Source organism: Channa argus, unplaced genomic scaffold (assembly GCF_033026475.1).
Source record: "Channa argus isolate prfri unplaced genomic scaffold, Channa argus male v1.0 Contig104, whole genome shotgun sequence".
NCBI classification, from domain to species: domain Eukaryota; kingdom Metazoa; phylum Chordata; class Actinopteri; order Anabantiformes; family Channidae; genus Channa; species Channa argus.
The window spans coordinates 1-101000 of record NW_027125323.1 but is presented as its reverse complement, the minus strand read 5'-3'; the positions used below and the strand labels follow the sequence as shown (position 1 = coordinate 101000).

General features: G+C 40.7%; 53 pseudogenes; all 53 read left to right on the top strand.

The window, feature by feature from the left end:
• Nucleotides 1-403: 403 nt before the first annotated feature.
• Nucleotides 404-512, top strand: LOC137121255 (5S ribosomal RNA; annotated as a pseudogene).
• An 863-nt stretch (nt 513-1375) lies between these two features.
• Nucleotides 1376-1494, top strand: LOC137121281 (5S ribosomal RNA; annotated as a pseudogene).
• Nucleotides 1495-3060: 1566 nt separating this feature from the next.
• Nucleotides 3061-3179, top strand: LOC137121297 (5S ribosomal RNA; annotated as a pseudogene).
• An 856-nt stretch (nt 3180-4035) lies between these two features.
• On the top strand, nt 4036-4154 carry LOC137121300 (5S ribosomal RNA; annotated as a pseudogene).
• Nucleotides 4155-12075: 7921 nt separating this feature from the next.
• LOC137121280 (5S ribosomal RNA) lies at nt 12076-12194 on the top strand (annotated as a pseudogene).
• Nucleotides 12195-47760: 35566 nt separating this feature from the next.
• On the top strand, nt 47761-47879 carry LOC137121262 (5S ribosomal RNA; annotated as a pseudogene).
• Nucleotides 47880-48736: 857 nt separating this feature from the next.
• Nucleotides 48737-48855, top strand: LOC137121271 (5S ribosomal RNA; annotated as a pseudogene).
• An 867-nt stretch (nt 48856-49722) lies between these two features.
• LOC137121261 (5S ribosomal RNA) lies at nt 49723-49841 on the top strand (annotated as a pseudogene).
• An 857-nt stretch (nt 49842-50698) lies between these two features.
• On the top strand, nt 50699-50817 carry LOC137121270 (5S ribosomal RNA; annotated as a pseudogene).
• Nucleotides 50818-51684: 867 nt separating this feature from the next.
• On the top strand, nt 51685-51803 carry LOC137121289 (5S ribosomal RNA; annotated as a pseudogene).
• Nucleotides 51804-52646: 843 nt separating this feature from the next.
• Nucleotides 52647-52775, top strand: LOC137121298 (5S ribosomal RNA; annotated as a pseudogene).
• Nucleotides 52776-53642: 867 nt separating this feature from the next.
• On the top strand, nt 53643-53761 carry LOC137121269 (5S ribosomal RNA; annotated as a pseudogene).
• An 857-nt stretch (nt 53762-54618) lies between these two features.
• LOC137121290 (5S ribosomal RNA) lies at nt 54619-54737 on the top strand (annotated as a pseudogene).
• Nucleotides 54738-55594: 857 nt separating this feature from the next.
• LOC137121254 (5S ribosomal RNA) lies at nt 55595-55713 on the top strand (annotated as a pseudogene).
• Nucleotides 55714-56580: 867 nt separating this feature from the next.
• On the top strand, nt 56581-56699 carry LOC137121260 (5S ribosomal RNA; annotated as a pseudogene).
• An 857-nt stretch (nt 56700-57556) lies between these two features.
• LOC137121288 (5S ribosomal RNA) lies at nt 57557-57675 on the top strand (annotated as a pseudogene).
• Nucleotides 57676-58532: 857 nt separating this feature from the next.
• LOC137121306 (5S ribosomal RNA) lies at nt 58533-58651 on the top strand (annotated as a pseudogene).
• An 857-nt stretch (nt 58652-59508) lies between these two features.
• On the top strand, nt 59509-59627 carry LOC137121296 (5S ribosomal RNA; annotated as a pseudogene).
• A 1833-nt stretch (nt 59628-61460) lies between these two features.
• Nucleotides 61461-61579, top strand: LOC137121279 (5S ribosomal RNA; annotated as a pseudogene).
• An 867-nt stretch (nt 61580-62446) lies between these two features.
• On the top strand, nt 62447-62565 carry LOC137121259 (5S ribosomal RNA; annotated as a pseudogene).
• An 857-nt stretch (nt 62566-63422) lies between these two features.
• LOC137121277 (5S ribosomal RNA) lies at nt 63423-63541 on the top strand (annotated as a pseudogene).
• An 867-nt stretch (nt 63542-64408) lies between these two features.
• On the top strand, nt 64409-64527 carry LOC137121258 (5S ribosomal RNA; annotated as a pseudogene).
• Nucleotides 64528-65383: 856 nt separating this feature from the next.
• Nucleotides 65384-65512, top strand: LOC137121287 (5S ribosomal RNA; annotated as a pseudogene).
• Nucleotides 65513-66369: 857 nt separating this feature from the next.
• On the top strand, nt 66370-66488 carry LOC137121305 (5S ribosomal RNA; annotated as a pseudogene).
• An 857-nt stretch (nt 66489-67345) lies between these two features.
• On the top strand, nt 67346-67464 carry LOC137121266 (5S ribosomal RNA; annotated as a pseudogene).
• Nucleotides 67465-68331: 867 nt separating this feature from the next.
• LOC137121304 (5S ribosomal RNA) lies at nt 68332-68450 on the top strand (annotated as a pseudogene).
• An 857-nt stretch (nt 68451-69307) lies between these two features.
• Nucleotides 69308-69426, top strand: LOC137121295 (5S ribosomal RNA; annotated as a pseudogene).
• A 1833-nt stretch (nt 69427-71259) lies between these two features.
• On the top strand, nt 71260-71378 carry LOC137121276 (5S ribosomal RNA; annotated as a pseudogene).
• An 867-nt stretch (nt 71379-72245) lies between these two features.
• Nucleotides 72246-72364, top strand: LOC137121257 (5S ribosomal RNA; annotated as a pseudogene).
• An 856-nt stretch (nt 72365-73220) lies between these two features.
• Nucleotides 73221-73339, top strand: LOC137121265 (5S ribosomal RNA; annotated as a pseudogene).
• Nucleotides 73340-75182: 1843 nt separating this feature from the next.
• On the top strand, nt 75183-75301 carry LOC137121303 (5S ribosomal RNA; annotated as a pseudogene).
• Nucleotides 75302-77134: 1833 nt separating this feature from the next.
• LOC137121253 (5S ribosomal RNA) lies at nt 77135-77253 on the top strand (annotated as a pseudogene).
• Nucleotides 77254-78109: 856 nt separating this feature from the next.
• On the top strand, nt 78110-78238 carry LOC137121286 (5S ribosomal RNA; annotated as a pseudogene).
• An 857-nt stretch (nt 78239-79095) lies between these two features.
• Nucleotides 79096-79214, top strand: LOC137121301 (5S ribosomal RNA; annotated as a pseudogene).
• Nucleotides 79215-80071: 857 nt separating this feature from the next.
• Nucleotides 80072-80190, top strand: LOC137121264 (5S ribosomal RNA; annotated as a pseudogene).
• Nucleotides 80191-81057: 867 nt separating this feature from the next.
• Nucleotides 81058-81186, top strand: LOC137121282 (5S ribosomal RNA; annotated as a pseudogene).
• An 857-nt stretch (nt 81187-82043) lies between these two features.
• Nucleotides 82044-82162, top strand: LOC137121299 (5S ribosomal RNA; annotated as a pseudogene).
• Nucleotides 82163-83019: 857 nt separating this feature from the next.
• On the top strand, nt 83020-83138 carry LOC137121263 (5S ribosomal RNA; annotated as a pseudogene).
• Nucleotides 83139-84981: 1843 nt separating this feature from the next.
• LOC137121275 (5S ribosomal RNA) lies at nt 84982-85100 on the top strand (annotated as a pseudogene).
• An 867-nt stretch (nt 85101-85967) lies between these two features.
• On the top strand, nt 85968-86086 carry LOC137121274 (5S ribosomal RNA; annotated as a pseudogene).
• An 857-nt stretch (nt 86087-86943) lies between these two features.
• Nucleotides 86944-87072, top strand: LOC137121285 (5S ribosomal RNA; annotated as a pseudogene).
• Nucleotides 87073-88915: 1843 nt separating this feature from the next.
• On the top strand, nt 88916-89034 carry LOC137121273 (5S ribosomal RNA; annotated as a pseudogene).
• Nucleotides 89035-89891: 857 nt separating this feature from the next.
• On the top strand, nt 89892-90020 carry LOC137121284 (5S ribosomal RNA; annotated as a pseudogene).
• Nucleotides 90021-91863: 1843 nt separating this feature from the next.
• Nucleotides 91864-91982, top strand: LOC137121292 (5S ribosomal RNA; annotated as a pseudogene).
• Nucleotides 91983-92839: 857 nt separating this feature from the next.
• Nucleotides 92840-92958, top strand: LOC137121278 (5S ribosomal RNA; annotated as a pseudogene).
• Nucleotides 92959-93815: 857 nt separating this feature from the next.
• On the top strand, nt 93816-93934 carry LOC137121294 (5S ribosomal RNA; annotated as a pseudogene).
• An 857-nt stretch (nt 93935-94791) lies between these two features.
• LOC137121283 (5S ribosomal RNA) lies at nt 94792-94920 on the top strand (annotated as a pseudogene).
• Nucleotides 94921-95777: 857 nt separating this feature from the next.
• On the top strand, nt 95778-95896 carry LOC137121268 (5S ribosomal RNA; annotated as a pseudogene).
• An 867-nt stretch (nt 95897-96763) lies between these two features.
• Nucleotides 96764-96882, top strand: LOC137121272 (5S ribosomal RNA; annotated as a pseudogene).
• Nucleotides 96883-97749: 867 nt separating this feature from the next.
• Nucleotides 97750-97868, top strand: LOC137121291 (5S ribosomal RNA; annotated as a pseudogene).
• Nucleotides 97869-98725: 857 nt separating this feature from the next.
• Nucleotides 98726-98844, top strand: LOC137121267 (5S ribosomal RNA; annotated as a pseudogene).
• Nucleotides 98845-99701: 857 nt separating this feature from the next.
• LOC137121293 (5S ribosomal RNA) lies at nt 99702-99820 on the top strand (annotated as a pseudogene).
• Nucleotides 99821-100677: 857 nt separating this feature from the next.
• LOC137121256 (5S ribosomal RNA) lies at nt 100678-100796 on the top strand (annotated as a pseudogene).
• The last annotated feature ends 204 nt before the right edge of the window (nt 100797-101000 follow it).

Here is a 101000-nt window from a genome sequence, read left to right as displayed (position 1 = left end):
TTGGACTGTTTTCACATTAGGGAGTTAGGGTTAGCGACTGTCTTTTGGTTTGTTTATTTCTATCAGGCTAGCTAGCACTTTCTGTGGGAAATGGCTTATTTTGTTTATTATGTTGGCCTTGGTTCACCCTGAGTTGTAGTGTCATGTTTTGTTTGACACTTTCTTTCGTTTAAAATAAATATCATTCTGTTGGAACATCTCGATCCTGGATTTTGGTTTGGGGATCGGAGAGGGAACATGCTAATTTATCTTTGTATGTTGCACCCTGATCCCCTGGACAGGGGCGTAACAGACCAGTACAGTTATAGTACTTTGTACTTTGCCACATTTATCTTCTTCTTAGCAAGTGTCATGCATTCTGCTTTTCAAGCGTTTTTAAGAGCTGTTGATGATGTCAAATGCAGCTTACGGCCACACCGCTCTCTAAGCGCCCGATCTCGGCAGCCAAATAGAGCCGGGCCTGGTTAGTACTTGGTAGGAAGACCGCCTGGGAATACCAGGTGCTGTAAACTTTTTTACTTGGGTTTACGGGTAGCACAAACTTGTGTTACTGCCTATTTATTCATAGAAATTGTTGTATATTTTCATCAAATTTTGTTCTTTCATTGTTGTTTTGCTACTTTATTGGTTTGTCAACCATCGTGCTTCATTACTAGTAGACCATGTTACGGTCCTGGCCATATGTGTTGTTTTTATTTTGTCGTTCTTATAGGTGCCCTGCCTGATTGGCCGGATTGAGGGGCAGTACAGGAAGCTGATTGGTCCATCCTACACTTCCTGGAGTTTTAAAAGTACGGTTCCCAACAGCTAGCGAGGCTCTTTCTGGCATCAGCACCTGTTTGCTGTTCTTGGTTTCCAAACCTTATTTAGCATTTTTGAATTGTTAGGTTTTGTGCCGTGGTTTTGTTTATAAATTGTATATTTTGTAAATAGTATTAGATCTGTAGAGGTGAACAGCCATTTTCTTTTGATTGTTTTCTCTTTTTTTCACATTAGGGAGTTAGGGTTAGCGACTGTGTTTTGGTTTGTTTATTTCTATCAGGCTAGCTAGCACTTTCTGTGGGAAATGGCTTATTTTGTTTATTATGTTGGCCTTGGTTCGCCCTGAGTTGTAGTGTCATGTTTTGTTTGACACTTTCTTTCGTTTAAAATAAATATCTTTCTGTTGGAACATCTTGATCCTGGATTTTGGTTTGGGGATCGGAGAGGGAACATGCTAATTTATCTTTGTATGTTGCACCCTGAGCCCCTAGACAGGGGCGTAACAGACCAGTACAGTTATAGTACTTTGTACTTTGCCACATTTATCTTCTTCTTAGCGTCATGCATTCTGCTTCTCCAGCGTTTTTAAGAGCTGTTGATGATGTCAAATGCAGCTTACGGCCACACCGCTCTCTAACCGCCCGATCTCGCCCGATCTTGGCAGCCAAATAGAGCCGGGCCTGGTTAGTACTTGGTAGGAAGACCGCCTGGGAATACCAGGTGCTGTAAGCTTTTTTGCTTGGGTTTACGGGCAGCTCAAGCTGGTGTTACTGCCTATTTGTTCATAGAAATTGTTCTATATTTTCATCAAATTTTTTCTTTCATTGCTGTTTTGCTACTTTATTGGTTTGTCAACCATCGTGCTTCATTACTAGTAGACCATGTTACGGTCCTGGCCATATGTGTTGTTTTTATTTTCTTGTTCTTATAGGTGCCCTGCCTGATTGGCCGGATTGGGGGGCAGTACAGGAAGCTGATTGGTCCATCCTACACTTGCTGGAGTTTTAAAAGTACGGTTCCCAACAGCTCAGGTTCGCCCTGAGTTGTAGTGTCATGTTTTGTTTGACACTTTCTTTCGTTTAAAATAAATATCATTCTGTTGGAACATCTCGATCCTGGATTTTGGTTTGGGGATCGGAGAGGGAAAATGCTAATTTATCTTTGTATGTTGCACCCTGACCCCCTAGACAGGGGCGTAACAGACCAGTACAGTTATAGTACTTTGTACTTTGACACATTTATCTTCTTCTTAGCAAGTGTCATGCATTCTGCTTCTCTAGCGTTTTTAAGAGCTGTTGATGAAGTCAAATGCAGCTTACGGCCACACCGCTCTCTAAGCGCCCGATCTCGTCCGATCTTGTCAGCCAAATTGGGCCGGGCCTGGTTAGTACTTGGTAAGAAGACCGCCTGGGTATACCAGGTGGTGTACGCTTTTTTGCTTGGGTTTACGGGCAGCACAAGCTGGTTTACTGCCTATTTATTCATAGAAATTGTTCTATATTTTCATCAAATTTTGTTCTTTCATTGCTGTTTTGCTACTTTATTGGTTTGCCAACCATCGTGCTTCATTACTAGTAGACCATGTTACGGTCCTGGCCATATGTGTTGTTTTTATTTTCTTGTTCTTATAGGTGCCCTGCCTGATTGGCCGGATTGGGGGGCAGTAAAGGAAGCTGATTGGTCCATCCTACACTTGCTGGAGTTTTAAAAGTACGGTTCCCAACAGCTAGCGAGGCTCTTTCTGGCATCAGCACCTGTTTGCTGTTCTTGGTTTCCAAATCTTATTTAGCATTTTTGAATTGTTAGGTTTTGTGCCGTGGTTTTGTTTATAAATTGTGTATTTTGTAAATAGTATTAAATCTGTAGGGGTGAACAGCCATTTTCTTTTGATTGTTTTCTCTTGTTTTCACATTAGGGAGTTAGGGTTAGCGACTGTCTTTTGGTTTGTTTATTTCTATCAGGCTAGCTAGCACTTTCTGTGGGAAATGGCTTATTTTGTTTATTATGTTGGCCTTGGTTCGCCCTGAGTTGTAGTGTCATGTTTTGTTTGACACTTTCTTTCGTTTAAAATAAATATCATTCTGTTGGAACATCTCGATCCTGGATTTTGGTTTGGGGATCGGAGAGGGAACATGCTAATTTATCTTTGTATGTTGCACCCTGAGCCCCTAGACAGGGGCGTAACAGACCAGTACAGTTATAGTACTTTGTACTTTGCCACATTTATCTTCTTCTTAGCAAGTGTCATGCATTCTGCTTCTCCAGCGTTTTTAAGAGCTGTTGATGATGTCAAATGCAGCTTACGGCCACACCGCTCTCTAAGCGCCCGATCCCGTCCGATCTCGGCAGCCAAATAGGGCCGGGCCTTGTTAGTACTTGGTAGGAAGACCGCCTGGGAATACCACGTGCTGTAAACTTCTTTGCTTGGGTTTACGGGCAGCACAAGCTGGTGTTACTGCCTATTTATTCATAGAAATTGTTCTATATTTTCATCAAATTTTGTTCTTTCATTGCTGTTTTGCTACTTTATTGGTTTGCCAACCATCGTGCTTCATTACTAGTAGACCATGTTACGGTCCTGGCCATATGTGTTGTTTTTATTTTCTTGTTCTTATAGGTGCCCTGCCTGATTGGCCGGATTGGGGGCAGTACAGGAAGCTGATTGGTCCATCCTACACTTCCTGGAGTTTTAAAAGTACGGTTCCCAACAGCTAGCGAGGCTCTTTCTGGCATCAGCACCTGTTTGCTGTTCTTGGTTTCCAAACCTTATTTAGCATTTTTGAATTGTTAGGTTTTGTGCCGTGGTTTTGTTTATAAATTGTATATTTTGTAAATAGTATTAAATCTGTAGGGGTGAACTGCCATTTTCTTTGGACTGTTTTCACATTAGGGAGTTAGGGTTAGCGACTGTCTTTTGGTTTGTTTATTTCTATCAGGCTAGCTAGCACTTTCTGTGGGAAATGGCTTATTTTGTTTATTATGTTGGCCTTGGTTCGCCCTGAGTTGTAGTGTCATGTTTTGTTTGACACTTTCTTTCTTTTAAAATAAATATCATTCTGTTGGAACATCTCGATACTGGATTTTGGTTTGGGGATCGGAGAGGGAACATGCTAATTTATCTTTGTATGTTGCACCCTGACCCCCTAGACAGGGGCGTAACAGACCAGTACAGTTATAGTACTTTGTACTTTGCCACATTTATCTTCTTCTTAGCAAGTGTCATGCATTCTGCTTCTCCAGCGTTTTTAAGAGCTGTTGATGATGTCAAATCCAGCTTACGGCCACACCGCTCTCTAAGCGCCCGATCTCGTCCGATCTCGGCAGCCAAATAGAGCCGGGCCTGGTTAGTACTTGGTAGGAAGACCGCCTGGGAATACCAGGTGCTGTAAGCTTTTTTGCTTGGGTTTACGGGCAGCTCAAGCTGGTGTTACTGCCTATTTATTCATAGAAATTGTTCTATATTTTCATCAAATTTTGTTCTTTCATTGCTGTTTTGCTACTTTATTGGTTTGTCAACCATCGTGCTTCATTACTAGTAGACCATGTTACGGTCCTGGCCATATGTGTTGTTTTTATTTTGTTGTTCTTATAGGTGCCCTGCCTGATTGGCCGGATTTGGGGGAAGTACAGGAAGCTGATTGGTCCATCCTACACTTCCTGGAGTTTTAAAAGTACGGTTCCCAACAGCTAGCGAGGCTCTTTCTGGCAGCAGCACCTGTTTGCTGTTCTTGGTTTCCAAACCTTATTTAGCATTTTTGAATTGTTAGGTTTTGTGTCGTGGTTTTGTTTATAAATTGTATATTTTGTAAATAGTATTAATTCTGTAGGGGTGGACTGCCATTTTCTTTTGATTGTTTTTTCTTGTTTTCACATTAGGGAGTTAGGGTTAGCGACTATCTTTTGGTTTGTTTATTTCTATCAGGCTAGCTAACACTTTCTGTGGGAAATGGCTTATTTTGTTTATTATGTTGGCCTTGGTTCGCCCTGAGTTGTAGTGTCATGTTTTGTTTGACACTTTCTTTCTTTTAAAATAAATATCATTCTGTTGGAACATCTCGATACTGGATTTTGGTTTGGGGATCGGAGAGGGAACATGCTAATTTATCTTTGTATGTTGCACCCTGACCCCCTAGACAGGGGCGTAACAGACCAGTACAGTTATAGTACTTTGTACTTTGCCACATTTATCTTCTTCTTAGCAAGTGTCATGCATTCTGCTTCTCCAGCGTTTTTAAGAGCTGTTGATGATGTCAAATGCAGCTTACGGCCACACCGCTCTCTAAGCGCCCGATTGGAGGAGGACAGGGGTATGGTCTTTCTGAGTCAGTGTGCTTTCAGGAAGGGACACGTATGTGAGCTGCTTCGCGTTTGACGTGCATTTTTCGTTTTCGTATTAGTGTTTTGCCTATCCAGTGTAGTGCGTTTGAGTTTGTATTCATTATTTTTATGAAACCCCCCGGCGGAGTTTCTCCGTTCGGGGTCGCCTTTATTTTTTGTGGTTTTTCTAGTTTTTGAACTTTTTTGGGTTTTCTTTTTCGCGCGATTTCTGATAGACTGCTCATAATGGAGAACGGCAGAGGCATGCGAGAAGAAGAAGCCTGTTTAACAGTGGCTGGAAAGAGTGGAAGGAGAAGAATGGATACGGAGAAAATTGGCGTCTATGGGGAAAGCGCATTGAGAGGGAATGAGCTGGAGCTGGCGGAGGAGACGAGGAAGTCGCTGAATAAGGGTGTCAAGCAGATTGAGAAAAGAATGGAGATTGCAAAGGAGCGGCCTGGACGGAGAATGGAGAATGACTGTTTGGCGGCAGATGAGAGACAACAGGGAGAACGGGTAAGCACGCGATCGGAGCCGGGTGGAGCGACAGAGACACGGAAAGAAATGCGGTATGATAGGGACTTGACTGTATTGGCTGAGGTGGTGGGAGAAGAGAAAGTTAAGACAATGGAACTGCTGAGAGCAATGCGTGATGTGTGTGGAGGCATCGTTGCATTGCGTGAGACGGGGCCGAATAAATATGAGGTGACGGTCAAGAGCGAAGCTGGAAAGAAAAGACTTTTAGATGGATTTAAAGTGGGTAGAGCAGTGGTGATGGTGAAAACTTTAGTTATCGATGAATTGGTGGTGTCATTTTTGAATTTCCCTGCCTATATTGCGGATGAGGACATTTTAGAAAAACTGGATGTGTGGGGATTGAGAGCAATCTCTCCTATTAAAAGACGGTTGTGGCCTGGGACTGACGTGGCGGACGGAACAAGATATGTAAAAGTTAAATTTAATGAAACTGTGCAGTCATTACCATATTCCTCGAAATTTATGACGGCCACAGGGCCAGAATACTTCAGAGTTATTCATAATAATCAAGTTAAAGTGTGTAGGATGTGTTTACAGCCTGGGCATATAGTTAGAGATTGCCCAGATTTCACATGCTTTAAATGCAATAAACAGGGTCATTATGCACGTGAGTGTGATGCCTGGGTGCACAGGTGTGTTGCGTGCCATGCCCCAGCGGAGCAATGTAATTGCCATAATGCAGGTGAAGGGGAAGGGGAGGTAGACCGGGACTCCATCTCTGATGATGAGTGGAGTAATGTCAGGCCTGCAGAGGAGCCAGCCCTGGGTAGCGAGACAGAGAGTGGGAATGAGCTTGGAGATGAGGTGGTGTCACAGAGTGCTGACTTGTTGGTGCAAGAGGGCATAAGAAATGAGGGGGTCGATGAGCTAGGATCCAGTATGGATCATGTGCTGGCGGACTGGAGCGGGGATGCGGCGAGTCGCCCTGAAGGGGGCTGGCTAGGCTCACCCCGGCCTGAGCCGAATGAGCCTCACTCTCAAAATGAAATAGAGTCCACCACTCGAATACCCACTTCTGATGTAGCCCTGCTGGCTCCCCAGGCTAGTAGCGTGGACTCAGATTTAGAGATGGATGTCCAATGGGTAAAACGGGTCAGGAAGAGGGCACAGCAGGGTAAGCCAAGTGGAACTGAGGGAGGGTATAGAAATAAAGGTAAGAAATATGCCAAAAAATGACAGGGCCGATTTTAGTTTTTTTTCTGGGAATGCTGCTTCTCTCTCAAAATTTGAATGGTCTTAAAAACATTGAGAAAATTGAACAGCTTTGCGGGAAAATGCTGTGTGACAACCTGTGCGTCCAGGAATGCAGGTGGACCTCTGAGACAATAAAAAGCATAAAGTGCTTTTGGAGAGGGGATCTTTTTTATTCTCTCTCCCCAGACAAAACTGCAGGGGTAGCAATCTTTGTAAAGCCTGGATTGTTTGAGAGTGTCCTGCAAATTTCTAAGGATGATCAGGGAAGGCTACTGGTGATTGATGTAATTGAACAGAGTCAGAGATATAGAATTGTGAATTTATATGGGCCAAATAGGGAAGGAGAGAGGAGGGTTTTTTTCAGGCGCTGTAAAAGATGGACAGATGATCGCTCGGTGGTGATAGGGGACTGGAATGTGACACTGGCTAGGATAGATGTGGGTGTCAACAATAAATTTAAGAATGACACTAGTAGGTCGGCTGTGTTTGAATGGATGGAAGAGTGTGACTTGATGGATGCATGGAGAGTACTGAACCCCGGTACCCGTGCGTATTCGCGCAGGCAAGTGGTGTTGGGCAGGCTGAAACAATCTAGAATAGATTTGTGCTTGCTAGCGTCAGGTTTGGTTACGGTTTTAAATAACTGTAAATATGAGTTTTGCACTTGGAGTGATCATGCCTCTCTGAGAGTGGCTCTAGGGGAGGGCAGGGTGCAGAGGAATGGGGGCTTGTGGTGCTTTAATTCAAGCCTCTTAGAGGATGGATTTTTTAGAGCAAAAATGGAGTCTTTTCTCTCTGCTCTATGTGATCAAAGTGAGTTTGTGGTTGACATCATTGAGTGGTGGGAGCGCACTAAGTTAAAAATCAAGAAGCGCTGCATCGCATTGAGCAGAGAGAAAAGACAAAGAGAGAAAAGAGAGGAGGATGAGCTGAGGGACCGCCTGAAAAAGGAGCTTGAGTTGGTTGAGGCTGGGTGTGGACATCCGTTGGAGACGTATCTTGTGCGGAGGGAGCAGTTGAGACAGCTGGATGAGAGAAAATGCGGGGGTGCAATGATCCGCAGCAAAGCGCAGCATATGTTGAAAGGTGAGCGCTGTACTGCATTTTTTCTGGGTTTGGAAAAGAGGAAACAGACCAAAACATATATTTCTGAAATAAAGGACTCGGAGGGTAACACACATACTGATTCAGTGGATATTTTACAAACCGTGCAAGATTTCTATTCCAATTTGTTTAGTAGGCAAAAGATATCACAGATAAAGTTAAATCAAGTACTTGGGAAAATTAGCTGCTCCCTCAGTCACGAGGATGCGGCTTTGTGTGATGAAAACATCCAGCTGGAAGAAGTGAAAGAGGCAATCTTAGCCCTGAATACATCAAGGAGCCCAGGTTCGGACGGTCTCTAAGCTGAATTCTATCAGCATTTCAGTTACCTGCTTGCCCCTGTCCTCTGCAGACTGTTTTTGGCCATACAGGAGGAGGGCAGGTGCGCAGAGTCCTTCATGAGGGGAGTGATCACTCTAGTGTATAAAAATAAAGGGGAAAAATCTGACCTAGCAAACTATAGACCAATTAGCCTGCTCAACACTGACTATAAGATCCTGACTAAGGTACTGGGTTTTAGGCTCAAAGGAGTGATCGGCTCGATAATTGGGCCTACCCAGACTTACAGTATTCCTGGGAGGGATATTGCTGACTGCATCCTGTCAACAAAGTTGTCTTTTGAAAATCTAATGATGACAGGGGGCATATACCTCAGTGTTGACTTGGAGAAGGCATTTGACAGGGTCAGTCATGAGTTTCTCTTTGGATGTCTGGGGGTTTTTGGGTTCGGCCCAATTTTTCGAGAATGGGTGAAGTTGTTGTACAGCCGGGCTACTAGTGTCGTGAAATGTAACGGCCTCTTAACAGATCCTTTCCCCCTAGAGAGATCAGTAAGGCAGGGATGTCCGCTGTCTGCTATGCTATATGCAATTGTAGCAGAGCCTCTTGCACAATCCATTATAACCGATCCGCTTATCAAGGGGATAACATCTCCCAAAGGTAATGAGTTCAAAATAGCTCAGTATGCGGATGATATAAGTATTATGGTTAAGGATGGTGAGAGTTTACAACAGGTGCTAAAGCACCTTGAAGCATATGAGCAGGCGGCGGGAGCGCGAGTTAATAGGGAGAAATCCAGCCTTATTTGTGGGCCCGGGTCTGCTCTAGGGGATGTGGGTCTGAATTTTAAAAGGGGTGAGACTGAGGTCAAGCTACTTGGGATATATATTTGTCCTCAGCCGCTGGTCAGCGTCCGCAAAACCTGGGAGGAGAGGCTCGCGTGGTGTAGGTCCAGGCTTGGGCTGTGGAAGATGAGAGGTCTTGGGCTGAAGGGAAGAGTGGTCATTATAAACTCCATAATAGTGCCGGGGCTGGTCTATGCCATGCAGGTCTGTCACCTGCCGGGCGATGTACTGTCCGGGCTGTGCAGCGCTATCAGTGGTTTCTTGTGGAAAGGCAAGGCCTTCACTATTGCTCACAAGACACTAGTTGGGCCATACGCAAAAGGGGGTTTGAATCTCTGTGATTTGAAAACCAAATTAATATCTTTAAGACTGAAACTTTTTAAAAAATGGCTATATGATAAGACAGATTATATTTGGAAGGACTACTTGGACGCAGAGATAAGGAGGAGGGGTGCGTGTGGGGAGTACAATTTATGCAGCAGTGCGCTGGCACGGCCTGTGGCAGATGCAGACCCACTTTTCCAGGAGGCCGCTGAGGCGTGGGTTCAGGTCTTGCCACATCTAGAGTGCAAATTGATTTCGAAAGTAGATGTACTTAAGCAACCAATCTTTGGTAACCCGCGTCTCGGTGGCCGGGAGAGATTCCTGGTTAGCCGGGGGGCCTTAAATGGGGTGTTTCACCAAATTGGGGATGTTCTGGACCAGACAGGGGCCTTAAACCCTCTGGAAGTCCTTAAAAAAGTAAGAAGGACAGGTGTGAACATCAGATGGGCCAAGGTGTTACATTTCTGTACAGATATCTGTCAGAGAATGCCACTGGAATGGAGGGAGAAGTTGCAGGAAGCAGATGGTGAGCTGGTGGGGGATGGCAGAATTGATTTTTCACTCTCCTGTGATCTCAAAAATAGGGATTTCAAAGATTTACAGTCAAAATTTTGGTACAAGGTTCTAATTGACAAGATATTCAAACAGCCCACAGCAAACTCCTCATGGTCGCATGTGTTCCCTACCCGACCCACTTCTACAATCTGGACTAATATGCATGATAAATGGCTCCCCCCTGCGATAGCTAATACAAATTTCAGACTGCGTCACAGGAGAGTGCTTGTCTCTGTCGTCCTACACCAGATCAGTAAGCACACATATGTGAGAACATGTGCGGTCTGCGGGATGGAGGATGAGGATTTTAATCACTTGTTGTTGTGCTGTGCGGTCACACAAAAATTCAGGAATTGGGTAAAAAGTTTATTAAGAAATAAGTGTAAGGTGACTGGTTTGGAAGGTGAGGCATGGGATTGGGTGTGGTGTTTTGGGTTAGACAAGGGACATACAAAAATAAATGTGGGGTTGGTGAATTTCTTGTTGAGTGTAGCTCGTCATGTTGTGTATATAGCCAGGAATTATGCATTGTATGAAGGGAAAAAGATGAAGAGGGTGTTGATTTTTCAAAATATGGTGTCACATTATTTGAGTATTCTGTTTTCGGTTGATAATGAGGGGTTTCTCATTAAATGGGGGGTAAAAAATGATTTATGTGTGTTAGATGGGGAGGGTAGATTGCACTTTGATTTTGGGTGAATTTTATTGACCTATTATTGTATATGTATTTGTATGTATGTATGTGTGTGTGTGTATATATATATATATAAATATATATATATATGGGTATGTGTATGTGTATATGAATGTATATGTGTATAATGTATGTGTGTGTGTGTTTGTATATATGTTTGTATGTATATATGTATATATATAGATATGGATGTATATAGAGAGGTATATGTGTGTAAAAGTATGGGTGTATATATATATCTATATATATATATATATATATAGATATATAGATATATAGATATATAGATATATATAGATAGATAGATATATGACAGGTTTACAATGTGTGGTTATGGTTATCCCCCTATATTTATAAATATATGTATTTACATTAGAGAAATAGATCTTGCTTTAAGTTGTTTAATTTAGTTGAAAGGCCTATGGATGTAATGTTTTGTTTACTTATCTCTGTATATACCTAATTTCGTTTTGTAAAGTGTATTTTTGATAATAAAAAGATTAAAAAAAAAAAAAAAAAGAAGCGCCCGATCTCGGCCGATCTCGGCAGAAAATAGGGCCGGGCCTTGTTAGTACTTGGTAGGAAGACCGCCTGGGAATACCACGTGCTGTAAGCTTCTTTGCTTGGGTTTACGGGCAGCACAAGCTGGTGTTACTGCCTATTTATTCATAGAAATTGTTCTATATTTTCATCAAATTTTGTTTTTTCATTGCTGTTTTGCTACTTTATTGGTTTGTCAATCATCGTGCTTCATTACTAGTAGACCATGTTACGGTCCTGGCCATATGTGTTGTTTTTATTTAGTTGTTCTTATAGGTGCCCTGCCTGATTGGCCAGATTGGGGGGCAGTGCAGGAAGCTGATTGGTGCATCCTACACTTCCTGGAGTTTTAAAAGTACGGTTCCCAACAGCTAGCGAGGCTCTTTCTGGCATCAGCACCTGTTTGCTGTTCTTGGTTTCCAAACCTTATTTAGCATTTTTGAATTGTTAGGTTTTGTGCCGTGGATTTGTTTATAAATTGTATATTTTGTAAATAGTATTAAATCTGTAGGGGTGAACTGCCATTTTCTTTGGACTGTTTTCACATTAGGGAGTTAGGGTTAGCGACTGTCTTTTGGTTTGTTTATTTCAATCAGGCTAGCTAGCACTTTCTGTGGGAAATGGCTTATTTTGTTTATTATGTTGGCCTTGGTTCGCCCTGAGTTGTAGTGTCATGTTTTGTTTGACACTTTTTCGTTTAAAATAAATATCAGTCTGTTGGAACATCTCGATCCTGGATTTTGGTTTGGGGATCGGAGAGGGAACATGCTAATTTATCTTTGTATGTTGCACCCTGACCCCCTAGACAGGGGCGTAACAGACCAGTACAGTTATAGTACTTTGCCACATTTATTTTCTTCTTAGCAAGTGTCATGCATTCTGCTTCTCCAGCGTTTTTAAGAGCTGTTGATGATGTCAAATGCAGCTTACGGCCACACCGCTCTCTGAGCGCCCGATCTCGTCCGATCTCGGCAGCCAAATAGGGCCGGGCCTTGTTAGTACTTGGTAGGAAGACCGCCTGGGAATTCCAGGTGCTGTAAGCTTTTTTGATTGGGTTTACGGGCAGCACAAGCTGGTGCTACTGCCTATTTATTCATAGAAATTGTTCTATATTTTCATCAAATTTTGTTTTTTCATTGCTGTTTTGCTACTTTATTGGTTTGTCAACCATCGTGCTTCTTTACTACTAGACCAGTACCGTTTTAGTACTTTGCCACATTTATCTTCTTCTTAGCGAGTGTCATGCTTTCCACTTCTCCAGCTGTTGCAATGATATTTCCATGCTGAACTGAGTTGTTCTGGGTCAAATATGAAGGCAAACCCACTTTCCTTTCAGTATTTTGCTGCATTTGGCAGAAACAAGCATATTTGCCATTCGGCCTGAAAGTGCTTTTAAGCGCATAAAAACTTACACTCTTGATTTCTGGCTAAATAAAAGCTGTAGCAATGATATTTCCATGCTGAACTGAGTTGTTCTGGGTCAAATATGAAGGCAAACCCACTTTCCTTTCAGTATTTTGCTGCAATTGGCAGAAATCAGCTCATTCGGCCTGAAAATGCTTTTAAGGGAATAAAAACTTACACTCTTGATTTCTGGCTAAATAAAAGCTGTTGCAATGATATTTCCATGCTGAACTGAGTTGTTCTGGGTCAAATATTAAGGCAAACCCACTTTCCTTTCAGTATTTTGCTGCAATTGGCAGAAATCAGCTCATTCGGCCTGACAATGCTTTTAAGCGCATAAAAAGGTACACTCTTGATTTCTGGCTAAATAAAAGCTGTTGCTATGATATTGCGATGCTGAACTGAGTTGTTCTGGGTCAAATATGAAGGCAAACCCACTTTCCTTTCAGTATTTTGCTGCATTTGGCAGAAACAAGCATATTTGCTCATTCGGCCTGAAAATGCTTTTAAGCGCATAAAAACGTACACTCTTGATTTCTGGCTAAATAAAAGCTGTTGCTATGATATTGCGATGCTGAACTGAGTTGTTCTGGGTCAAATATGAAGGCAAACCCACTTTCCTTTCAGTATTTTGCTGCAATTGGCAGAAATCAGCTCATTCGGCCTGAAAATGCTTTTAAGCGCATAAAAACTTACACTCTTGATTTCTGGCTAAATAAAAGCTGTTGCAATGATATTTCCATGATGAACTGAGTTGTTCTGTGTCAAATATGAAGGCAAACCCACTTTCCTTTCAGTATTTTGTTGCATTTGGCAGAAACAAGCATATTTGCCATTCGGCCTGAAAATGCTTTTAAGCGCATAAAAACTTACACTCTTGATTTCTGGCTAAATAAAAGCTGTAGCAATGATATTTCCATGCTGAACTGAGTTGTTCTGGGTCAAATATGAAGACAAACCCACTTTCCTTTCAGTATTTTGCTGCATTTGGCAGAAACAAGCATATTTGCTCATTAGGCCTGAAAATGCTTTTAAGCGCATAAAAACGTACACTCTTGATTTCTGAATAAATAAAAGCTGTTGCATGATATTTCTATGCTGAACTGAGTTGTTCTGGGTCAAATATGAAGGCAAACCCACTTTCCTTTCAGTATTTTGCTGCAATTGGCAGAAATCAGCTCATTCGGCCTGAAAATGCTTTTAAGCGCATAAAAACGTACACTCTTGATTTCTGGCTAAATAAAAGCTGTAGCAATGATATTTCCATGCTGAACTGAGTTGTTCTGGGTCAAAAATAAAGGCAAACCCACTTTCCTTTCAGTATTTTGCTGCATTTGGTAGAAACAAGCATATTTGCTAATTAGGCCTGAATTTGCTTTTAAGCGCATAAAAACTTACACTCTTGATTTCTGGCTAAATAAAAGCTGTAGCAATGATATTTCCATGCTGAACTGAGTTGTTCTGGGTCAAATATGAAGGCAAACCCACTTTCCTTTCAGTAATTTGCTACATTTGGCAGAAACAAGCATATTTGCTCATTAGGCCTGAAAATGCTTTTAAGCGCATAAAATCTTACACTCTTGATTTCTGGCTAAATAAAACCTGTTGCAATGATATTTCCATGCTGAACTGAGTTGTTCGCGGTCAAATATGAAGGCGAACCCACTTTCCTTTTAGTATTTTGTTGCATTTGGCAGAAACAAGCATATTTGCACATTCGGCCTGAAAATGCTTTTAAGCGCATAAACACTTCCACTCTTGATTTCTGGCTACATAAAATATGTTGCAATGATATTTCCATGCTGAACTGAGTTGTTCTGGGTCAAATATGAAGGCAAACCCACTTTCCTTTCAGTATTTTGCTGCATTTGGCAGAAACAGGCATATTTGCTCATTCGGCCTGAAAATGCTTTTAAGTGCATAAAAACTTACACTCTTGATTTCTGGCTAAATAAAAGCTGTTGCAATGATATTTCCATGCTGAACTGAGTTGTTCTGGCTCAAATATGAAGGCAAACCCACTTTCCTTTGAGTGTTTTGCTGCAATTGGCAGAAATCAGCTCATTCGGCCTGAAGATGCTTTTAAGCACATAAAAACTTACACTTTTGATTTCTGGCTAAATAAAAGCTGTAGCAATGATATTTCCATGCTGAACTGAGTTGTTCTGGGTCAAATATGAAGGCAAACCCACTTTCCTTTCAGTATTTTGCTGCATTTGGCAGAAACAAGCATATTTGCTCATTCGGCCTGAAAATGCTTTTAAGCGCATAAAAACTTACACTCTTGATTTCTGGCTAAATAAAAGCTGTTGCAATGATATTTCCATGCTGAACTGAGTTGTTCTGGGTCAAATATGAAGGCAAACCCACTTTCCTTTGAGTATTTTGCTGCATTTGGCAGAAACAATCATATTTGCTCATTCGGCCTGAAAATGCTTTTAAGCGCATAAAAACTTACACTCTTGATTTCTGGCTAAATAAAAGCTGTAGCAATGATATTTCCATGCTGAACTGAGTTGTTCTGGGTCAAATATTAAGGCAAACCCACTTTCCTTTCAGTATTTTCCTGCAATTGGCAGAAATCAGCATATTTGCTCATTCGGCCAGAAAATTATTTTAAGCGCATAAAAACTTACACTCTTGATTTCTGGCTAAGTAAAAGCTGTTGTTATGATATTGCGATGCTGAACTGAGTTGTTCTGGGTCAAATATGAAGGCAAACCCACTTTCCTTTCAGTATTTTGCTGCAATTGGCAGAAATCAGCTCATTCGGCCTGAAAATGCTTTTAAGCGCATAAAAACTTACACTCTTGATTTCTGGCTAAATAAAAGCTGTTGCAATGATATTTCCATGCTGAACTGAGTTGTTCTGGCTCAAATATGAAGGCAAACCCACTTTCCTTTCAGTATTTTCCTGCAATTGGCAGAAATCAGCTCATTCGGCCTGAAAATGCTTTTAAGCGCATAAAAACTTACACTCTTGAGTTCTGGCTAAATAAAAGCTGTAGCAATGATATTTCCATGCTGAACTAAGTTGTTCTGGGTCAAAAATAAAGGCAAACCCACTTTCCTTTCAGTATTTTGCTGCATTTGGCAGAAACAAGCATATTTGCTCATTCGGCCTGAAAATGCTTTTAAGCGCATAAAAACTTACACTCTTGATTTCTGGCTAAATAAAAGCTGTTGCAATGATATTTCCATGCTGAACTGAGTTGTTCTGGGTCAAATATGAAGGCAAACCCACTTTCCTTTCAGTATTTTGCTGCAATTGGCAGAAATCATCTCATTCGGCCTGAAAATGCTTTTAAGCGCATAAAAACTTACAATCTTCATTTCTGGCTAAATAAAAGCTGTAGCAATGATATTTCCATGCTGAACTGAGTTGTTCTGGGTCAAATATTAAGGCAAACCCACTTTCCTTTCAGTATTTTGCTGCAATTGGCAGAAATCAGCTCATTCGGCCTGACAATGCTTTTAAGCGCATAAAAAGGTACACTCTTGATTTCTGGCTAAATAAAAGCTGTTGCTATGATATTGCGATGCTGAACTGAGTTGTTCTGGGTCAAATATGAAGGCAAACCCACTTTCCTTTCAGTATTTTGCTGCATTTGGCAGAAACAAGCATATTTGCTCATTCGGCCTGAAAATGCTTTTAAGCGCATAAAAACGTACACTCTTGATTTCTGGCTAAATAAAAGCTGTTGCTATGATATTGCGATGCTGAACTGAGTTGTTCTGGGTCAAATATGAAGGCAAACCCACTTTCCTTTCAGTATTTTGCTGCAATTGGCAGAAATCAGCTCATTCGGCCTGAAAATGCTTTTAAGCGCATAAAAACTTACACTCTTGATTTCTGGCTAAATAAAAGCTGTTGCAATGATATTTCCATGATGAACTGAGTTGTTCTGTGTCAAATATGAAGGCAAACCCACTTTCCTTTCAGTATTTTGTTGCATTTGGCAGAAACAAGCATATTTGCCATTCGGCCTGAAAATGCTTTTAAGCGCATAAAAACTTACACTCTTGATTTCTGGCTAAATAAAAGCTGTAGCAATGATATTTCCATGCTGAACTGAGTTGTTCTGGGTCAAATATGAAGACAAACCCACTTTCCTTTCAGTATTTTGCTGCATTTGGCAGAAACAAGCATATTTGCTCATTAGGCCTGAAAATGCTTTTAAGCGCATAAAAACGTACACTCTTGATTTCTGAATAAATAAAAGCTGTTGCATGATATTTCTATGCTGAACTGAGTTGTTCTGGGTCAAATATGAAGGCAAACCCACTTTCCTTTCAGTATTTTGCTGCAATTGGCAGAAATCAGCTCATTCGGCCTGAAAATGCTTTTAAGCGCATAAAAACGTACACTCTTGATTTCTGGCTAAATAAAAGCTGTAGCAATGATATTTCCATGCTGAACTGAGTTGTTCTGGGTCAAAAATAAAGGCAAACCCACTTTCCTTTCAGTATTTTGCTGCATTTGGTAGAAACAAGCATATTTGCTAATTAGGCCTGAATTTGCTTTTAAGCGCATAAAAACTTACACTCTTGATTTCTGGCTAAATAAAAGCTGTAGCAATGATATTTCCATGCTGAACTGAGTTGTTCTGGGTCAAATATGAAGGCAAACCCACTTTCCTTTCAGTAATTTGCTACATTTGGCAGAAACAAGCATATTTGCTCATTAGGCCTGAAAATGCTTTTAAGCGCATAAAATCTTACACTCTTGATTTCTGGCTAAATAAAACCTGTTGCAATGATATTTCCATGCTGAACTGAGTTGTTCGCGGTCAAATATGAAGGCGAACCCACTTTCCTTTTAGTATTTTGTTGCATTTGGCAGAAACAAGCATATTTGCACATTCGGCCTGAAAATGCTTTTAAGCGCATAAACACTTCCACTCTTGATTTCTGGCTACATAAAATATGTTGCAATGATATTTCCATGCTGAACTGAGTTGTTCTGGGTCAAATATGAAGGCAAACCCACTTTCCTTTCAGTATTTTGCTGCATTTGGCAGAAACAGGCATATTTGCTCATTCGGCCTGAAAATGCTTTTAAGTGCATAAAAACTTACACTCTTGATTTCTGGCTAAATAAAAGCTGTTGCAATGATATTTCCATGCTGAACTGAGTTGTTCTGGCTCAAATATGAAGGCAAACCCACTTTCCTTTGAGTGTTTTGCTGCAATTGGCAGAAATCAGCTCATTCGGCCTGAAGATGCTTTTAAGCACATAAAAACTTACACTTTTGATTTCTGGCTAAATAAAAGCTGTAGCAATGATATTTCCATGCTGAACTGAGTTGTTCTGGGTCAAATATGAAGGCAAACCCACTTTCCTTTCAGTATTTTGCTGCATTTGGCAGAAACAAGCATATTTGCTCATTCGGCCTGAAAATGCTTTTAAGCGCATAAAAACTTACACTCTTGATTTCTGGCTAAATAAAAGCTGTTGCAATGATATTTCCATGCTGAACTGAGTTGTTCTGGGTCAAATATGAAGGCAAACCCACTTTCCTTTGAGTATTTTGCTGCATTTGGCAGAAACAATCATATTTGCTCATTCGGCCTGAAAATGCTTTTAAGCGCATAAAAACTTACACTCTTGATTTCTGGCTAAATAAAAGCTGTAGCAATGATATTTCCATGCTGAACTGAGTTGTTCTGGGTCAAATATTAAGGCAAACCCACTTTCCTTTCAGTATTTTCCTGCAATTGGCAGAAATCAGCATATTTGCTCATTCGGCCAGAAAATTATTTTAAGCGCATAAAAACTTACACTCTTGATTTCTGGCTAAGTAAAAGCTGTTGTTATGATATTGCGATGCTGAACTGAGTTGTTCTGGGTCAAATATGAAGGCAAACCCACTTTCCTTTCAGTATTTTGCTGCAATTGGCAGAAATCAGCTCATTCGGCCTGAAAATGCTTTTAAGCGCATAAAAACTTACACTCTTGATTTCTGGCTAAATAAAAGCTGTTGCAATGATATTTCCATGCTGAACTGAGTTGTTCTGGCTCAAATATGAAGGCAAACCCACTTTCCTTTCAGTATTTTCCTGCAATTGGCAGAAATCAGCTCATTCGGCCTGAAAATGCTTTTAAGCGCATAAAAACTTACACTCTTGAGTTCTGGCTAAATAAAAGCTGTAGCAATGATATTTCCATGCTGAACTAAGTTGTTCTGGGTCAAAAATAAAGGCAAACCCACTTTCCTTTCAGTATTTTGCTGCATTTGGCAGAAACAAGCATATTTGCTCATTCGGCCTGAAAATGCTTTTAAGCGCATAAAAACTTACACTCTTGATTTCTGGCTAAATAAAAGCTGTTGCAATGATATTTCCATGCTGAACTGAGTTGTTCTGGGTCAAATATGAAGGCAAACCCACTTTCCTTTCAGTATTTTGCTGCAATTGGCAGAAATCATCTCATTCGGCCTGAAAATGCTTTTAAGCGCATAAAAACTTACACTCTTGATTTCTGGCTAAATAAAAGCTGTTGCAATGATATTTCCATGATGAACTGAGTTGTTCTGTGTCAAATATAAAGCCAAACCCACTTTCCTTTCAGTATTTTGCTGCATTTGGCAGAAACAAGCTCATTCGGCCTGAAAATGCTTTTAAGCACATAAAAACTTACACTCTTGATTTCTGGCTAAATAAAAGCTGTTGCGATGATATTTCCATGCTGAACTGAGTTGTTCTGGCTCAAATATGAAGGCAAACCCACTTTCCTTTGAGTGTTTTGCTGCAATTGGCAGAAATCAGCTCATTCGGCCTGAAGATGCTTTTAAGCACATAAAAACTTACACTTTTGATTTCTGGCTAAATAAAAGCTGTAGCAATGATATTTCCATGCTGAACTGAGTTGTTCTGGGTCAAAAATAAAGGCAAACCCACTTTCCTTTGAGTGTTTTGCTGCAATTGGCAGAAATCAGCTCATTCGGCCTGAAAATGCTTTTAAGCACATAAAAACTTACACTCTTGATTTCTGGCTAAATAAAAGCTGTTGCTATGATATTGCGATGCTGAACTGAGTTGTTCTGGGTCAAATATGAAGGCAAACCCACTTTCCTTTCAGTAGTTTGCTGCAATTGGCAGAAATCAGCTCATTCGGCCTGAAAATGCTTTTAAGCGCATAAAAACTTACACTCTTGATTTCTGGCTAAATAAAAGCTGTTGCAATGATATTTCCATGATGAACTGAGTTGTTCTGTGTCAAATATGAAGGCAAACCCACTTTCCTTTCAGTATTTTGTTGCATTTGGCAGAAACAAGCATATTTGCCATTCGGCCTGAAAATGCTTTTAAGCGCATAAAAACTTACACTCTTGATTTCTGGCTAAATAAAAGCTGTAGCAATGATATTTCCATGCTGAACTAAGTTGTTCTGGGTCAAAAATAAAGGCAAACCCACTTTCCTTTCAGTATTTTGCTGCATTTGGCAGAAACAAGCATATTTGCTAATTAGGCCTGAATTTGCTTTTAAGCGCATAAAAACTTACACTCTTGATTTCTGGCTAAATAAAAGCTGTAGCAATGATATTTCCATGCTGAACTGAGTTGTTCTGGGTCAAATATGAAGACAAACCCACTTTCCTTTCAGTATTTTGCTGCATTTGGCAGAAACAAGCATATTTGCTCATTAGGCCTGAAAATGCTTTTAAGCGCATAAAAACGTACACTCTTGATTTCTGAATAAATAAAAGCTGTTGCATGATATTTCTATGCTGAACTGAGTTGTTCTGGGTCAAATATGAAGGCAAACCCACTTTCCTTTCAGTATTTTGCTGCAATTGGCAGAAATCAGCTCATTCGGCCTGAAAATGCTTTTAAGCGCATAAAAACGTACACTCTTGATTTCTGTCTAAATAAAAGCTGTTGCAATGATATTTCCATGCTGAACTGAGTTGTTCTGGGTCAAAAATGAAGGCAAACCCACTTTCCTTTTAGTATTTTTCTGCATTTGGCAGAAACAATCATATTTGCTCATTTGGCCTGAAAATGCTTTTAAGCGCATAAAAACTTACACTCTTGATTTCTGGCTAAATAAAAGCTGTTGCAATGATATTTCCATGCTGAACTGAGTTGTTCTGGGTCAAATATGAAGGCAAACCCACTTTCCTTTCAGTATTTTGCTGCAATTGGCAGAAATCAGCTCATTCGGCCTGAAAATGCTTTTAAGCGCATAAAAACTTACACTCTTGATTTCTGGCTATATAAAAGCTGTTGCAATGATATTTCCATGATGAACTGAGTTGTTCTGTGTCAAATATAAAGCCAAACCCACTTTCCTTTCAGTATTTTGCTGCAATTGGCAGAAATCAGCTCATTCGGCCTGAAAATGCTTTTAAGCGCATAAAAACGTACACTCTTGATTTCTGGCTAAATAAAAGCTGTAGCAATGATATTTCCATGCTGAACTGAGTTGTTCTGGGTCAAAAATAAAGGCAAACCCACTTTCCTTTCAGTATTTTGCTGCATTTGGTAGAAACAAGCATATTTGCTAATTAGGCCTGAATTTGCTTTTAAGCGCATAAAAACTTACACTCTTGATTTCTGGCTAAATAAAAGCTGTAGCAATGATATTTCCATGCTGAACTGAGTTGTTCTGGGTCAAATATTAAGGCAAACCCACTTTCCTTTCAGTATTTTCCTGCAATTGGCAGAAATCAGCATATTTGCTCATTCGGCCAGAAAATTATTTTAAGCGCATAAAAACTTACACTCTTGATTTCTGGCTAAGTAAAAGCTGTTGTTATGATATTGCGATGCTGAACTGAGTTGTTCTGGGTCAAATATGAAGGCAAACCCACTTTCCTTTCAGTATTTTGCTGCATTTGGCAGAAACAAGCATATTTGCTCATTAGGCCTGAAAATGCTTTTAAGCGCATAAAAACGTACACTCTTGATTTCTGAATAAATAAAAGCTGTTGCATGATATTTCTATGCTGAACTGAGTTGTTCTGGGTCAAATATGAAGGCAAACCCACTTTCCTTTCAGTATTTTGCTGCAATTGGCAGAAATCAGCTCATTCGGCCTGAAAATGCTTTTAAGCGCATAAAAACGTACACTCTTGATTTCTGGCTAAATAAAAGCTGTTGCAATGATATTTCCATGCTGAACTGAGTTGTTCTGGGTCAAATATGAAGGCAAACCCACTTTCCTTTCAGTATTTTGCTGCAATTGGCAGAAATCAGCTCATTCGGCCTGAAAATGCTTTTAAGCGCATAAAAACGTACACTCTTGATTTATGTCTAAATAAAAGCTGTTGCAATGATATTTCCATGCTGAACTGAGTTGTTCTGGGTCAAAAATGAAGGCAAACCCACTTTCCTTTTAGTATTTTTCTGCATTTGGCAGAAACAATCATATTTGCTCATTCGGCCTGAAAATGCTTTTAAGCGCATAAAAACTTACACTCTTGATTTCTGGCTAAATAAAAGCTGTTGCAATGATATTTCCATGCTGAACTGAGTTGTTCTGGGTCAAATATGAAGGCAAACCCACTTTCCTTTCAGTATTTTGCTGCAATTGGCAGAAATCATCTCATTCGGCCTGAAAATGCTTTTAAGCACATAAAAACTTACACTCTTGATTTCTGGCTAAATAAAAGCTGTTGCGATGATATTTCCATGCTGAACTGAGTTGTTCTGGCTCAAATATGAAGGCAAACCCACTTTCCTTTGAGTGTTTTGCTGCAATTGGCAGAAATCAGCTCATTCGGCCTGAAGATGCTTTTAAGCACATAAAAACTTACACTTTTGATTTCTGGCTAAATAAAAGCTGTAGCAATGATATTTCCATGCTGAACTGAGTTGTTCTGGGTCAAAAATAAAGGCAAACCCACTTTCCTTTGAGTGTTTTGCTGCAATTGGCAGAAATCAGCTCATTCGGCCTGAAAATGCTTTTAAGCACATAAAAACTTACACTCTTGATTTCTGGCTACATAAAAGATGTTGCGATGATATTTCCATGCTGAACTGAGTTGTTCTGGGTCAAATATGAAGGCAAACCCACTTTCCTTTCAGTATTTTGCTGCATTTGGCAGAAACAAGCATATTTGCTCATTCGGCCTGAAAATGCTTTTAAGCGCATAAAAACTTTCACTCTTGATTTCTGGCTACATAAAAGATGTTCGTATGATATTTCCATGCTGAACTGAGTTGTTCTGGCTCAAATATGAAGGCAAACCCACTTTCCTTTGAGTGTTTTGCTGCAATTGGCAGAAATCAGCTCATTCGGCCTGAAGATGCTTTTAAGCACATAAAAACTTACACTTTTGATTTCTGGCTAAATAAAAGCTGTAGCAATGATATTTCCATGCTGAACTGAGTTGTTCTGGGTCAAATATGAAGGGAAACCCACTTTCCTTTCAGTATTTTGCTGCATTTGGCAGAAACAAGCATATTTGCTCATTCGGCCTGAAAATGCTTTTAAGCGCATAAAAACTTACACTCTTGATTTCTGGCTAAATAAAAGCTGTTGCAATGATATTTCCATGCTGAACTGAGTTGTTCTGGGTCAAATATTAAGGCAAACCCACTTTCCTTTCAGTATTTTGCTGCAATTGGCAGAAATCAGCTCATTCGGCCTGACAATGCTTTTAAGCGCATAAAAAGGTACACTCTTGATTTCTGGCTAAATAAAAGCTGTTGCTATGATATTGCGATGCTGAACTGAGTTGTTCTGGGTCAAATATGAAGGCAAACCCACTTTCCTTTCAGTATTTTGCTGCATTTGGCAGAAACAAGCATATTTGCTCATTCGGCCTGAAAATGCTTTTAAGCGCATAAAAACGTACACTCTTGATTTCTGGCTAAATAAAAGCTGTTGCTATGATATTGCGATGCTGAACTGAGTTGTTCTGGGTCAAATATGAAGGCAAACCCACTTTCCTTTCAGTATTTTGCTGCAATTGGCAGAAATCAGCTCATTCGGCCTGAAAATGCTTTTAAGCGCATAAAAACTTACACTCTTGATTTCTGGCTAAATAAAAGCTGTTGCAATGATATTTCCATGATGAACTGAGTTGTTCTGTGTCAAATATGAAGGCAAACCCACTTTCCTTTCAGTATTTTGTTGCATTTGGCAGAAACAAGCATATTTGCCATTCGGCCTGAAAATGCTTTTAAGCGCATAAAAACTTACACTCTTGATTTCTGGCTAAATAAAAGCTGTAGCAATGATATTTCCATGCTGAACTGAGTTGTTCTGGGTCAAATATGAAGACAAACCCACTTTCCTTTCAGTATTTTGCTGCATTTGGCAGAAACAAGCATATTTGCTCATTAGGCCTGAAAATGCTTTTAAGCGCATAAAAACGTACACTCTTGATTTCTGAATAAATAAAAGCTGTTGCATGATATTTCTATGCTGAACTGAGTTGTTCTGGGTCAAATATGAAGGCAAACCCACTTTCCTTTCAGTATTTTGCTGCAATTGGCAGAAATCAGCTCATTCGGCCTGAAAATGCTTTTAAGCGCATAAAAACGTACACTCTTGATTTCTGGCTAAATAAAAGCTGTAGCAATGATATTTCCATGCTGAACTGAGTTGTTCTGGGTCAAAAATAAAGGCAAACCCACTTTCCTTTCAGTATTTTGCTGCATTTGGTAGAAACAAGCATATTTGCTAATTAGGCCTGAATTTGCTTTTAAGCGCATAAAAACTTACACTCTTGATTTCTGGCTAAATAAAAGCTGTAGCAATGATATTTCCATGCTGAACTGAGTTGTTCTGGGTCAAATATGAAGGCAAACCCACTTTCCTTTCAGTAATTTGCTATATTTGGCAGAAACAAGCATATTTGCTCATTAGGCCTGAAAATGCTTTTAAGCGCATAAAATCTTACACTCTTGATTTCTGGCTAAATAAAACCTGTTGCAATGATATTTCCATGCTGAACTGAGTTGTTCGCGGTCAAATATGAAGGCGAACCCACTTTCCTTTTAGTATTTTGTTGCATTTGGCAGAAACAAGCATATTTGCACATTCGGCCTGAAAATGCTTTTAAGCGCATAAACACTTCCACTCTTGATTTCTGGCTACATAAAATATGTTGCAATGATATTTCCATGCTGAACTGAGTTGTTCTGGGTCAAATATGAAGGCAAACCCACTTTCCTTTCAGTATTTTGCTGCATTTGGCAGAAACAGGCATATTTGCTCATTCGGCCTGAAAATGCTTTTAAGTGCATAAAAACTTACACTCTTGATTTCTGGCTAAATAAAAGCTGTTGCAATGATATTTCCATGCTGAACTGAGTTGTTCTGGCTCAAATATGAAGGCAAACCCACTTTCCTTTGAGTGTTTTGCTGCAATTGGCAGAAATCAGCTCATTCGGCCTGAAGATGCTTTTAAGCACATAAAAACTTACACTTTTGATTTCTGGCTAAATAAAAGCTGTAGCAATGATATTTCCATGCTGAACTGAGTTGTTCTGGGTCAAATATGAAGGCAAACCCACTTTCCTTTCAGTATTTTGCTGCATTTGGCAGAAACAAGCATATTTGCTCATTCGGCCTGAAAATGCTTTTAAGCGCATAAAAACTTACACTCTTGATTTCTGGCTAAATAAAAGCTGTTGCAATGATATTTCCATGCTGAACTGAGTTGTTCTGGGTCAAATATGAAGGCAAACCCACTTTCCTTTGAGTATTTTGCTGCATTTGGCAGAAACAATCATATTTGCTCATTCGGCCTGAAAATGCTTTTAAGCGCATAAAAACTTACACTCTTGATTTCTGGCTAAATAAAAGCTGTAGCAATGATATTTCCATGCTGAACTGAGTTGTTCTGGGTCAAATATTAAGGCAAACCCACTTTCCTTTCAGTATTTTCCTGCAATTGGCAGAAATCAGCATATTTGCTCATTCGGCCAGAAAATTATTTTAAGCGCATAAAAACTTACACTCTTGATTTCTGGCTAAGTAAAAGCTGTTGTTATGATATTGCGATGCTGAACTGAGTTGTTCTGGGTCAAATATGAAGGCAAACCCACTTTCCTTTCAGTATTTTGCTGCAATTGGCAGAAATCAGCTCATTCGGCCTGAAAATGCTTTTAAGCGCATAAAAACTTACACTCTTGATTTCTGGCTAAATAAAAGCTGTTGCAATGATATTTCCATGCTGAACTGAGTTGTTCTGGCTCAAATATGAAGGCAAACCCACTTTCCTTTCAGTATTTTCCTGCAATTGGCAGAAATCAGCTCATTCGGCCTGAAAATGCTTTTAAGCGCATAAAAACTTACACTCTTGAGTTCTGGCTAAATAAAAGCTGTAGCAATGATATTTCCATGCTGAACTAAGTTGTTCTGGGTCAAAAATAAAGGCAAACCCACTTTCCTTTCAGTATTTTGCTGCATTTGGCAGAAACAAGCATATTTGCTCATTCGGCCTGAAAATGCTTTTAAGCGCATAAAAACTTACACTCTTGATTTCTGGCTAAATAAAAGCTGTTGCAATGATATTTCCATGCTGAACTGAGTTGTTCTGGGTCAAATATGAAGGCAAACCCACTTTCCTTTCAGTATTTTGCTGCAATTGGCAGAAATCATCTCATTCGGCCTGAAAATGCTTTTAAGCGCATAAAAACTTACAATCTTCATTTCTGGCTAAATAAAAGCTGTAGCAATGATATTTCCATGCTGAACTGAGTTGTTCTGGGTCAAATATTAAGGCAAACCCACTTTCCTTTCAGTATTTTGCTGCAATTGGCAGAAATCAGCTCATTCGGCCTGACAATGCTTTTAAGCGCATAAAAAGGTACACTCTTGATTTCTGGCTAAATAAAAGCTGTTGCTATGATATTGCGATGCTGAACTGAGTTGTTCTGGGTCAAATATGAAGGCAAACCCACTTTCCTTTCAGTATTTTGCTGCATTTGGCAGAAACAAGCATATTTGCTCATTCGGCCTGAAAATGCTTTTAAGCGCATAAAAACGTACACTCTTGATTTCTGGCTAAATAAAAGCTGTTGCTATGATATTGCGATGCTGAACTGAGTTGTTCTGGGTCAAATATGAAGGCAAACCCACTTTCCTTTCAGTATTTTGCTGCAATTGGCAGAAATCAGCTCATTCGGCCTGAAAATGCTTTTAAGCGCATAAAAACTTACACTCTTGATTTCTGGCTAAATAAAAGCTGTTGCAATGATATTTCCATGATGAACTGAGTTGTTCTGTGTCAAATATGAAGGCAAACCCACTTTCCTTTCAGTATTTTGTTGCATTTGGCAGAAACAAGCATATTTGCCATTCGGCCTGAAAATGCTTTTAAGCGCATAAAAACTTACACTCTTGATTTCTGGCTAAATAAAAGCTGTAGCAATGATATTTCCATGCTGAACTGAGTTGTTCTGGGTCAAATATGAAGACAAACCCACTTTCCTTTCAGTATTTTGCTGCATTTGGCAGAAACAAGCATATTTGCTCATTAGGCCTGAAAATGCTTTTAAGCGCATAAAAACGTACACTCTTGATTTCTGAATAAATAAAAGCTGTTGCATGATATTTCTATGCTGAACTGAGTTGTTCTGGGTCAAATATGAAGGCAAACCCACTTTCCTTTCAGTATTTTGCTGCAATTGGCAGAAATCAGCTCATTCGGCCTGAAAATGCTTTTAAGCGCATAAAAACGTACACTCTTGATTTCTGGCTAAATAAAAGCTGTAGCAATGATATTTCCATGCTGAACTGAGTTGTTCTGGGTCAAAAATAAAGGCAAACCCACTTTCCTTTCAGTATTTTGCTGCATTTGGTAGAAACAAGCATATTTGCTAATTAGGCCTGAATTTGCTTTTAAGCGCATAAAAACTTACACTCTTGATTTCTGGCTAAATAAAAGCTGTAGCAATGATATTTCCATGCTGAACTGAGTTGTTCTGGGTCAAATATGAAGGCAAACCCACTTTCCTTTCAGTAATTTGCTACATTTGGCAGAAACAAGCATATTTGCTCATTAGGCCTGAAAATGCTTTTAAGCGCATAAAATCTTACACTCTTGATTTCTGGCTAAATAAAACCTGTTGCAATGATATTTCCATGCTGAACTGAGTTGTTCGCGGTCAAATATGAAGGCGAACCCACTTTCCTTTTAGTATTTTGTTGCATTTGGCAGAAACAAGCATATTTGCACATTCGGCCTGAAAATGCTTTTAAGCGCATAAACACTTCCACTCTTGATTTCTGGCTACATAAAATATGTTGCAATGATATTTCCATGCTGAACTGAGTTGTTCTGGGTCAAATATGAAGGCAAACCCACTTTCCTTTCAGTATTTTGCTGCATTTGGCAGAAACAGGCATATTTGCTCATTCGGCCTGAAAATGCTTTTAAGTGCATAAAAACTTACACTCTTGATTTCTGGCTAAATAAAAGCTGTTGCAATGATATTTCCATGCTGAACTGAGTTGTTCTGGCTCAAATATGAAGGCAAACCCACTTTCCTTTGAGTGTTTTGCTGCAATTGGCAGAAATCAGCTCATTCGGCCTGAAGATGCTTTTAAGCACATAAAAACTTACACTTTTGATTTCTGGCTAAATAAAAGCTGTAGCAATGATATTTCCATGCTGAACTGAGTTGTTCTGGGTCAAATATGAAGGCAAACCCACTTTCCTTTCAGTATTTTGCTGCATTTGGCAGAAACAAGCATATTTGCTCATTCGGCCTGAAAATGCTTTTAAGCGCATAAAAACTTACACTCTTGATTTCTGGCTAAATAAAAGCTGTTGCAATGATATTTCCATGCTGAACTGAGTTGTTCTGGGTCAAATATGAAGGCAAACCCACTTTCCTTTGAGTATTTTGCTGCATTTGGCAGAAACAATCATATTTGCTCATTCGGCCTGAAAATGCTTTTAAGCGCATAAAAACTTACACTCTTGATTTCTGGCTAAATAAAAGCTGTAGCAATGATATTTCCATGCTGAACTGAGTTGTTCTGGGTCAAATATTAAGGCAAACCCACTTTCCTTTCAGTATTTTCCTGCAATTGGCAGAAATCAGCATATTTGCTCATTCGGCCAGAAAATTATTTTAAGCGCATAAAAACTTACACTCTTGATTTCTGGCTAAGTAAAAGCTGTTGTTATGATATTGCGATGCTGAACTGAGTTGTTCTGGGTCAAATATGAAGGCAAACCCACTTTCCTTTCAGTATTTTGCTGCAATTGGCAGAAATCAGCTCATTCGGCCTGAAAATGCTTTTAAGCGCATAAAAACTTACACTCTTGATTTCTGGCTAAATAAAAGCTGTTGCAATGATATTTCCATGCTGAACTGAGTTGTTCTGGCTCAAATATGAAGGCAAACCCACTTTCCTTTCAGTATTTTCCTGCAATTGGCAGAAATCAGCTCATTCGGCCTGAAAATGCTTTTAAGCGCATAAAAACTTACACTCTTGAGTTCTGGCTAAATAAAAGCTGTAGCAATGATATTTCCATGCTGAACTAAGTTGTTCTGGGTCAAAAATAAAGGCAAACCCACTTTCCTTTCAGTATTTTGCTGCATTTGGCAGAAACAAGCATATTTGCTCATTCGGCCTGAAAATGCTTTTAAGCGCATAAAAACTTACACTCTTGATTTCTGGCTAAATAAAAGCTGTTGCAATGATATTTCCATGCTGAACTGAGTTGTTCTGGGTCAAATATGAAGGCAAACCCACTTTCCTTTCAGTATTTTGCTGCAATTGGCAGAAATCATCTCATTCGGCCTGAAAATGCTTTTAAGCGCATAAAAACTTACACTCTTGATTTCTGGCTAAATAAAAGCTGTTGCAATGATATTTCCATGATGAACTGAGTTGTTCTGTGTCAAATATAAAGCCAAACCCACTTTCCTTTCAGTATTTTGCTGCATTTGGCAGAAACAAGCTCATTCGGCCTGAAAATGCTTTTAAGCACATAAAAACTTACACTCTTGATTTCTGGCTAAATAAAAGCTGTTGCGATGATATTTCCATGCTGAACTGAGTTGTTCTGGCTCAAATATGAAGGCAAACCCACTTTCCTTTGAGTGTTTTGCTGCAATTGGCAGAAATCAGCTCATTCGGCCTGAAGATGCTTTTAAGCACATAAAAACTTACACTTTTGATTTCTGGCTAAATAAAAGCTGTAGCAATGATATTTCCATGCTGAACTGAGTTGTTCTGGGTCAAAAATAAAGGCAAACCCACTTTCCTTTGAGTGTTTTGCTGCAATTGGCAGAAATCAGCTCATTCGGCCTGAAAATGCTTTTAAGCACATAAAAACGTACACTCTTGATTTCTGGCTAAATAAAAGCTGTTGCTATGATATTGCGATGCTGAACTGAGTTGTTCTGGGTCAAATATGAAGGCAAACCCACTTTCCTTTCAGTAGTTTGCTGCAATTGGCAGAAATCAGCTCATTCGGCCTGAAAATGCTTTTAAGCGCATAAAAACTTACACTCTTGATTTCTGGCTAAATAAAAGCTGTTGCAATGATATTTCCATGATGAACTGAGTTGTTCTGTGTCAAATATGAAGGCAAACCCACTTTCCTTTCAGTATTTTGTTGCATTTGGCAGAAACAAGCATATTTGCCATTCGGCCTGAAAATGCTTTTAAGCGCATAAAAACTTACACTCTTGATTTCTGGCTAAATAAAAGCTGTAGCAATGATATTTCCATGCTGAACTAAGTTGTTCTGGGTCAAAAATAAAGGCAAACCCACTTTCCTTTCAGTATTTTGCTGCATTTGGCAGAAACAAGCATATTTGCTAATTAGGCCTGAATTTGCTTTTAAGCGCATAAAAACTTACACTCTTGATTTCTGGCTAAATAAAAGCTGTAGCAATGATATTTCCATGCTGAACTGAGTTGTTCTGGGTCAAATATGAAGACAAACCCACTTTCCTTTCAGTATTTTGCTGCATTTGGCAGAAACAAGCATATTTGCTCATTAGGCCTGAAAATGCTTTTAAGCGCATAAAAACGTACACTCTTGATTTCTGAATAAATAAAAGCTGTTGCATGATATTTCTATGCTGAACTGAGTTGTTCTGGGTCAAATATGAAGGCAAACCCACTTTCCTTTCAGTATTTTGCTGCAATTGGCAGAAATCAGCTCATTCGGCCTGAAAATGCTTTTAAGCGCATAAAAACGTACACTCTTGATTTCTGTCTAAATAAAAGCTGTTGCAATGATATTTCCATGCTGAACTGAGTTGTTCTGGGTCAAAAATGAAGGCAAACCCACTTTCCTTTTAGTATTTTTCTGCATTTGGCAGAAACAATCATATTTGCTCATTTGGCCTGAAAATGCTTTTAAGCGCATAAAAACTTACACTCTTGATTTCTGGCTAAATAAAAGCTGTTGCAATGATATTTCCATGCTGAACTGAGTTGTTCTGGGTCAAATATGAAGGCAAACCCACTTTCCTTTCAGTATTTTGCTGCAATTGGCAGAAATCAGCTCATTCGGCCTGAAAATGCTTTTAAGCGCATAAAAACTTACACTCTTGATTTCTGGCTATATAAAAGCTGTTGCAATGATATTTCCATGATGAACTGAGTTGTTCTGTGTCAAATATAAAGCCAAACCCACTTTCCTTTCAGTATTTTGCTGCAATTGGCAGAAATCAGCTCATTCGGCCTGAAAATGCTTTTAAGCGCATAAAAACGTACACTCTTGATTTCTGGCTAAATAAAAGCTGTAGCAATGATATTTCCATGCTGAACTGAGTTGTTCTGGGTCAAAAATAAAGGCAAACCCACTTTCCTTTCAGTATTTTGCTGCATTTGGTAGAAACAAGCATATTTGCTAATTAGGCCTGAATTTGCTTTTAAGCGCATAAAAACTTACACTCTTGATTTCTGGCTAAATAAAAGCTGTAGCAATGATATTTCCATGCTGAACTGAGTTGTTCTGGGTCAAATATTAAGGCAAACCCACTTTCCTTTCAGTATTTTCCTGCAATTGGCAGAAATCAGCATATTTGCTCATTCGGCCAGAAAATTATTTTAAGCGCATAAAAACTTACACTCTTGATTTCTGGCTAAGTAAAAGCTGTTGTTATGATATTGCGATGCTGAACTGAGTTGTTCTGGGTCAAATATGAAGGCAAACCCACTTTCCTTTCAGTATTTTGCTGCATTTGGCAGAAACAAGCATATTTGCTCATTAGGCCTGAAAATGCTTTTAAGCGCATAAAAACGTACACTCTTGATTTCTGAATAAATAAAAGCTGTTGCATGATATTTCTATGCTGAACTGAGTTGTTCTGGGTCAAATATGAAGGCAAACCCACTTTCCTTTCAGTATTTTGCTGCAATTGGCAGAAATCAGCTCATTCGGCCTGAAAATGCTTTTAAGCGCATAAAAACGTACACTCTTGATTTCTGGCTAAATAAAAGCTGTTGCAATGATATTTCCATGCTGAACTGAGTTGTTCTGGGTCAAATATGAAGGCAAACCCACTTTCCTTTCAGTATTTTGCTGCAATTGGCAGAAATCAGCTCATTCGGCCTGAAAATGCTTTTAAGCGCATAAAAACGTACACTCTTGATTTATGTCTAAATAAAAGCTGTTGCAATGATATTTCCATGCTGAACTGAGTTGTTCTGGGTCAAAAATGAAGGCAAACCCACTTTCCTTTTAGTATTTTTCTGCATTTGGCAGAAACAATCATATTTGCTCATTCGGCCTGAAAATGCTTTTAAGCGCATAAAAACTTACACTCTTGATTTCTGGCTAAATAAAAGCTGTTGCAATGATATTTCCATGCTGAACTGAGTTGTTCTGGGTCAAATATGAAGGCAAACCCACTTTCCTTTCAGTATTTTGCTGCAATTGGCAGAAATCATCTCATTCGGCCTGAAAATGCTTTTAAGCACATAAAAACTTACACTCTTGATTTCTGGCTAAATAAAAGCTGTTGCGATGATATTTCCATGCTGAACTGAGTTGTTCTGGCTCAAATATGAAGGCAAACCCACTTTCCTTTGAGTGTTTTGCTGCAATTGGCAGAAATCAGCTCATTCGGCCTGAAGATGCTTTTAAGCACATAAAAACTTACACTTTTGATTTCTGGCTAAATAAAAGCTGTAGCAATGATATTTCCATGCTGAACTGAGTTGTTCTGGGTCAAAAATAAAGGCAAACCCACTTTCCTTTGAGTGTTTTGCTGCAATTGGCAGAAATCAGCTCATTCGGCCTGAAAATGCTTTTAAGCACATAAAAACTTACACTCTTGATTTCTGGCTACATAAAAGATGTTGCGATGATATTTCCATGCTGAACTGAGTTGTTCTGGGTCAAATATGAAGGCAAACCCACTTTCCTTTCAGTATTTTGCTGCATTTGGCAGAAACAAGCATATTTGCTCATTCGGCCTGAAAATGCTTTTAAGCGCATAAAAACTTTCACTCTTGATTTCTGGCTACATAAAAGATGTTCGTATGATATTTCCATGCTGAACTGAGTTGTTCTGGCTCAAATATGAAGGCAAACCCACTTTCCTTTGAGTGTTTTGCTGCAATTGGCAGAAATCAGCTCATTCGGCCTGAAGATGCTTTTAAGCACATAAAAACTTACACTTTTGATTTCTGGCTAAATAAAAGCTGTAGCAATGATATTTCCATGCTGAACTGAGTTGTTCTGGGTCAAATATGAAGGGAAACCCACTTTCCTTTCAGTATTTTGCTGCATTTGGCAGAAACAAGCATATTTGCTCATTCGGCCTGAAAATGCTTTTAAGCGCATAAAAACTTACACTCTTGATTTCTGGCTAAATAAAAGCTGTTGCAATGATATTTCCATGCTGAACTGAGTTGTTCTGGGTCAAATATTAAGGCAAACCCACTTTCCTTTCAGTATTTTGCTGCAATTGGCAGAAATCAGCTCATTCGGCCTGACAATGCTTTTAAGCGCATAAAAAGGTACACTCTTGATTTCTGGCTAAATAAAAGCTGTTGCTATGATATTGCGATGCTGAACTGAGTTGTTCTGGGTCAAATATGAAGGCAAACCCACTTTCCTTTCAGTATTTTGCTGCATTTGGCAGAAACAAGCATATTTGCTCATTCGGCCTGAAAATGCTTTTAAGCGCATAAAAACGTACACTCTTGATTTCTGGCTAAATAAAAGCTGTTGCTATGATATTGCGATGCTGAACTGAGTTGTTCTGGGTCAAATATGAAGGCAAACCCACTTTCCTTTCAGTATTTTGCTGCAATTGGCAGAAATCAGCTCATTCGGCCTGAAAATGCTTTTAAGCGCATAAAAACTTACACTCTTGATTTCTGGCTAAATAAAAGCTGTTGCAATGATATTTCCATGATGAACTGAGTTGTTCTGTGTCAAATATGAAGGCAAACCCACTTTCCTTTCAGTATTTTGTTGCATTTGGCAGAAACAAGCATATTTGCCATTCGGCCTGAAAATGCTTTTAAGCGCATAAAAACTTACACTCTTGATTTCTGGCTAAATAAAAGCTGTAGCAATGATATTTCCATGCTGAACTGAGTTGTTCTGGGTCAAATATGAAGACAAACCCACTTTCCTTTCAGTATTTTGCTGCATTTGGCAGAAACAAGCATATTTGCTCATTAGGCCTGAAAATGCTTTTAAGCGCATAAAAACGTACACTCTTGATTTCTGAATAAATAAAAGCTGTTGCATGATATTTCTATGCTGAACTGAGTTGTTCTGGGTCAAATATGAAGGCAAACCCACTTTCCTTTCAGTATTTTGCTGCAATTGGCAGAAATCAGCTCATTCGGCCTGAAAATGCTTTTAAGCGCATAAAAACGTACACTCTTGATTTCTGGCTAAATAAAAGCTGTAGCAATGATATTTCCATGCTGAACTGAGTTGTTCTGGGTCAAAAATAAAGGCAAACCCACTTTCCTTTCAGTATTTTGCTGCATTTGGTAGAAACAAGCATATTTGCTAATTAGGCCTGAATTTGCTTTTAAGCGCATAAAAACTTACACTCTTGATTTCTGGCTAAATAAAAGCTGTAGCAATGATATTTCCATGCTGAACTGAGTTGTTCTGGGTCAAATATGAAGGCAAACCCACTTTCCTTTCAGTAATTTGCTACATTTGGCAGAAACAAGCATATTTGCTCATTAGGCCTGAAAATGCTTTTAAGCGCATAAAATCTTACACTCTTGATTTCTGGCTAAATAAAACCTGTTGCAATGATATTTCCATGCTGAACTGAGTTGTTCGCGGTCAAATATGAAGGCGAACCCACTTTCCTTTTAGTATTTTGTTGCATTTGGCAGAAACAAGCATATTTGCACATTCGGCCTGAAAATGCTTTTAAGCGCATAAACACTTCCACTCTTGATTTCTGGCTACATAAAATATGTTGCAATGATATTTCCATGCTGAACTGAGTTGTTCTGGGTCAAATATGAAGGCAAACCCACTTTCCTTTCAGTATTTTGCTGCATTTGGCAGAAACAGGCATATTTGCTCATTCGGCCTGAAAATGCTTTTAAGTGCATAAAAACTTACACTCTTGATTTCTGGCTAAATAAAAGCTGTTGCAATGATATTTCCATGCTGAACTGAGTTGTTCTGGCTCAAATATGAAGGCAAACCCACTTTCCTTTGAGTGTTTTGCTGCAATTGGCAGAAATCAGCTCATTCGGCCTGAAGATGCTTTTAAGCACATAAAAACTTACACTTTTGATTTCTGGCTAAATAAAAGCTGTAGCAATGATATTTCCATGCTGAACTGAGTTGTTCTGGGTCAAATATGAAGGCAAACCCACTTTCCTTTCAGTATTTTGCTGCATTTGGCAGAAACAAGCATATTTGCTCATTCGGCCTGAAAATGCTTTTAAGCGCATAAAAACTTACACTCTTGATTTCTGGCTAAATAAAAGCTGTTGCAATGATATTTCCATGCTGAACTGAGTTGTTCTGGGTCAAATATGAAGGCAAACCCACTTTCCTTTGAGTATTTTGCTGCATTTGGCAGAAACAATCATATTTGCTCATTCGGCCTGAAAATGCTTTTAAGCGCATAAAAACTTACACTCTTGATTTCTGGCTAAATAAAAGCTGTAGCAATGATATTTCCATGCTGAACTGAGTTGTTCTGGGTCAAATATTAAGGCAAACCCACTTTCCTTTCAGTATTTTCCTGCAATTGGCAGAAATCAGCATATTTGCTCATTCGGCCAGAAAATTATTTTAAGCGCATAAAAACTTACACTCTTGATTTCTGGCTAAGTAAAAGCTGTTGTTATGATATTGCGATGCTGAACTGAGTTGTTCTGGGTCAAATATGAAGGCAAACCCACTTTCCTTTCAGTATTTTGCTGCAATTGGCAGAAATCAGCTCATTCGGCCTGAAAATGCTTTTAAGCGCATAAAAACTTACACTCTTGATTTCTGGCTAAATAAAAGCTGTTGCAATGATATTTCCATGCTGAACTGAGTTGTTCTGGCTCAAATATGAAGGCAAACCCACTTTCCTTTCAGTATTTTCCTGCAATTGGCAGAAATCAGCTCATTCGGCCTGAAAATGCTTTTAAGCGCATAAAAACTTACACTCTTGAGTTCTGGCTAAATAAAAGCTGTAGCAATGATATTTCCATGCTGAACTAAGTTGTTCTGGGTCAAAAATAAAGGCAAACCCACTTTCCTTTCAGTATTTTGCTGCATTTGGCAGAAACAAGCATATTTGCTCATTAGGCCTGAAAATGCTTTTAAGCGCATAAAAACGTACACTCTTGATTTCTGAATAAATAAAAGCTGTTGCATGATATTTCTATGCTGAACTGAGTTGTTCTGGGTCAAATATGAAGGCAAACCCACTTTCCTTTCAGTATTTTGCTGCAATTGGCAGAAATCAGCTCATTCGGCCTGAAAATGCTTTTAAGCGCATAAAAACTTACACTCTTGATTTCTGGCTAAATAAAAGCTGTTGCAATGATATTTCCATGATGAACTGAGTTGTTCTGTGTCAAATATAAAGCCAAACCCACTTTCCTTTCAGTATTTTGCTGCATTTGGCAGAAACAAGCTCATTCGGCCTGAAAATGCTTTTAAGCACATAAAAACTTACACTCTTGATTTCTGGCTAAATAAAAGCTGTTGCAATGATATTTCCATGCTGAACTGAGTTGTTCTGGCTCAAATATGAAGGCAAACCCACTTTCCTTTCAGTATTTTCCTGCAATTGGCAGAAATCAGCTCATTCGGCCTGAAAATGCTTTTAAGCGCATAAAAACTTACACTCTTGAGTTCTGGCTAAATAAAAGCTGTAGCAATGATATTTCCATGCTGAACTAAGTTGTTCTGGGTCAAAAATAAAGGGAAACCCACTTTCCTTTCAGTATTTTGCTGCATTTGGCAGAAACAAGCATATTTGCTCATTAGGCCTGAAAATGCTTTTAAGCGCATAAAAACGTACACTCTTGATTTCTGAATAAATAAAAGCTGTTGCATGATATTTCTATGCTGAACTGAGTTGTTCTGGGTCAAATATGAAGGCAAACCCACTTTCCTTTCAGTATTTTGCTGCAATTGGCAGAAATCATCTCATTCGGCCTGAAAATGCTTTTAAGCGCATAAAAACTTACACTCTTGATTTCTGGCTAAATAAAAGCTGTTGCAATGATATTTCCATGATGAACTGAGTTGTTCTGTGTCAAATATAAAGCCAAACCCACTTTCCTTTCAGTATTTTGCTGCATTTGGCAGAAACAAGCTCATTCGGCCTGAAAATGCTTTTAAGCACATAAAAACTTACACTCTTGATTTCTGGCTAAATAAAAGCTGTTGCGATGATATTTCCATGCTGAACTGAGTTGTTCTGGCTCAAATATGAAGGCAAACCCACTTTCCTTTGAGTTTTTTGCTGCAATTGGCAGAAATCAGCTCATTCGGCCTGAAGATGCTTTTAAGCACATAAAAACTTACACTTTTGATTTCTGGCTAAATAAAAGCTGTAGCAATGATATTTCCATGCTGAACTGAGTTGTTCTGGGTCAAAAATAAAGGCAAACCCACTTTCCTTTGAGTGTTTTGCTGCAATTGGCAGAAATCAGCTCATTCGGCCTGAAAATGCTTTTAAGCACATAAAAACTTACACTCTTGATTTCTGGCTACATAAAAGATGTTGCGATGATATTTCCATGCTGAACTGAGTTGTTCTGGGTCAAATATGAAGGCAAACCCACTTTCCTTTCAGTATTTTGCTGCATTTGGCAGAAACAAGCATATTTGCTCATTCGGCCTGAAAATGCTTTTAAGCGCATAAAAACTTTCACTCTTGATTTCTGGCTACATAAAAGATGTTGGTATGATATTTCCATGCTGAACTGAGATGTTCTGGCTCAAATATGAAGGCAAACCCACTTTCCTTTGAGTGTTTTGCTGCAATTGGCAGAAATCAGCTCATTCGGCCTGAAGATGCTTTTAAGCACATAAAAACTTACACTCTTGATTTCTGAATAAATAAAAGCTTTTGCAATGATATTTCCATGCTGAACTGAGTTGTTCTGGCTCAAATATGAAGGCAAACCCACTTTCCTTTCAGTATTTTGCTGCATTTGGCAGAAACAAGCATATTTGCTCATTCGGCCTGAAAATGCTTTTAAGCGCATAAAAACTTTCACTCTTGATTTCTGGCTACATAAAAGATGTTGCTATGATATTTCCATGCTGAACTGAGTTGTTCTGGCTCAAATATGAAGGCAAACCCACTTTCCTTTGAGTGTTTTGCTGCAATTGGCAGAAATCAGCTCATTCGGCCTGAAAATGCTTTTAAGCACATAAAAACGTACACTCTTGATTTCTGGCTACATAAAAGATGTTGCGATGATATTTCCATGCTGAACTGAGTTGTTCTGGGTCAAATATGAAGGCAAACCCACTTTCCTTTCAGTATTTTGCTGCATTTGGCAGAAACAAGCATATTTGCTCATTCGGCCTGAAAATGCTTTTAAGCGCATAAAAACTTACACTCTTGATTTCTGGCTAAATAAAAGCTGTTGCAATGATATTTCCATGCTGAACTGAGTTGTTCTGGCTCAAATATGAAGGCAAACCCACTTTCCTTTCAGTATTTTGCTGCATTTGGCAGAAACAAGCATATTTGCTCATTCGGCCTGAAAATGCTTTTAAGCGCATAAAAACTTTCACTCTTGATTTCTGGTTACATAAAAGATGTTGGTATGATATTTCCATGCTGAACTGAGTTGTTCTGGCTCAAATATGAAGGCAAACCCACTTTCCTTTGAGTGTTTTGCTGCAATTGGCAGAAATCAGCTCATTCGGCCTGAAGATGCTTTTAAGCACATAAAAACTTACACTTTTGATTTCTGGCTAAATAAAAGCTGTAGCAATGATATTTCCATGCTGAACTGAGTTGTTCTGGGTCAAATATGAAGGCAAACCCACTTTCCTTTCAGTATTTTGCTGCATTTGGCAGAAACAAGCATATTTGCTCATTCGGCCTGAAAATGCTTTTAAGCGCATAAAAACTTACACTCTTGATTTCTGGCTAAATAAAAGCTGTTGCAATGATATTTCCATGCTGAACTGAGTTGTTCTGGGTCAAATATTAAGGCAAACCCACTTTCATTTCAGTATTTTGCTGCAATTGGCAGAAATCAGCTCATTCGGCCTGACAATGCTTTTAAGCGCATAAAAACGTACACTCTTGATTTCTGGCTAAATAAAAGCTGTTGCTATGATATTGCGATGCTGAACTGAGTTGTTCTGGGTCAAATATGAAGGCAAACCCACTTTCCTTTCAGTATTTTGCTGCATTTGGCAGAAACAAGCATATTTGCTCATTCGGCCTGAAAATGCTTTTAAGCGCATAAAAACGTACACTCTTGATTTCTGAATAAATAAAAGCTTTTGCAATGATATTTCCATGCTGAACTGAGTTGTTCTGGCTCAAATATGAAGGCAAACCCACTTTCCTTTCAGTATTTTGCTGCATTTGGCAGAAACAAGCATATTTGCTCATTCGGCCTGAAAATGCTTTTAAGCGCATAAAAATTTACACTCTTGATTTCTGGCTAAATAAAAGCTGTTGCAATGATATTTCCATGCTGAACTGAGTTGTTCTGGGTCAAATATTAAGGCAAACCCACTTTCCTTTCAGTATTTTGCTGCAATTGGCAGAAATCAGCTCACTTGGCCTGAAAATGCTTTTAAGCGCATAAAAACGTACACTCTTGATTTCTGGCTAAATAAAAGCTGTTGCTATGATATTGCGATGCTGAACTGAGTTGTTCTGGGTCAAATATGAAGGCAAACCCACTTTCCTTTCAGTATTTTGCTGCAATTGGCAGAAATCAGCTCATTCGGCCTGAAAATGCTTTTAAGCGCATAAAAACTTACACTCTTGATTTCTGGCTAAATAAAAGCTGTTGCAATGATATTTCCATGATGAACTGAGTTGTTCTGTGTCAAATATGAAGGCAAACCCACTTTCCTTTCAGTATTTTGTTGCATTTGGCAGAAACAAGCATATTTGCCATTCGGCCTGAAAATGCTTTTAAGCGCATAAAAACTTACACTCTTGATTTCTGGCTAAATAAAAGCTGTAGCAATGATATTTCCATGCTGAACTAAGTTGTTCTGGGTCAAAAATAAAGGCAAACCCACTTTCCTTTCAGTATTTTGCTGCATTTGGCAGAAACAAGCATATTTGCTAATTAGGCCTGAATTTGCTTTTAAGCGCATAAAAACTTACACTCTTGATTTCTGGCTAAATAAAAGCTGTAGCAATGATATTTCCATGCTGAACTGAGTTGTTCTGGGTCAAATATGAAGACAAACCCACTTTCCTTTCAGTATTTTGCTGCATTTGGCAGAAACAAGCATATTTGCTCATTCGGCCTGAAAATGCTTTTAAGCGCATAAAAACGTACACTCTTGATTTCTGAATAAATAAAAGCTGTTGCATGATATTTCTATGCTGAACTGAGTTGTTCTGGGTCAAATATGAAGGCAAACCCACTTTCCTTTCAGTATTTTGCTGCAATTGGCAGAAATCAGCTCATTCGGCCTGAAAATGCTTTTAAGCGCATAAAAACGTACACTCTTGATTTCTGGCTAAATAAAAGCTGTTGCAATGATATTTCCATGCTGAACTGAGTTGTTCTGGGTCAAATATGAAGGCAAACCCACTTTCCTTTCAGTATTTTGCTGCAATTGGCAGAAATCAGCTCATTCGGCCTGAAAATGCTTTTAAGCGCATAAAAACGTACACTCTTGATTTCTGTCTAAATAAAAGCTGTTGCAATGATATTTCCATGCTGAACTGAGTTGTTCTGGGTCAAAAATGAAGGCAAACCCACTTTCCTTTTAGTATTTTTCTGCATTTGGCAGAAACAATCATATTTGCTCATTTGGCCTGAAAATGCTTTTAAGCGCATAAAAACTTACACTCTTGATTTCTGGCTAAATAAAAGCTGTTGCAATGATATTTCCATGCTGAACTGAGTTGTTCTGGGTCAAATATGAAGGCAAACCCACTTTCCTTTCAGTATTTTGCTGCAATTGGCAGAAATCAGCTCATTCGGCCTGAAAATGCTTTTAAGCGCATAAAAACGTACACTCTTGATTTCTGGCAAAATAAAAGCTGTAGCAATGATATTTCCATGCTGAACTGAGTTGTTCTGGGTCAAAAATAAAGGCAAACCCACTTTCCTTTCAGTATTTTGCTGCATTTGGTAGAAACAAGCATATTTGCTAATTAGGCCTGAATTTGCTTTTAAGCGCATAAAAACTTACACTCTTGATTTCTGGCTAAATAAAAGCTGTAGCAATGATATTTCCATGCTGAACTGAGTTGTTCGCGGTCAAATATGAAGGCGAACCCACTTTCCTTTTAGTATTTTGCTGCATTTGGCAGAAACAAGCATATTTGCACATTCGGCCTGAAAATGCTTTTAAGCGCATAAACACTTCCACTCTTGATTTCTGGCTACATAAAATATGTTGCAATGATATTTCCATGCTGAACTGAGTTGTTCTGGCTCAAATATGAAGGCAAACCCACTTTCCTTTCAGTATTTTGCTGCAATTGGCAGAAATCAGCTCATTCGGCCTGAAGATGCTTTTAAGCACATAAAAACTTACACTTTTGATTTCTGGCTAAATAAAAGCTGTAGCAATGATATTTCCATGCTGAACTGAGTTGTTCTGGGTCAAATATGAAGGCAAACCCACTTTCCTTTCAGTATTTTGCTGCATTTGGCAGAAACAAGCATATTTGCTCATTCGGCCTGAAAATGCTTTTAAGCGCATACAAACTTACACTCTTGATTTCTGGCTAAATAAAAGCTGTTGCAATGATATTTCCATGCTGAACTGAGTTGTTCTGGGTCAAATATGAAGGCAAACCCACTTTCCTTTCAGTATTTTGCTGCATTTGGCAGAAACAAGCATATTTGCTCATTCGGCCTGAAAATGCTTTTAAGCGCATAAAAACTTACACTCTTGATTTCTGAATAAATAAAAGCTTTTGCAATGATATTTCCATGCTGAACTGAGTTGTTCTGGGTCAAATATGAAGGCAAACCCACTTTCCTTTCAGTATTTTGCCGCATTTGGCAGAAACAAGCATATTTGCTCATTCGGCCTGAAAATGCTTCTAAGCGCATAAAAACTTACACTCTTGATTTCTGAATAAATAAAAGCTGTTGCATGATATTTCCATGCTGAACTGAGTTGTTCTGGGTCAAATATGAAGGCAAACCCACTTTCCTTTCAGTATTTTGCTGCATTTGGCAGAAACAAGCATATTTGCTCATTCGGCCTGAAAATGCTTTTAAGCGCATAAAAACTTACACTCTTGATTTCTGGCTAAATAAAAGCTGTTGCAATGATATTTCCATGCTGAACTGAGTTGTTCTGGCTCAAATATGAAGGCAAACCCACTTTCCTTTCAGTATTTTGCTGCATTTGGCAGAAACAAGCATATTTGCTCATTCGGCCTGAAAATGCTTTTAAGCGCATAAAAACTTTCACTCTTGATTTCTGGCTACATAAAAGATGTTGCTATGATATTTCCATGCTGAACTGAGTTGTTCTGGCTCAAATATGAAGGCAAACCCACTTTCCTTTGAGTGTTTTGCTGCAATTGGCAGAAATCAGCTCATTCGGCCTGAAGATGCTTTTAAGCACATAAAAACTTACACTTTTGATTTCTGGCTAAATAAAAGCTGTAGCAATGATATTTCCATGCTGAACTGAGTTGTTCTAGGTCAAATATGAAGGCAAACCCACTTTCCTTTCAGTATTTTGCTGCATTTGGCAGAAACAAGCATATTTGCTCATTCGGCCTGAAAATGCTTTTAAGCGCATAAAAACTTACACTCTTGATTTCTTGCTAAATAAAAGCTGTTGCAATGATATTTCCATGCTGAACTGAGTTGTTCTGGGTCAAATATTAAGGCAAACCCACTTTCCTTTCAGTATTTTGCTGCAATTGGCAGAAATCAGCTCATTCGGCCTGACAATGCTTTTAAGCGCATAAAAACGTACACTCTTGATTTCTGGCTAAATAAAAGCTGTTGCTATGATATTGCGATGCTGAACTGAGTTGTTCTGGGTCAAATATGAAGGCAAACCCACTTTCCTTTCAGTATTTTGCTGCATTTGGCAGAAACAAGCATATTTGCTCATTCGGCCTGAAAATGCTTTTAAGCGCATAAAAACGTACACTCTTGATTTCTGAATAAATAAAAGCTTTTGCAATGATATTTCCATGCTGAACTGAGTTGTTCTGGCTCAAATATGAAGGCAAACCCACTTTCCTTTCAGTATTTTGCTGCATTTGGCAGAAACAAGCATATTTGCTCATTCGGCCTGAAAATGCTTTTAAGCGCATAAAAACTTACACTCTTGATTTCTGGCTAAATAAAAGCTGTTGCAATGATATTTCCATGCTGAACTGAGTTGTTCTGGGTCAAATATTAAGGCAAACCCACTTTCCTTTCAGTATTTTGCTGCAATTGGCAGAAATCAGCTCATTTGGCCTGAAAATGCTTTTAAGCGCATAAAAACGTACACTCTTGATTTCTGGCTAAATAAAAGCTGTTGCTATGATATTGCGATGCTGAACTGAGTTGTTCTGGGTCAAATATGAAGGCAAACCCACTTTCCTTTCAGTATTTTGCTGCATTTGGCAGAAACAAGTATATTTGCTCATTCGGCCTGAAAATGCTTTTAAGCGCATAAAAACTTACACTCTTGATTTCTGGCTACATAAAAGATGTTGCGATGATATTTCCATGATGAACTGAGTTGTTCTAGGTCAAATATGAAAGCAAACCCACTTTCCTTTCAGTATTTTGCTGCATTTGGCAGAAACAAGCATATTTGCTAATTCGGCCTGAAAATGCTTTTAAGCGCATAAAAACTTCCACTCTTGATTTCTGGCTAAATAAAAGCTGTAGCAATGATATTTCCATGCTGAACTGAGTTGTTCTGGGTCAAAAATGAAGGCAAACCCACTTTCCTTTCAGTATTTTCCTGCAATTGGCAGAAATCAGCTCATTCGGCCTGAAAATGCTTTTAAGCGCATAAAAACTTACACTCTTGATTTCTGGCTAAATAAAAGCTGTTGCAATGATATTTCCATGCTGAACTGAGTTGTTCTGTGTCAAATATGAAGGCAAACCCACTTTCCTTTCAGTATTTTGCTGCATTTGGCAGAAACAAGCATATTTGCTAATTCGGCCTGAAAACGCTTTTAAGCGCATAAAAACTTCCACTCTTGATTTCTGGCTAAATAAAAGCTGTTGCAATGATATTTCTATGCTGAACTGAGTTGTTCTGGGTCAAATATGAAGGTAAACCCACTTTCCTTTCAGTATTTTGCTGCATTTGGCAGAAACAAGCATATTTGTTGATTCGGCCTTCTTCTTCTTTTCCTTTCGGCTGCTCCCTTTCAGGGGTCGCCACAGCGAATCATGTGCCTCCATCTAACTCTGTCCTCTACATCCTCTTCTCTCACACCAACTAACTTCATGTCCTCCCTCACTACATCCATAAATCTCCTCTTTGGTCTTCCTCTAGACCTCCTGCCTGGCAGCTCCAACCTCAGCATCCTTCTACCGATATATTCACAGTTTCTCCTCTGAACATGTCCAAACCACCTCAATCTGGCCTCTCTGACTTTATCTCCAAAACATCTAACATGAGCTGTCCCTCTGATGTACTCATTCCTGATCCTGTCCATCCTCGTCACTCCCAAAGAGAACCTCAACATCTTAAGCTCTGCTACCTCCAGCTCTGCCTCCTGTCTTTTCTTCAGTGCAACAACATTGCTGGTCTCACCACCGTCTTGAACACCTTTCCTTTCATTCTCGCTGAGACTCGCTGAGACTCTTTATCACACAACACACCTGACACTTTTCTCCACCCGTTCCAACCTGCCTGCACTCGCCTCTTCACCTCTTTTCCACACTCACCGTTGCTCTGAACCGTTGACCCTAAATACTTAAAGTCCTGCACCTTCTTCACCTCTGCTCCCTGTAACCTCACCGTTCCACCTGGGTCCCTCTCATTCACACACATGTATTCTGTCTTGCTGCGGCTAAGCTTCATTCCTCTGTTTTCCAGAGCAGACCTCCACCACTCTAGATTTTCCTCCACCTGCTCCCTGCTCTCACTGCAAATAACAATGTCATCTGCAAACATCATAGTCCAGGGAGATTCTTGTCTAACCTCATCTGTCAGTCTGTCCATCACCAGAGCAAACAAGAAGGGGCTCAAAGCCGATCCTTGATGCAGACCCACCTCCACCTTGAACTCCTCTGTCACACCTACAGCACCTCACCACTGTCTTACAGCTCTCATACATGTCCTGCACCACTCTAACATACTTCTCTGACACTCCAGACGTCCTCATACAATACCACAGCTCCTCTCTCGGCACCCTGTCATACGCTTTCTCTAAATCTACGCAGACACAATGCAACTCCCTATGACCCTCTCTGTACTTCTCCATCAGCGTCCTCAAAGCAAATACTGCATCTGTTGTACTCTTTCTAGGCATGAAACCATATTGCTGCTCACAAATACTCACCTCTGCCCTTAGCCGAGCTTCCACTACTCTTTCTCACAACTTCATTGTGTGACTCATCAGCTTTATTCCTCTGTAGTTGCCACAGCTCTGCACATCTCCCTTGTTCTTAAAAATTGGTACCAGTACACTTTTCCTCCAGTCCTCTGGCATCCTCTCACTCTCCAAGATCTTGTTAAACAAACTAGTCAAAAACTCTACTGCCGCCTCTCCTAGACACTTCCATACCTCCACAGGTATGTCATCAGGACCAACTGCCTTTCCACTCTTCATCCTCTTCAATGTCCTCCTCACTTCACTCTTACTAATCTTTGCTACTTCCTGCTCCACAACAGTCACCTCTTCTACTCTTCGTTCCCTTTCATTTTCCTCATTCATCAACTCTTCAAAGTTCTCCTTCCATCTTCCCATCACACTCCTGGCACCTGTCAATACATTTCCATCCTTATCTTTAATCACCCTAACCTGCTGCACATCCTTTCCATCTCTATCTCTTTGTCTGGCCAACCTGTACAAATCCACCTCTCCCTCTTTAGTGTCCAACCTAGCATACAAGTCCTCATATGCTCTTTGTTTGGCCTGTGCCACCTCTATCTTCACCTTACGCTGTATCTCCCTGTACTCCTGTCTACTCTCTTCAGTCCTCTCAGTGTCCCACTTCTTCTTAGCTAACCTCTTTCTCTGTATACACTCCTGAACTTCCTCGTTCCACCACCAAGTCTCCTTGTCCACTTTCCTCTTTCCAGATGACACACCGAGTACCCTCCTACCTGTCTCCCTGATCAAATTAGCTGTAGTAGTCCAGTCATCTGGAAGCACCTCCAAACCACCCAGAGTCTGTCTCAGCTCCTCCCTGAAAACTAAACGACATTCTTCCTTTTTCAACTTCCACCACTTTGTCCGCTGCTCTGCCTTAGTCCTCCTTATCTTCCTCACCACCAGCATCATTTTACACACCACCATCCTGTGTTGTCTGGCTACACTCTCCCCTACCAATGCTTTACAGTCACTGATCTCTTTCAGATTACAACGTCTACACAAGATGTAGTCTACCTGAGTGCTTCTCCCTCCGCTCTTGTACGTCACCCTATGTTCCTGCCTCTTCTGAAAGAAAGTGTTTACTACAGCCATTTCCATCCTCTTTGCAAAGTCAACCACCATCTGACCTTCTGCGTTCCTGTCCTGAACACCAAACCTGCCCATAACAGTCTCATCACCTCTGTTCCCTTCACCTACATGCCCATTGAAATCTGCACCAATGACAACTCTCTCACCTCTGGGGATGCTCTGCATCACTTCATCTAACTCACTCCAGAATTTCTCCTTCTCTTCTAACTCACATCCTACCTGTGGGGCATAACCACTCACAACATTGAACATCACCCCTTCAACTTCCAGCTTCAGACTCATCAACCTGTCTGATACTCTTTTCACCTCTAGAACATTCCTCACAAAATCCTCTTTCAATATAACTCCTACTCCATTTCTCTTCCTATCTGACCCATGGTAAAACAACTTAAACCCTGCTCCTAAGCTTCTAGCCTTGCTACATTTCCACCTGGTCTCCTGGACACACAGTATGTCCACCTTCCTTCTCTGCATCATGTCGATCAACTCCCTAGCCTTCCCTGTCATAGTACCAACATTCAAAGTCCCTACTGTCAGTCCTACATTCTTAGCTTTCCTCTTCTCTCTTTGCCTACGAACACACCTTCCTCCTCTTCTTCTTCGTCTTCGACCAACAGTAGTCCAATTTCCACCGGTACCCTGTAGGTCAACAGCACAGTTGGTTAGCGACTGTCTTTTGGTTTGTTTATTTCTATCAGGCTAGCTAGCACTTTCTGTGGGAAATGGCTTATTTTGTTTATTATGTTGGCCTTGGTTCGCCCTGAGTTGTAGTGTCATGTTTTGTTTGACACTTTCTTTCGTTTAAAATAAATATCATTCTGTTGGAACATCTCGATCCTGGATTTTGGTTTGGGGATCGGAGAGGGAACATGCTAATTTATCTTTGTATGTTGCACCCTGACCCCCTAGACAGGGGCGTAACAGACCAGTACAGTTATACTACTTTGTACTTTGCCACATTTATCTTCTTCTTAGCAAGTGTCATGCATTCTGCTTCTCCAGCGTTTTTAAGAGCTGTTGATGATGTCAAATGCAGCTTACGGCCACACCGCTCTCTAAGCGCCCGATCTCGTCGGATCTCGGCAGCCAAATAGAGCCGGGCCTGGTTAGTACTTGGTAGGAAGACCGCCTGGGAATACCAGGTGCTGTAAGCTTTTTTGCTTGGGATTACGGGCAGCACAAGCTGGTGTTACTGCCTATTTATTCATAGAAATTGTTCTATATTTTCATCAAATTTTGTTCTTTCATTGCTGTTTTGCTACTTTATTGGTTTGTCAACCATCGTGCTTCATTACTAGTAGACCATGTTACGGTCCTGGCCATATGTGTTGTTTTTATTTTGTTGTTCTTATAGGTGCCCTGCCTGATTGGCCAGATTGGGGGGCAGTACAGGAAGCTGATTGGTCCATCCTACACTTCCTGGAGTTTTAAAAGTACGGTTCCCAACAGCTAGCGAGGCTCTTTCTGGCAGCAGCACCTGTTTGCTGTTCTTGGTTTCCAAACCTTATTTAGCATTTTTGAATTGTTAGGTTTTGTGCCGTGGTTTTGTTTATAAATTGTATATTTTGTAAATAGTATTAAATCTGTAGGGGTGAACTGCCATTTTCTTTGGACTGTTTTCACATTAGGGAGTTAGGGTTAGCGACTGTCTTTTGGTTTGTTTATTTCTATCAGGCTAGCTAGCACTTTTTGTGGGAAATGCCTTATTTTGTTTATTATGTTGGCCTTGGTTCGCCCTGAGTTGTAGTGTCATGTTTTGTTTGACACTTTCTTTCGTTTAAAATAAATATCATTCTGTTGGAACATCTCGATCCTGGATTTTGATTTGGGGATCGGAGAGGGAACATGCTAATTTATCTTTGTATGTTGCACACTGACCCCCTAGACAGGGGCGTAACAGACCAGTACAGTTATACTACTTTGTACTTTGCCACATTTATCTTCTTCTTAGCAAGTGTCATGCATTCTGCTTCTCCAGCGTTTTTAAGAGCTGTTGATGATGTCAAATGCAGCTTACGGCCACACCGCTCTCTAAGCGCCCGATCTCGTCCGATCTCGGCAGCCAAATAGGGCCAGGCCTGGTTAGTACTTGGTAGGAAGACCGCCTGGGAATACCAGGTGCTGTAAGCTTTTTTGCTTGGGTTTACGGGCAGCACAAGCTGGTGTTACTGCCTATTTATTCATAGAAATTGTTCTATATTTTCATCCAATTTTGTTCTTTCATTGCTGTTTTGCTACTTTATTGGTTTGTCAACCATCGTGCTTCATTACTAGTAGACCATGTTACGGTCCTGGCCATATGTGTTGTTTTTATTTTGTTGTTCTTATAGGTGCCCTGCCTGATTGGCCGGATTGGGGGGCAGTACAGGAAGCTGATTGGTCCATCCTACACTTCCTGGAGTTTTAAAAGTACGGTTCCCAACAGCTAGCGAGGCTCTTTCTGGCAGCAGCACCTGTTTGCTGTTCTTGGTTTCCAAACCTTATTTAGCATTTTTGAATTGTTAGGTTTTGTGCCGTGGTTGTGTTTATAAATTGTATATTTTGTAAATAGTATTAAATCTGTAGGGGTGAACAGCCATTTTCTTTTGATTGTTTTCTCTTGTATTCACATTAGGGAGTTAGGGTTAGCGACTGTCTTTTGGTTTGTTTATTTCTATCAGGCTAGCTAGCACTTTCTGTGGGAAATGGCTTATTTTGTTTATTATGTTGGCCTTGGTTCGCCCTGAGTTGTAGTGTCATGTTTTGTTTGACACTTTCTTTCGTTTAAAATAAATATCATTCTGTTGGAACATCTCGATCCTGGATTTTGGTTTGGGGATCGGAGAGGGAACATGCTAATTTATCTTTGTATGTTGCACCCTGACCCCCTAGACAGGGGCGTAACAGACCAGTACAGTTATACTACTTTGTACTTTGCCACATTTATCTTCTTCTTAGCAAGTGTCATGCATTCTGCTTCTCCAGCGTTTTTAAGAGCTGTTGATGATGTCAAATGCAGCTTACGGCCACACCGCTCTCTAAGCGCCCGATCTCGTCGGATCTCGGCAGCCAAATAGAGCCGGGCCTGGTTAGTACTTGGTAGGAAGACCGCCTGGGAATACCAGGTGCTGTAAGCTTTTTTGCTTGGGATTACGGGCAGCACAAGCTGGTGTTACTGCCTATTTATTCATAGAAATTGTTCTATATTTTCATCAAATTTTGTTCTTTCATTGCTGTTTTGCTACTTTATTGGTTTGTCAACCATCGTGCTTCATTACTAGTAGACCATGTTACGGTCCTGGCCATATGTGTTGTTTTTATTTTGTTGTTCTTATAGGTGCCCTGCCTGATTGGCCAGATTGGGGGGCAGTACAGGAAGCTGATTGGTCCATCCTACACTTCCTGGAGTTTTAAAAGTACGGTTCCCAACAGCTAGCGAGGCTCTTTCTGGCAGCAGCACCTGTTTGCTGTTCTTGGTTTCCAAACCTTATTTAGCATTTTTGAATTGTTAGGTTTTGTGCCGTGGTTTTGTTTATAAATTGTATATTTTGTAAATAGTATTAAATCTGTAGGGGTGAACTGCCATTTTCTTTGGACTGTTTTCACATTAGGGAGTTAGGGTTAGCGACTGTCTTTTGGTTTGTTTATTTCTATCAGGCTAGCTAGCACTTTTTGTGGGAAATGCCTTATTTTGTTTATTATGTTGGCCTTGGTTCGCCCTGAGTTGTAGTGTCATGTTTTGTTTGACACTTTCTTTCGTTTAAAATAAATATCATTCTGTTGGAACATCTCGATCCTGGATTTTGATTTGGGGATCGGAGAGGGAACATGCTAATTTATCTTTGTATGTTGCACACTGACCCCCTAGACAGGGGCGTAACAGACCAGTACAGTTATACTACTTTGTACTTTGCCACATTTATCTTCTTCTTAGCAAGTGTCATGCATTCTGCTTCTCCAGCGTTTTTAAGAGCTGTTGATGATGTCAAATGCAGCTTACGGCCACACCGCTCTCTAAGCGCCCGATCTCGTCCGATCTCGGCAGCCAAATAGGGCCAGGCCTGGTTAGTACTTGGTAGGAAGACCGCCTGGGAATACCAGGTGCTGTAAGCTTTTTTGCTTGGGTTTACGGGCAGCACAAGCTGGTGTTACTGCCTATTTATTCATAGAAATTGTTCTATATTTTCATCCAATTTTGTTCTTTCATTGCTGTTTTGCTACTTTATTGGTTTGTCAACCATCGTGCTTCATTACTAGTAGACCATGTTACGGTCCTGGCCATATGTGTTGTTTTTATTTTGTTGTTCTTATAGGTGCCCTGCCTGATTGGCCGGATTGGGGGGCAGTACAGGAAGCTGATTGGTCCATCCTACACTTCCTGGAGTTTTAAAAGTACGGTTCCCAACAGCTAGCGAGGCTCTTTCTGGCAGCAGCACCTGTTTGCTGTTCTTGGTTTCCAAACCTTATTTAGCATTTTTGAATTGTTAGGTTTTGTGCCGTGGTTGTGTTTATAAATTGTATATTTTGTAAATAGTATTAAATCTGTAGGGGTGAACAGCCATTTTCTTTTGATTGTTTTCTCTTGTATTCACATTAGGGAGTTAGGGTTAGCGACTGTCTTTTGGTTTGTTTATTTCTATCAGGCTAGCTAGCACTTTCTGTGGGAAATGGCTTATTTTGTTTATTATGTTGGCCTTGGTTCGCCCTGAGTTGTAGTGTCATGTTTTGTTTGACACTTTCTTTCGTTTAAAATAAATATCATTCTGTTGGAACATCTCGATCCTGGATTTTGGTTTGGGGATCGGAGAGGGAACATGCTAATTTATCTTTGTATGTTGCACCCTGACCCCCTAGACAGGGGCGTAACAGACCAGTACAGTTATAGTACTTTGTACTTTGCCACATTTATCTTCTTCTTAGCAAGTGTCATGCATTCTGCTTTTCCAGCGTTTTTAAGAGCTGTTGATGATATCAAATGCAGCTTACGGCCACACCGCTCTCTAAGCGCCCGATCTCGTCCGATCTCGGCAGCCAAATAGAGCCGGGCCTGGTTAGTACTTGGTAGGAAGACCGCCTGGGAATACCAGGTGCTGTAAGCTTTTTTGCTTGGGTTTACGGGCAGCACAAGCTGGTGTTACTGCCTATTTATTCATAGAAATTGTTCTATATTTTCATCAAATTTTGTTCTTTCATTTCTGTTTTGCTACTTTATTGGTTTGTCAACCATCGTGCTTCATTACTAGTAGACCATGTTACGGTCCTGGCCATATGTGTTGTTTTTATTTTGTTGTTCTTATAGGTGCCCTGCCTGATTGGCCGGATTGGGGGGCAGTACAGGAAGCTGATTGGAAAATCCTACACTTCCTGGGATTTTAAAAGTACGGTTCCCAACAGCTAGCGAGGCTCTTTCTGGCAGCAGCACCTGTTTGCTGTTCTTGGTTTCCAAACCTTATTTAGCATTTTTGAATTGTTAGGTTTTGTTCCGTGGTTTTATTTATAAATTGTATATTTTGTAAATAGTATTAAATCTGTAGGGGTGAACTGCCATTTTCTTTGGATTGTTTTCACATTAGGGAGTTAGGGCTAGCGACTGTCTTTTGGTTTGTTTATTTCTATCAGGCTAGCTAGCACTTTCTGTGGGAAATGGCTTATTTTGTTTATTATGTTGGCCTTGGTTCGCCCTGAGTTGTAGTGTCATGTTTTGTTTGACACTTTCTTTCGTTTAAAATAAATATCATTCTGTTGGAACATCTCGATCCTGGATTTTGGTTTGGGGATCCTAATTTATCTTTGTATGTTGCACCCTGACCCTCTAGACAGGGGCGTAACAGACCAGTACAGTCATAGTACTTTGTACTTTGCCACATTTATCTTCTTCTTAACAAGTGTCATGCATTCTGCTTCTCTAGCATTTTTAAGAGCTGTTGATGATGTCAAATGCAGCTTACGGCCACACCGCTCTCTAAGCGCCCGATCTCGCCTGATCTCGTCCAATCTCGGCAGCCAAATAGGGCCGGGCCTGGTTAGTACTTGGTAGGAAGACCGCCTGGGAATACCAGGTGCTGTAAGCTTTTTTGCTTGGGTTTACGGGCAGCACAAGCTGGTGTTACTGCCTATTTATTCATAGAAATTGTTCTATATTTTCATCAAATTTTGTTCTTTCATTGCTGTTTTGCTACTTTATTGGTTTGTCAACCATCGTGCTTCATTACTAATAGACCATGTTACCGTCCTGGCCATATGTGTTGTTTTTATTTTCTTGTTCTTATAGGTGCCCTGCCTGATTGGCCGGATTTGGGGGAAGTACAGGAAGCTGATTGGTCCATCCTACACTTCCTGGAGTTTTAAAAGTACGGTTCCCAACAGCTAGCGAGGCTCTTTCTGGCAGCAGCACCTGTTTGCTGTTCTTGCTTTCCAAACCTTATTTAGCATTTTTGAATTGTTAGGTTTTGTGCCGTGGTTTTGTTTATAAATTGTATATTTTGTAAATAGTATTAAATCTTTAGGGGTGGACTGCCATTTTCTTTTGATTGTTTTCTCTTGTTTTCACATTAGGGAGTTAGGGTTAGCGACTGTCTTTTGGTTTGTTTATTTCTATCAGGCTAGCTAGCACTTTCTGTGGGAAATGGCTTATTTTGTTTATTATGTTGGCCTTGGTTCGCCCTGAGTTGTAGTGTCATGTTTTGTTTGACACTTTCTTTCGTTTAAAATAAATATCATTCTGTTGGAACATCTCGATCCTGGATTTTGGTTTGGGGATCGGAGAGGGAACATGCTAATTTATCTTTGTATGTTTCACCCTGACCTCCTAGACAGGGGCGTAACAGACCAGTACAGTCATAGTACTTTGTACTTTGCCACATTTATCTTCTTCTTAGCAAGTGTCATGTATTCTGCTTCTCTAGCGTTTTTAAGAGCTGTTGATGATGTCAAATGCAGCTTACGGCCACACCGCTCTCTAAGCGCCCGATCTCGTCGGATCTCGGCAGCCAAATAGGGCCGGGCCTGGTTAGTACTTGGTAGGAAGACCGCCTGGGAATACCAGGTGCTGTAAGCTTTTTTGCTTGGGTTTACGGGCAGCACAAGCTGGTGTTACTGCCTATTTATTCATAGAAATTGTTCTATATTTTCATCAAATTTTGTTCTTTCATTGCTGTTTTGCTACTTTAATGGTTTGCCAACCATCGTGCTTCATTACTGGTAGACCATGTTACGGTCCTGGCCATATGTGTTGTTTTTATTTTCTTGTTCTTATAGGTGCCCTGCCTGATTGGCCGGATTGGGGGGCAGTACAGGAAGCTGATTGGTCCATCCTACACTTCCTGGAGTTTTAAAAGTACGGTTCCCAACAGCTAGCGAGGCTCTTTCTGGCATCAGCACCTGTTTGCTGTTCTTGGTTTCCAAACCTTATTTAGCATTTTTGAATTGTTAGATTTTGTGCCGTGGTTTTGTTTATAAATTGTATATTTTGTAAATAGTATTAAATCTGTAGGGGTGAACTGCCATTTTCTTTGGACTGTTTTCACATTAGGGAGTTAGGGTTAGCGACTGTCTTTTGGTTTGTTTTTTTCTATCAGGCTAGCTAGCACTTTCTGTGGGAAATGGCTTATTTTGTTTATTATGTTGGCCTTGGTTCGCCCTGAGTTGTAGTGTCATGTTTTGTTTGACACTTTCTTTCGTTTAAAATAAATATCATTCTGTTGGAACATCTCGATCCTGGATTTTGGTTTGGGGATCGGAGAGGGAACATGCTAATTTATCTTTGTATGTTGCACCCTGACCCCCTAGACAGGGGCGTAACAGACCAGTACAGTTATAGTACTTTGTACTTTGCCACATTTATCTTCTTCTTAGCAAGTGTCATGCATTCTGCTTCTCCAGCGTTTTTAAGAGCTGTTGATGATGTCAAATGCAGCTTACGGCCACACTGCTCTCTAAGCGCCCGATCCCGTCCGATCTCGGCAGCCAAGTAGGGCCGGGCCTTGTTAGTACTTGGTAGGAAGACCGCCTGGGAATACCACGTGCTGTAAGCTTCTTTGCTTGGGTTTACGGGCAGCACAAGCTGGTGTTACTGCCTATTTATTCATAGAAATTGTTCTATATTTTCATCAAATTTTGTTCTTTCATTGCTGTTTTGCTACTTTATTGGTTTGCCAACCATCGTGCTTCATTACTAGTAGACCATGTTACGGTCCTGGCCATATGTGTTGTTTTTATTTTCTTGTTCTTATAGGTGCCCTGCCTGATTGGCCGGATTGGGGGGCAGTACAGGAAGCTGATTGGTCCATCCTACACTTCCTGGAGTTTTAAAAGTACGGTTCCCAACAGCTAGCGAGGCTCTTTCTGGCATCAGCACCTGTTTGCTGTTCTTGGTTTCCAAACCTTATTTAGCATTTTTGAATTGTTAGGTTTTGTGCCGTGGTTTTGTTTATAAATTGTATATTTTGTAAATAGTATTAAATCTGTAGGGGTGAACTGCCATTTTCTTTGGACTGTTTTCACATTATCGAGTTAGGGTTAGCGACTGTCTTTTGGTTTGTTTATTTCTATCAGGCTAGCTAGCACTTTCTGTGGGAAATGGCTTATTTTGTTTATTATGTTGGCCTTGGTTCGCCCTGAGTTGTAGTGTCATGTTTTGTTTGACACTTTCTTTCGTTTAAAATAAATATCATTCTGTTGGAACATCTCGATCCTGGATTTTGGTTTGGGGATCGGAGAGGGAACATGCTAATTTATCTTTGTATGTTGCACCCTGACCCCCTAGACAAGGGCGTAACAGACCAGTACAGTTATAGTACTTTGTACTTTGCCACATTTATCTTCTTCTTAGCAAGTGTCATGCATTCTGCTTCTCCAGCGTTTTTAAGAGCTGTTGATGATGTCAAATGCAGCTTACGGCCACACTGCTCTCTAAGCGCCCGATCCCGTCCGATCTCGGCAGCCAAATAGGGCCGGGCCTTGTTAGTACTTGGTAGGAAGAACGCCTGGGAATACCACGTGCTGTAAGCTTCTTTGCTTGGGTTTACGGGCAGCACAAGCTGGTGTTACTGCCTATTTATTCATAGAAATTGTTCTATATTTTCATCAAATTTTGTTCTTTCATTGCTGTTTTGCTACTTTATTGGTTTGCCTACCATCGTGCTTCATTACTAGTAGACCATGTTACGGTCCTGGCCATATGTGTTGTTTTTATTTTCTTGTTCTTATAGGTGCCCTGCCTGATTGGCCGGATTGGGGGGCAGTACAGGAAGCTGATTGGTCCATCCTACACTTCCTGGAGTTTTAAAAGTACGGTTCCCAACAGCTAGCGATGCTCTTTCTGGCATCAGCACCTGTTTGCTGTTCTTGCTTTCCAAACCTTATTTAACATTTTTGAATTGTTAGGTTTTGTGCCGTGGTTTTGTTTATAAATTGTATATTTTGTAAATAGTATTAAATCTTTAGGGGTGGACTGCCATTTTCTTTTGATTGTTTTCTCTTGTTTTCACATTAGGGAGTTAGGGTTAGCGACTGTCTTTTGGTTTGTTTATTTCTATCAGGCTAGCTAGCACTTTCTGTGGGAAATGGCTTATTTTGTTTATTATTTTGGCCTTGGTTCGCCCTGAGTTGTAGTGTCATGTTTTGTTTGACACTTTCTTTCGTTTAAAATAAATATCATTCTGTTGGAACATCTCGATCCTGGATTTTGGTTTGGGGATCGGAGAGGGAACATGCTAATTTATCTTTGTATGTTTCACCCTGACCTCCTAGACAGGGGCGTAACAGACCAGTACAGTCATAGTAGTTTGTACTTTGCCACATTTATCTTCTTCTTAGCAAGTGTCATGTATTCTGCTTCTCTAGCGTTTTTAAGAGCTGTTGATGATGTCAAATGCAGCTTACGGCCACACCGCTCTCTAAGCGCCCGATCTCGTCCGATCTCGGCAGCCAAATAGGGCCGGGCCTGGTTAGTACTTGGTAGGAAGACCGCCTGGGAATACCAGGTGCTGTAAGCTTTTTTGCTTGGGTTTACGGGCAGCACAAGCTGGTGTTACTGCCTATTTATTCATAGAAATTGTTCTATATTTTCATCAAATTTTGTTCTTTCATTGCTGTTTTGCTACTTTATTGGTTTGCCAACCATCGTGCTTCATTACTAGTAGACCATGTTACGGTCCTGGCCATATGTGTTGTTTTTATTTTCTTGTTCTTATAGGTGCCCTGCCTGATTGGCCGGATTGGGGGGCAGTACAGGAAGCTGATTGGTCCATCCTACACTTCCTGGAGTTTTAAAAGTACGGTTCCCAACAGCTAGCGAGGCTCTTTCTGGCATCAGCACCTGTTTGCTGTTCTTGGTTTCCAAACCTTATTTAGCATTTTTGAATTGTTAGATTTTGTGCCGTGGTTTTGTTTATAAATTGTATATTTTGTAAATAGTATTAAATCTGTAGGGGTGAACTGCCATTTTCTTTGGACTGTTTTCACATTAGGGAGTTAGGGTTAGCGACTGTCTTTTGGTTTGTTTTTTTCTATCAGGCTAGCTAGCACTTTCTGTGGGAAATGGCTTATTTTGTTTATTATGTTGGCCTTGGTTCGCCCTGAGTTGTAGTGTCATGTTTTGTTTGACACTTTCTTTCGTTTAAAATAAATATCATTCTGTTGGAACATCTCGATCCTGGATTTTGGTTTGGGGATCGGAGAGGGAACATGCTAATTTATCTTTGTATGTTGCACCCTGACCCCCTAGACAGGGGCGTAACAGACCAGTACAGTTATAGTACTTTGTACTTTGCCACATTTATCTTCTTCTTAGCAAGTGTCATGCATTCTGCTTCTCCAGCGTTTTTAAGAGCTGTTGATGATGTCAAATGCAGCTTACGGCCACACTGCTCTCTAAGCGCCCGATCCCGTCCGATCTCGGCAGCCAAGTAGGGCCGGGCCTTGTTAGTACTTGGTAGGAAGACCGCCTGGGAATACCACGTGCTGTAAGCTTCTTTGCTTGGGTTTACGGGCAGCACAAGCTGGTGTTACTGCCTATTTATTCATAGAAATTGTTCTATATTTTCATCAAATTTTGTTCTTTCATTGCTGTTTTGCTACTTTATTGGTTTGCCAACCATCGTGCTTCATTACTAGTAGACCATGTTACGGTCCTGGCCATATGTGTTGTTTTTATTTTCTTGTTCTTATAGGTGCCCTGCCTGATTGGCCGGATTGGGGGGCAGTACAGGAAGCTGATTGGTCCATCCTACACTTCCTGGAGTTTTAAAAGTACGGTTCCCAACAGCTAGCGAGGCTCTTTCTGGCATCAGCACCTGTTTGCTGTTCTTGGTTTCCAAACCTTATTTAGCATTTTTGAATTGTTAGGTTTTGTGCCGTGGTTTTGTTTATAAATTGTATATTTTGTAAATAGTATTAAATCTGTAGGGGTGAACTGCCATTTTCTTTGGACTGTTTTCACATTATCGAGTTAGGGTTAGCGACTGTCTTTTGGTTTGTTTATTTCTATCAGGCTAGCTAGCACTTTCTGTGGGAAATGGCTTATTTTGTTTATTATGTTGGCCTTGGTTCGCCCTGAGTTGTAGTGTCATGTTTTGTTTGACACTTTCTTTCGTTTAAAATAAATATCATTCTGTTGGAACATCTCGATCCTGGATTTTGGTTTGGGGATCGGAGAGGGAACATGCTAATTTATCTTTGTATGTTGCACCCTGACCCCCTAGACAGGGGCGTAACAGACCAGTACAGTTATAGTACTTTGTACTTTGCCACATTTATCTTCTTCTTAGCAAGTGTCATGCATTCTGCTTCTCCAGCGTTTTTAAGAGCTGTTGATGATGTCAAATGCAGCTTACGGCCACACTGCTCTCTAAGCGCCCGATCCCGTCCGATCTCGGCAGCCAAATAGGGCCGGGCCTTGTTAGTACTTGGTAGGAAGAACGCCTGGGAATACCACGTGCTGTAAGCTTCTTTGCTTGGGTTTACGGGCAGCACAAGCTGGTGTTACTGCCTATTTATTCATAGAAATTGTTCTATATTTTCATCAAATTTTGTTCTTTCATTGCTGTTTTGCTACTTTATTGGTTTGCCTACCATCGTGCTTCATTACTAGTAGACCATGTTACGGTCCTGGCCATATGTGTTGTTTTTATTTTCTTGTTCTTATAGGTGCCCTGCCTGATTGGCCGGATTGGGGGGCAGTACAGGAAGCTGATTGGTCCATCCTACACTTCCTGGAGTTTTAAAAGTACGGTTCCCAACAGCTAGCGATGCTCTTTCTGGCATCAGCACCTGTTTGCTGTTCTTGGTTTCCAAACCTTATTTAGCATTTTTGAATTGTTAGGTTTTGTGCCGTGGTTTTGTTTATAAATTGTATATTTTGTAAATAGTATTAAATCTGTAGGGGTGAACTGCCATTTTCTTTGGACTGTTTTCACATTAGGGAGTTAGGGTTAGCGACTGTCTTTTGGTTTGTTTATTTCTATCAGGCTAGCTAGCACTTTCTGTGGGAAATGGCTTATTTTGTTTATTATGTTGGCCTTGGTTCGCCCTGAGTTGTAGTGTCATGTTTTGTTTGACACTTTCTTTCGTTTAAAATAAATATCATTCTGTTGGAACATCTCGATCCTGGATTTTGGTTTGGGGATCGGAGAGGGAACATGCCAATTTATCTTTGTATGTTGCACCCTGACCCCCTAGACAGGGGCGTAACAGACCAGTACAGTTATAGTACTTTGTACTTTGCCACATTTATCTTCTTCTTAGCAAGTGTCATGCATTCTGCTTCTCCAGCGTTTTTAAGAGCTGTTGATGATGTCAAATGCAGCTTACGGCCACACTGCTCTCTAAGCGCCCGATCCCGTCCGATCTCGGCAGCCAAATAGGGCCGGGCCTTGTTAGTACTTGGTAGGAAGACCGCCTGGGAATACCACGTGCTGTAAGCTTCTTTGCTTGGGTTTACGGGCAGCACAAGCTGGTGTTACTGCCTATTTATTCATAGAAATTGTTCTATATTTTCATCAAATTTTGTTCTTTCATTGCTGTTTTGCTACTTTATTGGTTTGCCAACCATCGTGCTTCATTACTAATAGACCATGTTACGGTCTTGGCCATATGTGTTGTTTTTATTTTCTTGTTCTTATAGGTGCCCTGCCTGATTGGCCGGATTGGGGGGCAGTACAGGAAGCTGATTGGTCCATCCTACACTTGCTGGAGTTTTAAAAGTACGGTTCCCAACAGCTAGCGAGGCTTTTTCTGGCAGCAGCACCTATTTGCTGTTCTTGGTTTCCAAACCTTATTTAGCATTTTTGAATTGTTAGGTTTTGTGCCGTGGTTTTGTTTATAAATTGTATATTTTGTAAATAGTATTAAATCTGTAGGGGTGAACTGCCATTTTCTTTGGACTGTTTTCACATTAGGGAGTTAGGGTTAGCGACTGTCTTTTGGTTTGTTTATTTCTATCAGGCTAGCTAGCACTTTCTGTGGGAAATGGCTTATTTTGTTTATTATGTTGGCCTTGGTTCGCCCTGAGTTGTAGTGTCATATTTTGTTTGACACTTTCTTTCGTTTAAAATAAATATCATTCTGTTGGAACATCTCGATCCTGGATTTTGGTTTGGGGATCGGAGAGGGAACATGCTAATTTATCTTTGTATGTTGCACCCTGACCCCCTAGACAGGGGCGTAACAGACCAGTACAGTTATAGTACTTTGTACTTTGCCACATTTATCTTCTTCTTAGCAAGTGTCATGCATTCTGCTTCTCCAGCGTTTTTAAGAGCTGTTGATGATGTCAAATGCAGCTTACTGCCACACTGCTCTCTTAGCGCCTGATCTCGCCCGATTTAGTCAGCCAAATAGGGCCGGGCCTGGTTAGTACTTGGTAGGAAGACCGCCTGGGAATACCAGGTGCTGTAAGCTTTTTTGCTTGGGTTTACGGGCAGCACAAGCTGGTGTTACTGCCTATTTATTCATAGAAATTGTTCTATATTTTCATCAAATTTTGTTCTTTCATTGCTGTTTTGCTACTTTATTGGTTTGTCAACCATCGTGCTTCATTACTAATAGACCATGTTACCGTCCTGGCCATATGTGTTGTTTTTATTTTCTTGTTCTTATAGGTGCCCTGCCTGATTGGCCGGATTGGGGGGCAGTACAGGAAGCTGATTGGTCCATCCTACACTTCCTGGAATTTTTAAAGTACGGTTCCCAACAGCTAGCGAGGCTCTTTCTGGCATCAGCACCTGTTTGCTGTTCTTGGTTTCCAAACCTTATTTAGCATTTTTGAATTGTTAGGTTTTGTGCCGTGGTTTTGTTTATAAATTGTATATTTTGTAAATAGTATTAAATCTGTAGGGGTGAACAGCCATTTTCTTTGGATTGTTTTCATATTAGGGAGTTAGGGTTAGCGACTGTCTTTTGGTTTGTTTATTTCTATCAGGCTAGCTAGCACTTTCTATGGGAAATGGCTTATTTTGTTTATTATGTTGGCCTTGGTTCGCCCTGAGTTGTAGTGTCATGTTTTGTTTGACACTTTCTTTCGTTTAAAATAAATATCATTCTGTTGGAACATCTCGATCCTGGATTTTGGTTTGGGGATCGGAGAGGGAACATGCTAATTTATCTTTGTATGTTGCACCCTGACCCCCTAGACAGGGGCGTAACAGACCAGTACAGTTATAGTACTTTGTACTTTGCCACATTTATCTTCTTCTTAGCAAGTGTCATGCATTCTGCTTCTCCAGCGTTTTTAAGAGCTGTTGATGATGTCAAATGCAGCTTACGGCCACACTGCTCTCTAAGCGCCCGATCCCGTCCGATCTCGGCAGCCAAATAGGGCGGGGCCTGGTTAGTACTTGGTAGGAAGACCGCCTGGGAATACCACGTGCTGTAAGCTTTTTTGCTTGGGTTTACGGGCAGCACAAGCTGGTGTTACTGCCTATTTATTCATAGAAATTGTTCTATATTTTCATCAAATTTTGTTCTTTCATTGCTGTTTTGCAACTTTATTGGTTTGTCAACCATCGTGCTTCATTACTAGTAGACCATGTTACGGTCCTGGCCATATGTGTTGTTTTTATTTTCTTGTTCTTATAGGTGCCCTGCCTGATTGGCCGGATTGGGGGGCAGTACAGGAAGCTGATTGGTCCATCCTACACTTCCTGGAGTTTTAAAAGTACGGTTCCCAACAGCTAGCGAGGCTCTTTTTGGCATCAGCGCCTGTTTGCTGTTCTTGGTTTCCAAACCTTATTTAGCATTTTTGAATTGTTAGGTTTTGTGCCGTGGTTTTGTTTATAAATTGTATATTTTGTAAATAGTATTAAATCTGTAGGGGTGAACAGCCATTTTCTTTTGATTGTTTTCTCTTGTTTTCACATTAGGGAGTTAGGGTTAGCGACTGTCTTTTGGTTTGTTTATTTCTATCAGGCTAGCTAGCACTTTCTGTGGGAAATGGCTTATTTTGTTTATTATGTTGGCCTTGGTTCGCCCTGAGTTGTAGTGTCATGTTTTGTTTGACACTTTCTTTCGTTTAAAATAAATATCATTCTGTTGGAACATCTCGATCTTGGATTTTGGTTTGGGGATCGGAGAGGGAACATGCTAATTTATCTTTGTATGTTGCACCCTGACCCCCTGGACAGGGGCGTAACAGACCAGTACAGTTATAGTACTTTGTACTTTGCCACATTTATCTTCTTCTTAGCAAGTGTCATGCATTCTGCTTCTCCAGCGTTTTTAAGAGCTGTTGATGATGTCAAATGCAGTTTACGGCCACACCGCTCTCTAAGCGCCCGATCTCGTCCGATCTCGGCAGCCAAATAGAGCTGGGCCTGGTTAGTACTTGGCAGGAAGACCGCCTGGGAATACCAGGTGCTGTAAGCTTTTTTGCTTGGGTTTACGGGGAGCACAAGCTGGTGTTACTGCCTATTTATTCATAGAAATTGTTCTATATTTTCATCAAATTTTGTTCTTTCATTGCTGTTTTGCTACTTTATTGGTTTGTCAACCATCGTGCTTCATTACTAATAGACCATGTTACCGTCCTGGCCATATGTGTTGTTTTTATTTTCTTGTTCTTATAGGTGCCCTGCCTGATTGGCCGGATTGGGGGGCAGTACAGGAAGCTGATTGGTCCATCCTACACTTCCTGGAATTTTTAAAGTACGGTTCCCAACAGCTAGCGAGGCTCTTTCTGGCATCAGCACCTGTTTGCTGTTCTTGGTTTCCAAACCTTATTTAGCATTTTTGAATTGTTAGGTTTTGTGCCGTGGTTTTGTTTATAAATTGTATATTTTGTAAATAGTATTAAATCTGTAGGGGTGAACAGCCATTTTCTTTGGATTGTTTTCATATTAGGGAGTTAGGGTTAGCGACTGTCTTTTGGTTTGTTTATTTCTATCAGGCTAGCTAGCACTTTCTATGGGAAATGGCTTATTTTGTTTATTATGTTGGCCTTGGTTCGCCCTGAGTTGTAGTGTCATGTTTTGTTTGACACTTTCTTTCGTTTAAAATAAATATCATTCTGTTGGAACATCTCGATCCTGGATTTTGGTTTGGGGATCGGAGAGGGAACATGCTAATTTATCTTTGTATGTTGCACCCTGACCCCCTAGACAGGGGCGTAACAGACCAGTACAGTTATAGTACTTTGTACTTTGCCACATTTATCTTCTTCTTAGCAAGTGTCATGCATTCTGCTTCTCCAGCGTTTTTAAGAGCTGTTGATGATGTCAAATGCAGCTTACGGCCACACTGCTCTCTAAGCGCCCGATCCCGTCCGATCTCGGCAGCCAAATAGGGCGGGGCCTGGTTAGTACTTGGTAGGAAGACCGCCTGGGAATACCACGTGCTGTAAGCTTTTTTGCTTGGGTTTACGGGCAGCACAAGCTGGTGTTACTGCCTATTTATTCATAGAAATTGTTCTATATTTTCATCAAATTTTGTTCTTTCATTGCTGTTTTGCAACTTTATTGGTTTGTCAACCATCGTGCTTCATTACTAGTAGACCATGTTACGGTCCTGGCCATATGTGTTGTTTTTATTTTCTTGTTCTTATAGGTGCCCTGCCTGATTGGCCGGATTGGGGGGCAGTACAGGAAGCTGATTGGTCCATCCTACACTTCCTGGAGTTTTAAAAGTACGGTTCCCAACAGCTAGCGAGGCTCTTTTTGGCATCAGCGCCTGTTTGCTGTTCTTGGTTTCCAAACCTTATTTAGCATTTTTGAATTGTTAGGTTTTGTGCCGTGGTTTTGTTTATAAATTGTATATTTTGTAAATAGTATTAAATCTGTAGGGGTGAACAGCCATTTTCTTTTGATTGTTTTCTCTTGTTTTCACATTAGGGAGTTAGGGTTAGCGACTGTCTTTTGGTTTGTTTATTTCTATCAGGCTAGCTAGCACTTTCTGTGGGAAATGGCTTATTTTGTTTATTATGTTGGCCTTGGTTCGCCCTGAGTTGTAGTGTCATGTTTTGTTTGACACTTTCTTTCGTTTAAAATAAATATCATTCTGTTGGAACATCTCGATCTTGGATTTTGGTTTGGGGATCGGAGAGGGAACATGCTAATTTATCTTTGTATGTTGCACCCTGACCCCCTGGACAGGGGCGTAACAGACCAGTACAGTTATAGTACTTTGTACTTTGCCACATTTATCTTCTTCTTAGCAAGTGTCATGCATTCTGCTTCTCCAGCGTTTTTAAGAGCTGTTGATGATGTCAAATGCAGTTTACGGCCACACCGCTCTCTAAGCGCCCGATCTCGTCCGATCTCGGCAGCCAAATAGAGCTGGGCCTGGTTAGTACTTGGCAGGAAGACCGCCTGGGAATACCAGGTGCTGTAAGCTTTTTTGCTTGGGTTTACGGGCAGCACAAGCTGGTGTTACTGCCTATTTATTCATAGAAATTGTTCTATATTTTCATCAAATTTTGTTCTTTCATTGCTGTTTTGCAACTTTGTTGGTTTGTCAACCATCGTGCTTCATTACTAGTAGACCATGTTACGGTCCTGGCCATATGTGTTGTTTTATTTTGTTGTTCTTATAGGTGCCCTGCCTGATTGGCCGGATTGGGGGGCAGTACAGGAAGCTGATTGGTCCATCCTACACTTCCTGGAGTTTTAAAAGTACGGTTCCCAACAGCTAGCGAGGCTCTTTCTGGCAGCAGCACCTGTTTGCTGTTCTTGGTTTCCAAACCTTATTTAGCATTTTTGAATTGTTAGGTTTTGTGCCGTGGTTTTGTTTATAAATTGTATATTTTGTAAATAGTATTAAATCTGTAGGGGTGAACTGCCATTTTCTTTGGACTGTTTTCACATTAGGGAGTTAGGGTTAGCGACTGTCTTTTGGTTTGTTTATTTCTATCAGGCTAGCTAGCACTTTCTGTGGGAAATGGCTTATTTTGTTTATTATGTTGGCCTTGGTTCGCCCTGAGTTGTAGTGTCATGTTTTGTTTGACACTTTCTTTCGTTTAAAATAAATATCATTCTGTTGGAACATCTCAATCCTGGATTTTGGTTTGGGGATCGGAGAGGGAACATGCTAATTTATCTTTGTATGTTTCAGCCTGACCCCCTAGACAGGGGCGTAACAGACCAGTACAGTCATAGTACTTTGTACTTTGCCACATTTATCTTCTTCTTAGCAAGTGTCATGCATTCTGCTTCTCTAGCGTTTTTAAGAGCTGTTGATGATGTCAAATGCAGCTTACGGCCACACCGCTCTCTAAGCGCCCGATCTCGCCCGATCTCGTCCGATCTCGGCAGCCAAATAGGGCCGGGCCTGGTTAGTACTTGGTAGGAAGACCGCCTGGGAATACCAGGTGCTGTAAGCTTTTTTGCTTGGGTTTACGGGCAGCACAAGCTGGTGTTACTGCCTATTTATTCATAGAAATTGTTTTATATTTTCATCAAATTTTGTTCTTTCATTGCTGTTTTGCTACTTTATTGGTTTGCCAACCATCGTGCTTCATTACTAGTAGACCATGTTACGGTCCTGGCCATATGTGTTGTTTTTATTTTCTTGTTCTTATAGGTGCCCTGCCTGATTGGCCGGATTGGGGGGCAGTACAGGAAGCTGATTGGTCCATCCTACACTTCCTGGAGTTTTAAAAGTACGGTTCCCAACAGCTAGCGAGGCTCTTTCTGGCATCAGCACCTGTTTGCTGTTCTTGGTTTCCAAACCTTATTTAGCATTTTTGAATTGTTAGATTTTGTGCCGTGGTTTTGTTTATAAATTGTATATTTTGTAAATAGTATTAAATCTGTAGGGGTGAACTGCCATTTTCTTTGGACTGTTTTCACATTAGGGAGTTAGGGTTAGCGACTGTCTTTTGGTTTGTTTATTTCTATCAGGCTAGCTAGCACTTTCTGTGGGAAATGGCTTATTTTGTTTATTATGTTGGCCTTGGTTCGCCCTGAGTTGTAGTGTCATGTTTTGTTTGACACTTTCTTTCGTTTAAAATAAATATCATTCTGTTGGAACATCTCGATCCTGGATTTTGGTTTGGGGATCGGAGAGGGAACATGCTAATTTATCTTTGTATGTTGCACCCTGACCCCCTAGACAGGGGCGTAACAGACCAGTACAGTTATAGTACTTTGTACTTTGCCACATTTATCTTCTTCTTAGCAAGTGTCATGCATTCTGCTTCTCCAGTGTTTTTAAGAGCTGTTGATGATGTCAAATGCAGCTTACGGCCACACTGCTCTCTAAGCGCCCGATCCCGTCCGATCTCGGCAGCCAAATAGGGCCGGGCCTTGTTAGTACTTGGTAGGAAGAACGCCTGGGAATACCACGTGCTGTAAGCTTCTTTGCTTGGGTTTACGGGCAGCACAAGCTGGTGTTACTGCCTATTTATTCATAGAAATTGTTCTATATTTTCATCAAATTTTGTTCTTTCATTGCTGTTTTGCTACTTTATTGGTTTGCCAACCATCGTGCTTCATTACTAGTAGACCATGTTACGGTCCTGGCCATATGTGTTGTTTTTATTTTCTTGTTCTTATAGGTGCCCTGCCTGATTGGCCGGATTGGGGGGCAGTACAGGAAGCTGATTGGTCCATCCTACACTTCCTGGAGTTTTAAAAGTACGGTTCCCAACAGCTAGCGAGGCTTTTTCTGGCATCAGCACCTGTTTGCTGTTCTTGGTTTCCAAACCTTATTTAGCATTTTTGAATTGTTAGGTTTTGTGCCGTGGTTTTGTTTATAAATTGTATATTTTGTAAATAGTATTAAATCTGTAGGGGTGAACTGCCATTTTCTTTGGACTGTTTTCACATTAGGGAGTTAGGGTTAGCGACTGTCTTTTGGTTTGTTTATTTCTATCAGGCTAGCTAGCACTTTCTGTGGGAAATGGCTTATTTTGTTTATTATGTTGGCCTTGGTTCGCCCTGAGTTGTAGTGTCATGTTTTGTTTGACACTTTCTTTCGTTTAAAATAAATATCATTCTGTTGGAACATCTCAATCCTGGATTTTGGTTTGGGGATCGGAGAGGGAACATGCTAATTTATCTTTGTATGTTTCAGCCTGACCCCCTAGACAGGGGCGTAACAGACCAGTACAGTCATAGTACTTTGTACTTTGCCACATTTATCTTCTTCTTAGCAAGTGTCATGCATTCTGCTTCTCTAGCGTTCTTAAGAGCTGTTGATGATGTCAAGTGCAGTTTACGGCCACACCGCTCTCTAAGCGCCCGATCTCGTCCGATCTCGGCAGCCAAATAGGGCCGGGCCTGGTTAGTACTTGGTAGGAAGACCGCCTGGGAATACCAGGTGCTGTAAGCTTTTTTGCTTGGGTTTACGGGCAGCACAAGCTGGTGTTACTGCCTATTTATTCATAGAAATTGTTCTATATTTTCATCAAATTTTGTTCTTTCATTGCTGTTTTGCTACTTTATTGGTTTGTCAACCATCGTGCTTCATTACTAATAGACCATGTTACCGTCCTGGCCATATGTGTTGTTTTTATTTTCTTGTTCTTATAGGTGCCCTGCCTGATTGGCCGGATTTGGGGGAAGTACAGGAAGCTGATTGGTCCATCCTACACTTCCTGGAGTTTTAAAAGTACGGTTCCCATCAGCTAGCGAGGCTCTTTCTGGCAGCAGCACCTGTTTGCTGTACTTGCTTTCCAAACCTTATTTAGCATTTTTGAATTGTTAGGTTTTGTGCCGTGGTTTTGTTTATAAATTGTATATTTTGTAAATAGTATTAAATCTGTAGGGGTGGACTGCCATTTTCTTTTGATTGTTTTCTCTTGTTTTCACATTAGGGAGTTAGGGTTAGCGACTGTCTTTTGGTTTGTTTATTTCTATCAGGCTAGCTAGCACTTTCTGTGGGAAATGGCTTATTTTGTTTATTATGTTGGCCTTGGTTCGCCCTGAGTTGTAGTGTCATGTTTTGTTTGACACTTTCTTTCGTTTAAAATAAATATCATTCTGTTGGAACATCTCGATCCTGGATTTTGGTTTGGGGATCGGAGAGGGAACATGCTAATTTATCTTTGTATGTTGCACCCTGACCCCCTAGACAGGGGCGTAACAGACCTGTACAATTATAGTACTTTGTACTTTGCCACATTTATCTTCTTCTTAGCAAGTGTCATGCATTCTGCTTCTCCAGCGTTTTTAAGAGCTGTTGATGATGTCAAATGCAGCTTACGGCCACACTGCTCTCTAAGCGCCCGATCCCGTCCGATCTCGGCAGCCAAATAGGGCCGGGCCTTGTTAGTACTTGGTAGGAAGAACGCCTGGGAATACCACGTGCTGTAAGCTTCTTTGCTTGGGTTTACGGGCAGCACAAGCTGGTGTTACTGCCTATTTATTCATAGAAATTGTTCTATATTTTCATCAAATTTTGTTCTTTCATTGCTGTTTTGCTACTTTATTGGTTTGCCTACCATCGTGCTTCATTACTAGTAGACCATGTTACGGTCCTGGCCATATGTGTTGTTTTTATTTTCTTGTTCTTATAGGTGCCCTGCCTGATTGGCCGGATTGGGGGGCAGTACAGGAAGCTGATTGGTCCATCCTACACTTCCTGGAGTTTTAAAAGTACGGTTCCCAACAGCTAGCGATGCTCTTTCTGGCATCAGCACCTGTTTGCTGTTCTTGGTTTCCAAACCTTATTTAGCATTTTTGAATTGTTAGGTTTTGTGCCGTGGTTTTGTTTATAAATTGTATATTTTGTAAATAGTATTAAATCTGTAGGGGTGAACTGCCATTTTCTTTGGACTGTTTTCACATTAGGGAGTTAGGGTTAGCGACTGTCTTTTGGTTTGTTTATTTCTATCAGGCTAGCTAGCACTTTCTGTGGGAAATGGCTTATTTTGTTTATTATGTTGGCCTTGGTTCGCCCTGAGTTGTAGTGTCATGTTTTGTTTGACACTTTCTTTCGTTTAAAATAAATATCATTCTGTTGGAACATCTCGATCCTGGATTTTGGTTTGGGGATCGGAGAGGGAACATGCCAATTTATCTTTGTATGTTGCACCCTGACCCCCTAGACAGGGGCGTAACAGACCAGTACAGTTATAGTACTTTGTACTTTGCCACATTTATCTTCTTCTTAGCAAGTGTCATGCATTCTGCTTCTCCAGCGTTTTTAAGAGCTGTTGATGATGTCAAATGCAGCTTACGGCCACACTGCTCTCTAAGCGCCCGATCCCGTCCGATCTCGGCAGCCAAATAGGGCCGGGCCTTGTTAGTACTTGGTAGGAAGACCGCCTGGGAATACCACGTGCTGTAAGCTTCTTTGCTTGGGTTTACGGGCAGCACAAGCTGGTGTTACTGCCTATTTATTCATAGAAATTGTTCTATATTTTCATCAAATTTTGTTCTTTCATTGCTGTTTTGCTACTTTATTGGTTTGCCAACCATCGTGCTTCATTACTAATAGACCATGTTACGGTCTTGGCCATATGTGTTGTTTTTATTTTCTTGTTCTTATAGGTGCCCTGCCTGATTGGCCGGATTGGGGGGCAGTACAGGAAGCTGATTGGTCCATCCTACACTTGCTGGAGTTTTAAAAGTACGGTTCCCAACAGCTAGCGAGGCTTTTTCTGGCAGCAGCACCTATTTGCTGTTCTTGGTTTCCAAACCTTATTTAGCATTTTTGAATTGTTAGGTTTTGTGCCGTGGTTTTGTTTATAAATTGTATATTTTGTAAATAGTATTAAATCTGTAGGGGTGAACTGCCATTTTCTTTGGACTGTTTTCACATTAGGGAGTTAGGGTTAGCGACTGTCTTTTGGTTTGTTTATTTCTATCAGGCTAGCTAGCACTTTCTGTGGGAAATGGCTTATTTTGTTTATTATGTTGGCCTTGGTTCGCCCTGAGTTGTAGTGTCATATTTTGTTTGACACTTTCTTTCGTTTAAAATAAATATCATTCTGTTGGAACATCTCGATCCTGGATTTTGGTTTGGGGATCGGAGAGGGAACATGCTAATTTATCTTTGTATGTTGCACCCTGACCCCCTAGACAGGGGCGTAACAGACCAGTACAGTTATAGTACTTTGTACTTTGCCACATTTATCTTCTTCTTAGCAAGTGTCATGCATTCTGCTTCTCCAGCGTTTTTAAGAGCTGTTGATGATGTCAAATGCAGCTTACTGCCACACTGCTCTCTTAGCGCCTGATCTCGCCCGATTTAGTCAGCCAAATAGGGCCGGGCCTGGTTAGTACTTGGTAGGAAGACCGCCTGGGAATACCAGGTGCTGTAAGCTTTTTTGCTTGGGTTTACGGGCAGCACAAGCTGGTGTTACTGCCTATTTATTCATAGAAATTGTTCTATATTTTCATCAAATTTTGTTCTTTCATTGCTGTTTTGCTACTTTATTGGTTTGTCAACCATCGTGCTTCATTACTAATAGACCATGTTACCGTCCTGGCCATATGTGTTGTTTTTATTTTCTTGTTCTTATAGGTGCCCTGCCTGATTGGCCGGATTGGGGGGCAGTACAGGAAGCTGATTGGTCCATCCTACACTTCCTGGAATTTTTAAAGTACGGTTCCCAACAGCTAGCGAGGCTCTTTCTGGCATCAGCACCTGTTTGCTGTTCTTGGTTTCCAAACCTTATTTAGCATTTTTGAATTGTTAGGTTTTGTGCCGTGGTTTTGTTTATAAATTGTATATTTTGTAAATAGTATTAAATCTGTAGGGGTGAACAGCCATTTTCTTTGGATTGTTTTCACATTAGGGAGTTAGGGTTAGCGACTGTCTTTTGGTTTGTTTATTTCTATCAGGCTAGCTAGCACTTTCTATGGGAAATGGCTTATTTTGTTTATTATGTTGGCCTTGGTTCGCCCTGAGTTGTAGTGTCATGTTTTGTTTGACACTTTCTTTCGTTTAAAATAAATATCATTCTGTTGGAACATCTCGATCCTGGATTTTGGTTTGGGGATCGGAGAGGGAACATGCTAATTTATCTTTGTATGTTGCACCCTGACCCCCTAGACAGGGGCGTAACAGACCAGTACAGTTATAGTACTTTGTACTTTGCCACATTTATCTTCTTCTTAGCAAGTGTCATGCATTCTGCTTCTCCAGCGTTTTTAAGAGCTGTTGATGATGTCAAATGCAGCTTACGGCCACACTGCTCTCTAAGCGCCCGATCCCGTCCGATCTCGGCAGCCAAATAGGGCGGGGCCTGGTTAGTACTTGGTAGGAAGACCGCCTGGGAATACCACGTGCTGTAAGCTTTTTTGCTTGGGTTTACGGGCAGCACAAGCTGGTGTTACTGCCTATTTATTCATAGAAATTGTTCTATATTTTCATCAAATTTTGTTCTTTCATTGCTGTTTTGCAACTTTATTGGTTTGTCAACCATCGTGCTTCATTACTAGTAGACCATGTTACGGTCCTGGCCATATGTGTTGTTTTTATTTTATTGTTCTTATAGGTGCCCTGCCTGATTGGCCGGATTGGGGGGCAGTACAGGAAGCTGATTGGTCCATCCTACACTTCCTGGAGTTTTAAAAGTACGGTTCCCAACAGCTAGCGAGGCTCTTTTTGGCATCAGCGCCTGTTTGCTGTTCTTGGTTTCCAAACCTTATTTAGCATTTTTGAATTGTTAGGTTTTGTGCCGTGGTTTTGTTTATAAATTGTATATTTTGTAAATAGTATTAAATCTGTAGGGGTGAACAGCCATTTTCTTTTGATTGTTTTCTCTTGTTTTCACATTAGGGAGTTAGGGTTAGCGACTGTCTTTTGGTTTGTTTATTTCTATCAGGCTAGCTAGCACTTTCTGTGGGAAATGGCTTATTTTGTTTATTATGTTGGCCTTGGTTCGCCCTGAGTTGTAGTGTCATGTTTTGTTTGACACTTTCTTTCGTTTAAAATAAATATCATTCTGTTGGAACATCTCGATCTTGGATTTTGGTTTGGGGATCGGAGAGGGAACATGCTAATTTATCTTTGTATGTTGCACCCTGACCCCCTGGACAGGGGCGTAACAGACCAGTACAGTTATAGTACTTTGTACTTTGCCACATTTATCTTCTTCTTAGCAAGTGTCATGCATTCTGCTTCTCCAGCGTTTTTAAGAGCTGTTGATGATGTCAAATGCAGTTTACGGCCACACCGCTCTCTAAGCGCCCGATCTCGTCCGATCTCGGCAGCCAAATAGAGCTGGGCCTGGTTAGTACTTGGCAGGAAGACCGCCTGGGAATACCAGGTGCTGTAAGCTTTTTTGCTTGGGTTTACGGGCAGCACAAGCTGGTGTTACTGCCTATTTATTCATAGAAATTGTTCTATATTTTCATCAAATTTTGTTCTTTCATTGCTGTTTTGCAACTTTGTTGGTTTGTCAACCATCGTGCTTCATTACTAGTAGACCATGTTACGGTCCTGGCCATATGTGTTGTTTTATTTTGTTGTTCTTATAGGTGCCCTGCCTGATTGGCCGGATTGGGGGGCAGTACAGGAAGCTGATTGGTCCATCCTACACTTCCTGGAGTTTTAAAAGTACGGTTCCCAACAGCTAGCGAGGCTCTTTCTGGCAGCAGCACCTGTTTGCTGTTCTTGGTTTCCAAACCTTATTTAGCATTTTTGAATTGTTAGGTTTTGTGCCGTGGTTTTGTTTATAAATTATATATTTTGTAAATAGTATTAAATCTGTAGGGGTGAACTGCCATTTTCTTTGGACTGTTTTCACATTAGGGAGTTAGGGTTAGCGACTGTCTTTTGGTTTGTTTATTTCTATCAGGCTAGCTAGCACTTTCTGTGGGAAATGGCTTATTTTGTTTATTATGTTGGCCTTGGTTCGCCCTGAGTTGTACTGTCATGTTTTGTTTGACACTTTCTTTCGTTTAAAATAAATATCATTCTGTTGGAACATCTCAATCCTGGATTTTGGTTTGGGGATCGGAGAGGGAACATGCTAATTTATCTTTGTATGTTTCAGCCTGACCCCCTAGACAGGGGCGTAACAGACCAGTACAGTCATAGTACTTTGTACTTTGCCACATTTATCTTCTTCTTAGCAAGTGTCATGCATTCTGCTTCTCTAGCGTTCTTAAGAGCTGTTGATGATGTCAAGTGCAGTTTACGGCCACACCGCTCTCTAAGCGCCCGATCTCGTCCGATCTCGGCAGCCAAATAGGGCCGGGCCTGGTTAGTACTTGGTAGGAAGACCGCCTGGGAATACCAGGTGCTGTAAGCTTTTTTGCTTGGGTTTACGGGCAGCACAAGCTGGTGTTACTGCCTATTTATTCATAGAAATTGTTCTATATTTTCATCAAATTTTGTTCTTTCATTGCTGTTTTGCTACTTTATTGGTTTGTCAACCATCGTGCTTCATTACTAATAGACCATGTTACCGTCCTGGCCATATGTGTTGTTTTTATTTTCTTGTTCTTATAGGTGCCCTGCCTGATTGGCCGGATTTGGGGGAAGTACAGGAAGCTGATTGGTCCATCCTACACTTCCTGGAGTTTTAAAAGTACGGTTCCCATCAGCTAGCGAGGCTCTTTCTGGCAGCAGCACCTGTTTGCTGTACTTGCTTTCCAAACCTTATTTAGCATTTTTGAATTGTTAGGTTTTGTGCCGTGGTTTTGTTTATAAATTGTATATTTTGTAAATAGTATTAAATCTGTAGGGGTGGACTGCCATTTTCTTTTGATTGTTTTCTCTTGTTTTCACATTAGGGAGTTAGGGTTAGCGACTGTCTTTTGGTTTGTTTATTTCTATCAGGCTAGCTAGCACTTTCTGTGGGAAATGGCTTATTTTGTTTATTATGTTGGCCTTGGTTCGCCCTGAGTTGTAGTGTCATGTTTTGTTTGACACTTTCTTTCGTTTAAAATAAATATCATTCTGTTGGAACATCTCGATCCTGGATTTTGGTTTGGGGATCGGAGAGGGAACATGCTAATTTATCTTTGTATGTTGCACCCTGACCCCCTAGACAGGGGCGTAACAGACCTGTACAATTATAGTACTTTGTACTTTGCCACATTTATCTTCTTCTTAGCAAGTGTCATGCATTCTGCTTCTCCAGCGTTTTTAAGAGCTGTTGATGATGTCAAATGCAGCTTACGGCCACACTGCTCTCTAAGCGCCCGATCCCGTCCGATCTCGGCAGCCAAATAGGGCCGGGCCTTGTTAGTACTTGGTAGGAAGACCGCCTGGGAATACCACAAGCTGTAATCTTCTTTGCTTGAGTTTACGGGCAGCACAAGCTGGTGTTACTTCCTATTTATTCATAGAAATTGTTCTATATTTTCATCAAATTTTGTTCTTTCATTGCTGTTTTGCAACTTTATTGGTTTGTCAACCATCGTGCTTCATTACTAGTAGACCATGTTACGGTCCTGGCCATATGTGTTGTTTTTATTTTCTTGTTCTTATAGGTGCCCTGCCTGATTGGCCGGATTGGGGGGCAGTACAGGAAGCTGATTGGTCCATCCTACACTTCCTGGAGTTTTAAAAGTACGGTTCCCAACAGCTAGCGAGGCTCTTTCTGGCATCAGCGCCTGTTTGCTGTTCTTGGTTTCCAAACCTTATTTAGCATTTTTGAATTGTTAGATTTTGTGCCGTGGTTTTGTTTATAAATTGTATATTTTGTAAATAGTATTAAATCTGTAGGGGTGAACTGCCATTTTCTTTGGACTGTTTTCACATTAGGGAGTTAGGGTTAGCGACTGTCTTTTGGTTTGTTTATTTCTATCAGGCTAGCTAGCACTTTCTGTGGGAAATGGCTTATTTTGTTTATTATGTTGGCCTTGGTTCGCCCTGAGTTGTAGTGTCATGTTTTGTTTGACACTTTCTTTCGTTTAAAATAAATATCATTCTGTTGGAACATCTCGATCCTGGATTTTGGTTTGGGGATCGGAGAGGGAACATGCTAATTTATCTTTGTATGTTGCACCCTGACCCCCTGGACAGGGGCGTAACAGACCAGTACAGTTATAGTACTTTGTACTTTGCCACATTTATCTTCTTCTTAGCAAGTGTCATGCATTCTGCTTCTCCAGTGTTTTTAAGAGCTGTTGATGATGTCAAATGCAGCTTACGGCCACACTGCTCTCTAAGCGCCCGATCCCGTCCGATCTCGGCAGCCAAATAGGGCCGGGCCTTGTTAGTACTTGGTAGGAAGAACGCCTGGGAATACCACGTGCTGTAAGCTTCTTTGCTTGGGTTTACGGGCAGCACAAGCTGGTGTTACTGCCTATTTATTCATAGAAATTGTTCTATATTTTCATCAAATTTTGTTCTTTCATTGCTGTTTTGCTACTTTATTGGTTTGCCAACCATCGTGCTTCATTACTAGTAGACCATGTTACGGTCCTGGCCATATGTGTTGTTTTTATTTTCTTGTTCTTATAGGTGCCCTGCCTGATTGGCCGGATTGGGGGGCAGTACAGGAAGCTGATTGGTCCATCCTACACTTCCTGGAGTTTTAAAAGTACGGTTCCCAACAGCTAGCGAGGCTTTTTCTGGCATCAGCACCTGTTTGCTGTTCTTGGTTTCCAAACCTTATTTAGCATTTTTGAATTGTTAGGTTTTGTGCCGTGGTTTTGTTTATAAATTGTATATTTTGTAAATAGTATTAAATCTGTAGGGGTGAACTGCCATTTTCTTTGGACTGTTTTCACATTAGGGAGTTAGGGTTAGCGACTGTCTTTTGGTTTGTTTATTTCTATCAGGCTAGCTAGCACTTTCTGTGGGAAATGGCTTATTTTGTTTATTATGTTGGCCTTGGTTCGCCCTGAGTTGTAGTGTCATGTTTTGTTTGACACTTTCTTTCGTTTAAAATAAATATCATTCTGTTGGAACATCTCGATCCTGGATTTTGGTTTGGGGATCGGAGAGGGAACATGCTAATTTATCTTTGTATGTTGCACCCTGACCCCCTAGACAGGGGCGTAACAGACCTGTACAATTATAGTACTTTGTACTTTGCCACATTTATCTTCTTCTTAGCAAGTGTCATGCATTCTGCTTCTCCAGCGTTTTTAAGAGCTGTTGATGATGTCAAATGCAGCTTACGGCCACACTGCTCTCTAAGCGCCCGATCCCGTCCGATCTCGGCAGCCAAATAGGGCCGGGCCTTGTTAGTACTTGGTAGGAAGACCGCCTGGGAATACCACAAGCTGTAATCTTCTTTGCTTGAGTTTACGGGCAGCACAAGCTGGTGTTACTTCCTATTTATTCATAGAAATTGTTCTATATTTTCATCAAATTTTGTTCTTTCATTGCTATTTTGCAACTTTATTGGTTTGTCAACCATCGTGCTTCATTACTAGTAGACCATGTTACGGTCCTGGCCATATGTGTTGTTTTTATTTTATTGTTCTTATAGGTGCCCTGCCTGATTGGCCGGATTGGGGGGCAGTACAGGAAGCTGATTGGTCCATCCTACACTTCCTGGAGTTTTAAAAGTACGGTTCCCAACAGCTAGCGAGGCTCTTTCTGGCATCAGCGCCTGTTTGCTGTTCTTGGTTTCCAAACCTTATTTAGCATTTTTGAATTGTTAGGTTTTGTGCCGTGGTTTTGTTTATAAATTGTATATTTTGTAAATAGTATTAAATCTGTAGGGGTGAACTGCCATTTTCTTTGGACTGTTTTCACATTAGGGAGTTAGGGTTAGCGACTGTCTTTTGGTTTGTTTATTTCTATCAGGCTAGCTAGCACTTTCTGTGGGAAATGGCTTATTTTGTTTATTATGTTGGCCTTGGTTCGCCCTGAGTTGTAGTGTCATGTTTTGTTTGACACTTTCTTTCGTTTAAAATAAATATCATTCTGTTGGAACATCTCGATCCTGGATTTTGGTTTGGGGATCGGAGAGGGAACATGCTAATTTATCTTTGTATGTTGCACCCTGACCCCCTGGACAGGGGCGTAACAGACCAGTACAGTTATAGTACTTTGTACTTTGCCACATTTATCTTCTTCTTAGCAAGTGTCATGCATTCTGCTTCTCCAGCGTTTTTAAGAGCTGTTGATGATGTCAAATGCAGCTTACGGCCACACCGCTCTCTAAGCGCCCGATCTCGTCCGATCTCGGCAGCCAAATAGAGCTGGGCCTGGTTAGTACTTGGCAGGAAGACCGCCTGGGAATACCAGGTGCTGTAAGCTTTTTTGCTTGGGTTTACGGGCAGCACAAGCTGGTGTTACTGCCTATTTATTCATAGAAATTGTTCTATATTTTCATCAAATTTTGTTCTTTCATTGCTGTTTTGCAACTTTGTTGGTTTGTCAACCATCGTGCTTCATTACTAGTAGACCATGTTACGGTCCTGGCCATATGTGTTGTTTTATTTTGTTGTTCTTATAGGTGCCCTGCCTGATTGGCCGGATTGGGGGGCAGTACAGGAAGCTGATTGGTCCATCCTACACTTCCTGGAGTTTTAAAAGTACGGTTCCCAACAGCTAGCGAGGCTCTTTCTGGCATCAGCACCTGTTTGCTGTTCTTGGTTTCCAAAACTTATTTAGCATTTTTGAATTGTTAGGTTTTGTGCCGTGGTTTTGTTTATAAATTGTATATTTTGTAAATAGTATTAAATCTGTAGGGGTGAACTGCCATTTTCTTTGGACTGTTTTCACATTAGGGAGTTAGGGTTAGCGACTGTCTTTTGGTTTGTTTATTTCTATCAGGCTAGCTAGCACTTTCTGTGGGAAATGGCTTATTTTGTTTATTATGTTGGCCTTGGTTCGCCCTGAGTTGTAGTGTCATGTTTTGTTTGACACTTTCTTTCGTTTAAAATAAATATCATTCTGTTGGAACATCTCAATCCTGGATTTTGGTTTGGGGATCGGAGAGGGAACATGCTAATTTATCTTTGTATGTTTCAGCCTGACCCCCTAGACAGGGGCGTAACAGACCAGTACAGTCATAGTACTTTGTACTTTGCCACATTTATCTTCTTCTTAGCAAGTGTCATGCATTCTGCTTCTCTAGCGTTTTTAAGAGCTGTTGATGATGTCAAATGCAGCTTACGGCCACACCGCTCTCTAAGCGCCCGATCTCGCCCGATCTCGTCCGATCTCGGCAGCCAAATAGGGCCGGGCCTGGTTAGTACTTGGTAGGAAGACCGCCTGGGAATACCAGGTGCTGTAAGCTTTTTTGCTTGGGTTTACGGGCAGCACAAGCTGGTGTTACTGCCTATTTATTCATAGAAATTGTTCTATATTTTCATCAAATTTTGTTCTTTCATTGCTGTTTTGCTACTTTATTGGTTTGCCAACCATCGTGCTTCATTACTAGTAGACCATGTTACGGTCCTGGCCATATGTGTTGTTTTTATTTTCTTGTTCTTATAGGTGCCCTGCCTGATTGGCCGGATTGGGGGGCAGTACAGGAAGCTGATTGGTCCATCCTACACTTCCTGGAGTTTTAAAAGTACGGTTCCCAACAGCTAGCGAGGCTCTTTCTGGCATCAGCACCTGTTTGCTGTTCTTGGTTTCCAAACCTTATTTAGCATTTTTGAATTGTTAGATTTTGTGCCGTGGTTTTGTTTATAAATTGTATATTTTGTAAATAGTATTAAATCTGTAGGGGTGAACTGCCATTTTCTTTGGACTGTTTTCACATTAGGGAGTTAGGGTTAGCGACTGTCTTTTGGTTTGTTTATTTCTATCAGGCTAGCTAGCACTTTCTGTGGGAAATGGCTTATTTTGTTTATTATGTTGGCCTTGGTTCGCCCTGAGTTGTAGTGTCATGTTTTGTTTGACACTTTCTTTCGTTTAAAATAAATATCATTCTGTTGGAACATCTCGATCCTGGATTTTGGTTTGGGGATCGGAGAGGGAACATGCTAATTTATCTTTGTATGTTGCACCCTGACCCCCTAGACAGGGGCGTAACAGACCAGTACAGTTATAGTACTTTGTACTTTGCCACATTTATCTTCTTCTTAGCAAGTGTCATGCATTCTGCTTCTCCAGTGTTTTTAAGAGCTGTTGATGATGTCAAACGCAGCTTACGGCCACACTGCTCTCTAAGCGCCCGATCCCGTCCGATCTCGGCAGCCAAATAGGGCCGGGCCTTGTTAGTACTTGGTAGGAAGAACGCCTGGGAATACCACGTGCTGTAAGCTTCTTTGCTTGGGTTTACGGGCAGCACAAGCTGGTGTTACTGCCTATTTATTCATAGAAATTGTTCTATATTTTCATCAAATTTTGTTCTTTCATTGCTGTTTTGCTACTTTATTGGTTTGCCAACCATCGTGCTTTATTACTAGTAGACCATGTTACGGTCCTGGCCATATGTGTTGTTTTTATTTTCTTGTTCTTATAGGTGCCCTGCCTGATTGGCCGGATTGGGGGGCAGTACAGGAAGCTGATTGGTCCATCCTACACTTCCTGGAGTTTTAAAAGTACGGTTCCCAACAGCTAGCGAGGCTCTTTCTGGCATCAGCACCTGTTTGCTGTTCTTGGTTTCCAAACCTTATTTAGCATTTTTGAATTGTTAGGTTTTGTGCCGTGGTTTTGTTTATAAATTGTATATTTTGTAAATAGTATTAAATCTGTAGGGGTGAACTGCCATTTTCTTTGGACTGTTTTCACATTAGGGAGTTAGGGTTAGCGACTGTCTTTTGGTTTGTTTATTTCTATCAGGCTAGCTAGCACTTTCTGTGGGAAATGGCTTATTTTGTTTATTATGTTGGCCTTGGTTCGCCCTGAGTTGTAGTGTCATGTTTTGTTTGACACTTTCTTTCGTTTAAAATAAATATCATTCTGTTGGAACATCTCAATCCTGGATTTTGGTTTGGGGATCGGAGAGGGAACATGCTAATTTATCTTTGTATGTTTCAGCCTGACCCCCTAGACAGGGGCGTAACAGACCAGTACAGTCATAGTACTTTGTACTTTGCCACATTTATCTTCTTCTTAGCAAGTGTCATGCATTCTGCTTCTCTAGCGTTCTTAAGAGCTGTTGATGATGTCAAGTGCAGTTTACGGCCACACCGCTCTCTAAGCGCCCGATCTCGTCCGATCTCGGCAGCCAAATAGGGCCGGGCCTGGTTAGTACTTGGTAGGAAGACCGCCTGGGAATACCAGGTGCTGTAAGCTTTTTTGCTTGGGTTTACGGGCAGCACAAGCTGGTGTTACTGCCTATTTATTCATAGAAATTGTTCTATATTTTCATCAAATTTTGTTCTTTCATTGCTGTTTTGCTACTTTATTGGTTTGTCAACCATCGTGCTTCATTACTAATAGACCATGTTACCGTCCTGGCCATATGTGTTGTTTTTATTTTCTTGTTCTTATAGGTGCCCTGCCTGATTGGCCGGATTTGGGGGAAGTACAGGAAGCTGATTGGTCCATCCTACACTTCCTGGAGTTTTAAAAGTACGGTTCCCATCAGCTAGCGAGGCTCTTTCTGGCAGCAGCACCTGTTTGCTGTTCTTGCTTTCCAAACCTTATTTAGCATTTTTGAATTGTTAGGTTTTGTGCCGTGGTTTTGTTTATAAATTGTATATTTTGTAAATAGTATTAAATCTGTAGGGGTGGACTGCCATTTTCTTTTGATTGTTTTCTCTTGTTTTCACATTAGGGAGTTAGGGTTAGCGACTGTCTTTTGGTTTGTTTATTTCTATCAGGCTAGCTAGCACTTTCTGTGGGAAATGGCTTATTTTGTTTATTATGTTGGCCTTGGTTCGCCCTGAGTTGTAGTGTCATGTTTTGTTTGACACTTTCTTTCGTTTAAAATAAATATCATTCTGTTGGAACATCTCAATCCTGGATTTTGGTTTGGGGATCGGAGAGGGAACATGCTAATTTATCTTTGTATGTTTCAGCCTGACCCCCTAGACAGGGGCGTAACAGACCAGTACAGTCATAGTACTTTGTACTTTGCCACATTTATCTTCTTCTTAGCAAGTGTCATGCATTCTGCTTCTCTAGCGTTTTTAAGAGCTGTTGATGATGTCAAATGCAGCTTACGGCCACACCGCTCTCTAAGCGCCCGATCGCGCCCGATCTCGTCCGATCTCGGCAGCCAAATAGGGCCGGGCCTGGTTAGTACTTGGTAGGAAGACCGCCTGGGAATACCAGGTGCTGTAAGCTTTTTTGCTTGGGTTTACGGGCAGCACAAGCTGGTGTTACTGCCTATTTATTCATAGAAATTGTTCTATATTTTCATCAAATTTTGTTCTTTCATTGCTGTTTTGCTACTTTATTGGTTTGCCAACCATCGTGCTTCATTACTAGTAGACCATGTTACGGTCCTGGCCATATGTGTTGTTTTTATTTTCTTGTTCTTATAGGTGCCCTGCCTGATTGGCCGGATTGGGGGGCAGTACAGGAAGCTGATTGGTCCATCCTACACTTCCTGGAGTTTTAAAAGTACGGTTCCCAACAGCTAGCGAGGCTCTTTCTGGCATCAGCACCTGTTTGCTGTTCTTGGTTTCCAAACCTTATTTAGCATTTTTGAATTGTTAGATTTTGTGCCGTGGTTTTGTTTATAAATTGTATATTTTGTAAATAGTATTAAATCTGTAGGGGTGAACTGCCATTTTCTTTGGACTGTTTTCACATTAGGGAGTTAGGGTTAGCGACTGTCTTTTGGTTTGTTTATTTCTATCAGGCTAGCTAGCACTTTCTGTGGGAAATGGCTTATTTTGTTTATTATGTTGGCCTTGGTTCGCCCTGAGTTGTAGTGTCATGTTTTGTTTGACACTTTCTTTCGTTTAAAATAAATATCATTCTGTTGGAACATCTCGATCCTGGATTTTGGTTTGGGGATCGGAGAGGGAACATGCTAATTTATCTTTGTATGTTGCACCCTGACCCCCTAGACAGGGGCGTAACAGACCAGTACAGTTATAGTACTTTGTACTTTGCCACATTTATCTTCTTCTTAGCAAGTGTCATGCATTCTGCTTCTCCAGTGTTTTTAAGAGCTGTTGATGATGTCAAACGCAGCTTACGGCCACACTGCTCTCTAAGCGCCCGATCCCGTCCGATCTCGGCAGCCAAATAGGGCCGGGCCTTGTTAGTACTTGGTAGGAAGAACGCCTGGGAATACCACGTGCTGTAAGCTTCTTTGCTTGGGTTTACGGGCAGCACAAGCTGGTGTTACTGCCTATTTATTCATAGAAATTGTTCTATATTTTCATCAAATTTTGTTCTTTCATTGCTGTTTTGCTACTTTATTGGTTTGCCAACCATCGTGCTTTATTACTAGTAGACCATGTTACGGTCCTGGCCATATGTGTTGTTTTTATTTTCTTGTTCTTATAGGTGCCCTGCCTGATTGGCCGGATTGGGGGGCAGTACAGGAAGCTGATTGGTCCATCCTACACTTCCTGGAGTTTTAAAAGTACGGTTCCCAACAGCTAGCGAGGCTCTTTCTGGCATCAGCACCTGTTTGCTGTTCTTGGTTTCCAAACCTTATTTAGCATTTTTGAATTGTTAGGTTTTGTGCCGTGGTTTTGTTTATAAATTGTATATTTTGTAAATAGTATTAAATCTGTAGGGGTGAACTGCCATTTTCTTTGGACTGTTTTCACATTAGGGAGTTAGGGTTAGCGACTGTCTTTTGGTTTGTTTATTTCTATCAGGCTAGCTAGCACTTTCTGTGGGAAATGGCTTATTTTGTTTATTATGTTGGCCTTGGTTCGCCCTGAGTTGTAGTGTCATGTTTTGTTTGACACTTTCTTTCGTTTAAAATAAATATCATTCTGTTGGAACATCTCAATCCTGGATTTTGGTTTGGGGATCGGAGAGGGAACATGCTAATTTATCTTTGTATGTTTCAGCCTGACCCCCTAGACAGGGGCGTAACAGACCAGTACAGTCATAGTACTTTGTACTTTGCCACATTTATCTTCTTCTTAGCAAGTGTCATGCATTCTGCTTCTCTAGCGTTCTTAAGAGCTGTTGATGATGTCAAGTGCAGTTTACGGCCACACCGCTCTCTAAGCGCCCGATCTCGTCCGATCTCGGCAGCCAAATAGGGCCGGGCCTGGTTAGTACTTGGTAGGAAGACCGCCTGGGAATACCAGGTGCTGTAAGCTTTTTTGCTTGGGTTTACGGGCAGCACAAGCTGGTGTTACTGCCTATTTATTCATAGAAATTGTTCTATATTTTCATCAAATTTTGTTCTTTCATTGCTGTTTTGCTACTTTATTGGTTTGTCAACCATCGTGCTTCATTACTAATAGACCATGTTACCGTCCTGGCCATATGTGTTGTTTTTATTTTCTTGTTCTTATAGGTGCCCTGCCTGATTGGCCGGATTTGGGGGAAGTACAGGAAGCTGATTGGTCCATCCTACACTTCCTGGAGTTTTAAAAGTACGGTTCCCATCAGCTAGCGAGGCTCTTTCTGGCAGCAGCACCTGTTTGCTGTTCTTGCTTTCCAAACCTTATTTAGCATTTTTGAATTGTTAGGTTTTGTGCCGTGGTTTTGTTTATAAATTGTATATTTTGTAAATAGTATTAAATCTGTAGGGGTGGACTGCCATTTTCTTTTGATTGTTTTCTCTTGTTTTCACATTAGGGAGTTAGGGTTAGCGACTGTCTTTTGGTTTGTTTATTTCTATCAGGCTAGCTAGCACTTTCTGTGGGAAATGGCTTATTTTGTTTATTATGTTGGCCTTGGTTCGCCCTGAGTTGTAGTGTCATGTTTTGTTTGACACTTTCTTTCGTTTAAAATAAATATCATTCTGTTGGAACATCTCGATCCTGGATTTTGGTTTGGGGATCGGAGAGGGAACATGCTAATTTATCTTTGTATGTTGCACCCTGACCCCCTAGACAGGGGCGTAACAGACCAGTACAATTATAGTACTTTGTACTTTGCCACATTTATCTTCTTCTTAGCAAGTGTCATGCATTCTGCTTCTCCAGCGTTTTTAAGAGCTGTTGATGATGTCAAATGCAGCTTACGGCCACACTGCTCTCTAAGCGCCCGATCCCGTCCGATCTCGGCAGCCAAATAGGGCCGGGCCTTGTTAGTACTTGGTAGGAAGACCTCCTGGGAATACCACAAGCTGTAATCTTCTTTGCTTGAGTTTACGGGCAGCACAAGCTGGTGTTACTTCCTATTTATTCATAGAAATTGTTCTATGTTTTCATCAAATTTTGTTCTTTCATTGCTGTTTTGCTACTTTATTGGTTTGCCAACCATCGTGCTTCATTACTAGTAGACTATGTTACGGTCCTGGCCATATGTGTTGTTTTTATTTTCTTGTTCTTATAGGTGCCCTGCCTGATTGGCCGGATTGGGGGGCAGTACAGGAAGCTGATTGGTCCATCCTACACTTCCTGGAATTTTTAAAGTACGGTTCCCAACAGCTAGCGAGGCTCTTTCTGGCATCAGCACCTGTTTGCTGTTCTTGGTTTCCAAACCTTATTTAGCATTTTTGAATTGTTAGGTTTTGTGCCGTGGTTTTGTTTATAAATTGTATATTTTGTAAATAGTATTAAATCTGTAGGGGTGAACAGCCATTTTCTTTGGATTGTTTTCACATTAGGGAGTTAGGGTTAGCGACTGTCTTTTGGTTTGTTTATTTCTATCAGGCTAGCTAGCACTTTCTGTGGGAAATGGCTTATTTTGTTTATTATGTTGGCCTTGGTTCGCCCTGAGTTGTAGTGTCATGTTTTGTTTGACACTTTCTTTCGTTTAAAATAAATATCATTCTGTTGGAACATCTCGATCCTGGATTTTGGTTTGGGGATCGGAGAGGGAACATGCTAATTTATCTTTGTATGTTGCACCCTGACCCCCTAGACAGGGGCGTAACAGACCAGTACAGTTATAGTACTTTGTACTTTGCCACATTTATCTTCTTCTTAGCAAGTGTCATGCATTCTGCTTCTCCAGCGTTTTTAAGAGCTGTTGATGATGTCAAATGCAGCTTACGGCCACACTGCTCTCTAAGCGCCCGATCCCGTCCGATCTCGGCAGCCAAATAGGGCCGGGCCTGGTTAGTACTTGGTAGGAAGACCGCCTGGGAATACCACGTGCTGTAAGCTTCTTTGCTTGGGTTTACGGGCAGCACAAGCTGGTGTTACTGCCTATTTATTCATAGAAATTGTTCTATATTTTCATCAAATTTTGTTCTTTCATTGCTGTTTTGCAACTTTATTGGTTTGTCAACCATCGTGCTTCATTACTAGTAGACCATGTTACGGTCCTGGCCATATGTGTTGTTTTTATTTTATTGTTCTTATAGGTGCCCTGCCTGATTGGCCGGATTGGGGGGCAGTACTGGAAGCTGATTGGTCCATGCTACACTTCCTGGAGTTTTAAAAGTACGGTTCCCAACAGCTAGCGAGGCTCTTTCTGGCATCAGCGCCTGTTTGCTGTTTTTGGTTTCCAAACCTTATTTAGCATTTTTGAATTGTTAGGTTTTGTGCCGTGGTTTTGTTTATAAATTGTATATTTTGTAAATAGTATTAAATCTGTAGGGGTGAACAGCCATTTTCTTTTGATTGTTTTCTCTTGTTTTCACATTAGGGAGTTAGGGTTAGCGACTGTCTTTTGGTTTGTTTATTTCTATCAGGCTAGCTAGCACTTTCTGTGGGAAATGGCTTATTTTGTTTATTATGTTGGCCTTGGTTCGCCCTGAGTTGTAGTGTCATGTTTTGTTTGACACTTTCTTTCGTTTAAAATAAATATCATTCTGTTGGAACATCTCGATCCTGGATTTTGGTTTGGGGATCGGAGAGGGAACATGCTAATTTATCTTTGTATGTTGCACCCTGACCCCCTAGACAGGGGCGTAACAGACCAGTACAGTTATAGTACTTTGTACTTTGCCACATTTATCTTCTTCTTAGCAAGTGTCATGCATTCTGCTTCTCCAGCGTTTTTAAGAGCTGTTGATGATGTCAAATGCAGCTTACGGCCACACTGCTCTCTAAGCGCCCGATCCCGTCCGATCTCGGCAGCCAAATAGGGCCGGGCCTGGTTAGTACTTGGTAGGAAGACCGCCTGGGAATACCACGTGCTGTAAGCTGTTTTGCTTGGGTTTACGGGCAGCACAAGCTGGTGTTACTGCCTATTTATTCATAGAAATTGTTCTATATTTTCATCAAATTTTGTTCTTTCATTGCTGTTTTGCAACTTTATTGGTTTGTCAACCATCGTGCTTCATTACTAGTAGACCATGTTACGGTCCTGGCCATATGTGTTGTTTTTATTTTATTGTTCTTATAGGTGCCCTGCCTGATTGGCCGGATTGGGGGGCAGTACAGGAAGCTGATTGGTCCATCCTACACTTCCTGGAGTTTTAAAAGTACGGTTCCCAACAGCTAGCGAGGCTCTTTCTGGCATCAGCACCTGTTTGCTGTTCTTGGTTTCCAAAACTTATTTAGCATTTTTGAATTGTTAGGTTTTGTGCCGTGGTTTTGTTTATAAATTGTATATTTTGTAAATAGTATTAAATCTGTAGTGGTGAACTGCCATTTTCTTTGGACTGTTTTCACATTAGGGAGTTAGGGCTAGCGACTGTCTTTTGGTTTGTTTATTTCTATCAGGCTAGCTAGCACTTTCTGTGGGAAATGGCTTATTTTATTTATTATGTTGGCCTTGGTTCGCCCTGAGTTGAAGTGTCATGTTTTGTTTGACACTTTCTTTCGTTTAAAATAAATATCATTCTGTTGGAACATCTCGATCCTGGATTTTGGTTTGGGGATCGGAGAGGGAACATGCTAATTTATCTTTGTATGTTGCACCCTGACCCCCTAGACAGGGGCGTAACAGACCAGTACAGTTATAGTACTTTGTACTTTGCCACATTTATCTTCTTCTTAGCAAGTGTCATGCATTCTGCTTCTCCAGCGTTTTTAAGAGCTGTTGATGATGTCAAATGCAGCTTACGGCCACACCGCTCTCTAAGCGCCCGATCTCGCCCGATCTCGTCCGATCTCGGCAGCCAAATAGGGCCGGGCCTGGTTAGTACTTGGTAGGAAGACCGCCTGGGAATACCAGGTGCTGTAAGCTTTTTTGCTTGGGTTTACGGGCAGCACAAGCTGGTGTTACTGCCTATTTATTCATAGAAATTGTTCTATATTTTCATCAAATTTTGTTCTTTCATTGCTGTTTTGCTACTTTATTGGTTTGCCAACCATCGTGCTTCATTACTAGTAGACCATGTTACGGTCCTGGCCATATGTGTTGTTTTTATTTTCTTGTTCTTATAGGTGCCCTGCCTGATTGGCCGGCTTGGGGGGCAGTACAGGAAGCTGATTGGTCCATCCTACACTTCCTGGAGTTTTAAAAGTACGGTTCCCAACAGCTAGCGAGGCTCTTTCTGGCATCAGCACCTGTTTGCTGTTCTTGGTTTCCAAACCTTATTTAGCATTTTTGAATTGTTAGATTTTGTGCCGTGGTTTTGTTTATAAATTGTATATTTTGTAAATAGTATTAAATCTGTAGGGGTGAACTGCCATTTTCTTTGGACTGTTTTCACATTAGGGAGTTAGGGTTAGCGACTGTCTTTTGGTTTGTTTATTTCTATCAGGCTAGCTAGCACTTTCTGTGGGAAATGGCTTATTTTGTTTATTATGTTGGCCTTGGTTCGCCCTGAGTTGTAGTGTCATGTTTTGTTTGACACTTTCTTTCGTTTAAAATAAATATCATTCTGTTGGAACATCTCGATCCTGGATTTTGGTTTGGGGATCGGAGAGGGAACATGCTAATTTATCTTTGTATGTTGCACCCTGACCCCCTAGACAGGGGCGTAACAGACCAGTACAATTATAGTACTTTGTACTTTGCCACATTTATCTTCTTCTTAGCAAGTGTCATGCATTCTGCTTCTCCAGCGTTTTTAAGAGCTGTTGATGATGTCAAATGCAGCTTACGGCCACACTGCTCTCTAAGCGCCCGATCCCGTCCGATCTTGGCAGCCAAATAGGGCCGGACCTTGTTAGTACTTGGTAGGAAGACCGCCTGGGAATACCACAAGCTGTAATCTTCTTTGCTTGAGTTTACGGGCAGCACAAGCTGGTGTTACTGCCTATTTATTCATAGAAATTGTTCTATATTTTCATCAAATTTTGTTCTTTCATTGCTGTTTTGCAACTTTATTGGTTTGTCAACCATCGTGCTTCATTACTAGTAGACCATGTTACGGTCCTGGCCATATGTGTTGTTTTTATTTTATTGTTCTTATAGGTGCCCTGCCTGATTGGCCGGATTGGGGGGCAGTACAGGAAGCTGATTGGTCCATCCTACACTTCCTGGAGTTTTAAAAGTACGGTTCCCAACAGCTAGCGAGGCTCTTTCTGGCATCAGCGCCTGTTTGCTGTTCTTGGTTTCCAAACCTTATTTAGCATTTTTGAATTGTTAGGTTTTGTGCCGTGGTTTTGTTTATAAATTGTATATTTTGTAAATAGTATTAAATCTGTAGGGGTGGACTGCCATTTTCTTTTGATTGTTTTCTCTTGTTTTCACATTAGGGAGTTAGGGTTAGCGACTGTCTTTTGGTTTGTTTATTTCTATCAGGCTAGCTAGCACTTTCTGTGGGAAATGGCTTATTTTGTTTATTATGTTGGCCTTGGTTCGCCCTGAGTTGTAGTGTCATGTTTTGTTTGACACTTTCTTTCGTTTAAAATAAATATCATTCTGTTGGAACATCTCGATCCTGGATTTTGGTTTGGGGATCGGAGAGGGAACATGCTAATTTATCTTTGTATGTTGCACCCTGACCCCCTAGACAGGGGCGTAACAGACCAGTACAGTTATAGTACTTTGTACTTTGCCACATTTATCTTCTTCTTAGCAAGTGTCATGCATTCTGCTTCTCCAGCGTTTTTAAGAGCTGTTGATGATGTCAAATGCAGCTTACGGCCACACTGCTCTCTAAGCGCCCGATCCCGTCCGATCTCGGCAGCCAAATAGGGCCGGGCCTGGTTAGTACTTGGTAGGAAGACCGCCTGGGAATACCACGTGCTGTAAGCTTTTTTGCTTGGGTTTACGGGCAGCACAAGCTGGTGTTACTGCCTATTTATTCATAGAAATTGTTCTATATTTTCATCAAATTTTGTTCTTTCATTGCTGTTTTGCAACTTTATTGGTTTGTCAACCATCGTGCTTCATTACTAGTAGACCATGTTACGGTCCTGGCCATATGTGTTGTTTTTATTTTATTGTTCTTATAGGTGCCCTGCCTGATTGGCCGGATTGGGGGGCAGTACAGGAAGCTGATTGGTCCATCCTACACTTCCTGGAGTTTTAAAAGTACGGTTCCCAACAGCTAGCGAGGCTCTTTCTGGCATCAGCACCTGTTTGCTGTTCTTGGTTTCCAAAACTTATTTAGCATTTTTGAATTGTTAGGTTTTGTGCCGTGGTTTTGTTTATAAATTGTATATTTTGTAAATAGTATTAAATCTGTAGTGGTGAACTGCCATTTTCTTTGGACTGTTTTCACATTAGGGAGTTAGGGCTAGCGACTGTCTTTTGGTTTGTTTATTTCTATCAGGCTAGCTAGCACTTTCTGTGGGAAATGGCTTATTTTATTTATTATGTTGGCCTTGGTTCGCCCTGAGTTGAAGTGTCATGTTTTGTTTGACACTTTCTTTCGTTTAAAATAAATATCATTCTGTTGGAACATCTCGATCCTGGATTTTGGTTTGGGGATCGGAGAGGGAACATGCTAATTTATCTTTGTATGTTGCACCCTGACCCCCTAGACAGGGGCGTAACAGACCAGTACAGTTATAGTACTTTGTACTTTGCCACATTTATCTTCTTCTTAGCAAGTGTCATGCATTCTGCTTCTCCAGCGTTTTTAAGAGCTGTTGATGATGTCAAATGCAGCTTACGGCCACACCGCTCTCTAAGCGCCCGATCTCGCCCGATCTCGTCCGATCTCGGCAGCCAAATAGGGCCGGGCCTGGTTAGTACTTGGTAGGAAGACCGCCTGGGAATACCAGGTGCTGTAAGCTTTTTTGCTTGGGTTTACGGGCAGCACAAGCTGGTGTTACTGCCTATTTATTCATAGAAATTGTTCTATATTTTCATCAAATTTTGTTCTTTCATTGCTGTTTTGCTACTTTATTGGTTTGCCAACCATCGTGCTTCATTACTAGTAGACCATGTTACGGTCCTGGCCATATGTGTTGTTTTTATTTTCTTGTTCTTATAGGTGCCCTGCCTGATTGGCCGGATTGGGGGGCAGTACAGGAAGCTGATTGGTCCATCCTACACTTCCTGGAGTTTTAAAAGTACGGTTCCCAACAGCTAGCGAGGCTCTTTCTGGCATCAGCACCTGTTTGCTGTTCTTGGTTTCCAAACCTTATTTAGCATTTTTGAATTGTTAGATTTTGTGCCGTGGTTTTGTTTATAAATTGTATATTTTGTAAATAGTATTAAATCTGTAGGGGTGAACTGCCATTTTCTTTGGACTGTTTTCACATTAGGGAGTTAGGGTTAGCGACTGTCTTTTGGTTTGTTTATTTCTATCAGGCTAGCTAGCACTTTCTGTGGGAAATGGCTTATTTTGTTTATTATGTTGGCCTTGGTTCGCCCTGAGTTGTAGTGTCATGTTTTGTTTGACACTTTCTTTCGTTTAAAATAAATATCATTCTGTTGGAACATCTCGATCCTGGATTTTGGTTTGGGGATCGGAGAGGGAACATGCTAATTTATCTTTGTATGTTGCACCCTGACCCCCTAGACAGGGGCGTAACAGACCAGTACAATTATAGTACTTTGTACTTTGCCACATTTATCTTCTTCTTAGCAAGTGTCATGCATTCTGCTTCTCCAGCGTTTTTAAGAGCTGTTGATGATGTCAAATGCAGCTTACGGCCACACTGCTCTCTAAGCGCCCGATCCCGTCCGATCTTGGCAGCCAAATAGGGCCGGACCTTGTTAGTACTTGGTAGGAAGACCGCCTGGGAATACCACAAGCTGTAATCTTCTTTGCTTGAGTTTACGGGCAGCACAAGCTGGTGTTACTGCCTATTTATTCATAGAAATTGTTCTATATTTTCATCAAATTTTGTTCTTTCATTGCTGTTTTGCAACTTTATTGGTTTGTCAACCATCGTGCTTCATTACTAGTAGACCATGTTACGGTCCTGGCCATATGTGTTGTTTTTATTTTATTGTTCTTATAGGTGCCCTGCCTGATTGGCCGGATTGGGGGGCAGTACAGGAAGCTGATTGGTCCATCCTACACTTCCTGGAGTTTTAAAAGTACGGTTCCCAACAGCTAGCGAGGCTCTTTCTGGCATCAGCGCCTGTTTGCTGTTCTTGGTTTCCAAACCTTATTTAGCATTTTTGAATTGTTAGGTTTTGTGCCGTGGTTTTGTTTATAAATTGTATATTTTGTAAATAGTATTAAATCTGTAGGGGTGGACTGCCATTTTCTTTTGATTGTTTTCTCTTGTTTTCACATTAGGGAGTTAGGGTTAGCGACTGTCTTTTGGTTTGTTTATTTCTATCAGGCTAGCTAGCACTTTCTGTGGGAAATGGCTTATTTTGTTTATTATGTTGGCCTTGGTTCGCCCTGAGTTGTAGTGTCATGTTTTGTTTGACACTTTCTTTCGTTTAAAATAAATATCATTCTGTTGGAACATCTCGATCCTGGATTTTGGTTTGGGGATCGGAGAGGGAACATGCTAATTTATCTTTGTATGTTGCACCCTGACCCCCTAGACAGGGGCGTAACAGACCAGTACAGTTATAGTACTTTGTACTTTGCCACATTTATCTTCTTCTTAGCAAGTGTCATGCATTCTGCTTCTCCAGCGTTTTTAAGAGCTGTTGATGATGTCAAATGCAGCTTACGGCCACACTGCTCTCTAAGCGCCGGATCCCGTCCGATCTCGGCAGCCAAATAGGGCCGGGCCTGGTTAGTACTTGGTAGGAAGACCGCCTGGGAATACCACGTGCTGTAAGCTTTTTTGCTTGGGTTTACGGGCAGCACAAGCTGGTGTTACTGCCTATTTATTCATAGAAATTGTTCTATATTTTCATCAAATTTTGTTCTTTCATTGCTGTTTTGCAACTTTATTGGTTTGTCAACCATCGTGCTTCATTACTAGTAGACCATGTTACGGTCCTGGCCATATGTGTTGTTTTTATTTTATTGTTCTTATAGGTGCCCTGCCTGATTGGCCGGATTGGGGGGCAGTACAGGAAGCTGATTGGTCCATCCTACACTTCCTGGAGTTTTAAAAGTACGGTTCCCAACAGCTAGCGAGGCTCTTTCTGGCATCAGCACCTGTTTGCTGTTCTTGGTTTCCAAAACTTATTTAGCATTTTTGAATTGTTAGGTTTTGTGCCGTGGTTTTGTTTATAAATTGTATATTTTGTAAATAGTATTAAATCTGTAGTGGTGAACTGCCATTTTCTTTGGACTGTTTTCACATTAGGGAGTTAGGGCTAGCGACTGTCTTTTGGTTTGTTTATTTCTATCAGGCTAGCTAGCACTTTCTGTGGGAAATGGCTTATTTTGTTTATTATGTTGGCCTTGGTTCGCCCTGAGTTGAAGTGTCATGTTTTGTTTGACACTTTCTTTCGTTTAAAATAAATATCATTCTGTTGGAACATCTCGATCCTGGATTTTGGTTTGGGGATCGGAGAGGGAACATGCTAATTTATCTTTGTATGTTGCACCCTGACCCCCTAGACAGGGGCGTAACAGACCAGTACAGTTATAGTACTTTGTACTTTGCCACATTTATCTTCTTCTTAGCAAGTGTCATGCATTCTGCTTCTCCAGCGTTTTTAAGAGCTGTTGATGATGTGAAATGCAGCTTACGGCCACACCGCTCTCTAAGCGCCCGATCTCGTCCGATCTCGGCAGCCAAATAGAGCCGGGCCTGGTTAGTACTTGGTAGGAAGACCGCCTGGGAATACCAGGTGCTGTAAGCTTTTTTGCTTGAGTTTACGGGCAGCACAAGCTGGTGTTACTGCCTATTTATTCATAGAAATTGTTCTATATTTTCATCAAATTTTGTTCTTTCATTGCTGTTTTGCTACTTTGTTGGTTTGTCAACCATCGTGCTTCATTACTAGTAGACCATGTTATGGTCCTGGCCATATGTGTTGTTTTTATTTTGTTGTTCTTATAGGTGCCCTGCCTGATTGGCCGGATTTGGGGGAAGTACAGGAAGCTGATTGGTCCATCCTACACTTCCTGGAGTTTTAAAAGTACGGTTCCCAACAGCTAGCGAGGCTCTTTCTGGCATCAGCACCTGTTTGCTGTTCTTGGTTTCCAAACCTTATTTAGCATTTTTGAATTGTTAGGTTTTGTGCCGTGGTTTTGTTTATAAATTGTATATTTTGTAAATAGTATTAAATCTGTAGGGGTGAACTGCCATTTTCTTTGGACTGTTTTCACATTAGGGAGTTAGGGTTAGCGACTGTCTTTTGGTTTGTTTATTTCTATCAGGCTAGCTAGCACTTTCTGTGGGAAATGGCTTATTTTGTTTATTATGTTGGCCTTGGTTCGCCCTGAGTTGTAGTGTCATGTTTTGTTTGACACTTTCTTTCGTTTAAAATAAATATCATTCTGTTGGAACATCTCGATCCTGGATTTTGGTTTGGGGATCGGAGAGGGAACATGCTAATTTATCTTTGTATGTTGCACCCTGACCCCCTAGACAGGGGCGTAACAGACCAGTACAGTTATAGTACTTTGTACTTTGCCACATTTATCTTCTTCTTAGCAAGTGTCATGCATTCTGCTTCTCCAGCGTTTTTAAGAGCTGTTGATGATGTCAAATGCAGCTTACGGCCACACTGCTCTCTAAGCGCCCGATCCCGTCCGATCTCGGCAGCCAAATAGGGCCGGGCCTTGTTAGTACTTGGTAGGAAGACCGCCTGGGAATACCACGTGCTGTAAGCTTCTTTGCTTGGGTTTACGGGCAGCACAAGCTGGTGTTACTGCCTATTTATTCATAGAAATTGTTCTATATTTTCATCAAATTTTGTTCTTTCATTGCTGTTTTGCTACTTTATTGGTTTGCCAACCATCGTGCTTCATTACTAATAGACCATGTTACGGTCTTGGCCATATGTGTTGTTTTTATTTTCTTGTTCTTATAGGTGCCCTGCCTGATTGGCCGGATTGGGGGGCAGTACAGGAAGCTGATTGGTCCATCCTACACTTGCTGGAGTTTTAAAAGTACGGTTCCCAACAGCTAGCGAGGCTTTTTCTGGCAGCAGCACCTATTTGCTGTTCTTGGTTTCCAAACCTTATTTAGCATTTTTGAATTGTTAGGTTTTGTGCCGTGGTTTTGTTTATAAATTGTATATTTTGTAAATAGTATTAAATCTGTAGTGGTGAACTGCCATTTTCTTTGGACTGTTTTCACATTAGGGAGTTAGGGCTAGCGACTGTCTTTTGGTTTGTTTATTTCTATCAGGCTAGCTAGCACTTTCTGTGGGAAATGGCTTATTTTATTTATTATGTTGGCCTTGGTTCGCCCTGAGTTGAAGTGTCATGTTTTGTTTGACACTTTCTTTCGTTTAAAATAAATATCATTCTGTTGGAACATCTCGATCCTGGATTTTGGTTTGGGGATCGGAGAGGGAACATGCTAATTTATCTTTGTATGTTGCACCCTGACCCCCTAGACAGGGGCGTAACAGACCAGTACAGTTATAGTACTTTGTACTTTGCCACATTTATCTTCTTCTTAGCAAGTGTCATGCATTCTGCTTCTCCAGCGTTTTTAAGAGCTGTTGATGATGTCAAATGCAGCTTACGGCCACACCGCTCTCTAAGCGCCCGATCTCGCCCGATCTCGTCCGATCTCGGCAGCCAAATAGGGCCGGGCCTGGTTAGTACTTGGTAGGAAGACCGCCTGGGAATACCAGGTGCTGTAAGCTTTTTTGCTTGGGTTTACGGGCAGCACAAGCTGGTGTTACTGCCTATTTATTCATAGAAATTGTTCTATATTTTCATCAAATTTTGTTCTTTCATTGCTGTTTTGCTACTTTATTGGTTTGCCAACCATCGTGCTTCATTACTAGTAGACCATGTTACGGTCCTGGCCATATGTGTTGTTTTTATTTTCTTGTTCTTATAGGTGCCCTGCCTGATTGGCCGGATTGGGGGGCAGTACAGGAAGCTGATTGGTCCATCCTACACTTCCTGGAGTTTTAAAAGTACGGTTCCCAACAGCTAGCGAGGCTCTTTCTGGCATCAGCACCTGTTTGCTGTTCTTGGTTTCCAAACCTTATTTAGCATTTTTGAATTGTTAGATTTTGTGCCGTGGTTTTGTTTATAAATTGTATATTTTGTAAATAGTATTAAATCTGTAGGGGTGAACTGCCATTTTCTTTGGACTGTTTTCACATTAGGGAGTTAGGGTTAGCGACTGTCTTTTGGTTTGTTTATTTCTATCAGGCTAGCTAGCACTTTCTGTGGGAAATGGCTTATTTTGTTTATTATGTTGGCCTTGGTTCGCCCTGAGTTGTAGTGTCATGTTTTGTTTGACACTTTCTTTCGTTTAAAATAAATATCATTCTGTTGGAACATCTCGATCCTGGATTTTGGTTTGGGGATCGGAGAGGGAACATGCTAATTTATCTTTGTATGTTGCACCCTGACTCCCTAGACAGGGGCGTAACAGACCAGTACAGTCATAGTACTTTGTACTTTGCCACATTTATCTTCTTCTTAGCAAGTGTCAAGCATTCTGCTTCTCTAGCGTTCTTAAGAGCTGTTGATGATGTCAAGTGCAGTTTACGGCCACACCGCTCTCTAAGCGCCCGATCTCGTCCGATCTCGGCAGCCAAATAGGGCCGGGCCTGGTTAGTACTTGGTAGGAAGACCGCATGGGAATACCAGGTGCTGTAAGCTTTTTTGCTTGGGTTTACGGGCAGCACAAGCTGGTGTTACTGCCTATTTATTCATAGAAATTGTTCTATATTTTCATCAAATTTTGTTCTTTCATTGCTGTTTTGCTACTTTATTGGTTTGTCAACCATCGTGCTTCATTACTAATAGACCATGTTACCGTCCTGGCCATATGTGTTGTTTTTATTTTCTTGTTCTTATAGGTGCCCTGCCTGATTGGCCGGATTTGGGGGAAGTACAGGAAGCTGATTGGTCCATCCTACACTTCCTGGAGTTTTAAAAGTACGGTTCCCAACAGCTAGCGAGGCTCTTTCTGGCAGCAGCACCTGTTTGCTGTTCTTGCTTTCCAAACCTTATTTAGCATTTTTGAATTGTTAGGTTTTGTGCCGTGGTTTTGTTTATAAATTGTATATTTTGTAAATAGTATTAAATCTGTAGGGGTGGACTGCCATTTTCTTTTGATTGTTTTCTCTTGTTTTCACATTAGGGAGTTAGGGTTAGCGACTGTCTTTTGGTTTGTTTATTTCTATCAGGCTAGCTAGCACTTTCTGTGGGAAATGGCTTATTTTGTTTATTATGTTGGCCTTGGTTCGCCCTGAGTTGTAGTGTCATGTTTTGTTTGACACTTTCTTTCGTTTAAAATAAATATCATTCTGTTGGAACATCTCGATCCTGGATTTTGGTTTGGGGATCGGAGAGGGAACATGCTAATTTATCTTTGTATGTTGCACCCTGACCCCCTAGACAGGGGCGTAACAGACCAGTACAGTTATAGTACTTTGTACTTTGCCACATTTATCTTCTTCTTAGCAAGTGTCATGCATTCTGCTTCTCCAGCGTTTTTAAGAGCTGTTGATGATGTCAAATGCAGCTTACGGCCACACCGCTCTCTAAGCGCTCGATCCCGTCCGATCTCGGCAGCCAAATAGGGCCGGGCCTGGTTAGTACTTGGTAGGAAGACCGCCTGGGAATACCACGTGCTGTAAGCTTTTTTGCTTGGGTTTACGGGCAGCACAAGCTGGTGTTACTGCCTATTTATTCATAGAAATTGTTCTATATTTTCATCAAATTTTGTTCTTTCATTGCTGTTTTGCAACTTTATTGGTTTGTCAACCATCGTGCTTCATTACTAGTAGACCATGTTACGGTCCTGGCCATATGTGTTGTTTTTATTTTATTGTTCTTATAGGTGCCCTGCCTGATTGGCCGGATTGGGGGGCAGTACAGGAAGCTGATTGGTCCATCCTACACTTCCTGGAGTTTTAAAAGTACGGTTCCCAACAGCTAGCGAGGCTCTTTCTGGCATCAGCGCCTGTTTGCTGTTCTTGGTTTCCAAACCTTATTTAGCATTTTTGAATTGTTAGGTTTTGTGCCGTGGTTTTGTTTATAAATTGTATATTTTGTAAATAGTATTAAATCTGTAGGGGTGGACTGCCATTTTCTTTTGATTGTTTTCTCTTGTTTTCACATTAGGGAGTTAGGGTTAGCGACTGTCTTTTGGTTTGTTTATTTCTATCAGGCTAGCTAGCACTTTCTGTGGGAAATGGCTTATTTTGTTTATTATGTTGGCCTTGGTTCGCCCTGAGTTGTAGTGTCATGTTTTGTTTGACACTTTCTTTCGTTTAAAATAAATATCATTCTGTTGGAACATCTCGATCCTGGATTTTGGTTTGGGGATCGGAGAGGGAACATGCTAATTTATCTTTGTATGTTGCACCCTGACACCCTAGACAGGGGCGTAACAGACCAGTACAGTTATAGTACTTTGTACTTTGCCACATTTATCTTCTTCTTAGCAAGTGTCATGCATTCTGCTTCTCCAGCGTTTTTAAGAGCTGTTGATGATGTCAAATGCAGCTTACGGCCACACTGCTCTCTAAGCGCCGGATCCCGTCCGATCTCGGCAGCCAAATAGGGCCGGGCCTGGTTAGTACTTGGTAGGAAGACCGCCTGGGAATACCACGTGCTGTAAGCTTTTTTGCTTGGGTTTACGGGCAGCACAAGCTGGTGTTACTGCCTATTTATTCATAGAAATTGTTCTATATTTTCATCAAATTTTGTTCTTTCATTGCTGTTTTGCAACTTTATTGGTTTGTCAACCATCGTGCTTCATTACTAGTAGACCATGTTACGGTCCTGGCCATATGTGTTGTTTTTATTTTATTGTTCTTATAGGTGCCCTGCCTGATTGGCCGGATTGGGGGGCAGTACAGGAAGCTGATTGGTCCATCCTACACTTCCTGGAGTTTTAAAAGTACGGTTCCCAACAGCTAGCGAGGCTCTTTCTGGCATCAGCACCTGTTTGCTGTTCTTGGTTTCCAAAACTTATTTAGCATTTTTGAATTGTTAGGTTTTGTGCCGTGGTTTTGTTTATAAATTGTATATTTTGTAAATAGTATTAAATCTGTAGTGGTGAACTGCCATTTTCTTTGGACTGTTTTCACATTAGGGAGTTAGGGCTAGCGACTGTCTTTTGGTTTGTTTATTTCTATCAGGCTAGCTAGCACTTTCTGTGGGAAATGGCTTATTTTGTTTATTATGTTGGCCTTGGTTCGCCCTGAGTTGAAGTGTCATGTTTTGTTTGACACTTTCTTTCGTTTAAAATAAATATCATTCTGTTGTAACATCTCGATCCTGGATTTTGGTTTGGGGATCGGAGAGGGAACATGCTAATTTATCTTTGTATGTTGCACCCTGACCCCCTAGACAGGGGCGTAACAGACCAGTACAGTTATAGTACTTTGTACTTTGCCACATTTATCTTCTTCTTAGCAAGTGTCATGCATTCTGCTTCTCCAGCGTTTTTAAGAGCTGTTGATGATGTGAAATGCAGCTTACGGCCACACCGCTCTCTAAGCGCCCGATCTCGTCCGATCTCGGCAGCCAAATAGAGCCGGGCCTGGTTAGTACTTGGTAGGAAGACCGCCTGGGAATACCAGGTGCTGTAAGCTTTTTTGCTTGAGTTTACGGGCAGCACAAGCTGGTGTTACTGCCTATTTATTCATAGAAATTGTTCTATATTTTCATCAAATTTTGTTCTTTCATTGCTGTTTTGCTACTTTGTTGGTTTGTCAACCATCGTGCTTCATTACTAGTAGACCATGTTATGGTCCTGGCCATATGTGTTGTTTTTATTTTGTTGTTCTTATAGGTGCCCTGCCTGATTGGCCGGATTTGGGGGAAGTACAGGAAGCTGATTGGTCCATCCTACACTTCCTGGAGTTTTAAAAGTACGGTTCCCAACAGCTAGCGAGGCTCTTTCTGGCATCAGCACCTGTTTGCTGTTCTTGGTTTCCAAACCTTATTTAGCATTTTTGAATTGTTAGGTTTTGTGCCGTGGTTTTGTTTATAAATTGTATATTTTGTAAATAGTATTAAATCTGTAGGGGTGAACTGCCATTTTCTTTGGACTGTTTTCACATTAGGGAGTTAGGGTTAGCGACTGTCTTTTGGTTTGTTTATTTCTATCAGGCTAGCTAGCACTTTCTGTGGGAAATGGCTTATTTTGTTTATTATGTTGGCCTTGGTTCGCCCTGAGTTGTAGTGTCATGTTTTGTTTGACACTTTCTTTCGTTTAAAATAAATATCATTCTGTTGGAACATCTCGATCCTGGATTTTGGTTTGGGGATCGGAGAGGGAACATGCTAATTTATCTTTGTATGTTGCACCCTGACCCCCTAGACAGGGGCGTAACAGACCAGTACAGTTATAGTACTTTGTACTTTGCCACATTTATCTTCTTCTTAGCAAGTGTCATGCATTCTGCTTCTCCAGCGTTTTTAAGAGCTGTTGATGATGTCAAATGCAGCTTACGGCCACACTGCTCTCTAAGCGCCCGATCCCGTCCGATCTCGGCAGCCAAATAGGGCCGGGCCTTGTTAGTACTTGGTAGGAAGACCGCCTGGGAATACCACGTGCTGTAAGCTTCTTTGCTTGGGTTTACGGGCAGCACAAGCTGGTGTTACTGCCTATTTATTCATAGAAATTGTTCTATATTTTCATCAAATTTTGTTCTTTCATTGCTGTTTTGCTACTTTATTGGTTTGCCAACCATCGTGCTTCATTACTAATAGACCATGTTACGGTCTTGGCCATATGTGTTGTTTTTATTTTCTTGTTCTTATAGGTGCCCTGCCTGATTGGCCGGATTGGGGGGCAGTACAGGAAGCTGATTGGTCCATCCTACACTTGCTGGAGTTTTAAAAGTACGGTTCCCAACAGCTAGCGAGGCTTTTTCTGGCAGCAGCACCTATTTGCTGTTCTTGGTTTCCAAACCTTATTTAGCATTTTTGAATTGTTAGGTTTTGTGCCGTGGTTTTGTTTATAAATTGTATATTTTGTAAATAGTATTAAATCTGTAGGGGTGAACTGCCATTTTCTTTGGACTGTTTTCACATTAGGGAGTTAGGGTTAGCGACTGTCTTTTGGTTTGTTTATTTCTATCAGGCTAGCTAGCACTTTCTGTGGGAAATGGCTTATTTTGTTTATTATGTTGGCCTTGGTTCGCCCTGAGTTGTAGTGTCATATTTTGTTTGACACTTTCTTTCGTTTAAAATAAATATCATTCTGTTGGAACATCTCGATCCTGGATTTTGGTTTGGGGATCGGAGAGGGAACATGCTAATTTATCTTTGTATGTTGCACCCTGACCCCCTAGACAGGGGCGTAACAGACCAGTACAGTTATAGTACTTTGTACTTTGCCACATTTATCTTCTTCTTAGCAAGTGTCATGCATTCTGCTTCTCCAGCGTTTTTAAGAGCTGTTGATGATGTCAAATGCAGCTTACTGCCACACTGCTCTCTAAGCGCCTGATCTCGCCCGATTTCGTCAGCCAAATAGGGCCGGGCCTGGTTAGTACTTGGTAGGAAGACCGCCTGGGAATACCAGGTGCTGTAAGCTTTTTTGCTTGGGTTTACGGGCAGCACAAGCTGGTGTTACTGCCTATTTATTCATAGAAATTGTTCTATATTTTCATCAAATTTTGTTCTTTCATTGCTGTTTTGCTACTTTATTGGTTTGTCAACCATCGTGCTTCATTACTAATAGACCATGTTACCGTCCTGGCCATATGTGTTGTTTTTATTTTCTTGTTCTTATAGGTGC